This window comes from Humulus lupulus, chromosome X (genome assembly GCF_963169125.1).
Source record: "Humulus lupulus chromosome X, drHumLupu1.1, whole genome shotgun sequence".
Classification (NCBI taxonomy): domain Eukaryota; kingdom Viridiplantae; phylum Streptophyta; class Magnoliopsida; order Rosales; family Cannabaceae; genus Humulus; species Humulus lupulus.
In genome coordinates, this window is record NC_084802.1 from 140,429,130 (window position 1) to 140,573,308 (window position 144,179).

The 144,179-nt window shown below is 38.7% G+C and overlaps 2 protein-coding genes, 2 long non-coding RNA genes, 1 other non-coding gene and 1 pseudogene across 5 annotated transcripts in view; 1 reads left to right on the forward strand and 5 right to left on the reverse strand.

The window, feature by feature from the left end:
• The window catches only part of LOC133806321 (uncharacterized), a 2,546-nt gene extending 1,396 nt beyond the window's left edge, over positions 1-1,150 (reverse strand). The window contains exons 1-2 of the mRNA XM_062244438.1: positions 752-1,150; positions 26-625 (exon numbers count right to left, since the gene is read on the reverse strand). Coding sequence (XP_062100422.1) covers positions 26-625; positions 752-1,150 — 999 coding nt within the window. The remainder of the gene's footprint in view (positions 1-25; positions 626-751) is intronic.
• Positions 1,151-2,255: 1,105 nt separating this feature from the next.
• LOC133807857 (small nucleolar RNA R71) lies at positions 2,256-2,362 on the forward strand. Its single transcript, XR_009879744.1, has one exon. It is a non-coding gene; the product is annotated as a small nucleolar RNA R71 (small nucleolar RNA).
• Positions 2,363-31,851: 29,489 nt separating this feature from the next.
• Positions 31,852-32,594, reverse strand: LOC133806985 (uncharacterized). Its single transcript, XR_009879098.1, has 3 exons — positions 32,487-32,594; positions 32,238-32,273; positions 31,852-32,161 (listed from the first exon to the last, which is right to left on the reverse strand). It is a non-coding gene; the product is annotated as an uncharacterized LOC133806985 (long non-coding RNA).
• A 517-nt stretch (positions 32,595-33,111) lies between these two features.
• LOC133806322 (uncharacterized) lies at positions 33,112-35,487 on the reverse strand. Its single transcript, XM_062244439.1, has 6 exons — positions 35,452-35,487; positions 33,814-33,882; positions 33,575-33,687; positions 33,420-33,504; positions 33,280-33,352; positions 33,112-33,182 (listed from the first exon to the last, which is right to left on the reverse strand). Exons 1-6 carry the CDS (start codon positions 35,485-35,487, stop codon positions 33,112-33,114), a joined length of 447 nt encoding a protein of 148 aa, XP_062100423.1.
• Positions 35,488-35,592: 105 nt separating this feature from the next.
• Positions 35,593-37,969, reverse strand: LOC133806323 (uncharacterized; annotated as a pseudogene).
• A 7,953-nt stretch (positions 37,970-45,922) lies between these two features.
• LOC133804183 (uncharacterized) lies at positions 45,923-77,584 on the reverse strand. The gene is made up of 3 exons (XR_009878343.1): positions 77,036-77,584; positions 76,833-76,924; positions 45,923-46,036 (listed from the first exon to the last, which is right to left on the reverse strand). It is a non-coding gene; the product is annotated as an uncharacterized LOC133804183 (long non-coding RNA).
• Between the last annotated feature and the right edge of the window lie 66,595 nt (positions 77,585-144,179).

Below are 144,179 nucleotides of genomic sequence, written 5' to 3' on the forward strand. Positions count from 1 at the left end.
TAGGAACACACTAAATCGGGCTGACCCATGAACTATCTGAAATTGGGTAAACAATTCCATAATCAAGCCACTTAATTATCTCTTTTCTAACATCTTCCTTCATGATAGGATTAAGCCTTTGCTGCTGCTCAACAGAATTATTACAACAATCCTCCAACATAATTTTATGCATACAAAATGACGGACTTATACCCTTTATATCTGCCATGGTCCAACCAATGGCCCTTGTATATTTCTTCAAAACAGCAAGCAACAATTGCTCTTTTTCTGCTCCTAACATGGCTGAAATAATCACAGGCAAAGTCTCATTATCTCTCAAATAAGCATATTTCAAGTGACTAGGCAAGGGCTTCAACTCAAATTTTGGTGGATCTTGAATAGAAGGCTTAGGAGGCTTAAAATTCCCTTCCGACAAGTTCAATGACTCAAAAGGCCTCCTAAATTTAGCAAAGGGCTGCTTTGACTCCACCCATGTAACTTGGATTTCTTCCTCTTCACTTAAGTCTTCAAGCTCTTCAAGTGACCTCACCCCCACTCCATCTTTAAAAGCTTCCTTGTGGAATTTTTCAGCGACAATAGACTCAATTACACTTAGCCTAGAACATTCCTCAATCTCATCCGGAAACTTCATAACGTTAAACACATTGAAAGTCACTTGTTGGTCATTCACCCTCATAGTAAGCTCCCCTTTTTGTACATCAATCAAGGTCCTCCCAGTGGCTAGAAATGGCCTACCCAAGATAATAGGAACATCTCTATCCGCTTCATGATCAAGAATGATGAAATCAGCCAGAAAAATGAATTTATCAACTTGCACAAGTACATCTTCAATTTTTCCTTCCGGGTGTGCCATAGAACGATCCGCTAATTGCAAAGTGACTGTAGTTGGTCTTGCTTCTCCAATCCCCAACTTCTTGAAAATTGACATGGGCATCAAATTTATACTAGCCCCCAAGTCACAAAGTGCTCTACCATCGTCTGTACCACCAATAGAACAAGGAATTGTGAAGCTACCTAGATCTTTCAATTTAGGATGAATTTTATTCTTCAATATAGCACTACAACCTTCAATCAATGCCACTGTTTCAAATTCACCAAGCCTCCTCTTCTTAGTTAAAATATCCTTCAAAATCTTCTCATAGTTGGGCATTTGCTCCAAAGCTTCCACTAACGGTATATTGATGTGAAGTTGTTTCAAAACATCTAAAAATCTCTGGAATTGACCATCTTGTTGCTACTTTTGAAAGCGCTAAGGAAACATTGGAGGTGGCTTGCTCATAGGCTTCTCTGTAGTATTTTGCTGAGGAATTGCTGTAGTAATTGCTTCAGGATTAGCATTTAAAATTTTTGAATTCACAGCTTTGGCTCCCTTATCCACACCACTTTGGATTGAAGTGGGCTCGTTGTTTCTCTTACAATTCTCCTCAGTCAATTCCAGATTTTTATCACTCCTCAAGAAAACCGACATGCAATGTTCCTTACCATCTTTCCTTGGGTTTTTGGTATCTCTAGGAAAAGTGCCTTGTGGTATATTCCTTAGCTCATTAGCTAGCTGGCCAAATTGAATCTCTAGGTTACTCAAGGATGCCGCTTGGCTCTGAATCACAACATCATTCATGGCCACATATTCTTTCATTAAACTCTCCAAAGAGCTTGATTGAGACACTTGGGGGAGGAGGTGGTTGAGCTCTTGGTTGTTGTTGAGAAAACCCCGGTGGATATGTAGGCTTGTTTTGCATTGGTACTCTGCTTGAACTAGCTCCTTGACCCCCCCCCCCCCCCCCCCACATGAGAAGTTTGGATGCTGCCTCCACCCTGGATTAAAAGAGTTTGAATATGGGTTATTACGGTTGGCATTTTCATTTCCCACATAGCAAACCGAAGCAGGAGTCGAAGGACAACTCTCAAATGTGTGCCCATCTCCACAATAAACACAAGATACATTAGCAACTTGTCCCATAGCAGTTGGTTGTACCATTCCCCCTAAACTCATGTTCTTGAGAAGGTTAGTCATTGAAGAAAATTGAGCAGTCAAAGCTGTCAATGCATCCACTTCAAGTATACCAGCCACTTTTCGACTTGTTGAGGCTCTAGCATTGGACCATTGATAATTGTTGCTAGCTATCCTCTCCAAAATCTCATAGGCTTCATTGTAGGACTTAGAGAGAATAACCCCATTAGCTGAAACATCTAACACCATGCGAGTGGAAGAATTGAGCCCATTATAGAATGTTTCCATTTGTATACAATGTGGGATCCCATGGTGTGGGAATTTCCTCAATAACTCCTTGAATCTCTCCCAAGCTTCACAAAATGATTCATCTTCCAGCTGCTGAAATGACATAATTTCATTGCGAAACTTGGCATTTTTGGTAGGAGGGAAGTACTTCATCAAGAATTTTTCAACCAACTTATTCAATGTAGTCACCGAGTCGGGTGGAAGGGTGTTGAGCCAAGCTCTAGCTCGATCCCTCAAAGAGAAAGGGAAAATTTTCAACCTTAGGGCCTCATCACTCACTTCTTGTAGCTTGAAGGAATCACTCACCTTAAAAAATGAACGAAGATGAAGATGAGAATCCTCAGTAGGCAGCCCACTAAATTGACCTATTGTTTGCAACATTTGGAACATCACGAGCTTTAACTCAAATTGGGGTGCTTAAATTTCAGGCCTAACTATGCCTGGATTGAGCTCATTAAAGATGGGGGCAACATACTCCTTATGGCTCTCTCTCTATCATCAACCATAACAATTGCGTTAGTGACATTATTATCACCCTCAACTCCTTCAACCTATTCAACCATATTAAGGTGATTCTGAGCCCGTTGTTCCCTTAGTCTCCTTCTAACTGTTCTTTCAATCTCAGGGTAAATAGGAGCTAGTTCAATGTCTTCTTGCTCGTTCATATAGTAAATCACCTGAGAAAACACAAGAGCAAGCAAACAAAGTCCACTCAACAAAGAAAAAATAAATTGCAAGTAATTGATATTACAAAAAAATTTAATTCCAATCCCCGACAACGGCGCCAAAAACTTGTTGTGATAAATTTAATATTTGATTTAAAATATGCAAGTACACGTAATCACACAAGTAATATAATGATAAGTAGATCATCTCCACAGGGATTGCAAATTAGAAAAATAAGCAAAATAATTACTAAACAACTTAAAAGTACTAAAAATCAAATGAGAATTTTTTAGGCTAAACAAAATATTAAAAGAGATGGAAATAATGCAATTAAAACTGAACTAAACCAGAAAATTGAAAGAAATGTATGGATTGCAAAATGGACTTGAATTATTGATTTCCCGTATATTAATCATCCTGAACAATTTGCAAATAGATTGCGGCAGCAATATTCTAGCAAAACTCCTAGTTTAACAAGAACTCATTTAGACACTCATAAAACTTTCACAAATGTTATGACATTAATTATTTTACCTAATTAACCATATTCCTATGAAAAATCAGATTTAAGAATGCAAATTCAAAGTTTAATTCTCAACAGTTACACAAGGCAAAATAACACATCCCTATATTACTTACTAACATAATCTAACTGTAAAGAACGCCCTAAACTAATACTTATAAAACATTCGCATAACATAGTATATAAAAGAATACCACTCATTATCAAAGTCTCAGTGGGGACTTGCCTAAAACCATGCAAGTTAGCGCCATTAGTTTTAAAAGAAAACATAAATTTTTAAGCAAAGTTTAAAGAAACAAAAATTAAATAACTGAGTCTCACTGATAATTAGGAAAGTCTCTTAAAACAAAACATAATTTAAATGGCGTTCTAAGATGATCGTATTTCCGTCCATAGGATTACCCCACGCCATACACCCCGCCTGCCATAAAGAATTCCTCACGTCACCACGCCTGCCATAAAGAAATCCTATTTGTTACCTGGAAGGAAAGTAAGGGGGTGAGCTAAAAGCCCAGTAAGGAAGTACAAACAATAAGCGACTAAGAATACAACAAATACAAACACTAACGTTCATCTAAAACATCATGGCATATCATAACATAATCGTAACATATCATCATTGCATATCATAACGTAATCGTAACATATCATCATATCACAATCATGCAGCATACATGATGAGCATGGCTCGCTAGTTGTCCATGTCACCCTATGAGGTAAACAAGAGTCTCTGGTCCTTCAATAAGCTCGGCGCGTCCGCCCTAGGAGTTACATCTTTATCTATAGTAACTCATTTGATGTATCTAACATCGTAATTTGTTTAATGTATCTAACATCGTAATTTGTTTGATGTATCTAACATCTATACGCATATCATATTCAACATATCATCACATTATGGCATTCATAATTCATAACAATTCATTCATACAACAGTCTTACCATTCATAGCATAAAATCATAGAATCTATCTAACTTCCTAACCTCAGGTTCAAGCTAAGAAATTTTCACAATCTTTCAATGAGCATATATCATAATCAAAACAACATTTCTTAGGTTCATAAAATTACTATTTTGCCCTTCTATACAACTCATGTGTGCATGGGTCATGCACACATAATAACAGTTACACATAACACGCAATTATTCTTAACTACACATAAAGCTATAAAAGAATAATGCTCATTTTACATATTTTACATGCATGATCTTTTTATAAAAACCACATAGTTGAATAGTAAACATAATTTTGGACGTAAAAGTGGATTTGCATGTAACATGCATACGTGGGAACATTACGTAATTGCGACGTTTTAAAAATGATAATTCTACATTTCTTACTTTTATTGTTTTAAAAATCAATAGACATATAACATGCTTTGTTTTTCTTAAAATTTCTAAGTTGATTAATTTCTCAAAACATTATTTTATTTTATAAAATAATTTGATTTAGCTTAAAAAAATGTGAGAATTTCCTTTATTATTCTCAAATTACAAAGAAGTAACAAAAACTTGGAATTAATTAAAATACCTATTTTTAATATGTTTCTTTAGAAAAAACAAATTTTAACATTGGTTAATTGTGTTACATAAATGGTGTGAGAAAATATATTTTTAAGTGTGGGAAAAATATATTTTTTATTTAAATTATTTAAGACTATTTTTTTTTATGTAACATAAATCCATATGTGACAATTAAATAATCATTTTTAAACTTTTTAAACCAAACTTTAAGCCACTATTTAAATCCTTTAAAAATCACAAATAAATAGAATCTAAATATTTTTCTCAATCAAAATAAAGGAAAACCATAACTTATCAAAATATGCATTCATACCATTTTAAAATACCATTTTTCAATATTACCATAACTTAGGATGATAATTTGTTCCAAAAACTCATCAAATTTATTTTAGTGAAACACACTTCACATTTTCTTACAAAAATTCCAGCAACTATTTTTACCTTTAAAAATTACCACATTCAATTTAAAACCTCATATTTTTCTAAAAATTCAATAAAATTCTATAGGTAATTATTTACACACAATATAATTTCAAAGTGTAATTAAACTTCACATTAAATTTCTTAAAACATCAAAATATTTGCAAACTTATTTTAGCACTCAAAACATTAATCTTATCATGAACAACATCATTTTTGTACAAAAATCGGCAAGCACATTAAATCATAAAATTTATTCCTTTCATTATATTCACAAAATTCATGCTCAATTATGCACAATTTTTCAACACAAACCCTAGCACGCTTCTAACCCCTTTATCCATTTTAATCACATCATGAGTATACAATAATTCATCATTCACCTTAGAACTTATTCACAAGTCATGAACAACAACCACCATTGATCTTGTATTACATATATTCTCAATACATTAATATCATGCAATTATTCCAAAAATCACAATCATCATAACATCATACAAGATCTTGCCACAACCTATCATGTTTCTAAAATTTTCATTGACATAAAACATAATAAAAATAACAATCATGTTTTTGCATACCCCTCTAGGCCGAAACTCATACAATAAACAAGTAACATATTCTTTTCATGTTTTTTCAAATACTCATCATCACTACACATATTCTTATTACACAATCATAAAAATCAAACCCAACAACATAAACTCATGCATAAAATAATAAGAAAACACTCCATCAATCCATGAACATCATAACACTAGGGTTATAGATTTTATACCTCTCTTGATTGTAAAATCAAGAATACAATATGATCAACACCCAAACTTCACACCCCTTGTTCAAGCCTAGGTTTTTTTTTTTTGTAGAAATCCACCATGAGGAGGAGAAATAAATCCAATCACACACAACAAATAAACCAAGTCAAAATCATATAATCAAGAAAAAGAGATAGGACAACAAAAATACAAGAAAGACATACTCTTAACTTGGTTCCTCTTCTCCTTCTTCTTCTTCTTCTTCTTCTTTCTTTCTTTCTTTCTTCTTCTCCTTCTCTCTCTACACGCCACACTCTCTCTCTCTACCTCTCTCTCTAGGTCACGGCAGCCACACAAGAATGCCCTCCTCTTCTCTTCCTTTCCCCTTTATTTCCATTCTCTCACAATGACCAAATAAAAGAAAAAAAATGTAAGTTTCCTTTCTTCATTTATTTTCTTTTAATTCCTTTTATTTTTCTTTTATTATAAAAGATTGGAGTCAAATGGTAGTTTCCCAAAATGTCTATCCTCATCAAATTTAACTTTATTTACCTTAGAGAATAATGGAAAAACAAATATCACTCCATTTCCCTACACCACATGTCCACTTACCTGCCATATCCTTTATTTATTTATTTATTTATTTTCCTACTATTCAAAATAAAACTACCCAAAAATATCAATAAATGGAAATTATAAAATGTGTAGAAAATCCACACATGTGCACCCTATTACCATATACTAGAACACACTAAAACACTAGGGTGCATCACTATCTACAATGCACCTTAGTGCATTCTACCATAACTCACATAATTACCTCAATTGTCACACTTATTTAAAATGTAACACTAATAGTAAAATAAACATGTTACACAATTATTCACTTATTAAATTAATTAACCAAAGAAACAATTAACAAATTTAAATTCAAAAGATTATACCAAACAATTCTATCAATAAAATAAAATAATAAACAATCAAATAAAACAAACAACAACTAAATAAAATAAACAACATTTAAATAGAACAATTCATCACACTTAACATTTAAATTAAATAAATCACAAAATTTAAATAATCTAAAAAAAAATGGTTTTGGTGGACTACAATATACCCTCCTTAAAAAGAATTTCGTCCCGAAATTTTTTCTTACCAAATAATTCAGGGTAGTTTGCTTTCATGTCTTCCTCCAACTCCCATGTTGCTTCTCGTTCCGTACTATTCTTCCACAGGACCTTAACTAGTGGAATCCTTTTGGATCTCAATTCCTTGATTCCCTTTTCTATAATGCGCTCAGGCTGTTCATCATAACTCAGGTCTTGCTTCAGCTGTAACGACTCGTAGCTCAACACATGAGAGGGGTCTGACACATACTTATGGAACATTGAGATGTGAAAGACGTTATGCGTTTCAGCTAATGCTGGGGGAAGTGCCAAACGATACGCAACTTGCCCTATCCTGCCCAATATCTCAAATGGACCAATATATCTAGGGCTTAACTTCCCTTTCTTTCCAAAACGCATCACACCTTTCATCGGTGAGACTTTCAGGAAAACAAACTCACCCACTAAAAACTCGATGTCCCTTCTCTTGAGGTCAGCGTAGCTCTTTTGCCTACTTTGCGCAGTAAGCATCCTTTGGCGTATCTTCTCAATTGCCTCACTGGCCTCACTAACTGCTTCAGGCCCTAAAATCTGTTTCTCTCCAACTTCATCCCAGTGTAAAGGAGATCTACATTTATGCCCATAAAGCATCTCATAGGGAGCCATCCCTATGGAAGATTGGTAACTGTTATTGTACGAGAACTCCATTAGAGGTAGATATCGGTTCCAAGACTCTGAAAAGTCCAAGGCACAGCACCTCAACATGTCTTCTAATATGTGTATAGTCCTCTCAGACTGGCCATCGTTCTGAGGATGAAAAGCGGTGCTAAACTTTAGTCTTGATCCTATGGCTCTCTGTAGCCCTTTCCAAAAGTTCGATGTGAAAACTGACCCTCGATCAGAAATTACCGACTTTGGCACCCCATGAAGTCTCACTATTTCACTAACATACAAGTCAGCATATTGATCCGCCGAGTATGTGGTCTTAACTGGCAGAAAATGGGCAGACTTAGTGAGTCTATCTACTATTACCCACTCTGAGTCATGCTGCTTGGTGGTTCTAGGCAACCCTACCACAAAATCCATCGTGATATCCTCCCATTTCCATTCAGGAATGTAGAGTGGTTGAAGCAACCCTGCTGGTCTCTGGTGCTCCACTTTGACTTGCTGGTATGTCAAACATCTAGCAACAAACTCAGCAATGTCCCTCTTCATTCCATGCCACCAATATAATGCCTTGAGGTCTTGGTACATTTTCGTGGACCCTGGGTGCAAGGAATAAGGCGTTGTGTGCGCTTCTTTCATGATACTTTCCTTAATCTCAGCGCTGTCAGGCACACAAATCCTTTCCTTGTATCTTAGCAATCCACCATTAGACATCGTGAAATCCCTGCTGCCACCTCCTTGTACCAAAGCCTCTCGTTTCACCAAGGCTTCATCCAATTTCTGTCCTTCTCGGATTTGTTCTAGTAAAGAGGATTGCAATGTGAGGTTTTCCAAACTTCCCATCACAATTTCAATCCTAGCATTTATGATCTCTTTCTGAAGAGGCATCTCTATTGCATGCAGCGCTGAGACACTCCCATGTCCCCGCCTGCTCAAAGCATCGGCAACTACGTTTGCCTTGCCTGGGTGGTATAGAATCTCACAATCGTAATCCTTTACTAATTCCAACCACCTTCGCTGCCTCATGTTCAGTTCCTTTTGTGTGAAAAAGTATTTTAGACTTTTTTGGTCGGTGTATATCTCACACCTATCTCCGTACACGTGATGTCTCCATATCTTGAGTGCGAATACTACAGCTGCCAATTCAAGGTCATGAGTAGGATACCGCTGCTCATAATCCTTGAGTTGTCTAGAAGCATAAGCTACCACCTTCCCTTCTTGCATCAACGCGCATCCCAAGCCATTCTTTGATGCATCACAGTACACCACAAATTTTCCTCCTTCAGTGGGAACACAAAGGATAGGCGCAGAAATCAACTTATCCTTCATGGTCTGAAAACTCTCTTCACATTTTTCTGTCCATGCGAACTTCTGATGTTTCCGGGTTAAGTTGGTCAACGGGGTAGCGATCTTCGAGAAACCCTCGACAAACTTTCTATAATAACCTGCCAACCCTAAGAAACTCCGAACTTCTGAGGCATTCTTTGGCTGGGACCAGTCTCTAATGGCCTCGATCTTTGATGGGTCTACTGCAATCCCATCCTTGGAGACTATGTGCCCTAAGAAGGTTACCTGTTCCAGCCAAAACTCGCATTTAGAGAACTTGGCGTACAACCGATGTTCCCGTAATCTGTTCAGAGTCAATCTCAATTGCTCTTCGTGCTCCTCCTTGGTCTTTGAGTAAATGAGGATATCATCAATGAACACTACTACGAACTTGTCCAAGAAATCCTTAAATACCCTATTCATCATATCCATAAAGGCTGCTGGGGCGTTGGTGAGTCCAATGGACATCACTAAGAATTCGTAGTGCCCATAGCGGGTTCTGAAGGCCGTTTTTGGAATGTCTCCCTCTTTCACCTTCAACTGATGGTACCCAGATCGCAGATCAATCTTCGAGAACACTGAAGCCCCTGTAGCTGATCAAAAAGGTCGTCTATCCTAGGCAAAGGATACTTAATGGTGACCTTATTGAGCTCTCGATAATCAATGCACATCCTCATACTCCCGTCCTTCTTCTTCACAAATAGGACTGGTACTCCCCATGGCAAATGGCTAGGTCTTATGAACCCTTTGTCCAACAACTCCTGTAGTTGGTTCTTAAGTTCCTTTAACTCTACCGGCGCCATTCGATAGGGTGCTTTAGATATCGGTGCAGTTTCAAGTGCAAGCTCGATTACAAACTCGATCTCTCTGTTCGGGGGTAGTCCTGGTAATTCCTCGGGAAACACCTCCGGGAACTCACAAACAATATGAACATTTTCTGGCTTTAGTTCTGACTCCTTGGACTTATCCACTACACTGGCAAGGAACGCCGAACATCCATGTTGCATCATATTCCGTGCTTCCAGTGCAGATATTATGGGTGTTTGAAGGCCTGCTACTTCACCTCTAAAGAAGAAAACCTCTCCTTCTTTTGGCCTAAATTCAACAGTCTTCTTTCGGCAGTCTATCGTAGCCCCATGCTTGGATAACCAATCCATGCCGAGTATGACATCATAATCTGGTATACTCAGTTCTATGAGATCTGCTGGGCACTCTCTACCTTCTACCGTTACAGGTGTTGACGGTAACCACTTATTTGACAACATCATATCTCCCGATGGCAACAATGTACTAAAGTTATGTTCAAACATCTTATAAGGCATATTCAGTCTATCAATCACATTCATGGAAACATAGGAATGAGTTGCTCCAGAATAAATTAAGACTCTACACATTGTACCAGATATAGGGAGCTAACCTGTAACCACGGTTTTGCTATTGGCCGCTTCATTCTGAGTTAAGGCGAAGACTCTTGCTGGCACCAGATTGTTATTGTTATTCTGTCCCGCCTTCCATTGTGGGCAATTCTTCTGCAAATGTCCTGTCTGGATGCACTTGAAGCATTTTTTGGAACCGACCTGGCACTCTCCTAGGTGTTTCCTCGTGCATTTAGGGCAGGTCGGATACTCGACTCGGTTGCCCTGTTGGTTCCCACGGTTCCGGTCATTGAAGCGGTTATTGCGGTTGCTATGGTTATGAGAGTAGTGGTTGTTGCTGTTCATGACTAAAGGTCTAGGTCTTTTATCAACCCCACTATTCTGCCCTTCGATAGCCTTTCTCTTGTTGCTCTCATGGAAGTTCTTGTTGCGGTGGTTCTCTCTTCTTGTGGCATTATCCTTCCATATTCGTTCCTCCAAATATTCAGCCTCAAGAGCTCTATCCAATACCTCAGCATAACTGACCACCTCAGTGCTGGTCATCCTAACATCCCTTGCTATCATCGGTTTGAGCCCCCTTACAAACCTCTGGACTGGCATTGCATCAGTCGGCACCACTTCAGGGGAAAACATGGCCAATCGATCGAACTTCTGTGCATAGTCGGTGACCGAAAGGCTCCCTTGAACCAGAGTTATAAATTCATCAACCTTAGTTGCTAGCACCGCTGGACTATAATACTTCTTACTGAATGCCTGGACAAACTGCGCCCAAGTCATGGTATTTGGATCACGGATCTATTTAGTCACGTCCCACCAAATCTGTGCATCCATCTTAGGTAGATAAGCTGCGCAGGAAACCCTTTGGCGATCATCTAACTCCGTATGATCAAAAATAGCCTCAACAGACCTTAACCAATCTTCTGCCACCATTGGATCAGCTTTCCCCTCAAACGTCGGTGGGGCTTGTTTCCTGAAGCATTCATAAACTGGTTCAAACCCATAAGCTACAGGTAGTGGTGTGGGTGGTGGTACTGACGGTTGAGGTTGAGCCACTGGTACTTGAGGTATGGGGTGCGTTTGAGATGTCTGTGGTGCTTGTCTAGCTTGCGCTAACTCCTCATCTCTTAGTCTCAATTGTTCTCTTAACCTTGCCACTTCTACAGCCAGGTCCACAGTTGGTGCTGCTGGAGCTGCAGGTTGAACAAATGGCACTTCAACGTCAGGGATGGCCGTAGTTTCAGACCTTGTGGAGGCACCTTTTCCTCTGCCTCTTCCTCTTCCCCTTCCTCCTCTTCCTCTGGTTGACATGATGAAGTTCTAAGGCAATCACAGGAAAAATCATAAGGAAGGAACATTGCATATCGATGGATATTTGTAAATCATACATTCACATCATATCACTTAAAATTTGCAGTAAAATATCCATAGTATTCAAAATGTTTAAAATATTCCAAAATTAAACAATCCCAAAAAGTGTTTAATTAACAAAGACATATATCCTTAAGGTCTTAGAAAATTATTATTAATCCGTCTTATTTATTGGCATCCCCATGCGATGATCATGAAATGGACTCTAGTCCTCGACGGTGGACTCGTCCTCTGAATTGTAATAAAAGACGTTTTCAGGGATGTGGAAATAGCCGGGAGCGCTCGCCATTATCTCCATCCTCACGGTCAGACGCGGTATAGCTCGCAGTACTTCCTTAACTGCCGTTTCTCCTTCCACGTCATGCACCATCTCTAAACGCTCTTTTCTTTCGCCATTATCCTTCTTTACTAGCACCAACTCCAGACGACTAAGGTCATATCTTGCCAGAAAGTCGCGAATCGTAAACTCCATGGTTAAACTCCATGTCATCTAGCACAACGTTATTCCATGATTGATGTAACTGTCAAAGAGCCTCTGGATACATTGACAAAGCTTCACTCATCACCCAGAATTGCTTTATGGGCCAAAGAAAGGCTCCCCTCTTATTCATTATTCCTTGGATACGATCGCATACCTCCTTTGTTGTCTTTAAAACTGCTATTTGCCAATCGTAATGGTCTTCGTTAAGCTCTACTTTTGGAATCGCGCGGATCTCCTTAATCAATTGTTTCTTTGTCGTTCTTAACACAGGAGGAATATTTACTACTGCAGTTAACTATAGAAAGATTAAATTAAATAGAAGCAAGTAATAACACATAAGCAAATAATTACGACACGGTGAAGTGAGATTTTCCCATCTTTAGCGTGTATGGGGGGGTCCTTAGAAACATGGACGACCGTCTCTGATACCATTTGTAAAGAACGCCCTAAACTAATACTTATAAAACATTCGCATAACATAGTTTATAAAAGAATACCACTCATTATAAAAGTCTCAGTGGGGACTTGCTTAAAACCATGCAAGTTGGCGCCATTAGTTTTAAAAGAAAACATAAATTTTTATGCAAAGTTTAAAGAAACAAAACATAATTTAAATGGCATTCTAAGATGATCGTTTTTCCGTCCATAGGATTACCCCACGCCATACACCCCACGATGATAGAACTCCTCACGTCACCACGCCTGCCATAAAGAAATCCTATTTGTTACCTGGAAGGAAAGTAAGGGGGTGAGCTAAAAGCCCAGTAAGGAAGTACAAACAATAAGCAAGTAAGAATACAACAAATACAAACACTAACGTTCATCTAAAACATCATGGCATATCATAACATAATCGTAACATATCATCATTGCATATCATAACGTAATCGTAACATATCATCATATCACAATCATACAGCATACATGATGAGCATGGCGCGCTAGTTGTCCATGTCACCCTATGAGGTAAACAAGAGTCTCTGGTCCTTGAATAACCTCGGCGCGTCCGCCCTAGGAGTTACGTCTTTATCTATAGTAACTCATTTGATGTATCTAACATCTTAATTTGTTTGATGTATCTAACATCCATACACATATCATATTCAACATATCATCACATTATGGCATTCATAATTCATAACAATTCATTCATACAACAGTCTTACCATTCATAGCATAAAATCATAGAATCTATCTAACTTCCTTACCTCAGGTCCAAGCTAAGAAATTTTCACAATCTTTCAATGATCCTATATCATAATCAAAACAACATTTCTTAGGTTCATAAAATTACTATTTTGCCCTTCTATACAACTCATGTGTGCATGGGCCATGCACACATAATAACAGTTACACATAACACGTAATTATTCTTAACTACACATAAAGCTATAAAAGAATAATGCTCATTTTACATATTTTACATGCATGATCTTTTTATAAAAACCACATACTTGAATAATAAACATAATTTTGGACGTAAAAGTGGATTTGCATGTAACATGCATACGTGGGAACATTACGTAATTGCGACGTTTTAAAAACGATAATTCTACATTTCTTACTTTTATTGTTTTAAAAATCAATAGACATATAACATGCTTTATTTTTCTTAAAATTTCTAAGTTGATTAATTTCTCAAAACATTATTTTATTTTATAAAATAATTTGATTTAGCTTAAAAAAATGTGACAATTTCCTTTATTATTCTCAAATTACAAAGAAGTAACAAAAACTTGGAATTAATTAAAATACCTATTTTTAATATGTTTATTTAGAAAAAAAAACAAATTTTAACATTGGTTAATTGTGTTACATAAATGGTGTGAGAAAATATATTTTTAAGTGTGGGAAAATATATTTTTATTTAAATTATTTAAGACTATTTTTTTTTTGTAACATAAATCCATATGTGACAATTACATAATCATTTTTAAACTTTTTAAACCAAACTTTCAGCCACTATTTAAATCCTTTAAAAATCACAAATAAATAGAATCTAAATATTTTTCTCAATCAAAATAAAGGAAAACCATAACTTGTCAAAATATGCATTCACACCATTTTAAAAAACCATTTTTCAATATTACCATAACTTAGGATGATAATTTGTTCCAAAATCTCATCAAATTTATTTTAGTGAAACACACTTCACATTTTCTTACAAAAATTCCAGCAACTATTTTTACCTTTAAAAATCACCACATTCAATTTAAAACCTCATATTTTTCTAAAAATTCAATAAAATTCTGTAGGTAATTATTTACACACAATATAATTTCAAAGTGTAATTAAACTTCACATTAAATTTCTTAAAACATCAAAATATTTGCAAACTTTATTTGAGCACTCAAAACATTAATATCATCATGAACAACATCATTTTTGTACAAAAATCGGCAAGCACATTAAATCATAAAATTTATTCCTTTCATTATATTCACAAAATTCATGCTCAATTATGCACAATATTTCAACACAAACCCTAGCATGCTTCTAACCTCTTTATCCATTTTAATCACATCATGAGTATACAATAATTCATCATTCACCTTAGAACTTATTCACAAGTCATGAACAACAACCATCATTGATCTTGTGTTACATATATTCTCAATACATTATTATCATGCAATTATTCCAAAAATCACAATCATCATAACATCATACAAGATCTTGCCATAACCTATCATGTTTCTACAATTTTCATTGACATAAAACATAATAAAAATAACAATCATGTTTTTGCATACCCCTCTAGGCCGAAACTCATACAATAAACAAGTAACCTATTCTTTTCATGTTTTTTTCAAATACTCATCATCACTACACATATTCTTATTACACAACCATAAAAATCAAACCCAAGAACATAAACTCATGCATAAAATAATAAGAAAACACTCCATCAATCCATGAACATCATAACACTAGGGTTATAGATTTTATACCTCTCTTGATTGTAAAATCAAGAATACAATATGATCAACACCCAAACTTCACACCCCTTGTTCAAGCCTAGGGTTTTTTTTTTGTAGAAATCCACCATGAGGAGGAGAAAGAAATCCAATCACACACAACAAATAAACCAAGTCAAAATCATATAATCAAGAAAAAGAGATTGGACAACAAAAATACAAGAAAGGCATACTCTAAACTTGGTTCCTCTTCTCCTTCTTCTTCTTTCTTTCTTTCTTTCTTTCTTCTTCTCCTTCTCTCTCTACACGCCACACTCTCTCTCTCTACCTCTCTCTCTAGGTCATGGCAGCCACACAAGAATGCCCTCCTCTTCTCTTCCTTTCCCCTTTATTTCCATTCTCTCATAATGACCAAATAAAAGAAAAAAAAGGTAAGTTTCCTTTCTTCATTTTATTTTCTTTCAATTCCTTTTATTTTTCTTTTATTATAAAAGATTAGAGTCAAATGGTAGTTTCCCAAAATGTCTATCCTCATCCAATTTAACTTTATTTACCTTAGAAAATAATGGAAAAACAAATATCACTCCATTTCCCTACACCACACGTCCACTTACTTGCCATATCCTTTATTTTTATATATTTTTATTTTCCTACTTTTTAAAATAATACTACCCAAAAATATCAATAAATGACAATTATAAAATGTGTAGAAAATCCACACATGTGCACCCTATTACCATATTGTAACGACCCAAAATAGCTAATAAGGCTTAAGGGCCTTGATTAGCGTGCCAGGAGGGCATGATGGAATTTATGTGTGATTATTTTATGAATTTAATTGCATGGTTATGAGTTAAAGCATGTTATAAGACTATTTGTTATCTGAGATGCATGACTATGTATATTAGTATGCATGTGGGCCCGGATCGTGTTAGAAGGGCATAATTTTAATTGTGGCCATGTTGGGCATAACTGTATCGATATGTGTTGATTGTTGAGACCCCGGTGGTATGTGGGTGTATCTGTGCTTTGTGACTCGAGGCGATCCCAGTGAGCAGGCTAGCGGAAAGTGATGACGGGAATTTATACCCGGCTCGGGGCGAGCCTGGGGGTATGAACAGGAATTCAGAGAATATATTGAGATTTATTTTGATGATGGGGGATATTTATTTGGTGGTTTATCGGGTGTTGGAGAGCAACGGGAAAATACTAGAGACACTTGAGGATTAGCGGGAATTGGGTGAATGACTAAAATGGCCCTACTTGAACAAAAGGATTTAGAATTTATAGGGAGGGCGTTTTGGTCATTTGGCTTTTGGAGATAGGTTTTTATAAGGCTTTATAGAGAGTGGGAATGCTGAAAGAAAAGAAAAGAAAGAATAAGGAAAGAAAGAAAAGAGAGAAAAACTGATGGGTTTTGCAAGGGTCGGTTTGTGCATTCTTGCACCATTTCCGCTCCATTTTTCTTGGAGCAAAGCTTAGTGGAGAGCAAGGATAGGCTGAGCATCAAGGATCTTGGGTTAGACTTGAAGATTTGGCAAGAACACATCAACTTTTGAGGTATGTTTTAAGAGATTTCAGTTTTAAGGGTTTTGATGGTTTGAGCTGTGTTTTGAGCTGAGTTGATGGGAATTTTAGGGAATTTTTGAGCAAGCTTTGATGATGAACAAGCTAAGGAGGTCTAGGGTTGAATCAAGGTCGAAATTTGCATCAATGGTAAGAATTCTAAGCCTTTAACTTGTTGTTGATTGAATTTATGAGTTTAGGGTTGTTCATGGTAGATTTTGAGATTTGGGATAAATGTTCTTGGGATTTGAGGATTTGGGATGCTTGGGATGGATGGAGAGTGTTCATAAGCTTGATTTTGAGTTTGGTAAAGATTTGGGGAAGTTTGGTTTGAGATTGGGTGAAAGAAATCGCAGAAATGCGATTTTGGGATTTCTGGGCTGCAACTAGCGCTACAGCGCTAGTCAGTGGGCGCTGTAGCGCTAGTCCCTGTTTCTGAGGGGTGCATTCTGCTTGTAGCGCTACAGCGCCCTCTTTAGAGCGCTGTAGCGCTGCACTGTTCACAGAAGGGAATTTTTGGGTTTTGATGAGGGATTTTGACCTAGGGTTCGGGGCTCGGTTCCGCCACTTTGTTTTGGGGATTTAGGACTTCCCGGGGGCTCGGGATTGGTCCCGAGGCTAGGTATTCGGACTTGGGGTTCGGTGTTGACTTTGACCTATGTTTGTGCCTAGGTGTGCGCTAAGGCTCGAGTGGGATCGTGCTCAAGGAGTCAGGTGATCTAAGCTATTGAAGGGAAAGGTAAGAAAACTATAACACCCGTAGGATAGGGCGTGGGCCCATAGTGTGATTGCGGGGCACGGCCCTATATTGCATGATGAGATGATTGTCGGGCATGGCCCTATATTGCATTACATGTTAGGGTGTAGACTTACATGTATTGATAATTGTATGATTGTTGTTTGATTTATGCTTTGTATGATTATAATGAAATGAACGGCAAGGGCCGAGTGCGGCGTAGGCCGGGTACGGCAGCGGAGCCGGAAGTAACACCTAGCACATGGGATGCTATGGTCAGGGCAGGGCCCGGGACCCACAGGATATGTGTAAGATCCTGCGGTGAAGACCGAGACCCCAGGCTTCGGTAAGGCTTCGGGGACGGCATGGCCGTGTTTGCTTAGTCTAATGGTTGACTTGTTTATTTGTGGATTATCTGATATGATTAACCATATATATTTGCATATGTTATGTTCTGCATGAGTTTTCTTGCTGGGCTTCGGCTCACGGGTGCTCCGTGTTGCAGGTAGGGCAAAGACTGAGTCAACCAACCATGAGTACCGAGAGCGTGAAGCGACGCGTACATGTTTGGCCTGCCCGACTGCTTGGGTTGGGGATTTATTTGAAAATGGCTGTAATAATCTATGATTTTGTAACTGATCAACTGTAAACTTATTTCAAGATGTAAATAGTTTTCAAACCTTATTTTGGGATCCCAATTGTCTAATACTAGAAGTTTTTATTGAGTCAACGCATTTTCAAAGATTACAGCCTTAACTTTTAATCAGTCACACTTTTGTTCAAAACCTCGGTTAGCGAGTTCATTACACATTGTTTCGTCTTAAAAACTCACTTAGTAACGGCTCTAAGGATGTAGGGCGTTACAACTTGGTATCAGAGCGAGCCAAGGTTTATTGGTTCTGGAGATCGACCGAACATGTACGCTCGCTGTCAGTGACAAGCTCGACTCAGGGTTGGTTGGTATGATTAATTGACATGTCTGAATATATTTTTGAATGCCCTGTTTGCCTGCTTATTTATATGGAGCATGAGGAATGAAGTGACATATGCATGAGATACTGATAGGGCCTGGCCCTTGACTATTGCATGTTGAGATTGATGCATGCTGAATAATACTATTATGCATATGGATGAATATTGGCATAATGGTTCGCATATTGAGTGTATGTGGTTAATTTTCTGAATTTATTCATTAGTTATATCTGTTTATTTGCTTGTGTGAAGCATGTTGAGATCTGGGTATACTTAGTGATGATAGAATCTGGTAGCTAAATGTTGATCATTGTGATTTTGGCCTATTTATGCTTTTTGGGTGCATGATATCTGTGGTCGTTGGAATCTAGTTGTGGTTTGGTTCGGAGTATGAACCACGGAGCTCGGGAGTTGGTCAGCTTTGACAGGTGAACTCGTGTTGTTGGTTCCTAGAAGGGTTTGTGAACCTGGTATTGGATTGAAAGGGGGAATTCTAGATATAAGTTGGAGTTGAGATCTCCAGTTATCCCTGTTAGCAGCTGCAGAAAGTCACTAGTGTGTGAGTAGGCTGTGGGGTTTGTTAGTTGAGATGGGATAGAAGAACAGCGGATTTCTCTGGGGGGAAATAGCTGATTTGGATGTTCTAACAGTAGGGTTGCCAGTGTTGGTTTACTGTGAGGGTATGGACAGATAAGGGTATTATATAAAAGGCTTAAAGGGTGTTATCCTCGGGTTTTGAGGAGAGTTCGGGCTGACAAGGAATTTATCAATAAACGGGCAGAGTTAATTCCACCCTTGGTTAAGAGGATGAGAGATCCCGATTAGAGGGTTGCGTTAAATGTTGAGGCAGAGAGATGCTTGGATTTGGTACTCGGGATGAGGTACTGACTCAATGGGTTGGGAAGAACCTAGATGATGATTGTTAGAAAGGATTATAAGACATGATTTGAACCGTGGAGACGGGTGGACTTATAAGTTTGGCTTGGACTATTGGGGGTAACAACAGTGTAGATCAATGGGTTTGGTGAATTGGATAATTCATTTGGGAATTTATACTGACGGATGTATCCGGAATTGGATGGCGACCCATTTAAGGATATGAGATCTGGAATAGTCTAGGGAATTTGGGCCGCCCTGATATAAGGAATTATCGTATGTACGTGGATGGCGGAGAGGGCCATGTTGTTCGAGGAACTGATGGTCGATGTTCAGAGCATGAGTGCTAGAGCCGCTAGGGCGGTGCTCCCTTTGATGGAGTTAGTAAAGGTAGATTCGTGATAATCAAGTTGATAGAACCCCGAATAGTTCTGTGGCTTCTGGTTTTGCTAGAAAGGGGGGAAGGCCTGATTGATAAGATGGTACTTTTGTTGATAGGACGCAGCGAGGTCGAATTCCCGATTTTTGAGGAAAAAGGACCCCCAGACAGTGTTTGGGCACCTAGATTGAGATTGGAAAGAAGCCTGATCGAATAGGTAGTTATCGAGATGGTGACAGGAACCAGGAGGTTAATTGGTACGCGTGAGGGAGAGGATGCCACCTGAGAGGAGGTCAGGCGAGGACATGACGTCTACATGAAATGACTCGGTATGATAGAATGGAATTCCCGTGGTGAGGGAACGGAGAACTTGAATGCCTCGCTACATTCGTAGTTCGAGGCCGATTCCTCGAGGGTGAGTATTTAACAGAATGGTTTATGCTTTGGACATGTAGCGAACTGGAAGGGCTCGGTGTTGAGAATGCTCCGAGAGGGTGATGGACATAGAGAGGTCAACTCAATGGTGCTATTCGAGAGGCTGGGGACAGTAATGCTTATTGAGAAGGAATTAGAGACTCTGGCAGATGGATGGTTGAGGATATCATCTAGAGTATGTAAAGGAGACTGAGTGGGAACAGAGCTGACCAGTGGGAAAGTTATGTGGGTATGCAAAGAAAGATTTAGGGAATACTTCAAGGTCAGGCTACAGATAGGATTGGTATAAGGAATGTTGTAAAAGACAGTTTGGCCGACAGAAAGTCTGTTGAAGCAATCGAAGGAATTTGGCCCTGGAGTAGCCAGAGTGTTATACTGCCGGGATTGATTAGCATCGTCAGATTAGAACGAAGAGTACAAGGTTGGATGCAAGAAGGGACGATGTCTCCAAGAGTTGATCTATGACCTGGTTATTACCAGTTGGAAACCAAGGATAGAGACATTTCGGGAATTTGTCTAGTTTGCACCAGGTAGGGTGTGAGGAGTTGGTAACAGAGACTCTAGAATGGTTCAAGCTGCAGCGGCACAGGTAAGTTCTTTAGGCAGGGAATGCGTGAACGGTATGGGCAAGTTTCCTTCAAGCTCACGAGCAGTGCTCATGGATTGCTCTCAGACGGAAATGGTGAGCAAATGACTATACGGATGACGTTTGTACTCAGAAGGTGGAGTCACAGGTAAGGTTCTGCGGAGTGTTAGTTTGGGTGTCGTCAGGAGTACTCAGATTAGAGCTACAAGAAGAAAGGACAGGTATGAGATGATTTGATCTGAAGCCGCAAAGAAGCCAGTGATGAATATCTGAAGAATTGAAGGCATAACAAGACTGGTAAGCGCGTCATCTATTGCATAAGCAACTCCAGAGACAACTACATCAGAGATGAAGAGAACAGTAAACTCGAGGTTAGACGGACTGAGTGGTGTCAAATCAGAAAGAAATTCAGAAGACAAGGTATGATTGTTTAGTATCTGGTAATGCTGGAATATGCGTGTGTTTTGGTTAAGTAAAGAGTGATTTCATAAAGGACCTGATCTATGGTAGGGTTATGGAAATGTGGGAGTGTATCACGAGTTGGGCACGCCCAAGAATAAATTGACGCGAGGATGGATTGAACCTTGCGGGAGATGAAAGAATGGATCATGGTTGATATCCTTGGAGTGTTAAGTCGACTGTTGTGCAGGGCATGAGGTACGTGAGTGTTGGGTATTAGTAAGAAAGATAGCATTGAGACGCAGAGGTGGTGAAAGGTAACAGACGGATGATCAGTGTTTAAAATCCTCGAGGGAGCGAGGGGAGATATAATTGGAGGCGGAACTCCTAGTTGTGAGGCGTGTGTCGGTCAGGTAATGACGCCATAGATTGTAAGGGAGTGGTCAAGGCAACGACTGAGGTTGGCGTAACGCTAGTAGGTTCGATTAGCTGGTGAGGGTCACTGAGCTATGGAATCCGAAGTGTCGGCTTGGGTCGAAGCAGGGAAGAACCCTGCTAAGGTGGTACAAGTTAGGATACCAGGAATGGATAAAGGATCCAATTAGATTTGGTTTATGAATGAGAATTCTGAATGGACATTATTCCACCTCCTAGGGTACGTCGTACCGGGAGGGTCGAGCGGGTGCCGGAATATAGCGTTTTCCATTGGACCCTGAGGGGTTAGGTGATGTGGTAGTGTATCATGGGAATAGACCACTTTAGACCTTGAGTAAATTGTTTGGACATGAAAAGTTTAACTCAGTTGAGGGAGTTAATGTTGTTGGGTCAAGTGAACTGGTTTCGAGATAGAACGTCGATGATACTGAATTGAGCGCTGAGTAAGCGAATACTCGAGATATTAAGGGAAGCGTTATCCTTGGTGAGTTAGCCGTGGTGGCAAATGTTGTCGTCTTGTTAAAGTAACACGACATAGGACATGGTAAGAGACGAAGGATAATGAATACTACTAGTTGGCATTGGTTCAGAGAGAAAGCCAGAGAGGTTGTTGGAATCCTTAAGGCAGGAGTGTCTGCCTATCTGAAAGAATGAAGAGCTGGTAAATTGCTAAATTATGAGGAAATAAAGTTCCGGGAAGGAAAGAGTTGCATCTCTGCGTGATAACAGACGAGTATCTGTAAGGTGTTCAGAGAAAGAAGGGAGAGTTCTGACTCTTAATTCACCTTAGCATTCCGAAGTTGTACTAAGGGTTAGGCCAGCGGGGCCTACAAGTTAGTCCCACCTAGTAAAGGTGACGACGTTTGAGTATCTCTGGAATCAGGATTAAGACAATGAATTGGTCATTGTAACCTAGGCAGACCCTGGGCTTCGGCAGGGTTGCAGTGTAACGAGAGGCTATCGAGAGTATGGCTATTAGACAAGATCTTGTGGGGGCAAGATTGTTACTCTTGTAAGAGTGTAGTTGGAAAGTAAAGTAAAGGCGGTGGGCCTTGGAAATTATGGTCAGAGTTGCGGGTTTACTGACTGAGGTGTTGGATAAATTTCGAGGACGAAATTTTTATGAGGAGGGGATAGTTGTAACGACCCAAAATAGCTAATAAGGCTTAAGGGCCTTGATTAGCGTGCCAGGAGGGCATGATGGAATTTATGTGTGATTATTTTATGAATTTAATTGCATGGTTATGAGTTAAAGCATGTTATAAGACTATTTGTTATCTGAGATGCATGACTATGTATATTAGTATGCATGTAGGCCCGGATCGTGTTAGAAGGGCATAATTGTAATTGTGGCCATGTTGGGCATAACTGTATCGATATGTGTTGATTGTTGAGACCCCGGTGGTATGTGGGTGTATCTGTGCTTTGTGACTCGAGGCGATCCCAGTGAGCAGGCTAGCGGAAAGTGATGACGGGAATTTATACCCGGCTCGGGGCGAGCCTGGGGGTATGAACAGGAATTCAGAGAATATATTGAGATTTATTTTGATGATGGGGGATATTTATTTGGTGGTTTATCGGGTGTTGGAGAGCAACGGGAAAATACTAGAGACACTTGAGGATTAGCGGGAATTGGGTGAATGACTAAAATGGCCCTACTTGAACAAAAGGATTTAGAATTTATAGGGAGGGCGTTTTGGTCATTTGGCTTTTGGAGATAGGTTTTTATAAGGCTTTATAGAGAGTGGGAATGCTGAAAGAAAAGAAAAGAAAGAATAAGGAAAGAAAGAAAAGAGAGAAAAACTGATGGGTTTTGCAAGGGTCGGTTTGTGCATTCTTGCACCATTTCCGCTCCATTTTTCTTGGAGCAAAGCTTAGTGGAGAGCAAGGATAGGCTGAGCATCAAGGATCTTGGGTTAGACTTGAAGATTTGGCAAGAACACATCAACTTTTGAGGTATGTTTTAAGAGATTTCAGTTTTAAGGGTTTTGATGGTTTGAGCTGTGTTTTGAGCTGAGTTGATGGGAATTTTAGGGAATTTTTGAGCAAGCTTTGATGATGAACAAGCTAAGGAGGTCTAGGGTTGAATCAAGGTCGAAATTTGCATCAATGGTAAGAATTCTAAGCCTTTAACTTGTTGTTGACTGAATTTATGAGTTTAGGGTTGTTCATGGTAGATTTTGAGATTTGGGATAAATGTTCTTGGGATTTGAGGATTTGGGATGCTTGGGATGGATGGAGAGTGTTCATAAGCTTGATTTTGAGTTTGGTAAAGATTTGGGGAAGTTTGGTTTGAGATTGGGTGAAAGAAATCGCAGAAATGCGATTTTGGGATTTCTGGGCTGCAACTAGCGCTACAGCGCTAGTCAGTGGGCGCTGTAGCGCTAGTCCCTGTTTCTGAGGGGTGCATTCTGCTTGTAGCGCTACAGCGCCCTCTTTAGAGCGCTGTAGCGCTGCACTGTTCACAGAAGGGAATTTTTGGGTTTTGATGAGGGATTTTGACCTAGGGTTCGGGGCTCGGTTCCGCCACTTTGTTTTGGGGATTTAGGACTTCCCGGGGGCTCGGGATTGGTCCCGAGGCTAGGTATTCGGACTTGGGGTTCGGTGTTGACTTTGACCTATGTTTGTGCCTAGGTGTGCGCTAAGGCTCGAGTGGGATCGTGCTCAAGGAGTCAGGTGATCTAAGCTATTGAAGGGAAAGGTAAGAAAACTATAACACCCGTAGGATAGGGCGTGGGCCCATAGTGTGATTGCGGGGCACGGCCCTATATTGCATGATGAGATGATTGCCGGGCATGGCCCTATATTGCATTACATGTTAGGGTGTAGACTTACATGTATTGATAATTGTATGATTGTTGTTTGATTTATGCTTTGTATGATTATAATGAAATGAACGGCAAGGGCCGAGTGCGGCGTAGGCCGGGTACGGCAGCGGAGCCGGAAGTAACACCTAGCACATGGGATGCTATGGTCAGGGCAGGGCCCGGGACCCACAGGATATGTGTAAGATCCTGCAGTGAAGACCGAGACCCCAGGCTTCGGTAAGGCTTCGGGGACGGCATGGCCGTGTTTGCTTAGTCTAATGGTTGACTTGTTTATTTGTGGATTATCTGATATGATTAACCATATATATTTGCATATGTTATGTTCTGCATGAGTTTTCTTGCTGGGCTTCGGCTCACGGGTGCTCCGTGTTGCAGGTAGGGCAAAGACTGAGTCAACCAACCATGAGTACGGAGAGCGTGAAGCGACGCGTACATGTTTGGCCTGCCCGACTGCTTGGGTTGGGGATTTATTTGAAAATGGCTGTAATAATCTATGATTTTGTAACTGATCAACTGTAAACTTATTTCAAGATGTAAATAGTTTTCAAACCTTATTTTGGGATCCCAATTGTCTAATACTAGAAGTTTTTATTGAGTCAACGCATTTTCAAAGATTACAGCCTTAACTTTTAATCAGTCACACTTTTGTTCAAAACCTCGGTTAGCGAGTTCATTGCACACTGTTTCGTCTTAAAAACTCACTTAGTAACGGCTCTAAGGATGTAGGGCGTTACACATATACTAGCACACACTAAAACACTAGGGTGCATCACTATCTACCATGCACCTTAGTGCATTCAACCATAACTCACATAATTACCTCAATTGTCACACTTATTTAAAATGTAACACTAATAGTAATATAAACATGTTACACAATTATTCACTTATTAAATTAATTAACCAAAGAAACAATTAACAAATTTAAATTCAAAAGATTATACCAAACAATTCTATCAATAAAATAAAATAATAAACAATCAAATAAAACAAACAACAACTAAATAAAATAAACAACATTTAAATAAAACAATTCATCACACTTAACATTTAAATAAAATAAATCACAAAATTTAAATAATCTAAAAAAAAAAAATTGGTGCACTACACTAACCTAGATTATGACTTGTGTCATCCAAGTTCTTCCCATTACATTTAATCTTTCTAGCACTCAACATAATTAAATATCTTGCCATTGCTGGCCAAACAACAACAACAAGAATTTAATATAAGCACACTTGAATGAACAAGGGAGATTTTACTAAAATAAAGTGCATGAAATTGCTAGATTATAACTAAGGGTTCATCAACAATTCAAGCCACCTAAAAATTACTTCATGGCTGAGTTAATAACAATAAATCCACAATAAAAAAAGCCCATAATATTTAGATTCAGAAATTACTTAGAAAATATAAAAATAGAGTTCAGGAATAGAAGGAAGAACAAATCCAAAATGATGCTTGAGCTCTCTTTTTTGTCATCCTTCTTCCTTGCTGATTTATGGGCTTCTTTTCTTCTTCTTGCTGGATTTTCTTTGCAAAAATGGCTGCTTCCTCTTCTATTTCGGTTGATGCTTCGTTTTGTCTATTCTAGGTTTCCTCCTTTAGCCTCAAAGTACCATATTACCCCTCCTTGTCAAAAATGTGAGTCTCCTATTTTCTTTTGTCATTTTCTCCCAAATGTTGACTGATGCTTTCTGTACTTGCCACCTCAGCCAATATTCCAGCTCAATGAATGACTTCCCACGTGTTCTATGTGCCCAAAAACTACCTGATCAAAATGCTTCAGCAAAATTTGTTTTGTTGTAGCAAAACCTGATAATTCAACAATAAAAAATTTAATTTAGATAGTTTCACATGTTAGTTCATTCTTTGTGCAAATATTTATCCATGAAACTACTACCTTTAACCCATTAGCTATTAAAAACTACAAAAACAATTAAACTTAATTAAGATCATAAAAACACCAAAGTTAGCTACAAAAGCTAAAAATAAACTAACATCACCCACGATTTTTCCACAATTATAAGTTCAAAAGCACATCAAATAACACTTTATTCAAGAGTTATCAAGACACTCCTAGGTTGCTGCACCAACCCTCTCGGTGAAGACCGCTAACCCAAGGCGTGGAAAAGCGCCTGGGATGGCGCTGGTAGCTTTATGTTTAGCCCGTTGGCTGTTTTGTTGTATTCTGTGGATTGTCATATATATGTTAAATGTTTTGTGTTGAGTTTTCTTACTGGGCTTCAACCTGCCTGCCACAACTAGAGTTATTTTATGGGAAAATTTACTTTAATGGTTATTTTGTCGCCTAGGTCGATCTTAATTGTATTTTTGAATTGTAAAGCATTTTCTAAACAGTATTTTGGGATCCCGTTTGTACAACTTTTCTATAATTTCAATGAATGTCCAAATTTTATAAATTTTGTCATTAAACGAATTTAACTTCAGTTTAGTCAAACTTTTGACTTAAAACCTCAATTAGCGAGCTAATGGCACATTTATAACTCACCTAGCAACGACTCTAAGGAAGTAGTTTGTTACAACTTGGTATTAGAGTGAGCCAAGGTTTATGGTTCCTGGAGGTTGACTGAACATGTACGCTCACAGCCAGTGACAAGCTCGACTCAGGGTTGGTTGGTAATTAATGAATTTTCTACTTGATTGCTTGTTTTAGTGCCCTGTTTGCCTGAATATATAAATAGAGCATGATGAATGTGTTGATATATGCATGATGTTAGGACATGACCCCTTTGATTGTTGTATTTTATATGTGTTATGTGGATTTACTGGTTGTGGTTGATTGATGAAATTGGGAGGTGGTTTTGGATGTTGTTATCATGCCTAATGTACGGCGTCATTGGTTGTAGGCATATTGTAGTGATGCCTCAGCGATCAATCAGACTCCGCAACAATAGGGTCGAGGATGACAACCAGGTTCAGGACCCTCCACCTGCCCCACCGAATTGGCAACAGTTATTTTCCGAGATGGAAGCTAGACTTCACCGAACATAAGAAGAGCTTCGACAATTGAGGCAACAAGCCCCTCCTCGGGGCATTGAGTTACAGGTTCCACAGGCTGTGGCACTAGTGCCATCCCAGCTTGCTATAGAGAATAGGTGGGAACCTTTATATGAGAGGTTCAGGACGCAGCATCCTTCCACCTTTGAGGGTGGTCCAGACCCACTGCAGGCAGAGCAGTGGATGAACATTTCTTCCATCCTGGATTTCATGAGGGTGGAAGGGAATGAGAGAGTAGCTTGCGCTAGCTACATGTTGAGAGAAGATGCCCACATCTGATGGGATGTTGTATCGTAGAGAAGGAATATTGCAGTTATGACCTGGGAAGAGTTCAGGAATTTATTCAATGAGAAGTATTACAGTGTCACAGTCCGAGCTGTGAAGGTGAATGAGTTTACGAACATGACTCAGAACCGAATGACGGTTACTGAGTATGCTTTGAAGTTTGACCGGTTAGCAAAGTTCGCGCCGGATTTGGTGCCGACTGACATGGCACGAAGAGATCGATTTGTGCGAGCATTGAATGTCATGATCGCCCGTGACGTCAAGATAACTTTGGATCCGAGAACTACCACTTATGCATAGGTAGTAGAAAAGGTCCTTACAACTAAGGGGTCCGATGATTAGATTTGGCAGGAGGGCGCTGCTATGCACAATGCTCGAAGGACATTGCCTCCTTTTACTGGATCTAGTTGGGATAGTGGCCCCAGTTAGTAGAAGGTCCCATACTCATTTGTTCTTCCTATCTTGGATAGGAGGGCACGGGGTGCTTTCAGTGGCCGTCAGGGAGGGGGAGACAACTGGAGGAGTTTCCTAATGTGTTATCAGTGGACATGACGACATTAGGGAGAGTGCAGGATCAGGGCCTGCTTTACTTGTGGGAGCATCAATCATTTGAGGAAGGATTGCCCACAAGTCAGGAAGGAAGTGCTGAAGAGAGCGATAGTCTCACTCCTGCCAGAGTATTTACCTTGACCCAGACTGAGGCTGAGGCTAGCCCCTCGGTCGTGACTGGTCAGATTTCTAGTGTTGGTTCTTCTTTTACTGCATTCATTGATTCAGGGGCTACTCATTCATTTGTATTTGTTAGAGTGATAGATCAACTGTGTAGACCTAGTGATTTGTATGCTAGGGGATTTCAGACTTTTTTGCCGACTGGGGAACTGGTAGTCTCTAGGAGATGGGTTAGAGCATTGCCAGTAGAGATGGACAGTAGGGAATTGTTTGTGGGTCTGATTGAGCTAGCAATGGATGACTTTGACATGATCCTAGGGATGGATTGGTTGTCAAAGTATGGGGCGATGATTGACTGCAAGCGCAGGATGGTGACCTTTGAACTGGAAGGGGAGGTACCCTTTGTATTCATGGGGACAGTGAGAGGATTGCGAGTACCTAAGATTTCGACATTGAATTCTAGAGACATAATGCAAGAGGGTTGCATAGGATTCCTAGCAAACATTATGGATACTTCTAGAGTTGTTTCGGTTGGACTGGGTGAGACTAGATTGGTATGTGAGTTCCCTGATTTGTTCCCCGTAGATTAGCCAGGGTTGCCGCCACATCGAGAGATCGAGTTCATCATTAAATTGGCGCCAGGGGTAGAGTTAGTATCTAGGACACCTTATAGAATGGCTCCGGCAAACACTACAAGAAAAAACAGTATTCATAACACTTAAAAACTGCTAACCGGGAGTATTGATAACGCTTCTGAAAATGCTAACATAGAGCCTTTTATTAATAGTCATGTCTTTTCTATAACAGTATTCGAATGTTATGTTCGGTGTTATCTTAAACTATTCAATAACACATTTTTAGTTGCTATAATATTCAAATAATAACATTTAGTTAGAGTATTTGATTATAAATTTGGAGTTTAATCTTATACTTTATGCATTTGAATGTCATGTCTTTTCTATAACAGTATTCGAATGTTATGTTCGGTGTTATCTTAAACTATTCAATAACACATTTTTAGTTGCTATAATATTCAAATAATAACATTTAGTTAGAGTATTTGATTATAAATTTGGAGTTTAATCTTATACTTTATGCATAACACTTTTCCACTGTTACATTTGATTATTTTGATAGCATTTTTAGTTTGTTATATTATATAAATCATAACGATTTGTTATGCTTATAATATATTTCTAAATCATAACATATTAAAAGTCTAGTAATAAAATTTTGTTACTTTAGTGTGGATAATATATTTTAAATTTTATTTTGATAAGTATACTTATAAGGTTTTTTTTTAATTAAAAGATTTTCATTATTGTATTTTGATAAAAAAAAAATCAAAATTAATCATAAAATGTAATTCTCAATAGATTGATAAACCACAAGTATTACATTAAACAATAACTAATTCAAACCATGAATATGTCTACTTCATGAGATCTTAGTTCTAACTTAAATTTGAAAGCATAACATAATAAAGTTTTATAATCTTGAACATCTTTTACTTTCAAAATGAAAAACAGAAACATTACAATATACACAAAAGTAAATCATGCATGAAACATGCTCCATCCTTCAATTCATCATCCAACCAAGTACATGCTGCTGAAGTTGTTTGTTGCCATCTAAAGCTCGCTAAATTGAAATCTCCTCAGGTTTCCAATTCAAACCTCCTCATGATGTTGCTCTGAAATTTTTTAAAGCCTACAACTGTTAATCTCTTCTTATTGTTAAACAATTTAACTCTGCAATGAAACATATATGAAAAGCAAAAAGCAATGAAACCCAACACTACTTAAGTAAGTAATGTTAGATTAAACAAAAATATGTACAGTATAAACCATAACAAAGCAGCTTTGCAAGATATGGAACATATATGAAATAGTCATGTTCATTAGTGTAAAACTAAACCCAAATTCTCTTCTGAACTAGTCAGTAATGAGGTCAAAATTAGTAAAGAAGGTGAAAATCGCTTTAGGAGTTCAAATGGCTAAATCGCTTAAGGAGTTCAAATGGATAAGAGCTTAAGGAGCTATTCTAATTCTTAACAGTCCTTACATTTTCATGGCCAATATGGCATAGGAGTTCAATATCTTCCCCAATTTAGTTGAAGCAACTGCTTATGAGCAAATAAAAAGAAAAGGCCAGTTAAGTAGTGGCTGGACATGGTTTACATTGTATCAGTTAAATGGAATAATTACATATGATCAACACTTAAATCTCATCAATAATGAATACATTAATATATACCCAATAATAGAAAATAACAAGAAATCAAATGCACAGAATGTGAGACACCATTCAGGATTCCTTAATTATAATATACTTAATAAGCTAGCTATAACAAATAAAAACACTTAGTGACACTATAATAGATAAGAGTTCAAGCAAATGTTTTGCAACTGTTAATGAGACAAGAAAACAACAACAGAACAAAAACCTGAACACTAGGATGTGTCTCATGCATGAACTCAAACAATTTGTTCACAACAGTTTTTAGGAACTTCCAGTGAGCACTTAGAAACCTCGGGTACTATCCAACAACATACCTGCAGAAAGAGAGGAGGATTATGTACAAGATTTCAAAAAGTACTGGTTGTATACCTCCAACCAAGTTTCTCATAGTTCTCAAATTTATTCAATTAAAATCAAGTGGCTAAAATTCATGGTTTCTACAAATGACCAAAGAATCTGGATGGAATGAGGTGTTATGGCCTGGCAGGCTATATCTATGTGCATTCCACCTCAACTCAAGATAGATAATCAATCATTCAATCATGAATACTTACATAATGTTACTTGCGATGACAGCTTTGTTATCCTTCCCTTTCGTGATTTTGCATAAATTCAGCAAGTCACGAATGACCATAACCAAAAATATGTTCTCCTGCCGAAGCAAACCAACATAAAAAATATGAAGGGCAAACATTGACCTCCAGAACATGAATGTTTCTTATGCATTTGATGATGCAAACACATTATCAAGAAACAGGTATAACATTTTAATAAATAAATAAATAATTTTAAAAAGAAAAAACCTATTCAGACCCACATATTTTCCCAAATGAGAGGGGCATGTAATAGTGATCTCTAGGTTCTACATCAAGATCCCTAACACCACATGACAGCATCTGCATCATACAAGAAGAATATACAGCATAAGATAGAATTTAAAATGAAAATAATATATAACACAATCAAATGACACATTTTCTCTGCAAGTGTCTAACAAGATAGAAACAAGGTGTTCCATTATAATTATACATGCAGAAAATAATTTCAATTGAATGGCCAATAAAAGAAATTCCCCACTCATATTTTTCCTCAAACTATTCACTATCAGCAGCCCCCAAGCTGCAGCCACATGACTTGAAAGAAATTTCCACTCAAAATAGGTCACATCATAACAGAAATATTATTAGACATAAATATAAATAAAAACTATAGCTAACACAAGCTTGTACTAACTTTGGTACAAATAGAAAACATGAAAAATATTTCAATACATTTACTACTTTATTTTCCATAAACCCATACCAGCTTTTCCGTGTCCTCGTGATCAAGATGTGACAAATATATCAAAGTCTCCCTCATGATCTGCAACAATAATAGACCATAGAAATTTGGTTAACGAAAGTTGCCATAATAAATAAGAGTTCAAGCAATTTTATACCTTAATTCCCTTTATTACATCCTCAAGAGTAATAACCTGTAACAGAGACAAAAAAAATAAGTCTGGATTAATAAAAAAAATGTTTTGCAACTGTTAATCAGAACACAAAACAGTAGCACCACCAAATTGCATTATTTAACTTTTTTATTTCTGTATTAGTAATTTATTTCCCTTTTGTAGAATAAATAAAAGAGATCATGTTGGACTTCACATTAATCAATATCTAAAACCAAAGTTAAAAATAATCACCTCAATTAAAGTAAGTCCAAATGGCTCAATGAAGGCTGGATTTATGAAAACACCCTACCAAAACAGAGATACTCAAATCAGGTTGAAAAACATACCTCCTAGATAAAATAAGTGATAGATTTCAGGGACACACGCACACATATGATATGTACCTTTGTTTTTGCTGCTAGACGATAGATTTCAGGGACATCAAATTGCTTATGACGCTTAGGATATGCAACTTGACCATATAGATCATATTTGTCAATCAACTTAAGAATTGAAAGAAGCACAGAGCTATTTGTGCTAGGCATTTCGTCAATATTGTCACGGTTTCCCATTATTAGCGTCTGTATCAATAGGAAAACAAAAAGTGAGATTGCAAGGAAGTCATGTAAAACTATTGTATTTAAAGAAGAAGTTATGTAACAGGAAATAAAAATTCTAAAAATTACACACGATATAGATAACAGGAAGCCATTAAACCAGTAACTTGTATGCCATTACACAAGTTCAAATTATAAGAATAAATAAAAGTGAGATCAAGAAAAAGCTCAATATGGAATATAATAATATTTTCTAGTTATAAATTAAAACAGATAAGCTGGTAAAACTATATAAAAAACAAGTTCAAATGGTAAATTAGTCATTGAACACTAACCGATGCCCCGGCCAAAAATGCTGTTGGATTTCTTACTCCAAGGGAAAATCGTTCAACTACAGACCATATAAATGAACAACCATGTTACAATATCCATAATATGGATTAGTTTTTATCAAACAATGTCAAGGATGAAAAGAATTGAGATCTCACCAAAACCAATGAGATTGCCATATTTTTGAACAACACGAGTTATGCTCAAAGCTTTCTCTTTTCCAATCCCTAACTGCAGTCACCATCAAGATTAGAATACATTATTAATGTAATAGAAGTTGAAACCAACCAGAACTAACCTTTGAACAAACATCATCAGATGCCCCAGACTGCTTGAAAAGCTTTCCAAAATAAAATGGTATCAAGTCACTAATGCACACTCCCCTAATAACTATACAGTGTCAGATTGATTTTTCAATATAAGAATATCACCTAATTGAATTAGGAAGCTAACCAGTACACCCAAAAAATCGTCAATGTTATGTATCCAGCATTCCTAGAAAAGGACTCAGCAAGAGACTTCCATGACCCATCCAAAGTTAGCATCCTTCCTATAGATATGCCAACCTAAATCATTTACTATAAATATGAATTCAGGCATACAATGGAACCATGAAACACACAAATTTTACTAAAAGGAGCAAGAAAATTTCTTGAGCTTGTGAAACAGAAGTACCAGAACAGAAGACAAACCCAGATATTTAAAGCTTCTTCACTAATGAAAAGACCACAAGCAGCAGCCATAAGCAGCCAAATGTAAATCTACCTACAATGAGATTAAAGTGAGATTAACCCCATATTTCAAAAGTGCAAGACTTAGTGAGGTGTCAGGTTTCTATTGCTTCTGTGTTGTGCCCAGTCTGTGAGCAGGTGGAGGAAACGCATCAACACCTTTTCTTTGATTGCTAGTTTTCCCAACAAGTTTGGGCTTTGCTCAAAGGGTGGCTGGGTTCTGGTATTTGGCCTCTTCAGTATGTTGGCTGGAAAGAGTGGTTAGATAGGAAGCCTAAGAGTTTTCTACACAGCTTTTCTATTGTTGTTTTGGCTGCTGCGGTTTATGGTGTGTGGTTTAATAGGAACTCTTGCATTTTTTTCTTTCTGTTCCTATACTCCTTTGTATATAGTGAGGTTGATTAAGCAGGCTGTGAAGTATAGATTGAATGGTAGGCTGAGTCAAAAAGTCCTAAGGCAGAATTGTTCTCTAGCTGCTCTTATTAAATGTCTATAATCTGTTAGCCTTTTGAGTTGGTTTTGAACTGGTTGTATTTGTTTGTTTTGGTGCAATATATTCCTTTTTTCATCAAAAATAAATAAAAAAACTTGACACATGATTTTTAACAACTTCAATTAGTGCCTGAACAAATCAATATATGGGAATGAGCATACATAAGAAGCAAAAATAATTATATAAATATGACTCATTGAGATTCATCCATACTTATTAAGATATATAGTAGGGATTTTGATTCCAAACAAGAACAAACAGTGACTATTTAAGAAAAATGCTCAACCTGAAGCTAAGAACACACATGTATGTATATATAAATCATCCAACTAATCCCCAACAACCCATAAATCATTTACTTGTATTAAAGCTGTTTGTTGAAGTAAGAACTAAATAAATTGATAAGATAAGTATATTTGTTCAAGTAAAACTGAAAGAACCCCAAAAAAATTAAACACCAACTCTAATGAATGAAAGCTAAGGAAGAAAGAGCTTACCCCACAGCTCAACAACATTTTCCAATTTCTAAAAACAAAATCTGAAATAGAATTGAATAGAGAGAAGTTAGGGCAAGAGATTGAAATAAAATAGAAAGATTCAGATTTTACCCAAAATTGCAGAAAAAAAAGATGAGAGACTTGGATTTCTAAGAGAAAAATCTAAAATGACAGAGAGTAATCTATATTCATAATTCTACTTTGGTTAGGAGTGCCCAGCAAGAGTAATAGTTGCACACTTAATTGCTACATTGTACCTAAAGAGATGAAATGATAAAAGAAAAATTATGCGAGGCATAAAGAGTATAAGCAAGGGAAAATGATTTCACAGCACAATAAGATTAAAACAAGAGGAATTATGTATATGTATAAGACAATGTACAGACATGGGTTTCACAAGTCTATTAAAAGTAGGGATAAGTATATTGTTGGTTCAATAACAAACATAGAAAGCTAGATCAAGGTTATATGTACAGAGAAGATTCACTTCATCATGGTGAGCTCTATTAATAAATCAAGTTCAAACAAACACTCAATTGAAATTTGTAATGTGTCTTGACAAAAATTGATTGGCTCGGACAATATTCAATATTCAAATTTATTACTTACATAAACTATATTCAATTGTATAAAATTCCCGGTCATGACGACATATATATTTATTTTATTCATCATTTATAATTTGTATGTTCATCCCAAATCATAAATCTACCATGTTCATTACCAATCCTACAGTGGACTATGGTATTTTTAGCCCTTTTCTTTGTTTTTTCTGTTCTGCATCACAAAGAAATCTATGGCTCATGGCATAGAAGTTTATCTGCTCAGTAATCTAAAAGAAAGAAATGCTACTATATATATATATGTATATGTGTTGTATGCACACAGGTTTTGTTATTTCTCTAGCTTTGAATATAATATAAAAAAAAAAAAGAAATCAGATTATAAATCACCCTAGAAGTTCACCCTATATTTATATATTGATTATATGAAATTTGTATAAAAAAAAACTCACCTCACAAAGATGTTCTTGCTTCCAGCAGGGGAGAATCATTATGTGAGGCAGAGATAGACGAGACAACCAGAAAAATGACCTCCGTTGTGTCCTCCGGAAGCTCTCACCGACGTCGTGTGCTCCAGAGAAATAACTGAAAAATGCACATTAATAGCAGATGGCATCGAATGGTAGAAATAACTGACCAGACATTCTCATTTTTTCCATGGGCATCGGTTATAATCCAATGTCTTCTAAGAAGTAGGATAGGGCGTTCTGAGTTATTGGTAATTCGTATTCTGTATGCAAAGAAATAGCGACCCTTTGAAGGCTGACTCCGGCCCTCAATATCCACACACCTCACTTGAACCATGATTCCCTGAAAAATCATAGGTTTCAAATTTAATATTTAACATTGATGAAATAATCTTATCACTTATGTTAGAAGCTTATCAAGTCTGTCTAATTATAGGAGTAATTCATTAGAAAACAATCAAACATCACTTTAACTTGCTCCAACATCCAACATACAAAATCATAAATATACTTATTATTAAAAATCCTCCCCAAACTAAGGAGAATTGAAATGGATAATCTTGAAGTTAAAATAGGAGTTAGAAGCTAGATAAACCAAATATAAGCAGCAACGTTAATATTATATTAAAAAATGATTGAAATACTAATAAAAATCTAATGATTTGATGAAGCATAAGTTCACAACAGTACCAAGGTTGTTGCATCACTTGAGCATTTCAAAAGAGAGTGGGGCGCAATTTCTCTCAGCTCATCGCGATAGTTAGTTGCATCCTGAGAATAAGTTTGAAATGTCAGAATCTGCTATATAGTTAACTGATTTCTGAACTAAATAAAGCAACATACCAAAAATAATAAGAATAAAGAAAGAATGAATAGTGGTGCGCCGTCAACAGTCAAGAGAGGAAAACAAAATAATTAAGAAGAGAAACCAAACAAACAATAAAGAGGAAATTAACTTCAGCATCATCTCACAACTGTTTTGAATCCTCACCAACAGCAAAACAACTTAGCAACAATCTCTATCCTTCTAATTCTCCTCACGCCTCTCCAAAAATTTACTTCAACACTGCATAGATCAATAAACAAAAGCAACAAAGCCTGTTTTACTGGCAGGGAAAACACTATCTTTAATGTGAAACCAACTATTGGTTTAGTAGTATCAGTGCACACAGAAACATAAAATACCAGGTCCAAGACTTTCATATGGGCATAAATGAAAGTTACAATGCATCCTAGCTTTTTCCCATTTCACTCTAAATTTTTCATCTTTTCTCAACTTCTGAACCAAAAGCACATGTACTACAAACAAAAAAGTTATTTTAGGGAAAAAAGCTTAAGTTTGTACATCTTTTAAACTTCTTGATTCCCCCTAATCCCATAATCGATTTTAAACGTTTAGATGTCGCTATTAGCTCAAAATCTCCATTCTTAAGGAAAAAGGGAAAAGATACCGACACAACCAACAATAAGAAAAACGTAAATTACATTAAGAAAAATAATAGCTCTGTATAAAACTACTAATTTGGATCGAAAAACTACTATTCTATTTTCAAACCCAACGAAATAATTAAGTAGAAACTAATAATTTGAATCCTAAAAGAATAAGCTTTTTCGAAGGGAGCAGGTGATTTACCTTGAACCTTTCATCTGCAACTGCCTCCTTAATCAACCTTCTTAGTCACAAAATCGGCTCCTCTTCTTCGAATAACTTCAACAAGTCGTGAATCCTCCCAGCCTCTTCATAGTCCTATAACTTCCAAAACATATAAATACATAACTCTCTGATTGGCATCTGATAAAATCCTAATAGAAAGAGTGGAGAATACCCCAAACCCTGACCTCAGATTTTGCCGCCACTTCCATTTGGTGCTTCAACAGAGCATAAGTTTGGCTCTGAGAAAGAAATGAGCTAGACTTGGTACTCGAACTCGAGCTCGAGCTCGGACTCCGACTTCTTCCTCCGCCATTGGCATCCCTATCCGAAGAACTCGCCGTAATCCTACAACCCTTCCAATTCGAATCTCCGCCTCCATAAACAAACCTTCTCATCCCGAAATCCAATTCTGAGACGCCATACCTACCTCGACCCGACGGCATACACCTCGTTGCCGTCGCCTTACCGTTAAAATCAGCGATGAATGACGTTTGGGCTCAACTATTCGGACTAAACAAGATGAAGGGGAATGGGTTGGAAGCTCAAAGATGAAGGGTCTCGGCCTAAGGGAGAGAGGGAAGAGATTGAGAGAGATTAAGGATTCAGACTGAGAGAACAAGAGAATAGAGAGAATAGAGAAAACCCTTCTTCATTTTTTATTTTGCTTTTTTATTTGTGAAGTAAAATTTCATTTGGCGCCTATTACTTTTCATTTGGCCCCGATACTGTCCGTGTATTTTTTTTTTTGGCATGTATTAATAGCACTTCTAAAGTTATGTAAGATTTTGCCGTAATATTTGGTCAAAAATGTAGTAGTGAAAGTTGAAGGAACTGAAGATTCAGTTGCAAGAATTACTGGATTCGGGATTCATTAGACTGAGTTCTTCACTGTGGGATGCTCCAATGTTCTTCGTCAAGAAGAAGGATGGATCTTTAAGGATGTGTATTGACTGCAGAGAGTTGAACAAGTTGACTATTAAGAACAAGTACCCACTACCTAGGATCGACGACTTGTTTGATCAACTACAAGGGAAGGCAGTGTTCTCTAAGATTGACCTTCGGTCAGGCTACCACCAGTTAAGGATTAAAGAGGATGACATACCAAAGACTACTTTCCGCATGAGGTATGGACACTATGAATTCTTGATTATGTCTTTTGGATGAGCCAACGCCTCATCAACCTTTATGGACTTGATGAATAGGTTCTTCAAGGATTATCTAGACAAGTTTGTGATCATATTCATTAACGACATACTGGTGTACTCCCAGTCAGAGACAGAGCACGAGCAACATCTCGCCCGGTATTACAGCAGTTGAGAGTGTTAGGAACAAGTTTCCTAATGCACAGCGAAATGGTGGTGGGGTTGGCCCAGTGTACAACAAAAGTTTTGTAACATATTTAAACTACCTTTAAATATGCGGATCCATTAGTTTACATACATTAATTATAACCAAGATAAGGATAGAAATCATACTCTTGAAGCCTATCAAGTGTCCTTGCTATCTTTTCGTAATAAGAACGATCTTTCTATCCAAGCTGCTCCCAGGTACTCACACCAAGATCTTCCACAGCGTTCTCTACACCTTAAGAAGTGTGTGGGCACTTAGAGAATAAATGATGGTTAATTTCTGATTCTACTTGATGTACTCAACACATGAGATCAAGAGAAAAGGCCTGAGATTGGTTCTTTATCTTTTCAGGGAGAGGTAGAAAAGTAACGTTCTTTTATTATTCAGATCGAAAGACTTCTTCTTTCTATTTTCTGATAAGTCTTACTTAAATAGAAAATATTTTAAAAAATAAATCTTTAACCAATTTACAATTTATCATTTAATTTATTAATTATCTCATTAATGAAAATATCCAAAAACTAATTTTTTTGAATCTTCCATTAATTAATTAATTAAATAAATAAAATTGAAAAATTTATCCCTGAAAATCATGCAGTACACGCTACACACAGTCCATGGATTGTGTGTGGTCGTGTACCACCCTTAATTTTAGGGATATTTGATTTTTCTATTTTTATTTAATTATTTATTCAAACTACCTAGTTAAAATAAATCTAACAACCTAATAACTAATTCAAATTTAAATTAAATATCTTTTTAACTAATTATCAAATATAATTAATTATTTGAATAAATATCTACTTTAAATTCAAATCTAGTTTGAACTTATCAAATTATTATCTCTCACTCAAATAAAGATAATTAATTAATTCTACCAATTAATTAAAATCAATACAAATTTCGAAAATTAAATATTTAATTAATTATAATTTCGAAAATTATAATTAATTAATTTTGTTGATTACAACTAATTTGTAATTAATGAATTAATCACTGTTATCATATAATTACATATTTGGCCCGAATAACAAATTTCTTCTTAAATATGTCTTTTAACCATTTTTCCTTTATATCAACTCTTACCTTGAATAGTGTTGATAAAGCCGCTGTAGGGACCTATGGACCTATAATTCAAAGCTCCAATAAATTTATGATTATTAATTAAACTCTTTAATTAAATAATCTTAATTTATTAATCTCATGATTATTCCACTATAAATATGAGACTGTACTCTTGTAATTATAGATCTTTCATTTACTGAGTACTTTATAACAATAAAGTGTCCATTGGTATAATCATTACATACAAATTAACCCTCTAATAATGGTTCATAATTAATCGGGAATAAAATTACCGTTTTACCCCTTTAATTATCTCTTGTTTCCTTAAGTACCATTGACTTTTCTAGTGAAGGTTAATTCATAACTAAATTATGAATTTGAGCTCAATAACCTTTCAGTCCCAAAAGTCAACCCTTAAGAGAACCATTATTCAATCTCTTGCGAGAAGGTATAGATTCCATATTTGTATACTATGTCCCCAGCCATTTACACTAATGAGTTCCCAAAACAAAAGTTTCTAGCCTAATCATTCTGACAGACCCTAACGAGTGAATCAAAGAACTCATATAACATAAACAAGAGTTCATAGTAACTTCAAGATTAAGATCTATTTGTATATGATCATTAGTTGATATATTTAATTAATACTTCGAAACGGTATTTAACTAAGTATTAATAAACGTATCTGGTCCAATTATATATATTCTCTAATATATAAAGTACCTCCACTAAAGTGTCCTACTACACTAGTGATCCAGATCTAGATCACATGTATTCATAATACTAGTGGACCGTACTTGCAGTAATTATTCTAAAGATTCCATAACTTTATTTTACTGCGAACTATTCAAGTTCATTTATCTCGAACACAATCCTCCCATACCAATACGTGTTTGAGATCACATATATGAACTTAGGAATTTTTCTGATATTTACATAATATTATCACAGAATAATATAGTCCATAAAATATATGCATAACAAATTCAATTTATTTATTTATTTCTTAAAACAATGTCTACTACATATGCTTTCAGGGCACAATTCCCAACAGTGAGAGCATAGGTTTTATGCTAAGTTCAGCAAGTGTGAGTTTTGGTTACCCCAAGTAACATTTCTAGGTCATATTGTCACCAAGGAGGGGATTTTAGTGGACCCAAGTAAGATTGAGGCAGTGAGGGATTGACCCAGGGCAAGCAGTGTACCAGAGGATAGAAGCTTTTTGGGATTGGCAGGGTATTATCGGCAATTCATCGAGGGATTGACTGAACTGGCATGTAAGAAGACTAAGTATATATGGACAAACAGGTGTGAGAAAAGTTTCAAAGAGTTTAAGCGGTGATTGATTACCACTCCAGTATTAAGTCTACCATCAGACAATGAGAAGTTTGTAGTCTATTGTGATGCTTTGAGACAGGGTTTGGGGTGTGTACTGATGCAAGATGGAAAGGTAATAGCCTATGCGTCGACATAGTTGAAGGAGTACGAGCAGAGGTATCCCACACATGATATGGAATTGGCAGCGGTGGTATTTGCACTTAAGGTTTGGAGGCATTATTTATATGGCGAGAAGTGTGAAATATACACCGACCATAAGAGTTTGAAGTACTTCTTTTCTCAAAAGGATTTGAATAAGCGCCAGAGTCATTGGCTGGAATTGGTAAACGATTACGATTGTGACATTTTGTACCATCCTGGGAAGGCCAATGTGGTGGCTGATGCATTGAGTCGGAAGGGCCCAGGACAGTTGTTCAGTTCGAGGCAGATATTAGATAAGTTAGCCGAAGAGATGACTAGAGCAGGTATTGAGCTAGTAGTTGGACAGCTAGCCAATATCACTCTTCAATCCACACTTATTGAGAGGATCAAGGAGGCACAAGGGGAGGATCCCCAATTCAAAGAGCACAAAGAGGGTGGCTTTGCCAGAGCGGCTAAAGACTTTTCTATTTTGGAGATGGGATTATTGAAGTACAAAGGCTGAATTTGCAATCTGATGGATTCTGGTATCCAGTGAGAGATTTTAGATGAGTCTCATACCACTCCCTATTCTTTACATCCGGGTACAACGAAGATGTACCAAGATTTGAGAACTCTGTATTGGTGTCCAAGAATGAAGAGGGATGTGGTGGATTATGTGGCCAAATGTTTGACTTGTCAGCAGGCAAAGGTTGAACATCAGAGGTCAGCAGGGTTGTTGCAGCCTCTAGGGATTCCAGAGTGGAAATGGGAGGATATCACCATGGACTTTGTGGTTGGATTACCGAAGACCGTGGGACAACATGATTCAGTGTGTGTGATTTTGAATAGGTATACCAAGTCCGCCCACTTTTGTCTATTATGACAACTTATACTGTGGAGCAGTATGTTGAATTGTATGTGAAGGAAATCGTGCGACTACATGGGGCTCCGAGGTCGATAGTATCCGATAAGGACCCCACTTTCACCTCCAAGTTTTGGGAGAGCCTGAAGAAGGCTATGGGCACACAATAGTGGTTTAGTACCACTTATCATCCTCAGACGGATGGACAACCTGAGAGAACGACTCAGATACTGGTGGATATGTTTCGAGCTTGCATACTGGATTTTCGGGGATCTTGGAGTAAGTATCTCCCTTTAATTGAGTTTTCGTATAATAACATTTATCAGGCGACTATCGGAGTGGCTCCATATGAGATGTTATATGGAAGGAAGTGCAGATCACCCATCATTTGGGATGAGACGTGTGAGAGGAGGTATCTAGGTCTTGAGGTTGTTCAGAGGACCAATGAAGTGATTGAGAAGATTAGAGCTCGAATGCTCGCCTCCCAAAGTCACCAAAAGAGTTATTCAGACTTGAGATGAAGGAGCGTAGAGTTTCAAGTCGGTGACCATGTATTTCTCAGAGTTTCTCCCTTGAGAGGGGTGAAGCAGTTTGGAGTAAGGGGCAAGTTGAGTCCTAGGTTTATGGGCCCTTTTGAGATTCTGGAACGAGTTGGAGAGGTAGCTTATAGATTGGCGATGCCTCCAGCTCTATCAGGGATTCACAATGTGTTTCATTTATCCATGCTCCAGAAGTATGTATCAGATTCTACGCATGTGCTAAGTTATGAGAACTTGGAGCAGGATCAGGATTTATCATATGTGGAGAAGCCAGTTCAGATTCTCAACCAAAAGGATAAAGTCTCGCGGAGCAAGACCATCTCCTTAGTGAAAGTGTTGTGGAGGAACAACAAAGTGGAGGAGGAAACTTGGGAACTTAAGACAGATAAGCGGGAATAGTATCCCGAGTTATTCAGGTAATTTCGAGGATGAAATTTCTGTGAGGAGGGGATAGTTGTAGCGTCCCAAATTTGCTAATAAGGCTTAGGGTCTTGATTAGCATGCTGGGAGGGAAATAATTGATTTAATTATGTTAATATGTGAATTGAATGATAATGTGATTAGAAATGCATGTTTAGGTGAATTAAATATGCATGTGGGCCCTATTTGGCTATTAGGGGCATATTTGTAAGTTTAGCCCGTTGAGGGCATAAATCTAATATTTGTGTATATTTTGATTGATACCACGAGTTAGTGGTGATATACTTGTGATGTGCGATCCGAGATGATCCTAGGGAGCAGTTTAGCTAGATAGTCACAACAGCGTCGAATACCCATCTCGGGAGGAGCCTAGGGGTATTTTAGGAAGAAAATTGGTGTTCAGGATTTACCGGGTAACGGGTAGTAGTTTAGTAATGATTTGGACATGTCGGGATTAAAAGGGGATTTATAGGAATAATCAAGGACTTAACAGGTTGTGGCATATGACGAAATTTCCCTTAGAGGCACTTGAGGATTTGGATAGACTTAAGGGGGTAATTTGGACATTTGGCTAAGGGATATATATGTTTATTTTGGATGTTGAGACTTTAGAAGAAAGAAGAAGGAAAAGAAACAATAAGAACTTTCAGCTCACCCTCTCTCCCTCATGTTCTTTTCTCTCCCTCTCATGGAGCATGAGGAATTTGAAGAAACTTGAAGATCCTAGGCTGAAGAATTAAGGGGTCATAGTTGTTGTGCTTAAGGGGAACTATTTTGGGGAGGAGATATGTAACGCCCCAAAATTACCTAATAAAGCTTAGGGCCTTGATTAGGGGGCCAGGATGGCAATACACGGAATTATATGTTTATTTAATATATTTGATTGTGATTATGTGAGATATATGATAATATAACTAGTTGTGCATGTTTAGGGGTATTAAATATGCATGTGGGTCCATTTCTTATTAGAAGGGCAACTTTCGTAATTTGGCCCATTATGGGCATAATTGTATATATATGTGTGTGCATATATGTGATATATGTGTGAGACCACATTATTATGTGGGTCTATTTGAGTTACTCGGCACGAGACGATCTCTGGGAGTAGGTTAGCGGGAAAGTCACAACGAGACCCAATACCTGACTCGGGGCGACTCAAGAAGTATTTTGGGTATTTGGTATTTAATTGGGTTATCAGGTAATGGGAATGCATAATTGGGGATATGTTGGGAGTTAGTGAGTTTAGGAGGGAATATTGGGAAATTTGACCATTTCGCCCTAGGGGACATTTTTGGTACCCCGAGCCTCGGGATTAGCTTAAGTGAAACTTAAGCCTTAGGAAACAAAAGGAACAACGAAACACTCAAACACTGAACCGACTCTTTCTCTCTCTTCCTCTCATCTTCTCAAAACTTCTTTAAGCTGGTTTTGAAGAGTAAAGAAGGATTTTGGCTAGAGACCAAAGAATTGAAGGCTTGAGATTGGGATTTAGATAGCTTGTGGATAGGGGATCATCATCAAAGCTAAGGTAAAAATTTAATCTATGTGTTTAACTGGTTTATGTAAGAATTTGTAGCTGTTTTTGAGGTGTTTTTGAAACTTATAGCTCAAGAGTTGAATTTGGTGCTTTGATGAGTTTTATAACTAGATTTTTGTTGGGTTCTGCTTCTGGGAAGATATTAGAACTGTTGTGGTGATTGAATAGTGGTTTTCGGGTAAAATTGGGATAGTTTAGGTAGGATTTGACTGTTGGAAAATGAAGAAAATCTGAGATCGTTGGGCCAAGTCGCAGCGACTCAGCCGAACCCGAGGCCCTGGGAGGCCTCTGTGTGGGAGGTGCGCCGTGACCCTCTTGGGTAGGTTGCACCCCGCGTCTCTTTGGCAGAAGGGGGAGGGTTTCAGATCAGAGGTGTAATGCCCTACTACCTTAGAGCCGTTACTAAGTGAGTTTAAAATGTGCATTTAACTTGCAAATCAAGACTTTAGGTCAAAGTGTAACTAAACTGTAATAAAATCACATAATTTGAAAATAAGGTCATTCATTGAAATTATAAAGCATTTAACATTTGGGATCCCAAAATACTGTTTATAAATATTTATAACTCAAAATATGATTAAAGTCAACAAAACGACAAAATATGACTTAGCACAAAACATCTCCCAAAAATACCCCTGCCTGTGGCAGGCAGGCAGGCCAAACATGTACGCGTCGTTTCACACTCTCCGTACTCATGGTTGGTCGGCTTTCCCCTTGCCCTTACCTGCACCACAGAGGACTCGTGAGCCAAAGCCCAGCAAGAAAACTCCACACAAATAAATAACATGTGCATATCAATCATTCAGCATATAACAGATCCGCCAACAGGCTAAACACATATGGCCATGCCGTCCTAGGCGCTTTACCAGGCCCTGGGTTCGCGGTCTACACAGTGAGGATATCGCAGGTATCCTTTTGTAATGACCCAACTATTTCTAAGACCTTGGACCATTAAAACTACTAGACTTAGTTCTACTTTGAAGAAAACATACATAAGAAATAATAATAACTTTATTAAAATTCCAAAGTAAATATTACAAAATATAATGTAAAATATGGTATGGGTACCCATTGTTTAAAACATAAAAATATTGTTTGATAAAACATAAAACATAAACTTTAAATACTAATTGCGGAATTACATCAAAACATAATTTAAAAGACTAAAATAAACGTCATCCTCGATCGATACACAATCCACTCAGTCTGTTCATCCTCAACACACATGCCAAGCTTCCAAGAATCCTTCCGCCCTCCATATTTAATTTCCTGCATCACACTAAAAATAAAGGAATGAGCCTAATTCCCAGCAAGGAAAACCTACTAAAAACATACATCACATACATGAGCATAAAACTACATCATATACTATAAAACATAATACTATCAAACACATACATAATAAATCATAAGCATACACTAAAAACATATGACTATAACAACATATATCATAAACATAATCATATGACTATAAAGACCTATACCATATAAGACTACACTATTAATGGCCATTAAGACATGTGATAAACCATCTACGTCCCTTGTCTAATATATGAGGTAGGTTAGATCACATGAAAGTATATGATAACCCATCTAGGTCCCTTATCTAATATCTAAGGTAGGGTAGATCACATGATAGTATATGATAACCCATCTAGGTCCCCTGTCTAATATCTGAGGTAGGGTAAATCATAACTATAAACATAAAAATGATAAACACTAGGGCACTAAGCAACTATGAGCCCCAGATAAACATAGCATAGTGTACTATAGAATAAACATATTATACATAAACATACACATAAGCATATAGAAACTATCCTATTTTCCTTACCAAAACCGGGATATGAGAACAAATGCGGGACTTGGAACACTCTATAAACCAACAATAAAAATGGTGAGTATTTCTAAAAGAAATAGATGAAAGGAATAGAACTAAACCACCAAGAGAAACTTACCAAAAAGACACCTTAAGTTTAAAGAACTTAAAAACCTAACCACAAAACCATAACAAAAGTTAGAACCTGAATGAAAACTAAAGAAACTAAGGAATCAAACAGAATTGAACTTAAGAATAAGGGTACCTTAGTTGACCTTATGGATTGGTCTAACTCCAATACTGAAATACTCTAATCCTCACTTCCCAAGTGTTTGATAAAGCTTAAGAATGGTAAAGCTTTTTTCCTTTCCCACCCAAGTGTATCACTCTTATGTTCTCACTAACACCTTGGAGTATGATCACAGCTAAAGAGTGAGGAGAAGGGCTGGGTTCTAAGTCCTATTTATAGGGTTCTAGGAATAAAAATCTTCTTTTTCGCTTTGAATAAAAATAATGAATTTAATTGAAAATATTTGAATATTCTTCAGTCAAAGGCTTAGGACTTGGTCAAATTATTCAGAGAGAGGTTGAAGGAGTCAAAGCTTGATTTTTAAAATAAAAATAATAAATAGAATCCTAACTTCTAACTCCCTAAATCTCGTAACTCTAAACTCACATGCAGTAAAATCAACATAACTAGAGTTTTAAGACTCCAATTTAGACCATCTTTATACCATTAGAAAGCTAATTCAATTATCTACAACTTTTGTGAAATACTATTTTTCTAAATGCATAATATAACTAGGTCAAAAATAGGTCAGAAGTTACAGTACCCTAAAGTTACGAGAAAATCTAGTTAATTATCTAAATAACAACCTAATCCACAAATTAACAAGATTGTGACAAATGTCATGCTCCTAATGGTCTTGGAAGATTCTAGAGCTTTCTTGAACTTTCTTTTATTTAAACTATAATTAAATCCTTAAATAAACATGCACACGACAAGTGTCATGATCTTATTAATTCTATCTAAACCTTAGGAATAACCATGCTCATGACAAGTGTCATATTCTTAATGACTATCTAAACCTTAGGTTATAATAATTATCATATTAATAACCAGCAATATTAATCATACCTTATGATATAATTAATATTCTTAAACTATAGGTTAAACTTATAAAATCCATAACTATTGCTAGGAGTTTCCAACTAAGTCCCGGTTTGAACCAAAATCCACAAAATCTAACATACTACAAACTAATACTAGATATTGCTACTACTACTACTATCTAACTAGCTAAGTAAAATTCTGGGACTCTACAATTCTCCCCTACTTAAAAGAATTTCGTCCCCGAAATTTACTTATCAAACAATTCTGAATACCGATCTAACATGTCTTCCTCCAACTCCCACATTGCCTCCCGTTCAGAACTATTTCTCCATAGGACTTTGACTATCGGAAAACTCTTAGACCATAATTCTTTCATCCCTCTATCTAGGATGTTAACTAATCATTCCTCATAAGTCAAGTCTTTCTGTAGTGCTATCGTATCATATTTGAGGACATGAGATGGGTCTGACACATATCTACACAGCATCGAGATGTGGAACACATTGTGACTATCTGCTAAAGCTGGCGGTAGGGCTAATCTATATGCAACTGCTCCCACTTTGTCCAATATCTCAAAAGGACCTATAAACCTGAGACTAAGCTTGCCTTTCTTCCCGAACCGCTTCACACCTTTCATAGGAGATATTCTTAAGAAAACTTGATCTCTAACTTTGAATTCCACATCACGCCGCTTGGCATCCGCATAAATTTTCTAATGGCTTTGAGCAGCGAGCAAACGCTTTATAATCAGCGCTACTACATCCTTAGCTCCTCTAACAGCTTCAGGTCCAAGTAGTTGCCTTTCTCCTACCTCGTTCTAATGCAACGGTGATCGACCCTTATTCCATAAATTAGCTTGTAGGGTGCCATCCTGATTGTTGATTGGTAGCTATTGTTGTAGGAAAATTCTATCAGCGGCAAATACTTAGTCCAAGATCTCGATGTAAACACCGATCCTCTATCGAATACTATTGTCTTAGAGATTCTATGTAGTCGTACTATTTCATGGACTTAAACGTTTGTGTATTGATCTGTTGTGTACGAAGTCTTAATAGATAGGAAATGAACTAACTTGGTTAATCTATCTATTACTATCCAAGTCGAATCATGTTGCTTACTTGTTCGTGGCAAACCCGTCACGAAATCTATGGCTATATCATCCCATTTCCATTTTGGAATGCTAAGTGGTTGCAATAAGCCTACAGGTCGCTGATGTTTTGCTTTCACTTGTTGGCATACCAAGCATTTAGACACATACTCTGCTATATCTTTCTTCATTCCTAGCCACAAATATAACACTTTAAGGTCGTGAGTCATCTTGGTCAACCCTGGGTGAACTAAGTATGGTGTATTCTGCACTTCTTCTAAAATCGTCATCTTAATCCCTTGATCATTTGGCACGCATACCCGATCCTTATATCTTAATAACCCTTGACTTGATATTGAGAAATCTGTGGCCTTCCCTTTTCTAACTGCATCCATATGTGCTACTAATGTGTCATCATGCAATTGCCCATTCCGTATATCTTCTAACAAGCTTGACTGGATGGACCAGTTCGTCAGGTTACCAATGACTACTTCTATTCCAGCATTGATCAGCTCCTGTTGTAGCAGCTTTTCTATTCCAGCTAATAATGCTAGACTTCCGTAATTCCTCCTAGTTAGCATATCAACAACTAGGTTTGTCTTGAGGCTTAGGCTATCACCTTATCATTCTACATCAGCACACAACCCAATCATTGCTTCGACGCATCGCAATAGACTACAAACTTATTATTGGGTGTTGGTACACAAAGTACTGGTGCTGAGCATAACTTATCCTTAAGCAACTAGAAACTCTCTTCACACTTATCCGTCCAGTTGAACCTTTGCTGCTTTTGGGTCAGGTTGGTAAGCGGAGTCGCTGTCTTAGAAAATCCCTCTACAAACCTCCGATAATAACTTGCTAATCCCGGAAGAATTCTTACCTCAGACGTGTTCTTTGGTCTTGGCCAATCCTTTACAGCCTCTACCTTAGATGGGTCTACTGGAACTCCTTCCTTGGATACTATGTGCTCGAGGAACGTTACTTGCGAAAGCCAAAATTCGCACTTCTTGAACTTGGCGTAAAGCTAATGCTCCTTTAGTCGCAGCAAGATCAACCTTAAATGTTTCTCATGCTCGACTTTATCCTTTGAGTACACCAAGATAACGTCAATGAATACTACGACAAATTTATCCAAGTAGTCCTTAAAGACCTTATTCATTAAATCCATAAACGTGGCTGGAGCATTGGTAAGACCAAAAGACATAACTAGAAACTCATAATGTCCATAACGAGTTCTAAAAGCTGTCTTGGGAATATCCTCTTCCTGTACCTTGAGCTGATGATACCCGGAGCATAGATCAATCTTTGAAAACACGGTCACTCCTCAGAGTTGATCAAACAAGTTGTCAATCCGGGATAGCGGGTACTTATTCTTAATTGTCACCTTATTCAGCTCGCGATAATCTATACACATATGCATACTTCCATCCTTCTTCTTCACAAATAGAACCGATGCTCCCCATAGCGAATGGCTCGGTTCCCGGTACTATTTCGATTGTGAAGTCTATCTCCCGTGTCAGCGGCAATCCTGCTAGTTGCTAGGAAATACCTCTAGGAATTCCTTTACAATGTGGAAGTCTCCAACTTTTAGTGGTGTTTCCTTTACCACATCTGTAACATTGGCTAATAATGCATGACATCCTTTTTCTATCTTCCTCTGAGCTTTGAGATATGAAATAAGCAGCGTATGTAGTCCTAAATTTTTTCCCATATAGCATCATTTTTTACCGTCAGGAGTCTCGGACATCACTTGCTTACGTCTGCTATCGATGGTTGCGACATGCCTTGCTAGCCCGTCCATGCCTAAGATCATGTCGAAGTCTTTGATCTCTCGTACTATCAGGTCTCCCTCTAGTTCTACGTCCTCAATTTTGATCGGTACGCTTCGTACTATCCGTGATGATAGGACTATTTTACCCGAAGGCAACTATGTCACAAACCTAGTTCTACAAGGTTTGTCTAATTTCTCTATCATTCCTAACGAGATATACGAGTATGTTGCTCTCAAATCAAGCGATACTAGAACATATACTATCGAGGATAGGAATCTGACCTGTAACTGCTTGTTAGTAGCATGGGCTCCTCCCTGGGTCAAGGCAAAGACTTTGGTGTGGAACCATTGCATTGTCCATTTTCTCCTCTTGCTTGAGCTGGGGACACTGCCTCCTTTGGTGACCTTCCTGACCATAGTTGAAGCATCCTTGATGTTTATTGGACATTCCCCAAGATGTTTCTTTTGGCACTTAGAGCATTGTGGGTATTCTACATAACCCGACTTATTGCCTTCGTTGATTATTCGTGCTCTATTATCACCATTAGCCTGCTTATCATCAGGATGCCTTCTATTTTGACCATTACTATTACTATTGCTATGCTGACGGCTGTTGTTGTGGTTGTTTCGACCATTCTAAGGTTGACCCTGTTGTTTAGGCTCAGGCTTACTAGCCTTCTCCTTACTAACATTCGCCTGAAGCCTTTCTACTTCTATTTCCGTTTCTAGAACATTGCATAGGTAGTATTTCCCAGTTTTGCTAGCTTAACCCCTAATTCAATCTTTGGTCTAAGTCCTCTAATGAACTTGGTCACCCTCATAAAGTCAGTTGGAACCCACTCTGGTGCAAACTTGGCTAATCTATTGAACTGCCGAGCATATTCTACTACCGTTAAGTTTCCCTACTTCAAACTAGCGAACTCCTCAACCCTTGTAGCGATGACTGCCGAGTTGTAATACTTCTTGTGGAACAACTCCACAAATCTTGTCCATATCATGGTGGCGACATCGTTAGTCTGGTGAACTAAGTCCCACCATATTCAAGCATCCTTCTTAAGCAGAGACGAAATGTAGGATATGCGGTCCGCGTTGCCAATATTCATATGCGCTACGATCGGCTCTACATTTCTGAGCCATTCTTCTGCCTCAAAGGGGTTTGTTGTCCCTTCAAAGTTTGGAGTGTGTTGCTTACAAAACCGCTCGTAGATTGGCTCCAAGTGCTGAGCTGGGTATGGCGCATAGTTCGCCATTGGCTGAGGCTGTGGTTGCGGTTGAGGCAGAGGCTGAGTCTGTTGTCGCTGTTGTTATAGTAATTCCTCCACTTGTTGTCGTAGCCAGACAATTTCTGCGGTGATGTCCATTGACGGCGGCGGTGTTGTCGCACTTTGATTAGTAGTAGTAGCGGTAGCACGCGCTTCTCTTCTGCGAACTAGAGGGGCTTCATTGCTCTCAGAAGCAGTGTTGGAGGCATTAGCGTTGTTGTGAGCAGATCTTCTGAGCGACATCTTCACCAAAAGTTCTAACAGACGAGAACATGTTAGAACTTACCCTAATAGGCTCTAAGGCAAAACTTAATCTAAGGAAACATAACTCGGACCTATTAATTTACGACTTCTTATGAAAATATATATGTGAGCCTTCTTTATAATTAGGGCGTGTTTCTAAACTTTAAAAAAAAAAAAAGCCATCTTTATTATTTTCTAAGTGTGTTTCTAATTATCCTATATGACTTAATTCTCAGGCTCGAAACTCATCGTTGTTCCAAAATTAATCATACTGAGGGAGGGTTGGGATCAATAATATTATTCCCACTACTATGGCCCCCTAACTCTCAATATAGAACCCGGTTCATTGATTTGTATCCACCCTCACTGAATTTGGTCATTATTTATTAAATTTATTATTTATTATGATTGTAAAAAAAAAATCAAACTCATACATGTCATTCAAAAATAACAATGATAAAAGTTTTCACTATATACAATCATAAATGGAAAGATAATAAATAAAATAAATAACGAAAAAAAAACTAATTTATAAATATTCTTAATGGAAAAATAAGGGCTAATACACATAATCATAACAACTATAACATAAAAACTTACATTGGCGGTTAGATTCGGAGCTTGAGCGTGTGTATCAAGGAGAACTTCATGTAAATGGATCGTTGCTCTGATATCAACTGTAATGACCCAATTATTTCTAAGACCTTGGACCATTAAAACTACTAGACTTAGTACTACTTTGAAGAAAACATACATAAGAAATAATAATAACTTTATTAAAATTCCAAAGTAAATATTACAAAATAGAATGTAAAATATGGTATGGGTACCCATTGTTTAAAACATAAAAACATTGTTTGATAAAACATAAAACATAAACTTTAAATACTAATTGCGGAATTACATCAAAACATAATTTAAAAGACTAAAATAAACGTCATCCTCGATCGATACACAATCCACTCAGTCTGTTCATCCTCAACACACATGCCAAGCTTCCAAGAATCCTTCCGTCCTCCATATTTAATTTCCTGCATCACACTAAAAATAAAAGAATGAGCCTAATGCCCAGCAAGGAAAACCTACTAAAAACATACATCACATGCATGAGCATAAAACTACATCATATACTATAAAACATAATACTATCTAAAACATGCATAATAAATCATAAGCATACACTAAAAACATATGACTATAAAAACATATATCATAAACATAATCATATGACTATAAAGATGTATACCATATAGGACTACACTATTAATGGCCATTAAGACATGTGATAAACCATCTACGTCCCTTGTCTAATATATGAGGTAGGTTAGATCACATGAAAGTATATGATAACCCATCTAGGTCCCATATCTAATATCTGAGGTAGGGTAGATCACATGATAGTATATGATAACCCATCTAGGTCCCCTGTCTAATATCTGAGGCAGGGTAAATCATAACTATAAACATAAAAATGATAAACACTAGGGCACTAAGCAACTATGAGCCCCAGATAAACATAACATAGTGTACTATAGCATAAACATATTATACATAAACATACACATAAGCATATAGAAACTATCCTATTTTCCTTACCAAAACCGGGATATGAGAACAAATGCGGGACTTGGAACACTCCTAAAACCAACAATAAAAATGGTGAGTATTTCTAAAGGAAAGAGATGAAAGGAATAGAACTAAACCACCAAGAGAAACTTACCGAAAAGACACCTTAAGTTTAATGAACTTAAAAACCTAACCACAAAACTATAAAAAAAGTTAGAACGTGAATGAAAACTAAAGAAACTAAGGAATCAAACAGAATTGAACTTAAGAATAAGGGTACCTTAGTTGACCTTATGGATTGGTCTAACTCCAATACTGAAATACTCTAATCCTCACTTCCCAAGTGTTTGATAAAGCTTAAGAATGGTAAAGCTTTTTTCCTTTCCCACCCAAGTTTTTCACTCTTATGTTCTCACTAACACCTTGGAGTATGATCATAGCTAAAGAGTGAGGAGAAGGGTTGGGTTCTAAGTCCTATTTATAGAGTTCTAGGAATAAAAATCTTCTTTCTCGCTTTGAATAAAAATAATGAATTTAATTGAAAATATTTGAATATTCTTCAATCAAAGGCTTAGGACTTGGTCAAATTATTCAGAGAGAGGTTGAAGGAGTCAAAGCTTGATTTTTAAAATAATAAAAACAAATAGAATCCTAACTTCTAACTCCCTAAATCTCGTAACTCTAAACTCACCTGCAGTAAAATCAACATAACTGAGCTGTAAGAATCCGATTTAGACCATCTTTATACCGTTAGAAAGCTAATTAAATTATCTATAACTTTCTTGAAATACTATTTTTCTAAATGCATAACATAACTGGGTCAAAAATAACTTGGAAGTTACAGTACCCTAAAGTTACGAGAAAATCTAATTAATTATATAAATAACAATCTAATCCACAAATTAACAAGATTGTGACAAATGTCATGCTCCTAATGGTCTTGGAGGATTCTAGAGCTTTCTTTTATTTAAACTATAATTAAATTCTTAAATAAACATGCACACGACAAGTGTCATGATCTTATTAATTCTATCTAAACCTTAGGAATAACCATGCTCATGACAAGTGTCATATTCTTATTGGCTTTGTCTAAACCTTAGGTTATAATAATTATCATATTAATAACTAGCAATATTAATCAAACCTTATGTTATAATTAATATTCTTAAACTATAGGTTAAACTCATAAAATCCATAACTATTGCTAGGAGTTTCCAACTAAGTCCCGGTTTGAACCAAAATCCACAAAATCTAACATACTGCAAACTAATACTAGATATTGCTACTACAACTATCTAACTAACTAACTAACTAAAATTTTGCGACTCTACACCTTTAGGGTCTCACCCTGGCAACTCGCACTCCGCGTGCTAAATGCTACTCCCGGCCCTTTGTCGTTCTCGGCCTTTGCCATTCATTCACATATATGCACACATAGCTTAATTAAAGAAATACTTAAACACGTATAAACATATTCAATGGGGCTACGCACTGCAACACAATCATATAGGGTCGTGCCCTGCAACACAAGCTATAGGGCCTGGCCCTGCTCTACGGGTACAACAGTTTTCTTACCTGTGTCCCGAGCTTCTTGAGCATCGAAATCCCGAGCACAGTCCTCTAACATGAGCCTTGCTGAAAACCTAGTCACAACACATACATAGCACTCTCATTACTAACCAATTCTTAATCATCCCTCGAAACCAATCCCGTGCTCTCGGGACCTCCCGTTTCCCCACACAAGGTGGCAAAAGTGTCCCGTTTCATATCTCTGGCGCATATTCAGATACTTCTAAGTAAAGAAGTACTTCAAACTCTTTTGGTCATAGTATATTTCGCACTTCTGCCCGTACAGATAATGTCTCCAAACCTTAAGTGAAAGTACCACCGCTGCTAACTCCAGATCATGCGTAGGATATCTCTGCTCGTATTACTTTAACTGTCTCGATGCATAGGCTATCACTTTTCCAGCTTGCATCAGCACACACCCTAAACCCTGTCTGGAAGCATCACAGTAAACCATAAACTTCTCATTATCTGTCAGCAGACTCAACACTGGAGCGGTGATCTGTCGCTGCTTCAATTCTTCGAAACTGTTCTCACACCTGTCTGTCCAAACATACTTAGTCTTCTTCCTTGTCATTTCGGTCAATGGTGTAGCTATCCTGGAGAACCCCTCAAAAAACCGCCGATAATACCCTGCCAATCCAAGAAAACTCCTAACTTCCGGAACACTGCTCGGTCTAGGCCAATCTCTCACTGCCTCAATCTTACTTGGGTCAACCAGAATCCCCTCCTTACTGACGATATGGCCCAGAAATGTGACTTGCGGTAGCCAAAACTCGCACTTGCTGAACTTAGCATATAGCTTATGCTCTCTTAACCGCTGCAATACCAAACGTAGATGATGCTCATGCTCTGACTTTGACTGAGAATATACCAGAATGTCGTCGATAAACACAATCACAAACTTATCTAGATAGTCCTTGAAAACCCTGTTCATCATGTCCATAAAATTTGCTGGGGAATTGGTTAATCCAAAGGACATAACCAGGAATTCATAGTGTCCATACCTCATGCGGAAAGAGATCTTTGGTATGTCCTACTCTTTAATCCTTAACTGAGGGTAACCTGATCGGAGGTCGATCTTAAAGAACACTATCTTCCCCTGTAACTAGTCAAACAAGTCGTCGATTCTAGGTAATGGGTACTTGTTCTTATGGTCAACTTGTTCAGCTCCCTGTATTCAATACACATCCTAAGAGATCCGTCCTTCTTCTTGACAAACAACACTGGAGCACCCCATGGCGAGAAACTCGGTCTGATGAACCCCAAATCCAGTAACTCCTGCAACTGAATCTTCATCTCCTTCAACTCCGCCGAAGACATTCTGTAAGGTGTCCTAGATACTGGCTCCGCCCCTGGCGGCAACTCCATAACAAACTCGATCTCCCGCCGAGGTGGAAACCCTAGCAGGTCTGTTGGAAATAAATCTGGAAACTCACATACCAATCTGGTCTCACCCGATCCAACCAACACAACCCTAGAGGTATCCAGAATGTTCGCTAGGAATCCTATGCAACCTTCCTACATCAAGTCGCTAGCCTTCAGCACTGAAATCATAGGTATCCGCGGTCCACTGACTGTCCCCACAAATACAAAGGGTACCTCCCCTAGAATCATATCGAAGTCATCCATCACTAACTCAATCAGATCCACTGACAATTCCCTACCATCTATCTCTACTGGCAATGCTTTAATCCATCTCCTATAGACTACCAGTTCCCCAGTTGGCAAAAAAGTCTGAAAACCCCTAGCATACAAATCACTAGGTCTACACAGCTGATCTATCACTCTAGTAGACACAAATGAATGGGAAGCCTCTGAATCAATCAATGGAGTAAAAGTAGAACCAGCGCTAGAAATCTGACATGTCACGACCGAGGGGCTAGCCTCCGCCTCAGTCTGAGTCAAGGTAAATACTCTGGCAGGAGCGAGACTGTCGCGCTGCTTCGGCTCCTATTTTCTGGCTTGTGGGTAGTCCTTCTTCAGATGATTTGCAATCCCACAGATAAAGCAGGCCCTGATCCTACACTCACAATGGTGTCGTCACTTGCACCAAGGACACACTGGAAAACTCCTCCAGTTGTCACCTCCGCCCTGACGGCCACCAAAAACACCTCATGCCCTCCTATCCGAGTTAGGAGGAATAAAAGAATCAGGGGCCTTTCTCTTATGTTCATTGGGGCCACTACCCCAACTGCACCCAATAAAAGGAGGCACCTTCCTCCTGGCATCGAGCCTCACAACGCTCTCTCTCCATATCCGATCCTCAGCCACTTCAGCTGTAAGGGCCTTGTCCACAACCTGTGCATATGTAGTAGTCTCTAGATCCAAGGTAATCTTCACATCACGGGTGATCATAACATTCAAACCCCGTACAAATCTATCTCTTCTTGCCGCATTAGTCGGCACCAAATCCGGCGCAAACTTCGCCAATAGGTCAAATCTCAAGGCGTACTCTATAACGGTAAACCAGTTCTGAGCCAGGTTAATGAACTCGTCAACCTTCGCAACTCTGACTGCAACACTGTAGTATTTCTCATTGAAGATGTTTCTGAACTCTTCCCAAGTCATAACTGCCATATTCCTCCTCTGAGTCACTACATCCCACCAGATGCGGGCATCTTCTCTGAACATGTAGCTGGCACAAGCTACCTTCTTGTTCCCTTCCACCCTCATAAAATCCAAAATGGAGGAAATCATATTCATCCACTGCTCTACCCGTAGTGGGTCTGGTCCACCCTCGAAGGTGGGAGGATGCTGCTTCCTAAACCTCTCATACAAAGGTTCCCACCTGTTCTCCATAACAGGCTGAACCGGCACTGGCGCCATAGCTAGCTGAACTAGGAACCCAGTGGCCTGAGGAGGGGCCTGCATCCTCGATTGTTGAAGTTCTTCCTATGTTTGTTGTAGTCTCGCTTCCATTTTGGCAAACATCTGTTGCTAATTCTGTGGGGCAGGTGGAGGGTCCTGACCCTAGTTGTCATCCTCGGCCCTACTGTCGCGAAGTCTCAATGATTGTCAAGGCATTGTAACATTATGCCTGCAATCAACGGCGCCGCTCATCAGGCATGATAACAACATCCAAAACCACCTCCCAATCATATCAGCCAATCATAACAACAACCCACAAAACATACAAATAACATATAACACTCAACGAGCCATGCCCTGGAATCATGCATATGTTAACTCAGTCATCATGCTCTATATAAGATAAGCAGGCAAACAGGGCAGCTAAGCACATATTCAAGCATATAAGTCAATTATTACCAACCAACCCTGAGTCAAGCTTGTCACTGAAAGCGAGCGTACATGTTCGATCAATCTCTCAGAACCATAAACCTTGGCTCGCTCTGATACCAAGTTGTAACGCCCTACTACCTTAGAGTCGTTACTAAGTGAGTTTAAAATGTGCATTTAACTTGCTAATCAAGAATTTAGGTCAAAGTGTAACTAAACTATAATAAAATCACATAATTTGAAAATGTAGTCATTCATTGAAAATTATAAAGCGTTTAACATTTGGGATCCCAAAATACTGTTTATAAATATTTACAACTCAAAATATGATTAAATTCGACCAAACGACAAAATATGACGTAGCACAAAACATCTCCCAAAAATAACCCTGGCCGTGGCAGCTAGGCAGGCCAAACATGTACGCGTCGCTTCACACTCTTTGTTCTCATGGTTGGTTGACTTTCCCCTTTCCCTTACCTGCACCACAGAGCACCTGTGAGCCAAAGCCCAGCAAGAAAACTCCACACAAATAAATAACATATGCATATCAATCATTCAACATATAACAGATCCGCCAACATGCTAAACACATACGACCATGCCGTCCCAGGCGCTTTACCAGGCCCTGGGTTCGCAGTCTACACCGTGAGGATATCATAGGTATCCTTTAGGGTCTCACCCTGGCAGCTCGCACTCCGTGTGCTAAATGCTGCTCCCAGCTCCTTGCCGTTCTCAGCCTTCGCCGTTCCCGGCCCTCGCCATTCTCGGCCTTTGCCGTTCATTCACATATATGCACACATAGCTTAATTAAAGAAATACTTAAACACGTATAAACATATTCAATGGGGCTATGCCCTGCAACACAATCATATAGGGTCGTGCCCTGCAACACAAGTTATAGGGCCTTGCCCTGCTCTACGGATACAATAGTTTTCTTACTTGTGTCCCAAGCTACTTGAGCACCGAAATCCCGAGCACAGTCCTCTAACCCGAGCCTCGTTGAAAACCTAGTCACAACACATAAATAGCACTCTCGTTACTAACCAATTCATAATCATCCCCCAGAACCAATCCCGTGCTCTTTGGACCTTCCGTTTCCCCACACAAGGTAGCGAAAGCGTCCCCCGAGCCCCCTGAGCCAAAACCCTAAAAACACAAATCCCCACTTTCTAAAATTGGCCTAGCGCTGCAGCACAACCCTATAGGGGCCGCGACGCTCAGAAAGCCTCCCCTGTCCTGATTCAACCTAGCGCCGCGGCACGGAAGAATAGGGCCGCGACGCTCATATGCGAACCCAGAGAACTAGGTTTTTCCCAACATGTTTCTTGAGCCAAAACTCATCCAAATCGCTACCAAGGTATACCCAAGTCCCAATTCGGCTTAAAACCTCAAATAAACAGTATAGTAACTCATAAATAACAACAACAAGCCCAAACACACAATCAAACCCAAGAATCACCTAGTGGTTTAAAACTTTAAAAAAACTTAAACCACACCAGCAAATAAACTTCAGAGATGGGTGGAACTCTTACCTCAAGTAGAAATTCGACCTGAGATGCTTTCAAATTCTAATCTAAGCTTAAATCCTTTGATTCCCAAGCTGAATCCTCACAATCATAAAGCCACAAATCCAATTTTCAGCATTCAACCCAAACTCTCAAAAAGATGCAAGGAGACTCAAAATTAGAGATGAAGTGTAACGCCCTGGTTACCCCAGAATAGTTACGGTGAACTGTGAACCGGAAATTTGACTCATTGCCTGAGTCCTTTGGTTAAAAACGTGATCTAAGTGTTATTAACAGGTTAAGGTGAAAACCAGTAAAAAGGAAAGGATATGTTTTATTTGATACATAAAACTGTTCATGGGCCCACAAGAACATTTACAAGTTATTTACAACTCAAAAAGGTCATTACTGTTCCAAAATTTCAAACCCCGCCGACCTAAGTGGCAAAAATAGGGTAAACCCCCTAGTTCCTCTGAGAACTCCTTGGTTGTGGTGGTTAAGCGACCGCATATGTACACATCACCACCTAAGCTCTCCACTCAAGGCTAGGTGAGCTTTTCTTTTCCTTTACCTGCACCACATAGCACCCATGAGCCAAAGCCCAGCAAGAAAACACAACATTATATGTAAACATCATCCAATGATTATCATTATAATCATACAGAGCTCATGGCTTTCAAACAGATGAGTGAATATCACTTGAGGTCCTGATAAACCATACTGAGTGACTGACAAATAGGTCACTAATTCAAATGGAAGAGTTGCTGCTAGGTAAGCCACTAGCCTTCAACAGGTTTTGGTAAACCATACTGAGTGACTGACAAGCAAGTCACTATTTCAAGTGGAAGAGTGGCTACTAGGTAAGCCACTAGCCTTCAAGCACTTATATTATTCATCGACCTTAAGGTCGGTCCGGCATTAATGCTCTTTGAGTCATTCAATGCAGAAAGTCGATTAGACCTAATCTTTATTGGCTTGCATTGAACACACTAAGGCCGTCCTGACTAATGAGTCAGCTCAATGTGACCAGTGACCAGTACCACTGCCGAACCTGACTAATCAGTCACAGCTTCACAGTTGATACTAACACCTTTGCCAAATCTGACTAATGAGTCAGTACCATGCACAAGTGAGCAACATTTGCTAAATATTCCACAATCAATTCATGTCCACATTTATACAACCAACATGCCTCATGAATAACCACGCATGTCACATTTGGGGTGCAGTTTTCTTACCTCTTATTCGAGATAGAATGAACAAAAGAACGACCCTTGAGAACGGTTTAGCTTTTAGTCCTTTAGCGGTTACCTAATCATAACACATTATAGGATACCATCAATAACATGATAATCAAAGGTTCTCAAGCCAATATCTAGCCTCCAAGAGATCAATCCAAACTAATCCAAGTAGTAGGGACACTCTCGAGGCCTAAAACCATGATCCCGGGGTCAAAACATGTAAATGGGCTCAACCCTGGACCTGAGCCGTGGCCCCCAGGAATTCCAGAGGAAACCTCCGCGGCGCCCTCCATCAAGGGCCGCGGCGCCCAGCAGACACAAAAAATCCACCTACTTCTTCAAGGCAGGGCTGCGGCACCCCAAGAACAGGGCTGCGGCCCTCAACTCTGGGGCATTCCCAAACACGTTTTTATCACTCCAAAGCCTCCAAAAACATACCTAAACATTCCCCAATCATCAAATCAAAGTTCCCAAGCTTCCCAATGCACCAAAACCCTCGAAACCCAAGGTTCAAACGGATCGAAAACTCAATAATTCACAAAGTTCAATTCAAAGCTTAGAAACTCTAAAACTCAAAACTTTAAACTTAGATTACCTTCGATTAGTTTGTTTTCTATCAAATCCTTCGGTCAAGAAGCTTCTAATCTTTCCTAGGATCGCTATGCCTCGATCCTCACTTGATTCTGACTCCTAGAACTCAAGATTTCTTCAATTATGCTTCGGGTGACAAAAATGAACTAAAGAGGAAGAACGAGAGGTTTTCTTATCGTACGTTCTATCTGACAGCTACTTCAAGCTTAAGTAACCTCAAATAAAGCCTAATGCTCGGGGTCCCGAAAACACCCCCGGGGACAATATAGTCAAAACCTCCAGAATTTCACCCTGATCTCAAATATTCCCAATTTATTATCAAATAAACATTCCTATTACCCCCAAATTTACTCCGTTATGACAAAACCGCCAAACCAATAAAAATGACCATCTCATGCCGAATAGCTCGAATATATCTCCATAATAATGGAATCTCATTAACAAATCACATCATGCACCCAAATACACAAATTTACCCTCCATGGGCCAAATTATCAAACCACATAATATATCAAATGTTGACTCACATGCATGCATATATCATTATATCATAATATAGTTCGCATAAACATGCATATATTCATTTAATGGCGTAATTAAACAATTACGGCCCTCCCGGCCTACTAAACCGCCACTAAACCACATCGGAGAATTCGGGGCATTACAACTATCCCCTCCTTACTGAAATTTCGTCCTCGAAATTTACCTGAACAGCTCGGGATACTGACTCTGCATATCTGACTCCAGCTCCAAGGTCGCCTCCTCGACCTTGCTGTTCCTCCACAATACCTTAACCAAAGGTATCGTCTTGTTCTTGAGGACCTTGTCCTTTCTGTCAAGTATCTAAACTGGCTGCTCCTCAAAGGAGAGATCTGGTTCAAGCTCCAGATCTTCATAACTCAAGATATGGCCCACATCAGATACATACCTCCGAAGAGCTGATACATGGAACACATTATGCACGACAGACAACGCCGGAGGCAAGGCCAATCTATAAGCCACCTGACCAATCCTCTCTAGGATCTCAAATGGACCTACAAATCTAGGACTCAGCTTGCCTTTCTTCCCAAACCTTCTCACCCCTTTCCATGGCGAGACTCTAAGGAAAACATAGTCTCCTACCTGGAACTCCACATTCCTGCGCTTGAGATCTACATAGCTCTTCTGTCTACTCTGAGAAGCAAGCATTCGAGCTCTAATCTTCTCAATAACCTCACTGGTCCTCTGAACTGCCTCAGGACCTAAGTATCTCCTTTCACCTGTCTCATCCCAATGAATGGGAGATCTGCACTTCCTACCATACAACATCTCATAAGGTGCTACTCCAATGGTAGATTGATAACTATTGTTGTAGGAGAACTCTATCAAAGGCAAATACTTACTCCAAGATCCACCGAAATCCATCATACATGCTCTCAGCATGTCCTCCAAAATCTGAATCGTCCTCTCAGATTGCCCATCTGTCTGAGGATGATAAGCTGTGCTAAACTTCAACTGTGTTCCCATGACTTTCTGCAAACTCCCCTAAAACTTGGAAGTAAAAGTGGGGTCCCGATCTGACACGATCGACCTAGGTGCTCCATGGAGGTGTATGATCTCTCTCACATAGAGATCTGCATACTGATCAACTGTATAAGTGGTCCTCACGGGCAGAAAGTGAGCTGATTTGGTGTAGCGATCCACTATCACCCAAATAGAATCATGCTGACTAGTAGTCCTGGGTAAGCCCACCACAAAATCCATTGTGATGTCTTCCCACTTCCACTCTGGGATATTCAGAGGCTGTAATGACCCTACCGGCCTCTGATGCTCAGCCTTGACCTGTTGACATGTCAAGCACTTAGCCACATACTCTACTACATCTCTCTTCATCCCTGGCCACCAATATCATGATCTCACATCCCGATACATCTTCGTGGTGCCTGGATGCAAAGAGTAAGGTGTAGTATGAGATTCATCCAGAATCTCTCGCCTTAATGCAGTGTCTAACGGAACACATATCCGCCCTTTGTATCTCAACAAGCTTGTCTCAGACACTGAATAATCTCTGGACGCTACAGCCAGAATGTCCTCTCTAATCTTGATCAGCTGTGGATCACTCAACTAACCCTCTTTGATTCTCTTCAATAGCGTAGACTGTAGCGTAATATTAGCCAACTGGCCCACCAGCAACTCAATACCAGCTCTGGTCATATCATCAGCCAACTCTCTGGCTATCAGCATCATACCATGAATCTGTCCTGGACCCTTCCGGCTCAAAGCATCAGCTACCACGTTGGCTTTTCCTGGATGATACAGAATCTCACAATCGTAATCTTTTACTAATTCTAGCCAACGCCTTTGTCTCATGTTCAGGTCTTTCTGGGTGAAGAAGTATTTCAGGCTCTTGTGATCTGTATAGATCTCACACTTCTCTCCATAGAGATAATGCCTCCATATCTTCAAGGCAAAAACCACAGCCGCCAATTCTAAATCATGAGTGGGATACCTTTTCTCATACTCCTTCAACTGACGAGAAGCATGGGCAATAACCTTCTCTGATTGCATCAAAACACAGCCCAAACCCTGATGAGAAGCATCATAGTAAATCACAAACTTCTCCTGGTCTGTTGGAAGACTCAGAATTGGAGCTGTAATCAATCTTTGCTTCAGTACCTGGAAGCTGTTCTCACATTTATCTGACCACACAAATTTCTGACTCTTGCGTGTCAGCTCAGTCAAAGCACTAGCAATCTTCGAGAACCCTTCCACGAAACGCCTGTAATAACCTGCCAATCCAAGGAAACTTCTAACCTCAGAAGCATTCTTTGGCCTTGGCCAATCTCTGACCGCTTCGATCTTCGCTGGATCTACCTTAATCCCCTCCTTACTGACAATATGTCCAAGAAAGGATACCTGAGACAACCAGAATTCACATTTCTTGAATTTAGCAAACAGCCTGTGTTCTCTCAGTCTCTGTAGAACCAACCTCAGATGTTGCTCATGCTCTAACTTAGTCTGAGAATATACCAGAATATCATCGATGAAGACGATCACAAACTGGTCTAAGTAATCCTTGAACACTTTGTTCATCAGATCCATAAAAGCAGCAGGGGCATTAGTCAATCCAAATGACATAACTAGAAACTCATAATGCCCATACCTGGTACGAAAGGCAGTCTTCGGTATGTCTCCCTCCTTGACCCTCAACTGATAATAACCAGAGCAAAGGTCAATCTTCGAGAATACCTACTTACCTTGCAACTGATCGAACAGATCATCTATCCTTGGCAAAGGATACTTATTCTTAATTGTAAACTTATTCAGTTCTCTGTAATATATACACATTCTCAGAGAACCATCCTTCTTTTTCACAAACAGAACTGGCACACCCCAAGGCGAGAAACTAGGTCTAATAAAACCCAAGTCTAACAGCTCTTGCAACTGTACCTTTAATTCTTTCAATTCAGCTGGGGCCATTCTATAAGGCGCTCTAGACATTGGCTCCGTCCCTGGTGCCAGTTCTATAACGAACTCAATTTCCCTGTGTGGTGGCAACCCTAGCAAATCTTCTGGAAACACATCCAGGAATTCACATACAAGTCTAGTATCCTCTAGTCTCACTGGCATGACCTGGGTGGTATCAACCACACTGGCTAAGAATCCAATGCAACCTCTTTGCAATAGATCCCTGGCCCTCAACACAGAAATCATAGGAATGCGGGGTCCATGCACAACACCAACAAACACAAAAGGATCCTCACCTTCAGGCTCAAAGGTGACCATCTTCCTTCTGCAGTCAATAGTTGCCCCATACTTTGCCAACCAATCCATACCCAGTATCATATCAAAGTCACTCATAACCAACTCTATCAAGTCCACTGATAACTCTCTGCCCTCCACTGTCACTGGCAAAGATCTAATCTCCTGGATACCACTAACTCTCCAGTGGGTAACAAAGTACCAAATCCCACAGCATAGAAATCATAAGGTCTACACAATCTATCAATAATGCTATTAGCCACAAAAGAGTGTGTAGCACCAGAATCAACCAACACATTATAAGGGATTCCAGCACTAAGAAGTTGACCTGTAACAACTGAGGGGGAAGCCTCCGCTTCTGCTTGAGTCAACTTGAACACTCGAGCTGGGGCCGAGCTATCCACCTTTCTGGGTTCTTCTTTCCCTATCTCAGGGCAATCTTTCTTAAGATGACCCACTGCTCCACACAAGTAGCAGGCCTTTTCCCTACACTCTCCCAAATGGCGCCTCTTGCTTCTAGGGCATTCAGGACGAGTCTTCCAGGCTTCACTACCCCCAAGACGACCCATTGTAATACCACGGGGCCTCCTGTCAAGACCTGGAACTGGGAAGGTATCAGGAACCTTCCTCTTTTGATCACTGGGGCCAACTGTTGGGTTTTATGCCCTTAATAAAACCATTTTTCTTATGTAACACGTTATTATTATCAATAAAAGAAGTAGAAATCATTTTGTTTATTCAATTGCATTGTTCGCTTGTTTTATTACATGTTTATTCAATTAATACAAACATTCATAAAATCCTGAACATATGGATAGTTACAATTATGGTGACTAGGTCACAGTGGATTATAGTTGTAATTATATGTTCAAAAGTACAAGTCCTAGATTAGATCAGTGCATTGGATTTTCACTGATTAGGAAATCTACGATATGATCTACTTACACATTAGGAGTGTGATGTCTTGTCCAAGGCATTGACCAAGTAGATATGATCGGATGTATTTGGTTACATCGAACTAGGACCGATATTGATTATTGATTGATAAATAAGTATCGTTGTTATCGAATCTAATCAATATCACAACGTTGACCATAGGTTAAGTCGATTTTAATTCTGAGTGATAATATTCTGCTAATTATATTATTTAAATCTTTTGACTTGTTCGTTACCAGCTTACCCTATGGTCTAGCCTATACTTACATCTTGGAGATTTAGTAATGAAATTGAGTGGGAGTATTATTCATAGATATGAAATCTATAACTTCTGTATGAGAAGTGAAAAGATGATTTCCTTAATTGCTTTGTTCAAAAGGTTAAATGATTGAGATCTCATTTCTGTGATTAAGTTCACGGAAATATCATTTATAAGGAACTTAGTGGGAGTTAAGGATAAAATACTGATGAGGGGTAAAACGGTAATTTTCACCCAGCTTGTTAGTAAGTCATTGATAGAGGATTGACTAACTGTAATGGTTATAACAATGGATAACGTATTTATGCTTTGGAAAATACGTTCTATGAATTCAAGAGTTCAATTCCAAGTCTATAGTGGAGTCACGAGGAATTAATAAGGTAGTGAAATTATTCGTAAATAAATTCACGGTAACTTATTGGAGCTTGATTTCATGGATCCATGGTCCCCGCATCACCTTTGAGTAAATCATCTAGAATGTCTCAATTAATTGATTTAATTATCAATTAGGATTTTTTTTAAAGTTGACTAGGTCAATTTTGGAAAATTTATAGAGATATGAGATTTAGAGAATAAAAGAGAATCTTTGGGTAAATTTATTAATATTGATAAATTGGTGTCAATATAAATAAATAAAAATTAAATCAAGTTTCAAATTATAATTAGTTAATTTGAATAAGGATTTAGTTAATTAATTAAAATAAATAAATAAATAAAAGGTTTTGAATTTAGGCCTAATTGGGATTTAAATTCAAAATAAAAGTATTGGGCCCAAGTCCATTTGTGGGAGCCCAAGGCTTTTATCTTTTTGTTTATTAGTTTAATTAATTCAAAATTTAAATTTAAATTTAAATTTAAATAAAGCCCATTAAGTTGTCTATATAAGGAATATGATATCTAGGGTTTTCAAAAGTTAGTATCAGTTAATTCATTGGGTAAGTGAAAACCTAGACACTCTAATCCTTTCTTAGCCACTTTCTCTTCTTCTTTTCTAGATCTCTTTCTCATGTGTTGAGAACCAGCCCACACTAGTTCTAGATTGATCAAAGGCTTGGTGAGGAAGACTGTGTTGCTAATCTAGTTCAATCTCTTGATAATACTCTGCTACAGAAAGGAATCAAGAGTTAGAGAGATTGAAGGAAGGAGTTGTTCCAGTTCCGCTGCGTATTCGTAAGTTTCTACATCATTGTGTTTATGTTAATTTACGAATATAATGTTCATATGTATGTCATGTTATTCTATGTTTCTATTATGTGTTTGGAAAAATAATAGGAAGCATGCATCTAGATTTAAATTTTAAGATCCTACACCAACACCCCTACCAGAACCCACAAATGGAGGAACTATCCTCTTGAAATCCTTTCTGGCTGCATTGTCACGCCAAATCTTGGTCTCTGCACTCTCAGTTGTGAGTGCCTTCTCAACCACCTGTGCGTAGGTAGTAACCCCCACCACAGTGGTGATACGAACGTCACGGGCTAGTCTAGGCTGTAGCCCCTGGAGGAATCTCTCTCTCCTGGTCCCATCAGTGGGCACCAGTTCCTTGGCAAACTTTGCCAAATGATCAAACTTTAAGGCATACTCAGTAACTGATAAGCTTCCCTGAAGTAGCCTAATGAATTCCTCAGCTTTAGCTGCCCTGATGGCATCATTGTAATACTTTTCATTAAACAAGGTCTGAAACTCCTCCCAGCTCAGAGCATTAACATTCCTGGTCTGGGTAATCACTTCCCACCAAATCCGGGCATCATCCTGAAACATATAGGTAGCACAGGCCACCCTCTAACTACCAGCTACCCTCATAAAGTCAAGGATAGTGGTAATCATGCTCATCCATTGTTCTGCCTTGGAAGGATCTGCACTGTCCTCAAAAACAGGAGGTTGTTGCTTTCTGAACCTTTCATAAAGAGGTTCCCACTTATTTCCTACCTCAGGCAGCTGTCCAACTACTGGCACCGACACAGAAGGTGCCTCTAAAACACTAACCACTGCAGGCAATTGTTACTGTCTCAGGAGATGAAGCTCCTCTCCTTGTTTCAACACTGTTGCCTATAACTCATTAAACAACTGCTGCCAGTTTGCATGAGCTGGCTATGGAATCTGAGACTGGTCATTTTCCTAACCCTGGCTGTTATTGTTATTCTGGCCCTGATCACTCTGGCCAGCTGTAGTGTCTGTTCTGGATTCATTCTTATCTGATACCTTGCTGAAACATTGATCAATACGGCCAGTCAGGTAGTAATAACTAAACCTCTTGCCGCCTCACGGTCCAAGAACAAGCAGACAATTATCATATTCCACAGTCATTCAACATTCACAAGCAGATACATGTTTATGGCACTCAACACTCAGCATGTATCACATAACAATTCATAATATTTTAGGGGCATAGGTTCAACACAGTGTCTCATCCATACAGGTAAAGCATATGCACCACATTTAGGCAGTTATACATATAACTACATAAATAGTTACCAAACCATGAGTCGAGCTTGACTTCAGTGATGTGTGTACATGCCCAGCCAGTCTACAGGAACCTTAACCTTGGCATTGCTCTGATACCAAGTTGTAACGCCCTAATTAACCGAGAACAGTTACGGTGAACGGTGAACCGGAAATTTGACTCATTGCCTGAGTCCTTTGGTTAAAAACGTGATCTAAGTGTTATTAACAGGTTAAGGTGAAAACCAGTAAAATGGAAAGGATATGTTTTATTTGATACATAAAACTGTTCATGGGCCCACAAGAACATTTACAAGTTATTTACAACTCAAAAAGGTCATTACTGTTCCAAAATTTCAAACCCCACCGACCTAAGCGGCAAAAATAGGGTAAACCCCTTAGTTCCTCTGAGAACTCCTTGTCCGTGGTGGTTAAGCAGCCGCATATGTACACATCACCACCTAAGCTCTCCACTCAAGGCTAGGTGAGCTTTTCTTTTCCTTTACCTACACCACATAGCACCCATGAGCCAAAGCCCAGCAAGAAAATACAACATTATATGTAAACATCATCAAATGATTATCATTATAATCATACAGAGCTCATGGCTTTCAAACAGATGAGTGAATATCACTTGAGGTCCTGATAAACCATACTGAGTGACTGACAAATAGGTCACTAATTCAAATGGAAGAGTGGCTGCTAGGTAAGCCACTAGCCTTCAACAGGTTTTGGTAAACCATACTGAGTGAATGACAAGCAAGTCACTATTTCAAGTGGAAGAGTGGCTGCTAGGTAAGCCACTAGCCTTCAAGCGCTTATATTATTCATCGACCTTGAGGTCGGTCCGGAATTAATGCTCTTTGAGTCATTCAATGCAGAAAGTCGATTAGACCTAATCTTTATTGGCTTGCGTTGGACACGCTAAGGTCATCCTGACTAATGAGTCAGCTCAATGTTACCAGTGCCCAGTACCACTGCCGAACCTGACTAATGAGTCACAGCTTCACAGTTGATACTAGCACCTTTGCCAAATTTGACTAATGAGTCAGTACCATGCACAAGTGAGCAACATTTGCTAAATATTCCACAATCAATTCATGTCCACATTTATACAACCAACATGCCTCATGAATAACCACGCATGTCACATTTGGGGTGCAGTTTTCTTACCTCTGATTCGAGCTAGAATGAACAAAAGAATGACCCTTGAGAACGGTTTAGCTTTTAGTCCTTTAGCGGTCACCTAATCATAACACATTATAGGATACCATCAATAACATGATAATCAAAGGTTCTCAAACCAATATCTAGCCTCCAAGAGATCAATCCAAACTAATCCAAGTAGTAGGGACACTCTCGAGGCCTAAAACCATGATCCCGGGGTCAAAACATGTAAATGGGCTCAACCCTGCACCTGAGTCGCGGCCCTGGCACCTTGTGTCGCGGCCCCCAGGAATTCCAGAGGCAAGCGCCGCGGCGCCCAGCAGGCACAAAAACTCCACCTGCTTCTTCAAGGCAGGGCCGCGGCACCCAAAGAACAGGGTCGCGGCCCTCAACTCTGGGCCATTCCCAAACACGTTTTTATCACTCCAAAGCCTCCAAAAACATACTTAAACATTCCCCAATCATCAAATCAAAGTTCCCAAGCTTCCCAATGCACCAAAACCCTCGAAACCCAAGGTTCAAATGGATCTGAAACTCAACAATTCACAAAGTTCAATTAAAAGCTTAGAAACTCTAAAAACTCAAAACTTTAAACTTAGATTACCTTCGATTAGGTTGTTTTCTATCAAATCCTTTGGTCAAGAAGCTTCTAATCTTTCCTAGGATCGCTATGCCTCGATCCTCACTTGATTCTGACTCCTAGAACTCAAGATTTCTTCAATTATGCTTCGGGTGACAAAAATGAACTAAAGAGGAAGAACGAGAGGTTTTCTTATCGTACGTTCTATCTGACAGCTACTTCAAGCTTAAGTAACCTCAAATAAAACCTAATGCTCGGGGTCCCAAAAACACCCCCGGGGACATTATAGTCAAAACCTCCAGAATTTCACCCTGATCTCAAATATTCCCAATTTATTATCAAATAAACATTCCTATTACCCCAAAATTGACCCCGTTATGACAAAACCGCCCATCTACTAAAAATGACCGTCTCATGTCGAATAGCTCGAATATATCTCCATAATAATGGAATCTCATTCACAAATCACATCATGCACCCAAATACACAAATTTACCCTCCATGGGCCAAATTATCAAACAGCATAATATATCAAATGCGGACTCACATGCATGCATATATCATTATATCATAATATAGTTCGCATAAACATGCATATATTCATTTAATGGCATAATTAAACAATTACGGCCCTCCCGGCCTACTAAACCGCCACTAAACCACATCGGAGAATTCAGGGCATTACATGAAGCCTCACCTCTGAATTAATCTTGGCCTATGCTTGACCCTAGTTGCCCCAACTTCAGCCTTAAATTCCGTCCTTCTCCCCAAAGAAGATCAGCTCTTCTCCTCCTTCCTTTCCTAGCTTTTTAGTTCTCTCTAGACTTCCAACAAAATATTTAAATATATGCCTAAGTGAAAGTAACGTGAATAACTTCTCCTCAGCCAAGTTGATCTTCTCCTAAGGCCAAATTACCATTTTTCCCTTTCCCCTAATAAAATTCTTATACTAACCTCAAGGGCAATTCCGTCATTTCCCCCAAATCCCGCTAAGTCCTCGAGTATACCTAAAAATTCACATTAAGCCCAGCATACTCAAATCATTACTAAATTACTACCCGATACTTAATAAATCCAAAACCCATGTTATACCCAAAATACCCCTAGGCTCCTCCCAAGCCGGGTATTCGACCTCGTTGTGACTTTTCAGCTAAACTGCTCCCTAGGACCATCTCACATCGTGCATCACAAATATATCACCACTCACACATGGTGTCAATCGCAATATACACCAATATTACATTTATGCCCTCAACGGGATAAAATTACAAATATGCCCCTAGCAACCAAATGGACCCACGTGCATATTTAATTCACCTAAACATGAATTTCTAATCACATACTTATCAAATTCACATATTAACAAAGTAAATCCATTATTGCCCTCCCGACACGCTAATCAAGGCCCTAAGCCTTATTAGCGAATTTGGGACGCTACATGAGGGGCGCGCCGCGACCCTCAAGGGCTGGTCGCGGTCCGCCTAGGCAGTTTTGGCCTTGGTGAGCTTTTAATGATGGGAACCATTGTCTTAGGGCTCGGGATCGATTATACTACCCGGTTTAGTGGAATTCGAGGTCCTGGAGGCTAGGACTCAGTCCGAAAGCCTTTATTTACGCGTTATTGATGGAATCCTATATTATGGTTGTGACTAGGTTATCACAAGGGGCTCGGAACCAGGATCGTGCTCAAGGGTCGTTCTTATTTTACACTATACTCAGACCCGAGGTAAGAAAATTGCACCCAATACATGCTATATGAGATCAGGGCTTGGCCCGACTATTATCAATAATTATTATTATGGCTTCAGCCCCTGAGAATGTTTATGTTTAAGCTATTGTTTCACATGTTGATTGATCCTACTTGAATATTCTATACCTGCTTAAGTGTTTCATGTTTGTTGCATGGATTCCGTGGTTAGGGCCTGAGGCCCCGTTAAATAGGTATGATTAGTATTATGAGTACGGTTACTCAATGGTATTATGTGATTAACATACATGCGTGCTCGTTTTGTTCGGATATGCCTATTCATATCTGTTTCTGTATTGAAGTTTGAATACTTGGATCAGGGCTTGACTTATTAGTCAATGACGTCAAAAGCGTGTTGCACGCTGGTTGAAAGGCTTAGGCCTAAATTAGCAACGTACTATTACGTTGGCCGACACTATGCTCGTTTGAAAATCAAAGGTGTTGGGCTAGCTCTATGGCTAGTTACTCAAAGCTAATGGCGAGGGCCCCAGGTGACTCTATGGTCACATAGCTAGGGCATAGTGCTGGGGTTGGCTCTATGGTCAACTGTTCAAGGCAGTGGCCCCAAATTGGTCCAATGACCATTTATTTGTAACTGAATGACTGTATGAGCAGGTTATTAGTGTTGGACATGCTAGATAAGTATCTGGAAATCTGTATTTTTTGTTCATGCACATGTTGAGTTTTCTTGCTGAGCCTTAGCTCACATGTGCTTTGTGGTGCAGGTAAGGGAAAATGGAAGCTTGACCAGCCATGAGTTGGAGAGCTTCGGTGGCGGCGTGTACATATGTGGCTGCTTGACCACCACGACCGAGGATATATTAGAGGAACTAGGGTTGTAGCCCTGTCTTTGTCGCTTAGGTCGGCCAGATGTAATTTTTGATGTACATACACCTTTTTAAAAGTTTGGTTGTAATATTTTGGGATTCCATGAATGTATGAAACTTTTTAAATAAAATTCAATGGTTCCTTTGACGAAATTTTTTAACCCTAACCCTTGACATTAACCATAGTTACACTTTTTAAGCCAAATGACTTGATTAGCAAGTCTGACACAATTTAAAGTACACAGTGTAACAGTCCTTGATTATGAGGATGTTACAAGATACCACAGAGATAATGGTTAAATATGACTTGTTTTTATTGAATTTTGTTGTTGAATTCTGCCATGGAGGGGAAGCTTGCATGAGAGTTGAGTTTTGATTTGATTTTGAGTGTAATTGAGGATTAAGGAGTTGTTTTTAAGTGGTTATGATGTCTAGGTTGTATGGACAATGAATCTAGGATCAATTATGGGTTTAATTGGTGTTTGGGGGTGAGAATTAATGGTTTAGGTTCGAGGAAATATGGAGAGAAAATGAAGGTTTCTGGGTTTCGGAGACTCGAGCCGCGACCATGTTCTTCAAGTGTCGCGGCCCGCGTGTTTGAAGATGCTGGAGAAGTCTCTGGTTCGCTCAGGCGTCGCAGGATGGGGGAGCATGTTGCGGCCCGTGTCCTCCAACAGGGAGGGCCTTGCCTCTGACCAAGTAGCAGGTCGCAGCCCTAAAGGGCCTGTTGCGACCCTAAATGGAAAATAAGGGATTTTAAGGATTTTAGCTCGAGAACTTGTATGTTAAGGCTCAGGAAGGATCCTACTACCCGGGTTAGTAGAATCCAAGGTCCTGGAGGCTAGATTAATATTCCAAAGTTATTGATTGGTTTAGAACTTGATGGATGGTTATTATGAATTCGTTGTGACTAGGTTTTCAACGAAGCTCAGGATAGAGGACTGTGCTCGGGATCGCGATATTCAGAAAGCTCGGGACACATGTAATAAAATTGTTGTACCCGTAGAGTAGGGTGTGGCCCTATTGTTTGAATTTCAGGGCACGACCCTAATGTTTATGTTTTTTATGTGTTTAAATATCTGTGAACATTATTATGTATGTTTATGAAAGAACAGTGAGGCCGAGAATGGCGAGAGCTGGGAACGGTAAGAAACCAGGTACGGCAAGGGGCCGAGATCGGCGTTGAGCACGCGGAGTGCCTACCATTAGGGCGAGCCCTCCTAGGGTGCTGCAGCCACCCCCTCGATGAAGACTGCGAACCCAGGGCCTGTGATGGCGCTGGCCGCTATATGTGTTAGCCCATTGGTTGTATTTTTGTATATTGTGGATTGTCATATATATATGTTAAATGTTTTGTGTTGAGTTTTCTTGCTGGACTTTGGCTCACGGGTGCTTTATGGTGTAGGTAAAGGCAAAGGAAAGGTCGACCAATCATGAGTACGGAGAGCATGGAGCGACGGGTACATGTTTGGCCTACCTGACTGCCACCTCTAGGGTTATTTTGTGGGAAAATGTCTTGTAATGGTTATTTTTTCGCCTAGGTCGACCTTAATTGTATTTTTGAATTGTAAAGCATTTTCTAAAAAGTATTTTGGGATCCCATTTGTACAACTTTTCTATAATTTCAATGAATGTCCAAATTTTATAATTTTTGTCATTAAACGAGTTTAACTTCAGTTTAGTCACACTTTTGACCTAAAACCTCGATTAGCGTGCTAATGACACATTTATAACTCACATAGTAACGACTCTAAGGAAGTAGGGCATTACAAATGTGAGATTTAAATAAGTTATTGTATTTTTTCTTTTAGTAATTGTTGCGAAGTAGACTCACTTAGTTGTCACCAGTGCTTGAGGTAAGGAAGTTAGACAATGTTCTTGAGTTTATGTATGCATGTGTGTATGCTAATGTTTTAAGGCACGAGTATTTGGGAAGATGAGATATTTGGCAATGGTTTCCCCAGAAAAATGACCAAGGTGGTCTCCGAGGATAGTTTATTACTCCTAACTTCTTTCTCATTTATGCATGGTTATATGTTTATGAGTTTATGATGGTAGTTTCATGCTATGGTTGTTGGTTATGTTGTGATATGTTATATGTTTGCTATGTTAATGATGATGATTGTAGGCACAAGTATTGGGAAGATGAGTTTGCCATGTATTAATATTTGGTAGTGGTTGCCCCAGAATAATTGTCACGACCCGAGCCCTAGGCCGTGGCAGATTTGTAATATCCATAACTTGGGTGGTCAAAGGTCAAACTTTGACCCTCGTTGAAAAATAGTCTTTATAAATGATCATTTAATTTATATTAAATCATACTATAATTATAAGTTAAAATAATGAAATAACTCCTATAATTTGATAGAAAAATATTAGTAATAAAAGTATGATCATTTATCATTATACCTAAAACAATAATATTCCCACAGTTATGTAATCATGAAATAGTTAAATTTAATAAGTCATAAACACTCAAAATAATACTTAGCATCCAACATTCCTCATCCCTAACTATTTCATAGCTCAATCAGATATACCGATCATTAGATTCGAAGTCGAATACATATATAATGCTCAAAAGATAAGACAATGACCCGAAATAGAAATAGGCTAAACACATTGGCTCCATCGATAATTCATCATTTCCATGTTCGCATCACTAGGCTCCTGGAATGGGAGAGATAGGGGTGAGCTTATAAAGCCCAGTAGGAAAACAACTAATATCATGGACCCAAAAGTTTAATAAAACCCCTGCATAGTTAGCTTTGAAAGAAAAACATATATCATCATGTATAAACCAAAATAGAGAAACCACAAATAATCATAAGAGCATAGCTACAAGTGCACATCACACCGTCCACTAGATCCCTAGTTCTCGCTACCCACCATAGAAAATCCGACATCCTAAACCGGGTAGCCGAACCTGATAACCACCACAAGGGGGAGGCTCAGAACACTTCCTGTATACAGATGCTAGGTCTTTACACCTACAGGTGAGTGGACACCTGATCTACCTATGATGACACAGAGACTAGGTCGTGAAACAACAACGTGCACCAATCATAATCACTATGGCTCTCATCAGTATAACCAAATGCAGGTAAACATGAAAAGAAAGAAACACATTCCCTTTATATTTTAGAAAATTGGGCAGCATAACAGCTACATTTGAATAAACCCAAAAATCATAACCTGCATAAATAAGTGAACAAAATATATATTTGGCACTCGGTGCCCTCAGAACAGATCAGAAAACATGCAGGTTAAGTTTTCAATTTTTCAAACATTTTATAAATATCAAAATTGGAATATGTTGAATGCAATTTAATACGAGTAAAATAAGTCCAATAGTCTAGTTGAGTCCCTACCTCTTTAGAATTTAATCTGAGCCCAAAGCGATGCTCCTAAGCTTATCGATGATCTTAGAATGATTTAGTCCGATTTTAAAATCACGTTTTTCCTACGTGCACCAAATGAGAAAACGATTATCATCATAGCATTCCTTATTCAAAATCGTGTCCAAAGACATATAATATGACCATATTTAAAATTTCAAGTTCCGAAACCTCACCCAAGCGGTGCACAATAGCGGTTGGTGGCGGTACTGGAAACGTCAACGAATATATGCATGGCATATATCAAAACGATCATCTCGATGAGTACATCACGAAAGTACAGCTCCTTCGCCCAAATGACCTCCGGTGTCCCCGGAAAATGCTTCCAAAGGGCGAAGATACCCAAAATCTCGCTGGAGAAAAATGTTGAGTTGACCGGAATGACTTAGTGGGCGACGATCCTCTCACGACGCTGATTCCAACGGTACCACCCACTCGCCGAACGGTGGTCGGAGTTCACCGGAAAGTCACCTCAAAGTTTCGACGGCGAAACTTCGGAGTGGCTGTACAGGCGCGTCCTTGCTCCGATGGTCACCAAACTTTGGGGTTTCCGTCATCGCCGGTTAGGGAAGCTGCAGCTCCGGCGCGTGTCGGAAATGGCGCTCCGGCGGTGGTCCGACTGGTTGTGGGTGTGACTGGTTTGGAGAGAAAACAAAGGAAAGAAAAGAAAAAGAAAAAGGGAGAAGAAGAAGAAGGGGTTTCGGGGAGAGAGAATGGAAAAGAAGAAGAAAAGAAAAGAAGAAGAAAAACAAAATGAGTACTGACTCATTTACTCAGGTGGGTCCCACCCACAAAAAAAAATTTAAATAATATCTTCTTTTTTTTTTCTGAGTCTCTACAATAATGACCGAGGTGGTCCCAGGAGGATAGTTTCCCTCACCTAGCTTGTATTCCATAGTACTTATTTCCTTTCATGTTTATGTTTGAATGTATGAATGCTAAGTTTCACATATGATATGTATGAGAATGCATGTTATGACCATTGTGATGTTATACAATGACTAGATTGATGATACGTCATGCCATGTTGATGTTAGGCCATGACAAGTTAAAAGTTGTGTTTGATAGATGTCGTGTATGTTAAGATATCACATTATATGATAGAACGATTTGTTAGTGCTACGAGATTGAGATAAATGGATGCATGTTAAAGTATATGTTGATGATAGAATGACATAGAAATACAACGACATTGTATGTATTAGGAAAAACTATGATTTTATGATAGTTCTTAAAGTTGCCATGTTGATGTTTTCGATAGAATGTTTGTACTTTTTTACTGAGTTCTCGAGCTCACCCCCTTACTTTCCATTCAGTTGCAGGTATTAGTTGAATGCCTACTTATGAGCATTGCGAGTTGAAGCCCATCCAAATGAAGTATGTATGCTGTGGGGGCCATATGAACCAGAAAACAATCAAGAATGCCTGAAGTCTATTTTATCTTTTAAGCTTTTTAAATAAGTCTAGTATCATCTTAGAAATGTATTAGGATTTTTAAGTAATTTATTATGTTGCATTAAATGTGTTACTTAAAACTCGGATCCAATATGTTCTGCTTGTTTTATTATAAAGGTAATATTTGGCAAAACTGATATTGTATTATGGATTATGTCAAATTATGTATTTTAAAAAAGATACAATATTTAGGGCTTTATACCTAAGGCCCTGAAATATAGGACCTTCGGTGCCATGATTTCTGAGGCGTTATAACATTTTGGCTCCACGGAATCCGTAGCACAAAAGCTCCTCTTGGCCTAAGTGAAATGATTCGATTCACTAAGGCCTAGTGGGCCTCTTTTGCTCCCTACATAATTTTGTGCTCCACTAAACTCCTGTACAAAATGTGAGTTATTATTCCACGAAAATCGTAGAGTAATAACTCCAATAAGTCTTTTACTCCACGACTTAAAAAACGTGGCATAAAAAATTGACACATCAGTGATATTTTATAGCAGTGTAATAATGTTTTATGAATGTTGTAAAAAAAATTCAAAACAAAGGCTAGAGATCCTAATCAAGAATAAAAATTAACTGATAAATGACAAATATTCATGTGCGTGAATTTTTACCTCATTCAGCCGCGTGTTTGTTGTAAAATATAAATAAATAAAATAAGTCGATGAGTCTTATAAGATGAATTGGTTCCACTTTTAGCAACAGTATTGTGGTCCTTGCTGGCGAAAAAACTCATGTTCAACTTGTCGTTCTTATCTCCACATCTTGCTTATTTGCATATATTTATGTATACATATATGTATTCCATTAATTTGTTTGTGCCTCAAAGGTAATTAACTATAATATCTTTGTTAATTTCACTTTGCGGAAAACTTAACTAAGATTATCATCTATGTACTATATATTTGGAAAAGTTTCTAAGATTATTGGATAATAAGTGCTACTATACTATAGAAATATATATATATATATATAAATTAATTGAAAGGGGAATATATAGTCGGAGTTGGGAACATGCATCTTGTTAATTCCTATTAAGGTGCGCGTGAGAATCGAAGAGTGCACAAATTTGGGGAAGAATAATTTTCAAAGTCAATAATTGGTGTACCGTGAAATGATCAGTTTTGTGCGCTAGTTGAATCATCTGCATCAGATGTGTGTGTATACATCGATCACTCTTATGAACTTTATGCTTGACATGATTGAGTTGCCAAAAAGGGTTTCCTTAGTGGATATTTAGGTGGCAATAATATTTATATGATTATGGAAATTTGGAAAATTCAAAAGAATTATATATATATACACACACATAATAATTACCATTTATGTTTCAAAATTAAAAGAGATTTTTTTTAAAAAAATTGAAAGTAATTATCTAAAATCTGTGTAGTCGGAATCAGCCAAACATGGCAAATGATTTTCTGATAACCACATAATAATGAAGCTTGCACTATCTCCAATAGATATATAACTTTCACCGGATTCCGATGAAGGGAATATACATATATAAATGGATAAAAGGGCGGATCCGATAATTATGATTTTGTGAAGGCATATATATATATGAATTATTGGCTGTCATCAGAAAAAAAATGCCACTTTTAAGCACTTTGCTATGGTAAGTAATGGACGTGAGAGGTGGGTCTTGGTTTATATATATGCATGGAATGATGATGAAGATAAGAAGTGAGGGTCCCATATAGAACTTGATCATCTCACGGAATCCCTTGGATTGAGGAAGTAAATAGCAAAACAATTACAAAACATAGCAGCCTTGAAACCGTGGGACCCTTTACTTATTGAATTTTCTTTGCTTCTCTTTTCTCTTTTAATTTTATGTATTTATTAAAAAATAATAAAAATCACTGATCAATATTTCTCAAATCAAAACACCTTTTCTTTAACGTTTATCAGCCACAGTATAAAAAGAAGAGAAGAGAAGGAGAAAAAGAATGTGATGTGCATGTGATCCAACAGCCTTCATGTTCCCTTGATCTTCTTCTCTTATTAGTCTAACCAAATATACCAAACTACCATTCCTCCTTCTGTGCCTTCTTTTGAGATTAGGTGACTCAATATGCGCTTTTTTGGCTAATCATGTTTAGGTCATACATACATGCTCATGTTCTTTTGTACTAAAAACTTAATATATTTGGGGCCCATTTATTTATTTATTAATTATTATCATTTGTATGAGACATTAGGGTCGGCCATGGACTGATCATTGCACTGATCAAAAGTATGTTATTAGTGGAATTGTTAGGCCCAGTATCACATCAAATAGATCATATCTCTCACCATGCATCTTTTTCAAAATTTTAATATATATTGGTACACGTTGTCGAATATACTATAAAGTCTCTATTGGTGGTATTCTTGTGTGTATATTCGATAAAGTCTCAATCTTACGTGCTCATGGAAGCATCTTTAGAACGTAGAAGTTGATTTGATCATGTCTTTAGCAAAGAAAAAGAAAAGAAAAAGGAGGAAAAAGAGAGAGAAAAGAAGAAAGGAAGAGAGAAAGACATAGTGGAGGGAAAGACAACTCTTGTTGTTCTCTCCTTTTAATGTAATTCTAAAGTGACTTAAAATACGCTTTTAATTAGTTGATAAGAAACAAACAAGCCATGCAATGCAATGCAAGTCTACATTTTTTTATATAATATGAAAGAGAGAAAAAGGCCTTTGGACCTCAGATAGATGGAGATACATTATTCTTTGGTAGACTGCTTTTTAGAGTCTTTTTTCCGGGAAAATTCAACTTTTGCATGGAAACAAAAATCTCCGTTTTTCTAACGTATTTTACTTAATATAAGATTGCCTCATATCATATATGATTAGTCGTACAAGAATATATGTTTTTCTCCATTCGGGTCCATGCCTTGCATTGATTTTGACAGCAAAATATGTTATTCATCTAAACTTTACATATGCGTATTAAATATATGTGTATATTGATTTATTTCTCTCTCAAAAAAAAAACATGAGAATGAGAATGAAAAATTTATAAATCCTAAAAAATCTAACCAAAGACACCAGTACAAATAATCACATAAATATCAAGTAATCATAATTAGCTAAAATACTTTCTTCTTCTTCTTCTTTTGGAAAGGGTGATCATGAAAACCTGAGTAGCGTACACTGCTTGAACTAAGTGCAGAACTCTTTACAGAATTAGTCCGTCCATAACCATATATATCATTATATTGTAACAAATTAGTGATAAATTTCCTGGATTCTAATTACCTGAAAGTAGTGATTTAGATTAAACTCAATATATAGGTACTTCATATGTATAGTCATAATTTTTATATCTAAGCTTGGACATATTCGTTATGGCATACATAAATTAGTGTGCATGGAAGTGTCATTAATCATTGACATATACTTTTCACTCAGGAAGCATATCATGTGTTTTTTTTTTCTCTTTCTTTCACGCACGCAGAAGGATTAAATAGAAAAGAAAAGAAAAGAAAAAGAAGAAATTTGGATTCAAATCCAAAATATGCAGGACCATACACATGAAATGAAAAGGGTACTGGATAATGGTGAAGGAATATATAAAGTCGATACCACTTAAAGTGGTAACAAGCTTTACGCACGAAATTCACCAAAAGAAGAGAAGGTAAATGTAGTTAACTAATATAATTTATTTCTTTAATATATGTATATTTATATATAAGAATATTCATCTTTTGGAAGAAACCGATCAGCTTTAATTATTCTGTATAAGTTATATATTTGTCTTTATAAATATTTCAATTATATACTTTAATGAAATATTTTAAATATTTAACGAAATATACATTTAAAATTAAATATTTATAAATTATATTGATATAAATTCAAATATTATAATATAAATTTAAATTTAAATTCAAATTTAAGTAAAATATTATATTGATAATAATATATAATCCTAATCTTTTACTAATTATATTAATATGAATTTAAATATTATAAAATATTATTATGATAATAATATTTAATACAAGACTATATATTTAATATTTATATTAATATACATTTAAATATTATAAAATATTATTATAATAATATATAATACATAATTTTAATTTTTATTAAAAAATTATCACTTATGTTTAAAAATGTTATCATATTATTTTTATATATATATTAAAAAATTATAAATAATATTTTTGTTTAATTTTTAATTTAAAATGTTTATGTCATTCTTTTATATATAATAATATTTATTTATTTAAAATTTATATGAAAATAATACAAATTCAAAAAAAATAATCAATAAATTTTTTTAAAAAAATCTAAGCAATTTGACTCTATTGTATCTCTTCTACATAAAAAATGTGTAGATAATGGAAATTCTTGTTTTTAACAGTTTTTTATTTTTTCTAATATTAACTTTAACAGAATATTCTTATATTTAACAGAATATTTTTATATTTGGTGGTAGATTATAAACATCACTTAAACTTAAATAAAATAAAATAAACAATTAAAAAAATTAAAATGATATTTTTGTGATATTTTAGCATGATAACTATTTAAAAATAATAAATAATTAAAAAAATTAAAATATGATATTTGTGAAATATTTTACAATGATAATTATTTAAAAATAATAAAATTATACATTTTATAATTTAAATAAAATTTAATTAAACTTACCTATATTAAAATAATATCATATTAAACATATAATATAATCTATTATCAGTAACAAATTATTTTTTAAAAAAAAACAAAAACTAGCAAGAAATTTAAATTTAAAATTCACATATAATATTTAATATTATATTAAACATATAATATAAAATCTATTGTTGTAATTCTCAAATTAAAAAATTAGAACAAACGTAAACTTAAATAAAAATAAATAAATTATTTAATTAAAATAATATATTTATTTAAAATTTATATTTAACTAATATAAATTTAATAAAAATATTTAATAAATTCTATAAATAAAACTAACAATACAAAAGTTACATTGCTTTTATATATATATATATATATATATATATCAAAATGTTAATAATATAAGTTTTATTATTATGAAAGGGTAGTTTAGTTTTTTAGCCTTTTATTATTTTGGTTATATATTTTGTTGTTCTTATATTCTTATTTTTATCTCTTTTGACATAATGAAAACTTAAACTTCTTTTTTGTTTTCTTTCAAATCTTCTTTGTCTATTTTGTAAAATTACCAGAAAGTACTAAAATAAACCACGTAGGAATTCTAAAATTCCACAATCATTTGGACAAGAAGCTTAAATGATCGAATAAAATTCATGAAAATGGAAAGAAAGTCAAAGTTTAAGACATTGATTTGATCGATATATATAAGGTGCTACACATTTATAAACTGCTTAAAGTAACTCATCATCATATGCGATATATACATAATGGTTCAAAAGTCATATATTAACTAATACAGACATAAATTATTAATTAGTTTATTGTCTTCAATAATGGATTGACTAGTACCTTATAGCTCTTTCATTAATAGGAGCCATAGTTTTATTGAAGTAATAGTACCTTATAGCTCTTTCTTTAATTAACTCCAATAATAATATTCTTTTCTGTTTTCACCCATTTTATTTACCCTTCATTGGTCAAGCTTTCTTTCTTTCTTTTTTCTTTTAATCAAGTAATAGAAAGGGTCTTATTGATTTTATAATCTTTTCTTTTTGGGTTGGTGCGTTTGGATACCCGAATTTTATAAAGAAAAAATAAAAATTGAGGGATGTCATTTCTTTCTTGTTTAAATTTTAATCCAAAACAAAGAGAAAAACATTAGTTAATCTATGACTTTATAGAGGAAGATTTAATGTTATTGTAGATGAATTAGTAACACTAGAAAAAAAAAAAAAACTTTCCCAGCAAAACCAAGCCTTGAAAATATCGTTAAACTTAAAAATAATATACTTTAAAATGCCCCAAAATTATTTTTTATATAATGAAGAAAACACAGCAAGAAATTAAATACTATAACTATAATTTGAACTATACATATTTTAAAATTTGTATTCACCAATCCCGCTTGAAACTATAGTTCAACTGGCCAAAAAAAAATCACTCACATTTCTTTTATTTAATTTTTATTTTTTTGCTGAGATACATTTGTTTATTGTGTGTGTGCCCGCGCGCATATCTAATGGAAGCAATAGTACTACTACAGCATCGATCTTGCGGAGCAGTGTGTAGAACTGAATCATGTGAAGCTAGCGATAAAAAAGTTATATATATATATCTAATCTAGAAGGATAGAGATATGTCATTCTAATACACGAAAGACAAAACCTGTCCTCATTGATGCACCACAAATATAAACAGCTATCTTTTCTGTTTATACTCCATTATATATCATTATCATAAAATGTTGCATATATATATATTTAAGTTCTTTTCGTGGTATCCATATCCCCTCGTGACCCTTTTATTGTTTTTGTCTCCAAAATAAATACTAGTTTTCATGTCATGCAGAGTTTCAATTTGTTTGACCCAATTCTAACCCCCACCAAGAAAGAGAGATCAGTCTATATTTATATATATATATATATATATCTCAGAACCATGAAATTTCGAGTGCCTCTGATCATGAGGTTCTCTTTTTGTTTTTCTCTTCAACTTTTTGTAGAGTTTAATTAAATTAAGAGGACAATTGATTAATAAAATATGAATATGTTCTCCTCTCAGCGCAGAAGAGGAAGAGAGCTGAGTGAAACAGACAAAAGAGAGTGAGAGAAGAGACAGAGGTAAGAACCTTGTAGCCTTGTCGTATAGAATACAGTTTTTGATTCTTTCACTTTAGAAAGAAGAGAGTTAGAGAGAGAGAGAGAGAGAGAGAAGTAGTACTATATACTGTGTTTCCAAATAAATAATATAATATAATATAATAATATTTGTAGAAACCCAATATCAGTCATTATAATAATTTCATAAATTAATATCACAAGATTAGATTTTTAAAATATTGGATTTATCCGTATTCGATCTGTGTTTTAAGTTGTCTCTCCTTGAAATTCACATATTGGACGAATATAATAATGGGCATTAAAGAAAATAAGTTTGTTTCGTAGTAAAAAAGGAAAATTAAAATAATTAAAACGTTTGGAAGGTATCGGCGGTGGTCATGTGAGAGGAGGTGGGGTTGGTTTTCACTTTCACTGCGTTTTAGAAATTAGAATAGAATCTTCTTGGCTCTTCAACGTGTTGAAGGTGTGTGTGTGTGTGTGTTTTAGGGTGATTTTTACTAGTATCGTGGTGGTGGGCTCGGTAGGATCTGTCTCAGTTGCTGACAACTTGTATCAAATTAAAAATAAAATAATAATAAAAACCAGCCTTTGTTTTTCTAGATTTCCGTACTATCTCTGGACCCACTTCTTTTTCTTCTACATTATATGTGTCTTACTTAATATTATTCCAGGAAAAAAAAAACACTTTGACGATGAAAATGATAACTTCTTGCTATATATTTATCATTCATTGTGACATGCATATAAATGATTATATACAGGATTCCATTAAATTATCCTACAGTCTAAAATCATCAGCTAGCTAATTATCAGACCTAGCAAGCCGTACATTATAATATTGAGATCGATGTATGTTTTTTCTTTCTTGTAGCAGTACAAAAATATGTGCATGATAAGTATTAAGGGAAGTTTTAATTTTGTTTTTTTTTTTGGTTTATTATTATTGAATTGAATATATGCCTGAATCTTTTATTTATTTATTTATTTGAGTGAGAGGACTATATGCATTGTATCTGAATTGGCATAAAAAAAAAAGGGTGTTGATTTGAATTGAAGAGTGGAGGTGGTGGAAGATGTGTAGGTTTGGGTTATAAAGGAAAGGTACATGGAAAATGTTCGCAGAAATGTGCAAGTAACATATATGAATGAGGGAATAGGAAGTATGTTATATAGGTGGGGCTGAAAACATGTTGAAGTTAGCAAGGTCGAAAAATAAAAACAAAAACAAGAATCACGAGAATAGCAATACTCTCAGAACCATCAAAATAAAAAGGACTACTGTACTGTCTCCATGTCAGCCGCTGCCACCAAAGTCCAGAACTTACTACAAAGAGAGAGAGAGAGAAGGGGGGGTCAGAATGTGAACGTGGAATTGAAGAAAGAAGGAAGTAGAAAGAAAAGAACGATAAAAAAGAAAGAGAGAGAAACAAATGCAATCAGAAACACAAAAAGGGCCAACGAAACTATTCTTTTATACTAATTAGTTTTTAGATATTCTTTTTATATGATGATAGAAAGAAAAAAAAATAGAGTCCATTTCCCATTTGAATTGAATTTTTGGGGAGACGTTGAGCCTGACACTACTGCTTATATTCATGGTATTTACATATATGAAGTGGATATATAGTTTGGAAACTAATCAGAGCATTAACAAATATATAATGGGCAGTACCGCATCAACTATAAAACGATAAAAGCATAGGAAAGCTACTAGGTCCTTTTAATTTTCTCTCTGCTAGTACTAGAATATTATTATACATGCACGTATTATGCATAATAATACCTATTAAATATTATATATATATATATATGCTCTCGTAACTACCTATCCTACAAAATATGTCATTTTGTAATTATTAGACCAATTACCCCTCTTATTAACATTCTCTAAATTGTATGTTCTACATATAAATTTTAAAATTTTACATGATCTAACTAAATTGTATTTTTCTCTCTAAATTGTATGTTCTACATATAAATTTTAATACTTTACATGATCTAACTTTGTAAATCTTAAAAGAATACCAAATTAAAAAAATAATCCAAAACCGTCATTTGAGGGAAAAGATATGAACCTTCAAAGTTTTCGTCAAATTTCAGCGCAGAGTATCGATTTTTCATCGTTTTGGCCAAATATTAAGTTTTCATGATTGCATCATAAGAGCATCAAAACAGTATCGATTTGACATCGATTTTGCATAAAAAAATATATCGTTTTGGCAAAAAAAAAATCAAGTTTTCATAAATGGATAGCAAGAGCATCGATTTTGTATTGAAAAAGCATCGTTTTAGCCAAAAATTAAGTTTTTATGATTGTATCGCAAAGTATCAAAACAGCGTCGATTTTGTATCAAAAAAACATCATTTTGGCCAAAAATCAAGTTTTCATGATTGCATCTCAACAACATCGAAACAGCATCGATTTTGAATCGAAAAAATATCGTTTTTGCCAAAAATCAAGATTTCATAATTGCATCGCAAAAACATTAAAACAACACTGTTTTGCATTATTTGATTTTTAGCTAAAACAATACTTTATCAATCTTAATTTCAAGATTTATAAGATTACATCATGTAAAAATCTTAAAATTTATGTGTAGAACATACAATTTAGCAAGCAAAATAGAAAATGTTAATGAGAATGACAATTAGGTGCAATAATTACAAAATCACATATTTTAGGAATAGATAGCTACGAGTACATATGAAATAATTAGTATGTATTATTATGGATAATATATGTAATATTTACCTTTTCAAAATATAATGGGGGATAAAATCGGAAAATCTTTAGCTTTCGGTGAGTTTTGGATTTTCTGTTCAATCATTTATTATTTGAAAAAAAAGAAGAAGAAGAGTTTATATATATATATATATATATATATATATATAAAAACTTCAAATGGATATGAAAATGAGTAAGAACTTAAATGGGTGGGGGAACTGGGGACAGTACTTTTACTTTGTTTTTCCAATAATGAGAATCATAGACATAATCAAAATAATCAGTTGGAGTATCTTGTGTGAAATAATTAGTCATCATTTTCCTATTGGTTTCACTTTGGGGCCCTGCTAGCGTCCCTACCCGACCCGTTTTACAGTGCAAGCACTCTTCGATCGGTCTGTCTGTCACTATTACTAATCACTACATGAATCCTTCAATTGATCACTTACTTTTATAGGATCACCTAATGACTTCCTACATATTAAATATTACAAAGTTTTTGGTTCCTGAAATAATAATCATAGTCTTATTCAAACTTTGACAATACCATATAGCGGCGGAAAAAAAAATTGAGCCTCACCCACAATAATCTCCTCGTAGTTTGCCTTTTGGTGATTCAATTCATATTTCTAGCAGATGCATCATTTTTACTTTTTCCTCAAACTATTCTCTTTATTTAAAAAAAAAAAAAACATTTATGCTTAAATGCTTAATGCCTCTGTACCTCCTTTGGGAGAGAGAAAAAAGAAGAATATTTCTTGGGCCATTACAAATAGAGGTTAAAGAGAAAGCTGTAAAAAAAATGTTTTTTTTCAAGAATATATATCTATATATATTTTATGTGTTGAATAATTATACTCTCTCACTTTTCAGTTATTCATGGAAACTTTTAGAGCCAATAATTCAATCACCTGGACACGTCAGCAAGGAAGCCGAGCCGAAGGTAAAGCCAAAGTTGGAGGCTCAAAACAGGCTAGAGATAGTGAGAGAAAGAGAGTTAAATAATATTGTAAGTTAGCGTGTAAAGGTAGTAGTGGCCAGAGAGCTAGCATGTCAATCAATAGCTGTATGATACAGAAGTTTGGAATGTTAATATGTTAGGAGAAAAGAAAAAAAAAAAAAAAAAGCAGAAGAAGAAGATGAAAGAAAGGAAAGAAAGGTGGAGAGAGAGAAGCAAACAGAAGAGAAGCAATATTAGAAGAAAGAAGAGAAGAAATGTCGTCATGAAAGAACAGGCTTTAAATCCCATCACGTAGTTCGATGTATCCTTTACCTTATATCTGTTATATATAGTAGTAGTATAGAACATGATGGGGATTCGAAACTTGAGACCGTGTTTGGTTGGTACCTCTATTATACTACAAAAGCTAAACTACAAATTGAAAAGAGGACACTCGTTTGACGTGAAACCAAAACCAATGCTAATTTTGCCTTACAAATAAGAAAAAATAACATAAAAAGGAAACCACATTTTTCTCTGACAGGAATACCCTTCATCCAGCGTTTTCTAAACTGAACCCACCCCCATGCACGGAGTGCGGAATCCTAGAGCATCCAATAACAATGTGAAAAACTTACCTAGTTGATTTTTTTTATTATTATTATTTTAAAAAAAAAACAATACAACTTAAAATTCTTGATTGAAAATTAAAATGATGTGTACAAAATTTTTTGATTTGTTAGTTTTTTTTGGATAAAATAAAGAAAAATTAAAGAAATTAACAAAATTATGTTTTCAATTTGTATAAAGGAATTAAATATGGATTTTTTTAAAAAAAAAAAAAAAAGAGTTTCAAGTGTAAAAATACAGTCAACAAATGAAGCTTTTCTAATGGAACCCAAATCGAGCTCTAGTATATTTTTCTATTAATTCTAAACATTTACATGAGTAATTACACAAGTTAGTAATTACATACTATTTAAAATATATGATTTATTTGGATATCAAATGGTAATTATATTTGAATTCTTATTATTATTATGTTTAGCACTACAAATAATAATTACACAATAAAATAAATTTTGAGTGATAATAAATAGTATTTTTTTTCTTCGAATTATTACTACTACCAGAACATGCCTCCTGAATTATTCAGGTTGTTTTAAATTCTCATAAATTATTCTTTTTACTATAGTTAAATCCTTAAATAAACTTACACACGACAAGTGCCATGATCTTATTAATTCTATCTAAACCTTATAGTATAATAAATAATATCTTTATAATCAGCTATATTAATCAAACCTTATGTTATAATTAATATTCTTAAACTATAGGTTAAACTTATAAAATATGTAAGTGTAACGCCCTGGATAGCCAAGACCGCTACACTGTGTACTTATAAAGGTGCAGGACTTGCTAATAAAGTCATTTAGTGAAAAACGTGATACAGAAACCACTAATGAACTAGGGTTAAAAGGTTTTGGTCTTAAAAGGGTACATTTCATATAACTAAACATTTTTACACACGGGATCCCAAAAAGGAACAACGTTCAAAAGTCAGTTTGCAAAATTTCCAAAGTTTAAACAATCATTAGCCACTCTAAGGGCAAAACAGACGTTTCTAGTTCTTCTGTTCCTGTCTCCCTCTCAACCATGGCGGCTGAGCAGCTGGTCATGTACATTCTTCTCTCAGAGCTCTCCAAATCAGGGTTGATCAAGCTTGCCCTTGCCTTTACCTGCACCACGAAGCACCCGTGAGCCAAGGCCCAGCAAGAAAATATATCATATTATATAACAAGCAATAATAACATTTGGACAACCCTTTAAGCATGTTCATACACTTAACATACCACAGTAATCACAAAACATGTAGATTCAACCAAAGAATCTGCTAATCATCACTCAGCTATACATCATAGCAATCCACCAATCAATAATAACAAACAAATCACATAATAATCAGGGTGGACGCCTTAGGTCACACCCTCTATTTACCACACTGACTCCGGCCCACTTAAACTGAGCTCAGTGCAGAATAAGCTATCCTCAGCTACCAGTGGTCGACCCGCGCCCTGTGCGCTAGTGTAAACTTCGGCACTCTTAGGCCGTTGGTTTACTGTTTACATGGCATAATACCATCCTTTCGAAGCATACAAAATAGGGAACCCTTGGTCCCAATATAAATCCACAACCGGGTGCAGTTTTCTTACCTTTAGTTCCCAAGTGTACTGACTACGAGCGATGCCTCTTGAGCACGATCAGATCCCCGAGCCCTAGCTTAGTACCTAGTCACATCCAAGATAAGGGATACCATCAATAATCATAAAAGGGCTTCTAGATAAAGTTCTAATCTCTGGAACATCGAATTCCACCAAACATGGTAGTTGATTCAATCCCGAGCACCCTAGGTAAAATTCCCATGCTTAAAATCCCAAAATCCCTTAAGGGTCGCAGCACAAGCCTCCCATGCCACGACATGACCCCAACCAGAGGCTCCCCCATGCCCAAAACCAGACCGGGCCGTGGCCCGCCCTCCTTCCTCAGCATGCATCAGCTTCAAAGGGTCGCGGCTCACCAAGAACTATGCCGCGACCCAACCCCTTCGAACCTAGAAAAACCTCCATTTTTGACCCTCAAACCTTACTCAAACCATCCAAAACTATCCCAATTCCACAACTCAATTATCACAAAGCTTCCAACACAATTCCAACAACACAACCCAGCAAAAACTTAACCTAGAGACTCACCAAAATCTCACTTCAATCTATGAAACTTAAAAAGCTTAAAACATCAATACCAGTCATGGAAACAATAAAGTTCAGCCATTAAACCATAAATTCGAGCTTACCTTCTTTGCAGAATCAATTCTCTAAGAAATTTCTGAGCTAACTTCCAAGTTCCTAGCTTCAATTCAGTCTTCAAATTCAAAACCCAAAAACCTCTTAGAACTCAATCAAAACCACAGAATTTCAACAACCAAAAGTGTGATTCAATCCTTACCTCAGTCCTGGTTGAATTCCTTTGCTAAAACTGAGCTAATCCCTCAAAACTCTAGCTCAAATCACAGAGTTCCAGCTGAATTTCCCTTAGATTCCAATGGTTTTTCTTTGAGAGAGAAAGAGAGAAGGGAAGAAGGTCGGTTCCTAATGTTCCACCAAATTCTGTGACTTACTTAGTCTAGTCTTAGGAAATTAAGTTAATCTCGGGGCTTAGGGTACCGGAAACGTCCCTGAAGGAAAAATGGTAAAATTCCCCAGTATTCCCACCTAGACTTCCTAACCTCAAATATATCTCCAATTATTAATTTCCATCACCCGATAACCTAAATAACCATCCAATACTTAAAATACTCCTTGACTTACCCAAAGTCAAGTATTAAGCCTCGTTGTGACTTTCCGCTAACTAGCTCCCTAGAATCGTCTCAAGTCGCTTGCTGCAGATTTACCCACATAATAATGTGGTTCTCACAATTAAAGCATATAATCACATTTATATTCATATAACCTTACTAGCATGCTTATCATATAATCATGCATTAAGTTAATAAATTCACACATAAACCAATTATGCCCTCCCGGCACACTAATCAAGGCCCTTAAGCCTTATTAGTGATTTTGGGTCGTTACAGTAAGTGTTGCTACAAGTGTTCAACTAAGTCCCGGCTTGAACCAAAATCCACAGTACTAAACATACTATAATTACTACTAGCTATTACTACTACTACTACTACTACTACTACTACTACTACTATCTAACTAGCTAAGTAAAATTCTGGGACTCTACAATTCTCCCCTAGTACAAAGAATTCCGTCCCCGAAATTTACTTACCAAACAAATCTGGAGATCGAGCTTGCATGTCCTTCTCCAACTCCCACGTTGCCTCCCGTTCAGAACTATTACCCCATAGGACTTTGACTATCAGAATACTTTTGGACCATAACTGCTTCATCCCTCTATCTAGGATGCTAACCGGTCGTTCCTCATAACTCAAGTCTTTCTGCAGTGCTATCGTATCGTACTTGAGGATGTGAGATGAGTCTGACACATACTTACACAACATCGATATGTGGAACACATTGTGGCCATCTGCTAAAGCTGGCGGTAGGGCTAATCTATATGCAACTGCTCCCACTTTGTCCAATATCTCAAAAGGACCTATAAACCAGAGACTAAGATTGCCTTTCTTCCCAAACCGCTTCACACCTTTCATAGGAGATATCTTTAGGAAGACTTGATCTCCAACTTTGAATTCCACATCTCGTCGCTTGGCATCCGCATAACTTTTGTGAAGGCTCTGAGCAGTGAGCATGCACTTTCTAATCAGCGCTACTCCTTCCTGAGCTTTTCTAATAGCTTCGGGACCAAGAAGCTACCTTTCTCCTACCTCGTCCCAATCTAACGGTGATCGACACCTTCTACCATAAAGTAATTCATAAGGCGCCATCCCGATCGTTGACTGGTAGCTATTGTTGTAGGAGAATTCTATCAGCGGTAAGTACTTATTCCATGATCCTCCGAAATCAAGTACACAAGCGCGCAACATATCTTCTAAAATTTGTATGGTACGCTCAGACTGACCGTCTATTTGAGGATGAAATGATGTACTAAGACTTAACTTAGTACCCATGGCTTGCTGTAAGCTTCCCCAAAATCTCGATGTAAACACCGATCCTCTATCGGATACTATTGCTTTAGGGATTCCATGCAACCGTACTATTTCTTGGACATAAATGTCTGCGTATTGATCCGCTGTGTATGAAGTCTTAACAGGCAGGAAATGAGCTGACTTTGTTAGTCTATCTATTACTACCCAGGCTGAATCATGCTGCTTACTTGTTCATGGCAAACCCGTCACAAAATCCATGGCTATATTGTCCCATTTCCATTCTGGTATGCTAAGTGGTTGCAATAAGCCTATAGGCCTCTGATGTTCTGCTTTCACTTGCTGGCATACTAAACATTTAGACACAAATTTCACTATATCCTTCTTCATTCCAGGCCACTAATATGTTGCCTTGATGTCGTGAGTCATCTTGGTCGACCCTAGGTGAACTGAGTATGGGGACTGTGTGCTTCTTCTAAGATCGTTAGCTTAATCATTTGATCATTTGGTACGCATACCCGATCCTTATATCTCAATAACCCTTGACCTGATATTGAGAAATTTGTGGCCTTCCCTTCTCTAACTGCATCCATATGTGCTACTAATGTGTCACCATGCCCTTGCCCAATCTGTATATCTTCTAACAGACTTGACTGGATAGACAAGTTAGCCAGCTTACTGATGACTACTTCTATTCTGGCATTGATTAGCTCATGCTGTAGCGACTTTTCTATTCTGGCTAGTGTTGCTAGACTTCCATAACTCTTCCTACTTAGCGCATCAGCAACTACGTTTGCCTTTGCCGGGTGGTATAGGATTTCACAGTCATAATCCTTCACTAGTTCTAACCACCTGCGCTGCCTCATGTTGAGCTCCTTCTGAGTGAAGAAATACTTTAAGCTTTTGTGGTCAGTATAAATCTCACACCGTTCTCCGTAAAGATAATGGCGCCAGATTTTCAACGCAAAGACCACCACTGCCAACTCCATATCGTGTGTTGGATAGTGTTGCTCGTACTCCTTCAGCTGCCTTGAGGCGTAGGCTATCATCTTGTCATTCTGCATTAGCATGCAACCCAACCCTTTCTTCGATACATCACAGTAGACTACAAACTTGTCGTTGGGTGTCGGTACACAGAGTATTGGTGCTGAGCACAGCTTATCTTTAAGCAACTGGAAGCTCTTTTCACACTTATCAGTCCAGTTGAACCTTTGTTGTGTTCCGGGTCAGGTTGGTGAGCGGAGTGACTATCTTAGAAAAGCCCTCTACAAACCTCCGATAATAACTTGCTAATCCAAGAAAGCTTCTTACCTTTGATGCGTTCTTTGGTCTTGGCCAATCCTTCACAGCCTCTACCTTAGATGGGTCTACTGCAACTCCGTCCTTGGATACAATGTGCCTGAGGATTGCTACTTGCATAAGCCAAAATTCGCACTTTCTGAACTTGGCGTAAAGATGATGCTCCTTTAGTCGTAACAACACCAACCTTAAATGCTCCTCGTGCTCGACTTCGTCCTTTGAGTACACCAAGATGTCGTCGATGAATACTACGACGAATTTATCCAAGTAGTCCTTAAAGACCCTATTCATTAAATCCATAAATGCGGTTGGAGCATTGGTAAGACCGAAAGACATAACTAAAAACTCGTAATGCCCATAATGAGTTCTAAAGGCCGTCTTAGGAATATCCTCTTCCCGTACCTTGAGCTGATGATACCCAGATCATAAATCGATCTTTGACAACATGGTCGCTCCTCGGAGTTGATCAAACAAGTTGTCAATCCGAGGTAGCGGGTACTTATTCTTAATCGTCACCTTATTCAGCTCGCGGTAATCTATGCACATCCGCATGCTTCCGTCCTTTTTCTTCACAAATAGAACTGGTGCTCCCCATGGCGAATGGTTTGGTCTAATGAAACCCAAGTCTAGGAGTTCTTATAGCTGCGTCTTTAACTCCTTGAGTTCAGTAGGTGCCATCCGGTATGGTGCCTTGGAGATAGGCTCGGTGCCCGGTACTAATTCGATTGTGAAGTCAATTTCCTGAGTCGGCAGCAATCCTGGTAAGTCGTCAGGAAATACGTATGGGAATTCCTTTACAATGTGAACGTCTCCAACCTTAAGTGGTGTTTCCTTTACCACATATGTGACACTGGCTAAGAATGCTTGACATCCTTTTTCTATCATCCTCTGGGCTTTGAGAGATGATATAAGCGGTGTGCGTAGTCCTGAAACTTGTCCCATAAAGCACAGTCTCTGGCCGTCAGGAGTCTTAAACGTCACTTTCTTGTGTCTACAGTCAATGGTTGCGCCATGCCTTGCTAACCAGTCCATGCCTAGTATTACGTCGAAGTCTTTGATCTGCAGTTCTATCAGGTCTCCTTCTAATTCTACGTCCTCAATCTTGATCGGTACGCCTTGTGCTATCCATGATGATAGAACTACTTTGCCCGAAGGCAACTCTGTTACAAACCTAGTTATAAATCTTTCACAAGGTTTGTCTAGTTTTTCTATCATTCCTAACGAGACATACGAATGATTGGCTCCCGAATCAAATAATACAAGACATACATTATTGAGGATAGAAACCTGACTTGTGACCACTTTATTGCTATCATCAACTTCTCCTTGTGTAACACCCTACTACCTCAGAGCCGTTACTAAGTGAGTTTCAAATGGAAATTGTGCAACTAACTGACTCTACGAGGTTTCTAAAACCAAAAGTGTGACTAAATCAGAAGTTAAGGATGTACCTTTTGAAAATGCTTAGTTTCATTGAAAACATTAAGTATCAAACGTTTGGGATCCCAAAAATAAGGTTTACAAAATATTTACAACTCAAAAATAGATTTACACCCGGTTACCTATCAAAAGAATAAGTTAATATAGCCATATTCAAAATGCCCCCAACCAAAGCAGTCGGGCAGGCCGAACATGTACGCGCCACCCCCACGCTCTCCATACTCATGGCTGGTTGACTTTTTCTTTGCCTTTACCTGCAACACGGAGCACTCGTGAGCCGAAGCCCAGCAAGAAAACTCAAACAGTAAATAGCATATGCATATCATATAGTTAACATGTAATCCACAGATAAACAGGTCAACCATCAGACTAAGCAAACACGGCCATGCCACCCCAAAAGCCTTACCAGAGCCTGGCGTCTCGGTTCTTTTTCTTCCTTTTCTACAGCCTTATAACTCTTTTCTACCAATTCCACTAAGTATAAAGCTTCATTTAACTTATCTCTAAAAAGCTAAATGACCAAAATGCCCTCCCTATTAATTCTAAGCCCTTTTGTCCATGTAGGGCCATTTTAGTCATTTTACCCAATTCTCACTAATTCCTCGAGTGTCTCTAATAATTTCCCGCTTGCTACCCAATACCTGATTAATCACCAAATATATATATATTCCTCATCATCAAGATTAACCTCAATATATTTTCTAACTTCCCAATTAAACTCCCCAGGCTTGACCCAAGCCGGGTACAAATTCCCGCTTCGACTTTTCCGCTAACCCGCTCATCCTAGGATCGTCTCGAGACACAGATCACAGAAATAAATACAGTTGTGCCCAAAATGGCCAAAATTACAAGTATGCCCTTTTAAGACAATCAGGGCCTACATGCATACTAATACTCATAGTCATGCATCTCAAATAGTCAAATAGTCATATAACATGCATTAAATCATAATCATGCATTTAACTCATTAAAGTTACACACATAAATCCCATTATGCCCTCCAGGCACACTAATCAAGGCCCTTAAGCCTTATTAGCGAATTTGGGTCGTTACAACTATCCCTTCCTCATGAAAATTTCGTCCTCGAAATTTACCTGAACAACTCGGGATACCGCTCCCGCATATCCGACTCCAGTTCCCACGTCGCCTCTTCCACCTTGCTATTCCTCCACAATACTTTAACCAAGGCGATGGTCTTGTTCCTCAAGACTTTGTCCTTTCTATCAAGGATCTGAACAGGCCTTTCCTCATATGATAAATCCTGATCCAATTCCAAGTTCTCATAGCTCAACACATGAGTAGAATCCGATACATACTTCCGGAGCATGGATACATGAAACACGTCATGAACCCCTGATAGAGCTGGAGGCATTGCTAACCTGTAAGCCACCTCCCCAACTCGCTCTAGAACCTCAAAGGGGCCAACAAACCTGGGACTCAGCTTGCCCCGAACGCCGAATCATTTTACTCCTCTCAGGGGTTAAACCCTGAGGAATACATGATCACCGACTTGAAATTCCACACTCATGCGTCTCTGATCTGAATAACTCTTCTGGCGACTCTGGGAGGCGAGCATACAAGCTCTAATTTTCTCAAGTGCCTCATTGGTCCTCTGAACCATCTCAGGACCTAAATACTTTCTCTCACCTGCCTCATCCCAGTGTATCGGTGATCTGCACTTTCTTCCGTACAGCATCTCATACGGAGCCACTCCGATAGTCGCCTGATAACTATTATTGTACGAGAACTCAATCAGAGGGAGATACCTACTCCAAGATCCCCCAAAATCCAACACACAAGCTCGTAACATGTCCTCCAGTATCTGAATCGTCCTCTCAGACTGTCCATCTGTCTGAGGATGATAAGCGGTACTAAACCAAAGCTGTGTGCCCATTGCCTTCTGTAGGCTCTCCTAAAATTTGGAAGTGAAAGTGGGATCTCTGTCGGATACTATCGACCTCGGAGCCCCATGAAGTCGAACAATCTCCTTCACATATAGCTCTGCATATTGCTCCACAGTATAAGTTGTCCTCACAGGCAAGAAGTGGGCGGACTTAGTATACCTGTCCACAATCACCCACACCGAGTCATGCTGACCCACAGTCTTCGGCAATCCCACCACAAAGTCCATGGCAATATCCTCCCATTTCCACTCGGGGATCCCTAGAGGCTGTAATAACCCTGCTGGCCTCTGATGTTCAACCTTAATTTGTTGACAGGTTAAGCATCTAGCCACATAGTCCACCACATCCCTCTTCATGCCTGACCACCAATACAAAACTTTCAAGTCATGGTACATCTTCGTAGAACCTGGGTGCAAAGAGTAGGGAGTGGTATGAGACTCGTCCAGAATCTCTCGCCGAATATCTGGATCAATCAGAACACAAATCCGTCCCTTGTACTTCAATAAACCCATCTCCGAGATAGAGAAGTCCTTAGTTGCTCCAGTTAGGACACTCTCTCTACGTTCCACTAACTGGGGATCCATTCCCTGTGCTTCCTTAATCCTCTCAAGGAGCGACGACTGAAGAGTAATGTTGGCTAGCCTACCAACCACTAACTCTATACCTGCTCTGGTCATCTCTTCAACTAATCTATCAGATATCTGCCTCGAACTGTACAACTGTCCTGGGCCCCTCCGGCTCAATGCATCAGCCACTACATTAGCCTTCCTAGGATGGTATAGGGTATCACAATCGTAATCCTTTACCAACTCTAGCCACCTCCTCTGGCGCATATTCAAGTCTTTCTGGGTAAAGAAGTACTTTAAACTTTTTTGATCAGTGTATATCTCGCATCTTTCACCATACAGATAGTGTCTCCAAACCTTAAGCGCGAATACCACTGCAGCTAACTCCAGATCATGCGTGGGATATCTCTGCTCATACTCCTTTAATTGTCTCGATGCATATGCTATCACTTTCCCAGCCTGCATCAACACACATCCCAGACCCTGTCTAGAAGCGTCACAATAGACCACAAACTTCTCATCATCTGTTGGCAGACTCAGCACTGGTGCAGTAATCAATCGCCGCTTCAACTCTTTAAAGTTGTTCTCACATCGATCTGTCCACACATACTTAGTCTTCTTTCTTGTCAACTCTGTCAATGGAGTAGCAATTCTGGAGAACCCCTCTACAAACCGCCGGTAGTAACCTGCTAAGCCAAGGAAACTTCTAACCTCAGGAACACTGCTTGGTCTTGGCCAATCTCTCACTGCTTCTGTCTGACTTGGGTCGACTAGTAACCCATCCTTACTGATAATATGGCCCAGAAACGAAACTTGCGATAACCAGAACTCGCACTTGCTAAACTTAGCATATAACTTATGCTCTCTAAGCCGCTGCAACACCAGGCGCAGATGATGCTCATGCTCTGTCTCTGACTGGGAGTATACTAGGATATCATCAATAAATACAATCACAAACTTATCCAGATAATCTTTGAAAATTCTGTTCATCAAATCCATAAAAGCTGCTGGGGCATTGGTTAATCCAAAGGACATAACCAGAAATTCATAATGCCCGTACCGCGTCCGAAAAGCAGTCTTTGGTACGTCCTCTTCTTTGATCCTCAACTGATAATAGCCTGATCGGAGATCAATCTTTGAAAACACTGTACTCCCTTGAAGCTGATCAAATAAATCGTCAATCCTAGGCAATGGATACTTGTTCTTGATGGTCAACTTATTCAACTCCCTGTAGTCAATGCACATCCTGAGCGATCCATCCTTTTTCTTAACAAATAATACTGGAGCACCCCATGGCGAGAAATTCGGTCTGATAAACCACAAATCCAGTAGCTCCTGTAACTGAATCTTCAATTCCTTTAACTCTGCCGGGGCCATTCTGTAAGGTGCCTTGGATACTGGTTCTGCTCCCGGAACCAACTCTATGACGAACTCAATCTCCCGTTGCGGCGACAATCCTGGTAGATCTGCTGGAAACAAGTCTGGAAACTCACAGACCACTCTGGTTTCATTCGGTCCCACTGCCGCCACCTTAGAGGAATCTACAACGCTCGCTAGGAATCCTATGCAACCCTCCTGCATCAGGTCTCTAGCCTTTAGTGCTGAGATCATAGGCATCTGCGGTCCATGCACCGTCCCCACAAACACAAAGGGTACCTCGCCTTCTGGTTCAAAAGTCACCATTCGTCGCTTACAGTCAATTGTTGCTCCATACCTCGTTAACCAATCCATCCCTAGTATCATGTCAAAATCTTCCATATCTAGTTCAACCAGGTCAACTAACAATTCCCTGCCGTCTATTACTACTGGTAATGCTCTAACCCATCTCCTAGAGACTACCAGTTCTCCTGTTGGCAATAAAGTCTGAAAACCCCTAGCATACAAAATACTAGGTCTACAAAGCTGATCAATCACCCTAGTAGATACAAATGAGTGAGTAGCCCCAGAATCAATCAATGCAGTATACAAGGAACCAGCGCTAAAAATCTGACCTGTCACAACTGAGGGACTGGTCTCCGCCTCAGTCTGAGTCAAGGTGAATACCCTAGCAGGAGCGAGGCTGTCTCCCTGCTTTGGCTCCTCTTTCGTAGCTTATGGGCAGTCTTTCTTCAAATGGTTGACGCTTCCACAAATAAAACATGCCCTGGTCCGGCACTCGCCCTGATGTCGTCGCCTGCATCGGGGACACATCGGAAAGTTCCTCCAGTTATCATTTCCGCCCTGACGGCCACCAATAGATCCGCGAACCCTTCTATCAGAAGCATAAGGAACAAATGAATCTGGTACTCTTCTTTTCTGCTCACTGGGACCACTTCCCCGACTAGGCCCAGAAGAAGGAGGCACCGTCCTCCTGGTATCGCGCCTAGCAGCGCTATCCTTCCAGATCTGATCCTCATCCCTCTCTGCAGTAAGGACTTTATCCACTACCTGGGCATAGGTAGTAGTCTCCATGTTTAAGGTAATACTCACATCGCGGGTGATCATCACATTCAATCCCCGAATAAACCTATCTCTCCTGGCCGCATCAGTCGGCACTAAATCTGGCGCAAACTTCGCCAATCTGTCAAATCTCAGGGCATACTCAGTGACTGATAACCTGCTCTGAGTCAGGTTGATAAACTCATCAACCTTCGCCGCTCGAACTGCTACACTGTAGTATTTCTCATTAAAAATGCTCTTAAAGTCTTCCTAAGTCATAGTTGCAGTGTCCCTCCGCTGCCTTACTACATCCCACCATATTCGTGCATCATCTCTAAGCATATAGCTGGCACAATCAACCCTTTCCTTTCCTTCAACCCTCATGAAGTCCAAGATTACGGAAATCATATTCATCCACTGCTCAGCCCGTAGTGGGTCTGATCCACCCTCGAAGGTAGGAGGTTGCTGTTTTCTGAATCTTTCGTATAGAGGTTCCAACCTGTTCTCAACCACAGGCTGAACCGGAGCTGGTGCTACACTCTGCTGTAGAGGTAACCCTGTGACTTGTGGAGGAGCCTGTTGCCTCAACTGACTAAGTTCTTCCTCTATTTTCTTCAATCTAGCCTCCATTTCGGCTAAAATCTGCTACCAGTTCTGAGGAGCAGGTGGAGGGTCCTGACCCTGATTGTCATCCTCGGTCCGATTGCCGCGGAGTCTAGATGATTGCCGAGGCAATACAACTAAATGCCTGCAATCAGTGACACCGCTCATCAGGCATGATAACAAGATCCAATTCCACCTCTCATTCTCAACAACAAACCAAGATCAACAATCCAAATAACATACAGATAGCATATAGCACACAATGGGCCTTGCCCTGGCATCATGCTTATGATATTTCACTCATCATGCTCATTATAATATAAGCAGGTAACCAAGGCATTCAAGCACAAATTCAAATACATTAATCAACCATACCAATCAACCCTGAGTCGAGCTTTTCAATGGCAGCGTGCGTACATGTTCGGTCAATCTCCAGAACCAATAAACCTTGGCTCGCTCTGATACCAAGTTGTAATGCCCTACTACCTCAGAGTCGTTACTAAGTGAGTTTCAAACGGAAATTGTGCAACTAACTGACTCTACGAGGTTTCTAAAACCAAAAGTGTGACTAAATCAGAAGTTAAGGCTGTAGCTTTTGAAAATGCTTAGTTTCATTGAAAACATTAAGTATCAAACGTTTGGGATCCCAAAAATAAGGTTTACAAAATATTTACAACTCAAAAATAGATTTACACCCGGTTAACTATCAAAAGAATAAGTTAATACATCCATATTCAAAATGCCCCCAACCAAAGCAGTCGGGCAGGCCGAACATGTACGCGCCGCCCCCACGCTCTCCATACTCATGGCTGGTTGACTTTTTCTTTGCCTTTACCTGCAACACGGAGCACCCGTGAGCCGAAGCCCAGCAAGAAAACTCAAACAGTAAATAGCATATGCATATCATATAGTTAACATGTAATCCACAGATAAACAGGTCAACCATTAGACTAAGCAAACACAACTATGCCGCCCCAAAAGCCTTACCAGAGCCTGGGGTCTCGGTCCTCACCGTAAGGATACCCCACGTATCCATTGGGTCCTACCCTGACTATAAGCACTCCATGTGCCAAGTGCTACTTCCGGCCCCACTGCCGTTCCCGGCCTTCGCCGCTCTCGGCCTTAGCCGTTCATTTCACTATAATTACACATATCGTACAATTCGAAATAATCCTTAAAACATATGATAATTCAAATAAGGTTATATCCTAGCATATAATACAGTCTAGGGCCATGCCCTGCAATAACACTATGGGCCCACGCCCTGTTCTCGAGTGCTACAGTTTTCTTACCTTTCAATTCGATAGCTTTGATCACTTGATTCCTCGAGCACGATCCCACTCGAGCCCTAGCTCTCACCTAAACACAATTCATAGGTCAAAGTCATCACCAAACCTCAAGTCCAAAACCTAGCCTCGGGACCAATCCCGAGCCCCCCGGGAAGTCCTAGATCCACAAAACAAGGTGGTGGAATCAAACCCCGAACCCTAGGTCAAAATCCCTCAAAAATAACCCAAAAACCCCTTTCTGGGAATAGTGTAGCGCTACAGCGCTCAAAAGAGGGCGCTATAGCGCTACAAGCAGAACCGAACATCCACAGAAACAGGGCCTAGCGCTTCAGCGCCCAAAGACTAGCGCTAGTTGCAGACAGGCAACACCCAATTTCGTTTTCTGCGATTTCTTTCAACCATTTCAACCCCAAACTTGTCCAACTCTTCCCCAAACCCAAAAACAAACTTATCAACACCTCACACTCATCCCAAGCATCCCAAGAACTCATAACCCAAGCTCAAGCAATCCAAATCTCAAGATCTACCATAAGCAACCCTAAACCCAGAAATTCAGTCAAACATCAAAGTTAAGGACTTATAATTCATACCGTTGATGGAAATTCGACCTTGAGTTGAACCCTAGAACTCCTTAGCTTGCTCCTCCTCAACCTTGGCCTGAATTCCCCTAAAATCCCCATCAATTTAGCTTAAATACACAGCTCAAACCAGTCAAACCCTAAAACTGAAATTTCTAAAAACTTACCTCAACTTTTGATGTGTTCTTGCTAATCCCTTGCCAATCTTCAAGTCTAGCTTAGGATCCTTGATGCTCAGCCTACCCTAGCTCTCCACTGTGCTTAACTCCAAGAAAAATGAAGGGAAATGGTGGGAGAACCACAAACCGTTCCTTTTGAGACAAAACCTCTCTGTTTTTCTCTCTTTTCTTTTTCTTCCTTTTCTACAGCCTTATAACTCTTTTCTACCAATTCCACTAAGTATAAAGCTTCATTTTAACTTATCTCTAAAAAGATAAATGACCAAAATGCCCTCCCTATTAATTCTAAGCCTTTTTGTCCATGTAGGGCCATTTTAGTCATTTTACCCATTTCCCACTAATTCCTCGAGTGTCTCTAATAATTTCCCGCTTGCTACCCAATACCTGATTAATCACCAAATATATATATATTCCTCATCATCAAGATTAACCTCAATATATTTTCTAACTTCCCAATTAAACTCCCCAGGCTTGACCCAAGCCAGGTACAAATTCTCGCTTCGACTTTTCCGCTAACCCGCTCATCCTAGGATCGTCTCGAGTCACAGATCACAGAAATCAATACAGTTGTGCCCAAAATGGCCAAAATTACAAGTATGCCCTTTTTAGACAATCAGGGCCTACATGCATACTAATACTCATAGTCATGCATCTCAACTAGTCAAATAGTCATATAACATGCATTAAATCATAATCATGCATTTAACTCATTAAAGTTACACACATAAATCCCATTATGCCCTCCAGGCACACTAATCAAGGCCCTTAAGCCTTATTAGCGAATTTGGGTCGTTACACCTTGAGTTAAGGCAAATACCTTGGCAGGAACCATCTTGTCTTCCCTTTTCCCCTCTGGCTTGAGTTGGGGACATTCTCTCTTCTGGTGTCCTTCCTAATCACAGTTGTAGCATCCCTTGGTGTTTTCCCGCCATTCACCAGGATGTTTCTTTTGGCACTGAGCACATTGCAGGTATTCCACATAACCCGGCCTATTACTTCCATTGTTCGTCCGTGCCCTTTTATCGTTGTCGGACTGCTTGTTGTCAGGATGCTTTCTTTTCTGACCATTGTTGTTGCTGGACTGATTGTTGTTGTTATTGTTGTTCTGACCAGTCTGAGGTTGATTTGGCTGTTTAGGCTCAGGCTTACTTGCCTCCTCTTTACTAACATTCGCCTAAAGCCTTTCTACTTCTATTGTCATTTCTAGAACATCGACATAGGTAGTATTTCCCAGGTTTGCTAGCTTAACCCCTAGCTCAATCTTCAGTCAAAGTCCTCTAACGAACTTAGTCACCCTCAGAAAGTCAGTTGGAACCATTTTCGGTGCAAACATGGCTAATCGGTCGAACTGCCGAGCATATTCTGCTACTGATAAACTCCCTTGCTTCAGACCAGCGAACTCCTCGACCCTTGAAGCGATAACTACTGAATTGTAGTACTTTTTGTGGAACAGCTCCACAAATCTGGTCCACGTCATGGTGGCGACATCATGAGTCTGCTGAACTAAATCCCACCATATTCTAGCATCTTTCTCGAGCAGAGACGAAATGTAGGATAAGCGGTTTGCTTTGCCGAGGTTCATGTGCATTAGGATCAGCTCCACATTTCTGAGCCATTCTTCCGCCTCGAAGGGGTCTGTTGTCCCTTCAAAGTTTAGAGCGTGTTGCTTACGAAACCGCTCACAAACTGGCTCCATGTGCTGAGCTGGGTATGGCGCATAGTTTTCCATTGGCCATCCCCCATATGGACCAACTTGATGGGATGCTGGGGCCATTTGCTGAGGCTATGGTTGCGGCGGAGGCGGAGGCTGAGTCTGAGGCTGAGCCTGTTGTCGCTGTTGCTGCAGTAATTCCTCAACTTGCTGTCGTAGTCTAGAAATTTCCGCAGTGTTGTCAATTGGTGGCGGCGGCGACGACGCACTTCGGTTGGCAGTAGCACGCACTCCCCTTCTGCGAACGGAGGGGCTTCATTGCTCTCAGGAGCAGCGTTGGAGGCATTGACATTGGTGCGAGCAGACCTTCTGAGCGACATCTTAAGCGGAGTTCTAACAGTTAAGAAAAACATGTTAGAACTTACCCTAATAGGCTCTAAGGCAAAAACTCAATCTAAGCAGACATAACTCAGACCTATTAATTTATGATTTCATATGAAAAGAATTATATAAGCCTTCTTTTATCATTAGAGTGTGTTTCTATACTTAGAAAAATAAAACATCTTTATAATTTACTATGTTTGTTTCTAATCATCCTATATGACTAAATTCCCAGGCTCGAAACTCATCGTTGTTCCAAAGTTAACCATATTGAGGGAGGGTTGGGATCAGTAAAATCGTTCCCACTACTATGGCCCCCTAACTCTCAATATGGAACCCGGTCCATTGAATTGTATCCACCCTCACCAAACTTAGTCATTATTTATGAAATTTATTATTTATTATGATTGAAAAAGAAAAATCAAACTCATACATGTCATCAAAATAACATTGATATTTATTTGGAATTTTTTTTTTCACTAAGTACAATCATAAAAGAAAACAAATAATAAATAAAATAAATAAAGAAACTAATCTATTCTAAAAATCGAGATCTTCTACATCTGATCCTTCATCTAACATATCATCGTCTATTTCTTCATAGTCATCATTATCTTGAGCCTCAAAATGCCCTCGAGGAAGATTCGTAAAAATTCTATGTTTTTGCTCATTTGTGAATTGGAACTCCATCTTAGAGGTGAACCTAAGTATGAGAAAGTAATATCTCATAGCTACCGGTAATTCATCTTCATCATCTATCATCTCCCATATGTCTTCTAAGGCTGCAATTACAGTAGGATAATCTTTAAAAAGTCAAATCACTAAAACATATTGCTCCGTAGCTCTCATTATGATTTTCTTAGTTTCTTGGAGGTGACCTATCTCCCTGTGGAATAAAAGTAATCTTCGAGTGATTCTTTCTAGCACTCCTACGGTGTTTCTTGACTCTCTAATTATTTTTAAGGCCTAAATGTCTCAGATATCCTCATAAGTTAATGCTCCATTCATTCTTAACTGAAAACATAATGCTAAAATGTTAGCTAAACACATGAACATAATAACTTAAATTGGCGGTTAGATTCGGAGCTTGAGCGTGTGTATCAAGGAGAACTTCATGCAATTGAACCGTTTGCTCTGATACCAACAGTAATGACCCAACTAATTCTAAGACTTTGGACCATTAAAACTACTATACATAAACACTATTTTCAAGAAAACATACATAAGAAACATTCATAAACTTTATTAAAAACTCTAAAGTAAATGTTGAAATACATAAATCCGGTGTATGTGATCCCATTGTTTAAAAATAAAACATAACTTTAATCTTAAATGAAATTGTTTACAAAGATAAATGCGAAAAATACATAAAGAAAACATAATAAAATGACTAAAATAACATCGTCCTTTAATCGTTCACGCAGTCCATCGAATCCATTCTCTCTCAATACACAAGCCAAACTACCACGAATCTTTCCGCCGCCATATCTATTTCCCTGCATACATAAAAAAAAGGAATGAGCCTAATGCCCAGCAAGGAAAATCTACTAATAACATAAAACATATACATAAACTATATCATAAACATATACTATAAACATATGTCATATACTACAATGGCCATTATACTACTTGGGGCTTGTTAACTAAGCAAGTCATATGCCCATAGATTTGTGGGGCTTGCTAGCCAAGCAAGTCATATGCCAATAAATTATTGGGGCTTGCTAGCTAGACAAGTCATATGCCCAAGGACTATATACTATACATAATGTAAACATAAGATAACATAACATAAGCATACCATATTATATAAACATATAAAATTCTATCCTATTTTCCTTACTAAAACCGGGATATGAGAACAAGGACGGGATTTGGAACACTCCTAAAATCAACAAGAATAGTGAGTATTTCTAAAGAAAGAGATGACAAAGAAATGAACTAAACCACCAAGAGGAGACTTACTGAAAAGAAACCTTAAGTTCAAAGAACTTGAATACCTAACCAAGAATTTGACAACGAGTTAGGATCTGAATGATACTAAAGAGAACTAAAGAAACATACAGAAATGAACTTAAGATTAGAAATACCTTTGATGTATTAGAACCGAACTACACCTCGATATTGAAAAACACACTATTTATCTTACTTCCCAAGTGTTTATAAAGCTTAAGATGATAAAGCTTAAATCCCAACCTAAGTGTTTATCACTCTATAGTAACCCTAGCAGCTTGAAGGTTCTGAACACAGCTTGAAGAGTGAGAGAAATGGCTGGGTACTAGGTCCTATTTATAGAGTTCAAGGAGTGAACTACCTCCTTTTAGTTTGAATAAAAATAATGAGTATTAATTGAAAAATATTTGAATATTCGTTCAACAGAGGCTTAAGACTCGGTCAAAACGTTCAGAGGCTGGTCAAGAGGTTAAGGAATGAATTAAGCTCGGTTTCAAAAACGTTTGAACATATAGCCCTAGGGCCAATATATTGCCCATTATAGGCGATATATCGCCTGGGCTTATTACCTGAGTGCTCGTCGTTTCGTTTGTGTGAAGTTCACGTGTTTTTTCGTATTCCCCGTGTGGCGATACATCGGCTTCTAGGCTGCGATATATTGGCATACGTGAATATATTAAACACGTAATTGCACATTTTCAGCATAATTGAATTGATTAATCAGGTTTAACTGAGTAATACGAGATTCCAGAAAGTTCTGGAAGGGTCTAGAGCTTCTAGAAACTTCTATTTTTTAATATCCACTTAAAAATGCTTAATTCCTCATATAACTAGATTGTGACAAATGTCATGCTCTTAATGGTCTTGGAAGGTTCTATAGTTTTCTAGAACTTTCTTTTATTTAAACTATAGTTAAATCCTTAAATAAACCTGCACACGACAAGTGTCATGATCTTATTAATTCCATCTAAACCTTATAGTATAATAAATAACATCTTTATAATCAGCTATATTAATCAAACCTTATATTATAATTAATATTCTTAAACTATAGGTTAAACTTATAAAATATGTAAGTGTTGCTACAAGTGTTCAACTAAGTCCCGGCTTGAACCAAAATCCACAGTACTAAAAATACTATAATTACTACTAGCTATTACTACTACTACTACTATCTAACTAGCTAAGTAAAATTCTGGGACTCTACAGAAAATGTGCATCCCTAATATCACCCTCTTTCCAACAAGCATGATAGCTCCAAGATCAAAACATCCTAAACTATAATCATTTAAAAAAAAAAAAAACTAAAGCTTCAAGTCCCAGATCTGTTCTTCTTCTTCTTCCCTGATCCTTTACATCTTCTTCTTTGGTTCTTGTTTCAGAGAACCTCGATAGTCTTTGAAATATATAACCCTCGATAATATTTAAAATACATTGCAAACATAGGTTAAATTTTTGCAACTTAGAATTTGGAAATTTCGTGACTTGTAAAGCTCAAATTTTCAAAATAATTTCGGATGCAAACTAAGTTAAGAAAATTCAAACCTAAAAAAATGAGATAGCAGAAAGATGATTCATAAAAATAACAAACATATATAAAAGAGGTATATGTAAATTAAGGACGATGATAATTAACCTCGTATTAAGCCCAAATGCAATTGTCTTGATCTAAAACACCTCAGTACAAGGGGATTGAAATACCCCCAATGTAAAAAAAAACCGTAAAAATATAGAAGAGACTCTCATCCCTGAGCTCCGACAGCATGCCCCTGGGATGAAACTGCTTCATCTCCGCCTACACCTCTAGCCGCGGAGGCCATATAGACCATCTCGACGGGTTCCTTCACCAACCGATCTTGGAACTTAGCGAGGTAACGCCCCCAAAGATCGTCATCAAGGAATGAGAAGTCCCCGTCTCGATTGAAAACCTAAGCCTGGTAGAACGTCTCTGCCAATGAGCTCTCTAACTTGGTCACGTGCTCCTTCCCTTTAAGATCGAGCTCCTCGATTTGAGCAACGTCCTCCTTAGCCTTGGACTGGAACCTTTCAATCTTGGCCTCATCTTTGGTGACCTTCAGCATGAGTAGCTCGACCTCCTTTTGAAGCCGATCACGACTTTGGATCACCTCCAAAGCCTGCACCTTAGCTATTCTCTCGTTATTCTTTGATGTCTCCAAGGTTGTTTTAACCTCCCCCACTTCCCCCAGTTCCGAACAGACCTGAGCGATGGCCTAGATTTGGGCAAATTAGGACTGCGACAGGCAAATAAGGGGTCAATTTGCAAGACCAAGGAAGTTAAGAAAGGAAGAGTAAGGACAAAACTTACGGTTAGAGGCATCCCCAACACGGAGTCGAGAACACTCATGGAGGGGTTCCCTTCGAGTTTCTCCAGCTCCCTCATGTTGACCTGGTTTACATGGACAATCAGATGGATTGTGATTCCTTGGAGTGAATCCCGCAGGGGTTCTAGATGCTTCCCTACCTCGATATAGGGAGATTGCATTATGACGATCGAGACTACGACCTGGATGCCTTGGGGGATGTACGAAGGATCACAAGGAGCTGGGGGATGAGCCTCCATGGTCATAACCACTGAGGACCGGTGCTGCTGCTAGGTGGAGGCAGTTCCCTTAGCCTTAGCTGGAACGCCGACTCCAGGAACAACTTTCTTTAAAACTCTCTGCCTCTTGACTTCAGCACTGGAGATGAAGATGTCTTGGAGGTTCATTTTTTCTTCTACAGGAAGGAAAAGAAAAGTTAGACAAAAAGCGAACTGAAAAGAATGAAGTAAAAGGTGTGAGAATCCTACCCTCCAAACTAGTGGAGGAAACTACCACAATCAGCTCCGAATTATGAACCATGTTGGTTGCAACCTCTAACTTTGGTATGGATGGGGGTGGGGGAGATTCTAATATAATTACTTTCCGGGGTTCACTAGGCTCTGGTTCTTCATCCGAGCTGGGATCATACTCAGCCTACCTAATGCTTGGGGTAAGGATTTGGCCTTCTAAGGTACACCCAAGTTAGATATTAGTACTGTACTATTGAAAAATAGTGGACCTAAAATGAAAGGTATTGTCTACTACTACGGTATATTTGGGGCAGGCTAAGTCATGGAGAACAACTAGGTGGTCAATGCACTGCTGCAATATTACATCCAAATCTGAATATTTAGGATGTCTAGTCACGAATTTCCATGGATTGAATCAATTTAATACAAATCTAGTAGCAACTCGATTTATTTCACTATCCTTATTACCTTGCTCGGAGGTACCGGCTGCTGCCTCTGATTTGGCATGACCTTGGTCATAATTCTGCTTGCCTTCGGCAATGTTTCTCCTGTGCACCAATGGAGCGACCTCCTCCTCTTCCTCAACCTCCTCAATGATTGGAAGAGACCTTTTGAGGGGACCTTGGGCCTTGACAACACTAACATTCCTTGATCAACTTGTAGGCAACCATGCTGAAATCATTCACCATTTCCCTTTACTCTTTCTCCTCGGCAGGGGCATTGGCTAGAGTGTAAATAGTTGCACGATATAGTAACTCAATCAGAATAAGTGAAACTTAGCAAAAGAAAAAATAATTCAAATAAGGATTTAAAGTTAAGATACTTACGAGGTCGGTTGAAGTAGCGATGCTCGCAAGTCCAAAACACGTTCGACATAAAGAATTGGTCCTTTTAGTTGCTTGGGTGGCTTGGAAGGTTGATGATGTTGGCAGATTTTTGGAACCGGGTGAGGTAATAGAAACCATCACCTCCAATTTTAGTGTTTGGATTAGCATTTAGAAAAAAAAAACAATATATATTCTCTGGAGTTGGGACCTCCCACTCGTTCTTGAGAAACAAATATTCTAGCCCCGCATGGAGGCTATAGGAATTTGGCGGGAGCTAGAATGGGAAGAGCTTCACTTAGTTCAAAAAATATGTGAAGTGAGAATCCAACGAGAGGAAGTCACCTGACTTCAGGTTCTCACCACTCCAAGTTCTGAAGTTGTCCTCCAACGGGGTACAGCTTTGCTCATGCTCCATCGCAGGTCAGGCTCAAAATTTGGTGTCCGTATCGTTCCCATGACTCCTCATTATTCTGTCCACCTTGGACAAAGAAACTATTCGAGACAAGATCATCTCGGCCTCGAAGAAACTATCAGGTCTCACCTCGACCTCCTTCTCCACCACTGGATGAAAGTGGGGAATAGGAGTCTCGGCGACCTGTTTATCTTTATTCTGCGAAGAGGAGCCTACGATGGTCTTTTTCTTGTGGTAGTCCATGATAAATGGTTTTAGTTTGCTTGGTTACAAAACGACTCATTAGAGGCGACCTAGGATGTAACCTAGTTTTAAGAAAATCTGAAATGGCGACCTAAGGTTCGAAGACTTCATTGATCGATCTAAAGTTTATAGAGGCTAAATGCGTATTTTAAACCCTAATATGTGTGCATGCTCATCCCTAAGTCACGCTCCGTAATCTCAAGAAGGTACTGGAACATCAGGATTTGTGTGTCATAATAGTGGTTTTGATTAGTGGTTTAATGCAACACCACATCAATGTCATGTCTCTTAAAATACCTGGATTTAAGCCTAAAACCCTTCACCTTTCAGGCTGAAAACTCATACATTCAACCTCTAAACCCAGAAAAACCCAAAAAAATTACCTATTTTTGTGCATTTAACTTATCCATTTCTAGTCCTATTCGTTTTGGTTTAATAAAACACAAACTAAGCCTATACAGAACCAAAATGAGGTAAATGCATGCTGGAAAATTTCATAAACTTTTTAAAAATGAGTAAAATAAATTTAAACCAGAGACAAAGTGTACTTACGAATTAGTTCTTGATCAAGGTTGTAGAAAGCTGAGAAATGGTGAAGATTGCAAAAAATCTGGGAAGTAATCGTTGAAGGAAGCCCTGGGAGAGAAAGAATGCACAGGGTTTTTGAGAGTTTCTCAGAGGAGAAAAGAAAAGGGGCTTGAATGCAAAGGTGGTGAAGAACAAAATTTTCTCTCCTATTTATATGTAAAAATATGGGGAAGTTCTAAGCCACACATTTAAAGCAGTTCGAGATCCGAGGGTTAGAATTAAATAAACAACAGTAACAAAACATCGACAAGACAACTATCACAGTACTCGAAACCCGAACATATGCCTATAACAAGCGGACACATGTCCCATACTCGAGTGAGTAAAGGGACACATTTTCCCACAAAAAAGCATAAAAGCCCCTACCTTGTGTCAGAAGTGACGTCATACACGAGCAGAGCTTGGAGGACAATTGTTGTACACTAAAAATACGAGCTCGATTATCTTGCTCGGGGTATCGCAAGGAAGCAATAAATGATGGAAACTGGACTCCAGATCAAATAGCTCAAAGTTGTGCCACCAAGTTTGGGACAGCTTGAGATCCTCCAGATTGCCTAAAATTCTAGTAACAGAGATCGAGATGTATGGTGTCTAGATCATCCTCATCAAGCTCCAAGCATGATCCAAGTTAGCTCGTCATGCTCCCACAACAACCAGTTTGAGTAGCGCATCCAGCTCACAAAAGTCCAATGATGCGCATAAGGAAGAATCCCAACAGACTCGGAGATTCTTCATTCATAATAAATGTTTATAATCGTTCTGTATCCAATGCCCGATATAACAACCATATGTTTAATTAGGGCATTTATGTATTCAATCATTTGGGAAGTTACCCAATCCTGTAAGTTACTTGTATTATACGATTACCCAATATTGTCCACCACAATTCCCTATAAATATAGAGGGAATTGACGGTAAAAGGAATCGACTTTGTGTATGCTAAAACTCTGCAGAAATTGTCATAAACAATTTCTCCAAGAGTTCCTAAACATAAATAAGAGTGACTTGTGGACTAGGTGGATTTTAACCACTGAACCACGTAAAATCTTATGTATTCATACTTTCAATTTATTATAATTCTAATATGCTTATTATGGATTTCTTAATTCCATGTAGGCGAAAAATTCCGTCTATAAAATGTAATCAACAAACTAATATAACATAATTAATTAAATGTCTTAAAACATACAGAAGTACTTAACAAAATTAAACAAATTGTAATTAAATGGATAAATAAAAGTACATCTACTGGCGAAAATCATCCACATCATCATCGTTGTGTTTCCAAGTGGACTGAATGGGATGGTTTCCTAACTGAAACACCATTAAAATTAAATGTTGGTGGGGGCGAGGGCTAAAATGGGGGCATAAAATTCTTTCCCGTTACCATGCCATGCATCTGCTGCATGTATATCATCATGTATTGGTTGTGGTTAATTATTTATTGGTTCTTGATGAGCATGTATTGTTCATGGGCTTGTTGCTTCATTTTAAACTGGTTGTTTTCCTCCTAAAGATGGACTACATCCACAGATTGTTGACTAGCGGATGTGGAGGACAAAGTTTGTGCTCGTTGTCCTCCAGTTTCCTTGAGCCTAGGCAATGGCCCGCACAAATCCTTTCTTATAACGAGATTGAGGACCTAGAACATCACTCACTATGTCCAAGTCCGAAGGCAATGGAACATTAGAACCACCAACACAAGAAGCAGCAGACGATGCAGCAGGCATACTTTGTGATGCCGGCCATTGAGCCATTTTGTCCTGAAAAATATTAAAATAAATTAATTGAGATAATAAGAGACAATTTTTAAACAAAAAAAAGATTAAATAATTAAATCTTACATGCGTCTTCCCAGCTTCCTCGCTTAGCCAACCTTTCTTGTTTCGGTGGAGTTGTTCGAACGTGTCGATCAAGCTTGGAAATTGGCTAGACTCATAAACCCATAAAGGAAAAAATATTAGAACATATATATAAATATAATATAAATCAATAAATATTTCTAATTCATATGACTTACGTAATCATTAATATGTGCCACAATGGATTTAGAGTCGTGTCCCCCCAATATAGGCATTTTGGCCTGATTTTGTGAGACATTTTCTGTTTTACATGAAACAATAATAATGTAATTAGTAGTTGAATAATATAAATAATTATAATTTTACCTATTGCTCCTCAGAAGAGAAATAATCATACAACACTGCCCAATCAGGTTGAGAAACACCTGTGTATGGATGTGTCTTTGCTGCTTCGTTGTCCTTCTCCCCTCCAATTTCAATCCAATATCGCCTCATATTATACTGCCAGTGAGACAAATACTTCATCATCTGTTTTTCCATCTGGTCCTTATCAGCTTTATCCTCCAATGGAAAAATGAACTTATCCTACAATTAAAATTTGAACAACTTTTAAAATATATTCCCCCTATCGTTATTAATTAGTATTTATTATGTTAAAGTTTAGTAAGATACTAACAACTAATCTCTGGTAAATGGTTGCGACATTTGTTTGTGGCACATCAGTTCAGTGAAACAAGGTTGGGGATAAGATGTCTTCCACTAATCGAGCCATGGTGTTGTTGAACCATTTTCCGTACTTCTGTATGGATCTTCTAGTGATTGGATCAAACTATACTTGGATATGGGTAATCCCCTTGGATCGCAACATAGCAATCTATTTCTCAACATTAGCACCATAGTATGTAATTACCCTGGCTATTGCTGGATCCCAGAGCTGACACCATATGTAATTAATATGTTGGTTTTTTGTAATTTGTCTAATAAATTAATTCGTAAGTAATAAAAACAAAATATAAACTAATATTCATTGGATCAGAAAACAAGTTACAAGATTTGTTTATTGATTACAAGTCATTATCATCATCATCACTATCACTATATGCAAGTATATTTTCTTCATCATCATCTCCATTATCAGGTAGAGTTTTTTCGTCAAATTCATCATCATCTACAACAAAGTTATTAGAGGTTGTGCCAAGTAATTCATTAGTATTGTGTACATCAATTGGATTGACATCAACACGGTTATATTGAACATTGTCTAATATAGAAAGCTCCATCCATAACTGGAATCCGGAAGAATTAACTGTTGGGGGAGAGTTAGACTACACCGCCACAAAAACTAGAATCTACAGAAAATAATGGTTGACATGTACCAAAGAAAGATTGAGAAAGATGATGCAAACCCTAGTTGTAGAATAAAATTCTTCAACATTGATGAACCTTCAAAAACCCTTTGGAGAACCACTAGTTTGAGCTTTTCCTTCTTCAATGCAAAAACATAAAAAAAGGCTTATACACGATTCTTATCGCTATCCTAATTTTCTATTTCCTAGCCACCATTTATGCTTGAGAGTTTATTTTAAGAGGAAATTGGAATTGGGATTGAACAAGCCTTAAACTCACAAAGTCAAGCACTTTCTTGGAGAAAACTAGAGACTCTTGAAATCTAGAGAGAGAGAGAGAAGTTAGAGAGAGATTGGAGAGAGTGATCCAATCTTCCAATACTGTATTATGACCCTTTTATAGTGTAGGCACCGTCATTAAGTCTAACCAATAGGATTAGAGCTAAAGAGCTCGTCATTTGGAGCTTAAAACACGTGTCTGTATAGACACGTCAGGCGATAAGTCACGTACTATCAAGTGATGTATTGCCTGCGGGGGCTTTTGAGCTCCTTTACATTCAGGCGATGTAACTCCTCCAAAGAGTCGATGCATCGCCAGCTCCTCTGACTTTTGACCCCTTCAATGGGCCTAAAATTGTTCCAAAAGCTACCAAATTTTTTTGGGAACCTTAGATACCTCTACATATCATTTTGAACCCAAAATTACAATTTTAAAGTGCCTATAATCGAAACTCAAATTTCAAATCTACACTATGTGAAATTCATTAAGTGTTTTATACCTAGATTGTATAACAACCCTTATCCTATGTATTTGACCAATCATAACATTCCCCCACTTGGTTAAATAAAAGCCTCAACCTCTAGCTCAAACAGTTATGGTGCCTAAAGTAAAGTTCCTTTCTACTTGAACTTTGCCTTAGTGAAAATACCACAAAGTCTTATCAGAATCATTAGTAGCTTAAAAGTTTGAACCAAGTATTCATTGTGATAAAATTGGTGATACCTCACACACCTCCACTAGATCTTTTATTTTCCCACTTTCTCTCTTAGCACTTGTAACGTCCCAAATTTGATATTAAGGGTGAGTGCCTTAACTACATTGCCTGGAGGGCCTAATTGGGATCATATGATTGAGTAATGGATTATATGTGTGATAATGAGATATAAATGAATTGTGTGGTAATGTGATTAGACATGCATGTTTGTGTGTATTAAATATGCATGTGGGCCCATTTATATGAATAGGGGCATGTTTGTAATTTTGGCCCGTTGAGGGCATAAATGTAATTATGCTCATATTGTGAGTGACACCCCAGTGTTATGGGGATATATTTGAGATGTGTGGTCGGAGACAATCCTAGGGAGCGGATTAGCGGACTATTCACAACGGGATCAGATACCCAGCTCGGGGTGAGCCTAGGGGTATTTTGAGAACTTGGCATGTGCCTTGGATTTACTGGGTAGCAGATAATTATTTAGTAATTATTTGAGTATGTCGGGATTAGATGGGGATTTATAGGAAAATTTGAGGATTAGCGGGAAATGTGGCAAATGACAATTTTGCCCTTGGGGCCATTAAATGATAAGAGTATGCTTAAGGGGTGTTTTGGTCCTTTGGCCAAGAGATAGACCCAACCTTAGAGTGAATCAGCAAATTTGAGTTGTGTAGAACCAAGGGGAACACTTAGAATATACAGGATACTCTCAGCCTCGTCTCTCTCTCTCTTTTCGTACTCGATTCTCTCCTTTCCCCTTTGGTGTGCATAAAAGCTATTGGGGTTCTTGGATAATTGGTGCAAAAATTGAAGATTTGTAAGCTTGGAGATTGAGGAATCAAGCTAGGATCACTCGAGGATTAATTCAGGGTCGTCATTTGCAAAAGGGGTGAGTGAATTCCTATGTTTCTTTATTGAATTGTGAGTTTGGTATTGGTGTTCTTGAGTTTCAAACTCAAGGTTTGAATTTTGGGCTTTGATGGAGTTTTGGCTTAGCAATTAGTGTGGCTGTGTTGTCTATGGTATTTGGGAATGCTTGAGAGGCTTAATTCTGGCTTTAGTTTATGTCTGGGGTGAATTTTTGGTGAATTGAGTTATGGGAAAATGTAGAGAAATAGTGAGATTTCTGGGTTTTGAGGCTCGACTCGCGGCCCTGTTCATCAGGCGCCGTGACTCGCTTGAACACTGAGGCCTGGGGGCCTTGGAGGTTTGCCTAGGTGCCGTGGCACAGGCTGAGGCGCGTCGCGGCCCGTGTCCTTCAACAGAGAAAGTCATGCTCTCTGACTTGAGTGCACCGTGGCTAAAATGGGCAATGTTGGCCACATAAGGGTTTTATGCTCGGAAACCCAAATGTTAAGGTTTGGGAAGGATTCTACTACCCGATTTAGTAGGATTCGAGGTCCCAAAAGCTAGTATTTGTATCGAAAGTTTTAAACTGATTAGAGATTGATGGATATCTATTTGTTATGGGATTGTGACTAGGTTTTACCGCCCAGGTTCGAGATTAGGAGTCGTGCTCGGGATCACTTTGGGTTGTCAATTCGGGGCACCAGGTAAAAGAACTGTTTTTACCCATAGACCTGTGTGATGTATAGTGTTGTATGTATTGGTTATAGCTTTTATGTCATACATGTGATTGTGAGTGATCGGCAAGAGTCGAAAGCGGCAAGAGCGGGGAGGGGCTAAAGTCGGGATCACCAAAAGCTAGGAGCGGTAAGAGCCGAAAGCGGCAAGGGGCCAAGATCGGCGTTATGCATGCTGAATGTAGGCTGCCAGGGCGAGACCCTCTAAGGGTGTTGTACACACCCGTTCGATTAAGGCCGCAGACTTGGTGCCTATTAGTGCACCTCGATCGGCGAAGGCCGCAACTATGCTACTGTGTTATAGTGCAGCTATGATATTGTGTTGTTATTGTATTACCGTGTTATTATGTTACTGTACTATTAGGCTGCTATGCCATTGTGCTATTGTGATGTTTTACTACTACTATGTTGTTATGCATTCCAATAGGAACTGGTAACTATTTTTTTATTTGATTAAGTATGTATTTGTTGAAATATATTATTGTATGTTGTGCTTGAAGTTCTCTTGCTGGGCCTCGGCTCATGGGTGCTCTTTTGTGTAGGTAAGGGAAAGGAGAAGGTCTAACAACCATGAGTTGGAGGGCATGGAGTGGTGTGTACATGTTTGGCTTACCTGGCCGCCACGGCTGGGGTTCTTTTGAGGAACATGTGGTAAACGTTCGATTTTGTCGCTTTGGTTGACTGCACTATACCTTTGGATGGTAAATGTACTTCGAAACAATATTTTGGGATCCCAATGTAACATTTTTACAAATTTCAATGAATGACCAACTCTTTATACTTAATGTTCATTAAATGAGTCTTTATTTTGATTTAATCACACTTTTTAACCTAAAACCTCGATTAGCGAGTTAATGGCACATTTAAAAAATCACTTGGTAACGACTCTAAGGCAGTAGGGCGTTACAACTTGGTATCAGGGTGTGCCAATGTTTATGGTTCCTGGAGATTGACCGAACATGTACACTTGCTGCCAGAGACAAGCTCGACTCAGGGTTTGTTGGTATTACATGCAATATTTGTTTAATTGCTTATTTATGTTGCCTTATCTACTAGAATAGGGAACACGATGAATATGTATGTGTTTTGTGGGAATGAGGATTGATGATTGATGCATGAGCATTATGAATTTGTATCCTGGTATGTGTAATATATGGCTATTGTGTTATTTGGCCTTGCCTTGGTATAGTGCTGAATAAGAGTATCAAGGCTGGTAGGCTAGGTTTTCGGCTGCAAATAGATTTGGAATTTTTGTATCCAAGGCAGTCAATTGGATCAGGCAATGTGAATGATGGCAGCTGAGCCAGAATTGTAACACCCTACTTCCTTAGAGCCGTTACTAAGTGAGTTTTTTTTAAAAGAAACTTTGTGCAGTGAACTCGCTAACCGAGGATTTTAAAACAAAAGTGTGACTAAGCAAAAGTTAAGGCTGTAATCTTTGGAAATGTGTTGCTTCATTGAAAACTTCTAGTATTAAACATTTGGGATCCCAAAATAAGGTTTGAAAACTGTTTACAACCTAAAATAAGTTTACAATTGCTTAATTAATAAAATCTCGGATTATTACAGCCATTTCTCAAATAAACCCCCAACCAAAGCAGTCGGGCAGGCCAAACATGTACGCGTCGCTTCATGCTCTCCGTACTCATGGTTGGTTGACTCAGTCTTTGCCCTTACCTGCAACACAGAGCACCCGTGAGCCGAAGCCCAGCAAGAAAACTCATACAGTACATAACATATGCGATTAATACAGTTAACATATCAGATAATCCACAGATAACCAAGTATTCCATTAGACTAAACAAACACGGCCATCCTGTCCCAGAGGCCTTACCAAAGCCTGGGGTCTTGGTCTCCACCGAAAGGATATCACATGTATCCATGGGGTCCCACCCTGACTACAAGCACATCACATGCTAAGTGTTACTTCCGGCCCCACTGCCGTTCTCGGCCCTTGCCGTTCATTCGACCCTTGTCGTTCTCTCTACTATAAATGCAAATAGTATAACTCAAGTAGCATTCAAACATTTATCAATTCAATTAAGTTTGCACCCTAACATGTAATGCAATATAGGGTCGTGCCCTGCAATCATCTCAGCATGCAATATAGGGCCGAGCCCTGCAATCACATCATGGGCCCATGCCCTGTCCTACGGGTGCTATAGTTTTCTTACCTTTCAAGTCGATAGCTTTCAACACTTGACTCCTTGAGCACGATCCCACTCGAGCCTTAGCGCACACCTAGGCACAAACATAGGTCAAAGTCAACACCGAACCCAAAGTACGAATACCTAGCCTCGGGACCACTCCCAGGCCCCCGGGAAGTCTTAGATCCCCAAAACAAAGTGGCGGAATCGAGCCCCGAACCCTAGGTCAATATCCCTCACAAATAACCCAAAAACCCCTTCTGTGACAGTGCAGCACTACAGCGCTCTAAAGAGGGCGCTGTAGCGCTACAAGCAGAACCACACCCCCAGGAACAGGGGCTAGCGCTATAGCGCCCACTGACTAGCGCTGTAGCGCTAGTTGCAGACCAGCACTACCCAAAATCGCCTCCTGCGATTTCCTTCTACCATTTCAACCCCAAACTTGTCCAAGTCATTACCAAAATCAAAATCAAGCATATAAACACTCTCAATTCATCCCAAGTGTCCCCAAATCTCAAAACCCAAGCACACACATCCTAAATCACAAGATTCACCATAGATGAACCCTAAACCCAGAAATTCAGTCAAACAACAAAGTTAAGGACTTAGAAATCATACCATTGATGCAATTTCGACCTTGATTCAACCCTAGGCCTCCTTAGCTTGGTCTCCCTCAAAGCTTGCCCAGAAATTCCCTAAAGTTCCCATCAACTCGGCTCAAAACACAGCTCAAACCAGCAAAACCCTTAAAACTGAAATCTCTAAAACTTACCTCAAAAGTTGATGTGTTCTTGCTAATCCTTGCCAAATCTTCAAGTCTAACTTTAAGATCCTTGATGCTCAGCCTATCATTGCTCTCCACTAAGCTTTGCTCCAAGAAATTTGAGGAGAAATGGTGCTAGAATCCTCAAACCGCCCATTTTGGAAAACCCTCTGTTTTTCTCTCTTTCTTTTCTTCCTTTTTTTCTTTCTTTTTCCATAGCCATTCACTCTCTCTACCAATCCCACTAAGCATATAAAGCCTCATAAATCAATCTCTAAAAGCCAATTGACCAAAATTCCCTCCCTATTAATTCTAAACCCCTTTTGTCCAAGTAGGGGCATTTTAGTCATTTTACCCAATTCCCGCTAATCCTCAAATGTCTCTAATATTTTCCCGTTGTTTTCCAACACCTGATAAATCACCAAATAAGTATTCCCCATCATCAAAATTAATCTCAATCTATTCTCTAAATTCCTGCTTATACCCCCAGGCTTAACCCAAGCTGGGTATAAATTCTTCCTTGACTTTTCGCTAATCCGCTCACTGGGATCGTCTCGAGTCACAAGTCACAGATACATCCACATACCAATGTGGTCTCAACCATCATCACATAATAATACAGTTATGCCCCAAAATGGCCAAAATTACAATTATGCCCTTCTAACACAATCAGGGCCTACATGCATACTAATACACATAGTCATGCATCTCAAATAGTCAAATAGTCATATAACATGCTTTAAATCATAATCATGCATTTAACTCATCAAAGTCACACATAAATCCCATCATGCCCTCCTGGCACGCTAATCAAGGCCCTTAAGCCTTATTAGTGAATTTGGGTCGTTACAAGAATCATCTGTCGGCCTTGGGATTGGCGGCAGGTGTTTGCTAGCATGCAAGCAGGATTGTAAAAGCAAGAGGAAGAGATTATGTGGTTGAGACAATGGGTTCCATCAGGGAACGCTGCCCTATGTGTGTAGGAAACAATTGCACCAATTACGATTTAACCTAAGGGTAGAAATAGATGGGAAATACGATATGAAAGATTCTAGATGTGTTATCCTCCAGTTTCTGAGGGAGGTTTGGACCCGTTTAGAATTGAATAGTGGGCGGGCATGGTTAGCTCTGTCCTCGACTATATAGGAGCGAAAGGTAGTGATAGGGTGGCTTGTGCGACATACATATTGTGGGAGGATGCCCAAATGTGGTGGGAAGTTGTATCCCACACCCGGAATGTTGTCATGGTGGATTGGAAGGAAACTCAGACAATGGTTCAACGAAAGGCACTACTATGACACAATTTGAATTGTAAAGACCGATGAGTTTATGAACTCGATTCAGAATAGTAAGATAGTGACAGAGTATGTTAGTGAGCTTGGTAGATAGGCCAAATTCGCATTTGATTTGATACCAACGGATGTGGCCTGGAAGGAGTGGTCTACTCAAGGGTTGAACCTTGGGATGCCCCATAGTGTTAGGATCACTCTAGTGTAGGAGATTGTTACCTACACTTGGGTAGTAAGGAGGGCCTTTGTTATAGAGGACGCAGGAGACAAGACATGGAGTAAGAGTGTCATTGGGTAGAAAGCTCAAGCAATGGTATCCCCATTTTCAAGACCAGGTAGGGGTGGAGGCCCAGTAACTAGGAAAGAAAAACCCTTGAAAGTTCTATTACTCCTGGTCCTGACGGGAGGGGCCACAATATTCAGCACAGTCACTAGGATGGTGATAAGGTTTGGAGCAGTTATTTAGTGCGTGTTAGGCGTAGGAGACGTCAATGTCAAGCGAAGGCATGTCTTCGATAAAGAATGGTAGGGCATATCAAGAGGAATTTCCCGAGGACAAAGATGGAAAAACCAAAGAGTACAGATAACCTTACCCCAGTTCGAGTGACGATTTTGATATAGTTAGAGCCTGAGGCTAGCCCCTCGGAGGCGACTAGTTGGCTTTCTATTTCTTGTTCCTAATTATAAATTAAGCTGATTGAGTTTGGTGCTATGTACCTCTTAGGAGAGACATCGACATGTGGCACATGCTATATGGTTGTCACGCCATGACGCTTGATATTTTAGCATCTATCTGGGAAAATTAGTAGTAATTGATTGAGTTGGTTCTATGAGGTATACGAGGTGATCTTGAGTGTAGATTTGCCTGTCAAATAAGGGACAACCATGGACTGTAAAATAATATGGTGACTTCTAACGTTAAAAGGAAAGGACCAGGTTGTAGTTACAGGGTGCCTAGCTGTTGAGGAAGATACCACTAAGGTTATATCGTTTAGACCAGATGAACACTGGATCAATCGGTAAGGTTTCAGATGGGTTCACGAGGATTCATTGGAATAATTGTCACATTTAGGGAATTAAGCGCGCAACATGATTAAGGCAGAGATAGAATCAGTATCAAGGACATTATGAAGAATGAAACTAGCTCAGTAGAAAGAATTAAAGGTTCAGTTGAAGAAGTATTGACTTGAGGGTTATCGAACGAAACATCTTATCATGGGACACGCCAACGCCATTTTCCAAGAATGAAGGATTCATTGCCCGGTTGCGAGGGTAGGACAATGATCTCTAGAATTAACCTGTTGAGGATCAAGGCAAGATACATTTTAAGAATTGCCTCTTGCACTAAGTAGGATGTGATGGATTATCAGTGAAGGCTTTTAAACTGACTAATGCTTCAGTGGCCTAGATAAGTTCGACAAGCAGAGAATACATGGATGGTAGGGATAAGTCGTATTCAAATTGATCAAGGATGTTTCAGACTACTCCTTGGGGCCATTAAAGGATAAGAGTATGCTTAAGAGGTGTTTTGGTCCTTTGGCCAAGGGATAGACCAACCTTAGAGTGACTCTACCAATTTGAGTTCTGTAGAACCTAGGGGAACACTTAGAACATACATGATACACTCAGCCTTGTCTCTCTCTCTCTCTCTCTCTCTCTCCTTACTCAATTTTCTCCTTTCCCCTTTGGTGTGCATAGAAGCTAGTGGGTTTCTTAGAGAATTGGTGCAAAAATTGAAGATTTGAAAGATTGGAGACTGAGGAATCAAGCTAGGATCACTTGAGAATTAATTCAGGGTCGTGATTTGTAGAAGGGGTAAGTTAATTCCTATGCTTCTTTATTGAATTGTGAGTTTGGTATTGGTGTTCTTCAGTTTCAAACTCAAGGTTTGAATTGGGTTGTGATGGAGTTTTGGCTTAGCTATTAGTGTGGCTGTGTTGTCTATGGTTTTTTGGAATGCTTGAGAGGCTTAATTCATGCTTTAGTTTATGTCTAGGGGGGATTTTTTGTGAATTGAGTTTAGGAAAATTGTAGAGAAATGGTTAGATTTATGGGTTTTGAGGCTCAAGCCGAGGCCCTGTTCATCAGGCGCCGCGACCCACTTGAACATTGAGGCCTGGGGGCCTCATAATTTTGCCTAGGTGCCACAGTGGAGGTTGAGGTGCGTAGAGACCCATGTCCTTCAGCAGAGAGAGCCGTGCTCTCTGACTTGACTGCATCGCGACCCTTAAGGGTTGTACCATGACTCAAATGGGAAATGTTCGCCAAATAAGTGTTTTAAGCTTGGAAACCCAAATGTTAAACCTTAGGAAGGATTGTACTCCCAATTTAGTAGGATTCGAGGTCCCGAAGGCTAGTATTTGTACCCAAATTGCTAAACTGATTATAGATTGATGTATATCTATTTGTTATGGCGTTGTGACTAGGTTTTATCACAGAGGCTCGGCATTAGAAGTTGTTCTCGGGATCGCTTTGGGTTGTTAGCTCGGGACACCAGTTAAGAGAACTGTTTGTACCCGTAGAGTTGTGTGGTGTGTAGTGTTGTATGTATTGGTTATAGATGTCTTGTCATACATGTGACTGTAACTGATTAGCAGGAGCCGAGAGCGGTAAGAGCTGAAAGAGGGAAGGGGCCGGGATCGGTATTAAGCATGTTGAATGCAGGCCGCCAGGGTGAGACCCTCTAAGGGTTTTGTACACATCCATTCAGTTAAGGCCGTAGACTTGGTGCCTGTTAGTGCACCTCAATCGGTGAAGGCCGCAGCTATGCTACTGTGCTGCTGTGTTATAGTGCAGCCATGAGATTGTGCTATTATTATATTACCGCATTATTGTGTTACTGTAGTGCTTTGCTAGTGTACTATTAGGCTATTATGGCATTGTGCTATTGTGCTGCTATACTTATGTGTTGTTGTGCATTCCAATAGGAACTGGTAACTGTTTGTTGTTTTGATTGAGTATGTATTTGTTGAAATATATTATTTTATGTTGTTCTTAAAGTTCACTTGTTGGGTCTCGGCTCACAAGTGCTCTGTGGTGTAGTTAAGGGCAAGGAAAAAGTCTAACAACCATGAGTTGGAGGACAAGGAGCGGTGTCTACATGTTTGGCCTACCTGGCTCTATTGCCCCAAATTTCCTAATAAGGTTTAGGACCTTGATTAGGAGGCCAGGAGGACCATAATTGATATATTATGTTATTAAATGATTATATGCATGTTTAGGAGTATTAAATATGCATGTGAACCCATTTATGATTAATTGAGTGATTTTCATATTTTTACCATTTCGGGCTTATTTGGCATATATGTGATATGTGTGTGGTGTTTCAATATTATTTGGTTATGCTAGGGTTTCTTAGCACAAAACGATCCTAGGAGGTAAGCTAGTGGGAAAGTCACAACGAGACTTATGCTTGACTCGAAGTGAGTCAAGGGGTATTTAGCATTACCAGGTTATTGGGTAATGGGAATAAGAATTTGATGATAAATTGGGAGTTAGGAAGATCAGGGGGAAATTATGGAGGTATTGACTATTTTACCCCCGGTGATGTTTTCAGGACCCCGAGATTTAGGATTTGTTGGAGGCTACTTAAGCTTGAAGTAACCTGTTAAGAAATAAAAAGAACGTTCATAACGTTCTCTCTCCTTCAAAGTTCCATTTTCGACACCCGATCGTATTTTTGAAGAAAACTTGAGTTCTAGGACTCGGATTCAAGCGAGGATCTAGGCATAGTGATCCTAGGGAAGATTAGAAGCTTATTAGCCGGAGGATTTAGTTGGGAAACAACTCAATCGAAGGTAATCCAAGTTTTTAAGTTCTAAGTTTTTTAATGTTTTTAAGCTTGAATTGGACTTTGTGTTTTGATGAGTTTTTAATTAAATTGAAGCTGGAGTGTTATTGGTTTTGGATTATGGAGATGTTTGGGAACTTTGATTTTTGAGTTTGAAGATGTTTGGGTAGATTTTTGGAAGGTTTTAAAATGTTTAAAACGAGGAGACATGGCTGGTTCGAGGTTAGGCCGCAGCCCTGTTCTAGGGCGCCGTAGCCAGGGCTTGCTGATGAGGGAGGAGGGCTCTGTCAGGGGGCGGGCTGCGACATGGTGTATGGAGAGCCGCGACACTTAAGGGAAAAAGTTGCCATAATTGTTTTTTAGTCGTGGGAACTTAACTCTAAGGGCCTAGAATCGATCCTACTATCTAGTTGAGTGGGATTCGACGTCCCGGAGGCTTGGTTTGGGTTTGGAACTATTTATTTACTCATTTTGATGAGGTTTTATATTATGGTTGTGACTAGGTTTTCACTAGGGGCTTGGAATTAGGATCATGCTTGTGGCTCATTTATTGTTAACCCGTTCTTGGACCAAAGGTAAGAAAACTGCACCCTATATATATGACATGCATGGTTATTATTGAGGCATGTCATGTGTTTAAATGGGGTGCATGTGATGCACAAGGAACATGTGGTTAGGGCATGCCATGAATGTTAAATATGAGATTGATCAGAGAATGAGTCTCTGTGTTTGTGCATGATCCTAATTATGCTAGCAATTGTTAAGTAAGCATGCTGAATGCCCTGTATTCGGATATTTGACATATGGTATATGCCTGGTAGCATTGCTTACTTGTGCATGGCATTGACTTACTACTCAGAATCAACACTGGTTGCGTGTTACTGACCTAAGAGTCAAAAGCGGCATAAGCGTCATGAACGCAGAGCCGATAAAATATTAGATCTAATCGACATCGACATTGAATGAATCATATGGAGTATTAATGCTAGATCGACCCTAAGTTCGATAAAAAATTTTAACCACTTGTCTAGCCTATGACTAGTTTCTCAGAGCCAGGGCCAGAAGGTTCAGGTGACTGCTTCATCACATGGCTAAAGGTACAGTCCCCCTGTTAGTGACTTGTTAATTAGTCACTCGTTTAAAGGTACAGACCCCCTGTTAGTGACTTGTTAACTAATCACTCGTTTAAAGGTACAGACCCCCTGTTAGTGACTTGTTAATTAGTCACTTGTTTAAAGGTACAGATCAGTTCGCCTTTGCTCTATTGTTTTACCAAACATATGGCAATTTTTTCAATGAATGCGTCCCGGGACTGATTGACTAACCTAACCCTTAAGGGGGCCTTGACATAGTTGGGTTCTCTGCTTTAGTGTGATTGACGAAGGCTAGGCTAGGTTTTGTAATACCCAAAACAAATGAAAAGAGATTGGGGTTGATAGTTGGCAAGGAACTGGATCCTCCCCAAAAAGGGGTAGCTGCGGCCAAACCAGTTAGTGACTTGTTGATTAGTCACTCATTTAAAGGTGCAGACCCCCTGTTAGTGACAAGTTGATCAGTCACTCGTTCATTGTCTGAACTTATTTGCATGCGTGATTAAGGCTATTATTGCTAGGCATGCACTTTATGATTTGATGACATGTTATTACTGATCATGAGCATATTGAGTTTTCTTGCTGGGCTTCGGCTCATGGGTGCTATGTGGTGCAGGTAAAGGCAAAAGAAAGCTGGACCATCCTTGAGTTGGAGAGCTTACATGACGATGTGTACATATGCGGCTGCTCGACCATCACGGCCGAGGGTTGAAAGAGGAACTAGGGTTAAACCTTATTTCGCCACTTAGATCGGCTGGTTGTAAATATTTTCTTGTAATGAACCTTTAAATTATATTTTTTGGGATCCCAATGTATACAGTAAAGGTTCTAATGAAACGTTATATCTTATCCAAAAAAATTTAATCATAAACCGCTAATCATACTTAGTTACACAATTATGGCCAAGTGACTCGGTTAGTGAGTTTAGCACTGTTTAAAATGTGCACCGTAACGGTCCCTAGAGTTTAGGGCGTTACATTGGCCGGCATGGTTGGGGTTGTTTTGAGGAACACGTGGTAAACATTTGAATTTGTCACTTAGGTCGACTGTACCATACCTTTGGATTGTGAATTTATTTTAAAACTGTATTTTGGGATCCCAATGTAACATTTTTATGAATTTCAATGAATGACCAACTCTTTATACTTAATGTTCATTAAATGAGTCTTTATTTTGATTTAATCACACTTTTTAACCTAAAACCTCCATTAGCGAGTTAATGACACATTTATAAATCACTTGGTAATGACTATAAGGCAGTACGAGGTTACAACACTCATATGACCTGTGCTCATCCCTTCATGAACTTTCCAGGGAGAAAATCCAACTCCCATGAGAGGAGGCACCACATCTAAGTTCACATAGGTAAAGTTCTTACAACATCTTTGCTACCTTTATAGATGTTTGTAACACTCAACTGAACTTAATTACAAGCCCTAGGCTCAACCCTTACTCGTTAGAAACAAACACTAACCATCTCGGATGGAAATTTCCAAAGTTTTAGTGTTTAATCCATTCACTTATCATTGACTTGTTCTTACCCATTGAACTCTTTCCCTTGTTGTTCACAAGTTTGCAGTTGTGTTTCCATCATTGGGTAATCTATTCTTCTAGGAGTTTCAGTCCCTTTTAATGTGGGACTTGCTAACCTTCTCACAAGAGGTTTTGTAAATGGATCCTGTAAGTTCTCACTTGTCTTAACATATGAGATAAATATGATTCCATATTGAATCAATTGTCTAACATATTCATGTCTTAGACTAATATGTCTAGAATTTTCATCATACACACTATTATATGCTCTACCAAGTGTGGATTGGATATCACAATGTATTGAAATTGTTGATACCATATCCGTGGTAAAAGGGATATCCAACATGAGATCCCTAATCCACTTGATCTATTTGCCGGTTGCTGCTAAAGCTATAAACTCCACTTCCATGGTTGAGTGTGATATACAAGTTTGCTTCTTGGAGTCCCATGAGATCGGACCTCCTCTAAGAGTAAACACCCAACTGGTGGTGGAAAGATTATCTCTGTCTCCAGATATCCAACTAGCGTCGGTATCTCCTTCAAGTATCCTTGGAGAGTTTTTATAGTGAAGGCTAAATTCTTTGGTACCCTTAAGGTAACCAAGAATTCTCTCAATGACTTTTCAATGTTTGATACTTGGATTGCTAGTAAACCTACCAAGTTTACTAACCGAATACGCAATATCCAATCTTGTGCAATGAGAGGCGTGTATTAGGCTTCCTATTGTACTTACATATACCAACTGAGCCACTGATCTTTCCTCATTCTTTTCAAACCTTGTGTTTAAATCGAATGGTGTATTTGGATCTTTGATTTTGAGATGACTAAATTTATCAAGCACTTTCTCAACTTAGTGGGTTTCACTCAATACAAAACCTCCACTATTCCTTCTAACTATGATACCTAGAATGGTATCCACCTCTCCATGGTCCTTTATTTTAAAGTTAAAAGATAGAAAACTCTTCGTTTCCATTATTCCTCTCATGTCATTAAAAAAAAGTCAGCATATTATCTACATATAGACACACAAATATGACATAGTCATCACAAGTCTTAGAGTATAAGAACTTGTCTACATTGTTGTGTTTAAATCCATTTGAAACAATGACTTTATAAAACTTATAATGCCATTGTTTTGGTGTTTGTTTCAAACCATATAATTATTTGACAAGTTTACACACTTTATGTTCATTTCCTTGAAGAATAAAACTCTCCGTTTGTTCCATATAGACCACCTCCTCGAGATCCCCACTTAGGAATGTCATTTTGACATCCATTTGGTGAACATAAAAGTTATATATAGATTATAAGGCAAATAACAATCTTATAGAAGTAGTTCTTGCTACCGGTGCATAAGTGTCAGAGTAATCTATTTCCTCCTTATGTTTGAATCCTTTGGCTACTAATCTAGCCTTAAATGTTTGTATGATGTCATCAGTATGATATATCCTTCTAAATACCCATTTGCACCCAATTGGTTTAGACACCTTTGGAAGGTTAATCGATTCCCAAGTGTGGTTTGACATAATTGAATCCATTTCATCATTAATTGCCTCATTCCAAAAAGCGGAGTCCCTTGAAGACATTGCTTCATCGAAAGTTTTAGGATCATCATCTATTTGAAGTAATATTGGATATTTCCAAGTGACTTCCTCATTATTACCTTCAAGAAGGTATAGTGTCTCTATTTGAGAACACTTCTCACTTGATCCCAAATCTTTGAGCCTTTGGCACCTTCTAGGCAATTGAGGTTGCTTACCAACCATTTTAGGAGTCTCCTCTTGAGGCTCTATAATTTGAGTTGGTTCTAATAACTTATTTTCATCTCATGACCTGTTCTTAAAAAACTCAACCTCTTTGGATTCAATTATCACACTAGACTTGTTGTACCCTAAAATTATGAGCTAAATATTCTTGTTCGAGGTACAGCTAGCAAAGAAATAAATGAAGGTTTATGGATTCTAGGGATGTTTCATTTTCTCCAAATTAAATAGCTCGAGATTACATCACTAAATTTTTCTATCAAGAGATCCTTTAGATCGCCCCAGATGTGTGTGATAGAGATCGAGGAACATAACTTTCAGATTGACCTCATCAGGCTTCGGGCATCACTCGGGTCAGTTCGCCACGACATATGACCTTGAGTTCGAGGGACACAGATAGCCCACAAAACTCTGTCTCACGAAGCCTATAAGAATGAATGCCCACGAACTCGGTGAGTTAATATATGCAAGTAATAATTTGTAACCTTTGCCTAAAGTATACAATATCAAGGCAATTATTGCATTTAAGGAATTTATGTATATTTGGGAAGTTACCCATTCTTGTAAGTTACCTAATATTATATTGTTACCCAATTTTTTCCATCGATTCCTTTTAAATAAAGGGGGGATGAGAGTTAAAGGGACATAATTTTGTATGCTAAAACTCTGCAAGAAATTGTTCAAAAAAAAATTCTTCAAGAGTGCCTAAACAAAATAACATAGACTCATGGACTAGGTGGATTTTAACCACCGAACCACGTAAAAACTCCTATTATTTATTTATAGTTTACAAAAGCCAAATATTCTTTATTTAGATTTCTTAATCTACTGTTGGCGAAAATCTGCGTCAACAGATTGGTGCTTTCATTGAGAGATAGATTAGGCTAGCTGATAGTTTCAAGGAATTTTCATCTGATAATTAGAATGGTGATAAAACGATCAATGCACGATAATGACCCAGAGAGACTTGGAGACCAAGGAGAATTCCGTATAGTGCACCTTACTGGAGGGGGCACCTCTGTACCTCATCGTCCAGGAAAACAACCCCGAAATCAGGACGGTGACCACGGAGACACTGGTAGCTCAGCTTCGCACCACCACCACCATAACCTAGGTTATATCACTACAATGGAATTGTAGAATGCTCGACTAAGGAGCCACCTCATCCATTCCAACAGGGGTATTGGAAAATTATGTCGCGATTAACCTCTATTGCAACCGATGATTATGTCAAAAGGAAAGCAAGTGGGTCCCATAGAATTAGATACCACAAGCGTAATCATCCAACCATCAGTCGTTCTATTCAAACAACAACCCCGAGCTCTGTGCCATCATAAAGGACTCCCAGGAATAACCAGCCTGCTCACAATCACAGAAATGAGCAGCAGCTCATGTCGCTATAGATCGGCCCATCCAAATGGGGTGAGCAAGAACTACATCCAGGCGAGCAGAAGTCCCAATGATATTGGAGTGCATAATGGGCGACTTAGTTTTGTGCACCCTGATGGATGGCAAATTTCCTCGCTAATAAGGCATCCACCAATCCATCACCTGACACCTCAGCAGGCAAAAGGTAACACATCAGCTTGCAGAAACAACCGAAGAAACTTTGCTCCTAGACAAGATACACATGTTTTGCGATCTCAAGATACTGGGATATGAGTTCGCGTGAACAAACAAGCACCGCGAACTCATCTGCATTGGTAAGCTTTTCTAAAGACAACTACTGGACGGAAAGTCACCATGAGGGTGGGTTAGAAAGTGTGCGCAATATACACTCTCAAAGGCAGGAAACCAACCTAAGGAGTCATTTGAATTCAACTAAGACTTTTCCCTCTAACCATCAGTTTAACTTACACAATCATTTGAACTCCCAAGGGGGACAACAAGCTCGCAATAACGATCTGAGTTATAACCAAACTAGGGAAAACCCTTCAACAAGGCATGATAATGGGAACATCCCGATTAAACAAGCTCAAGCTTGGAGGGACAATAACCTGAATAAAGCACAGATCGAGGTGAGAGCTAATAATCAACTCCCAAATAACCTGGAAGTGAATGACTCAACCCTTGAGCGACTCGCTATGTAGAAAGAGCAAATGAAGTGCCTTCTGTCCGAGAAAAATTAGGACGATTGTGATTTTGATAAGGAGCTCGAGCGTTTCGCTCCTCACATTGTTGCAACTTCGTATCTAGGTTTCAAGATGGCAAACTTGACAACCTATGACTAATCTAGCGACCCATCAAACAACATTGGAACTTTCAATACTTTGATGAAACCCATAATGTCAACATCGATCTGCATTGTGTCTTATTCCCAACCACAATGACAGGACCAACCAAGTAGTGGTTTAATAAATTTAAAAGGCACTCAATCTCCTCCTGGAAATAGCTGTCGACAGAGTTCAAAAAATAGTTCTGACCTGTGAATGAAGTATGAGTAAAAGCCAATTCCTTGGCCAATATAAAACAACAAATGGGTGAGTCTCTCAAGGCTTACATAAATTGGCTCACTAACATAGCATTTCGAGCTAGGGACGTTGATGATAGCTCCAAGCTCAAGGAAATGCCATCAGGAATCACCGTACGTGGTAAATTGTGGGAAGAACTCCAAAGGAAGGGAGTAAGGAATACATATGAGTTCTTGGCTCGAGGTCAAGAATGGACAAATCTAGAGGACTCAAAGTCAGCAATGGTGGGGACTAGCCAAATTCCTACTCAGCTCGCTGGAGCGGTAGCTAATACTACGGCTACGACTCAGCTTGCTACCCATAACACCAGGTAGGGAATAATAACAAGAGAAATAGAAATAATGAAGGCGACCAGACATGGTCTAAGAAAAACATATCCGAGGACAAGTAAACTTCAATTTTCACCACATATACCAACATTACAGATATGTGGGGACACATATACCTGGAAAATTTGGTTCGTCTTCTGTGGAACAAACTTAAAGCCCTTGAGAAATCAATGAGCAAAGAGAGATCCAACCATGTTTTGTTGTTATCACAATGACATTGGCCACAATACTGACGATTTCTGTCAATTAAAGGATGAGATCGAGACATTCATTTGAGCTGGACCATTAGTACAGTACGCTCAAAATTGGATAGCTCCCAATCCACCTGCTGTGCAAAATCCTCAGCCAACTCTGGGACATCAAGTGAATCCACCGCCAGCTCTCCCAGCTCCGGAAAACCAACTCATCTCTCTTCCTGTGAAGGAAGAGACATACCCATGATTGTAGGCTGACCTCATTTGTCTGGCACGAGTAATGGGGCCCAGAAATGATATATCCAAGAGCTAAAAACTCAGGATGGCGTAGTGTTCACTCAGATGTAGTGACTATGAAAGCTACAAAAAATGGACAAACAACCCATCATTTTTACGGAAGAAGACACTAGCTACGTGTAATTCCCTCATAATGATCTGCTTATAATATCCATTCAGCTCACAAACTGAAGATTTAGAAGGATCTTGATTGATAATGGGAGCTCTATGAACGTGCTATTAAAGTCTATTTTAGAGAAGACGAGGCTATCAGTGGTCGATCTAAAGGCGAACACCACGACTCTCTATGAGTTTTATGGAGAAGGAATGACAGCTAGTAGAATGATGAAGTTCGTTGCCACCATGGGCAATGAAGCTCAAGCTATGGAAAAGATGCTCAAGTTCATCGTAATAGATTGTCCGACTACCTACAATGCCATTTTGGGGCGAGCAACATTAATGACATTCGAAGCCATAACTGTAATGTCCCAAATTACCTAATAATGCTTAGGGCCTTAATTAGGGGCCAGGATGACAATTTATGGAAAATTATGTGCTTATGTGATATATATGTGTATCATTGCATGATTATGTGAGTTATATTATAATATGACTTGATATGCATGTGGATCCGTTTCGTATCAGAACGATAATTTTCGTAATTTTTCCCGTTATGGGTATATTTGGCATATATGTGATATATGTGTGAGACCACATTATTATGTGGATATATTTGGGTTACTCGGCACGAGGCGATCCTAGAGAGCAAGTTGGCGGGAAAGTCACAACGAGGTCAATACTTGACTCGAGGTGAGTCAAGGGGTATATTGGGTATTTAGCACATTACTAGGATATTGGGTACTGGGAATGAATTTTGAGGATATATTTGGAGTTAGTGAGATCAGGAGGGAATTATGAGAATTTTGACTATTTTACCCTCAGGACCATTTTTGGGACCCCAAGCCTTGGGTTTTACTTAAGGATACTTAAGTTTGAAGTAACCTGACATAAACAGAAAAGTACGTTAAAATAATTTCTCTCTCTCCCGTTCTTCTTTTTACCGTTCATTGCATTTTAGAAGAAAACTCGAGTTTTAGGGCTCAGATTTAAGAAAGGTTAGAGTCTTAACAATTCTAGGAAACATTAGAAGCTTGACAGTTGAAGGATTTCACTAGAAAATGACTTAATGAGAGGTAATCCAAGCTTTAAGTTTTGATTTTTTGAGTTCTTAAGCTTTGATTGGATTTTATAGTTGTGATGAGTTTTTTATTGGATTTGGGCTGCTGAGTTGTTTGGGAACTTTGTTTATGGGATTTGGCTATGTTTGGATAGGTTAATGGAGGGATTTGGAATAAGAAAAATGAAGAAAAAACTGAGTTTGCAGGTTGAGCAGCGACCCTGTTCTTGGGACACCACGACTCAAATCGGGAAAATGAGAAGCAAGTGGCTGTGGGGGTTTTGAGCCACAACGCATGATAGGTGTAACGCCCTACTTCCTTAGAGCCGTTACTAAGTGAGTTTAAAAACGTGCTTTCAACTCGCTAATCAAGGTTTTAGGTTAAATAGTGTAATTAAGCCATAAACATAAGAAAAACTTTAGAAATAATAGTTTCCATAAACAATCATAAAAATTTCACACTTGGGATCCCAAAATACAGTTTAGAAACATTTACAATATATAAACTGAACCAAGTCGATTAAACGAAAAAATCTAGGTTTATTTACAAGCGTCTCCCAAAATCCTTTGGCTATGGCAGCCAGGCTGGCCAAACATGTACACGCCGCCTCACGCCTGCTACACTCATGGTTGGTTGGCCTTCTCTTTACCCTTACCTGCACCACAGAGCATCTGTGAGCTGAAGCCTAGCAAGAAAACCCACAAACAGATAACATATGCAACACATATATTAAGCATATAAACAGGCCACCAATGGGCTAAACACATACGGCCTAGCCGTCCCAGGCGTTTACCAAGCCCTGGGTTCGCGGATCATGCCGCGAGGATATCCTAGGTGTCCTTCTAGGGTCTCGCCCTGGTAACTCGCACTCCACGTGCTCAACGCTACTTCCGACCCCTTGCCGTTCTTGGCCTTGCACTCAACGTGCCTAACGCTGTTCCCGGCCCTTTGCCGTTCCCGTCCTATACTGTTCCCGGCCCTTGCCGAACATTCACATGATAACATACATAGCATAACAAGCAAGTACAGAATTCTAGCATATTCAGTTAAAGGGATATGCCTCGCAGTTCAAACACATTGGGCTCAGCCCTGCATACCAATTCTATAAAAACACATTGGGCTCAGCCCTGCACACAAGCTCTATGGGAACAAGGGTTTTCTTACCTGAGTCCCGAGCTCTCCGAGCACCGATGTCCCGAGCACAGTCCTCTAACTTGAGCCTCGCCGGAACCCTAGTCACAACACATTAAGATTATTCATCCATCAAGTTCTAATCCAATAAATAACTTTGAGCCACAACCCTAACCTCCGGGACCTTGAATTCTATCAATCCGGGTGATAAAATCCATCCCGAGCCTTAACCATTGAGTTCCCAAGCCTAAACACTCTTAAAAACACTAACTGGCACTAATAGCCACGACCCTACCCACAAGCACTGCGGCTAGCCTAAAAACAGAGGCTAGCTTCCCACTGACATCCACACGGGCCGCGGCGCATGCACCAAGTGCTGCGGCGCGCATGAACTCCTCGGCCGTGCATGCACACGGGCCGCGACGCACCCCGCGGTCCTCACCTCCAAACCCTGAATTTCCATCTCCTTCCCTGCATTTTCTTCAAGCTAACTCACTCAAAGCTTATCTAAAAAATCCAGATAATTAACACATCCTTTCCAGCTCAATATCAACATCAAAACCCAACAGAATCTGCTCCAGAACTCAGCTAAAATACCCCAAAAGCATATCAAGCTTAACTAACATGCATACTCTAATAACCCAGCAACAATTCTCAACATAACCTTTATAATTAAAGCTTACCTTTGTTGTGTTGTGCTTCTGAATTAATTCCCCAGGTACCCAGCTTAAACTCCTTAATTCTAACAGCTCCAAAATCCTCAATCCTTGGCTATATCCACCAAAATTTCCCATTGATATGTCTTAGAGAAGGAGTAGAGAAGAAAAGAGTGGTGAGAGGCTATCCTTAGCTAAAAGGAGGAGTATAGGTCGGTTTCCAAAAGTTTCTAAGTGATTCTTCCTTTTTGTTTTACTTAACTTTAGTCTAAAGGGTTACCTCAAGGCTCGGGGTACCAAAACGTCCCCGAGGGTAAAATGGCAAATTTCCCCAATATTCCCTCCTAGACATTCTATCCTCAAATATATCTCCAAATATTTATTTCCATATCCCGATAATCCCATAACACACCTAGTACCCAAATTACCCCTCGACTCGCCCCAGGTCCGAATCTCAACCCTGTTGTGACTTTCTAACTAACCGCTCCCCAGGACTGTCTCAGATCATGCTGCACAGACATATTACATATATATATATATATATCACATTTATGCCCCTAATATCCAGACGGGGCCCACATGCACATTTAACTCAACTAAACATGCATCATTATCATAAATTCACATAAATCCACATATAAGCATATTGAATCATTTATTGCCCTCCAGGCACACTAATCAAGGCCGTAAGCCCGATTAGCAAATTCGGGTCGTTACAATAGGGCACGCCACAACACTATTGCAGGCAGGAAGCAGGTTCGGGCCTCTCACTTAAGCGGGCCACAGCTCAAATGTTTGGGGGCCGCGACACTTAAGGGATTTTAGGCCTTGGGGAGCTTTTGAGTGCGGGAACTAAAATCTAAGGGCTCAGGATCAATCCTACTACCCGAGTGTGACTAGGATTTTGCTAGGGACTCGGAATCAGGATTGTGCTTGAGGGTCGTTCTTATTTTACATTACACTCAGACCTGAGGTAAGAAAACTGCACCCATTATGTGATGTACATGATTAGGGCTTGTCCGAATGCTGAACATAGTCTTTATTAGGGCGTCGGCCCTTATAAATGCGCATGATTATGATTATGCCTGTGATTATTGATTAAGCATGTGAAGTGCTCTGTATATGGATATTTGTTATGTGATGAACGCTTGTTAGCTTTGTATAATTGGAAAAGGTATGACTTATTAGTCAAGGACGACAGTAGCGCTGAGCGCTAGTAAAAAAGCATTGACTTATCAATCAAGGAAAACAATAGCGCTGAGCGCTGGTCGAAAAGCATTTGCTTATGATTCAAGGGCGGTAATAGGGCATCGAACGCTAGTCGATGTGGTTAGATCTAATTAGGAGCACAATATATTCTTATTTGACCTGATGGTCGTGCATAAACAAAAGCACTTGGTACGCTGGGCCAACTCCAAGGCTGTTTATACAGAGGATAGAGCAATGTGCCCTGGGGTGACTTATTAGTCCCAGATCCTAGGGCGCTGCATCCCAGTGTGGTTTATTTATCATGTAACTTGAGCAACGGGCCCTAATATTATTCTATTAATCATTTAATTAGGGCCTCTGGCCCCATATGAAACTGTAGTCAATTATGTGAATGTTATGCATGCATGAGTAGGGTTATTACTGTTGGACATGTTTATTATGATTTGGAAATGTGTTATTCACTGCTTATGAGCATGTTTAAGTTTTCTTGTTAGTCTTTGGCCACAGGTGCTATGTGGTGCAAGTAAGGGGAAAGGAAAGTTGGACCAGCCATGAGTTGGAGAGCTTAGGTGGGGATGCATACATATGTAGCCGCTTGACCACCACGACCAAGGTTTCTCAGAGGAACTAGGGTTAAACCCTATTTTATTTGCCTCTTAGGTCGGTGGGTTGTAACTTTTGAGTTATAATGACCTTTTTGGAACTGTAAATAACTGTGTTGACGTTTATTATGGAATCACATGTACAACTTAACATTTTAATGAAATATCCATTCCTTTTGACCAAAATTTTTAACCGTGGAACGTTAATCCCATTTAGATGCACATTTATGGCCTAATGACTCATTTAGCGAGTTAAGCACTATTTAAAATACACAGTGTAATGATCTTGGCTAACCAGGATGTTACAACTTGGTATCAGAGCGTGCCAAGATTAAGGGTTCCTGAAGATAGGCTGGGCATGTACACTCGCTGCTAAATACAAGCTCGACTCAGGGTTCAGTAACTATTTATGTGGTTATGTGTTTAACTACTTAGATAGGATATAAATGCCTTATCTACATGCCTTATTAGGTAGCATGAGATATTCTGATAAAGCGTGGCCCTTGACTGCTGCATGATATAAAAAGATGTGCTTATTAGCACGGATATTGCTTGTGAATGCAAAAGAAATGCTTATTAGCATTGTTATATGGACATGTAGGTCAGGACACGCTCATTAGCGTTGTCATACATACATGTATGTCTAAAAATGTTTATGAACATTGTTATATGGTTATGAGTGCCAGAACATTCTTATTAGCATTGTTAATTGTTATGAATATCAGGAAATGGTTATTAGCACTAGACTTGGATATGAATATTAATTGACATGCTTATTAGCATGACTGTTAAATGTGAATGATTATATGCTTGGTATTAGATAGTGAGGTAGCAAGTGGTTTAGTTATCACTACCTAAATGGGCGAATAGATAATTGCGGCGAGGTATAAGCTTGGAAGTATGCTTCCAAGGTAGACAGAGTCATCAGATGACTGGGAAGATCAGGGCTAGAATAACAGATAGGGTCAGGATAATGATTAGGGTCAGACCCCTCCGCCTGCTCCTAAGAACTGGCAGTAGGTGCTTGCTAATTTGCAAGTGTAACGACCCAAATCCGCTATTAAGGCTTAAGGGCCTTGATTAGCGTGCCAGGAGGGCATGATGGGATTTAGGTGTGATTTTAATGATTTAAATGCATGGTTATGATTTAAAGCATGTTATATGACTATTTGTTTATCTGAGATGCATGACTATGTAAGTTAGTGTGCATGTAGGCCCGGATCGTGTTAGAAGGGCATAATTGTAATTTTGGCCATGTTGGGCATAACTGCATTGTTATGTGATGATTGTTGAGGCCACAGTGGTATGTGGATGCATCTGTGCTTTGTGACTCGAGGCGATCCCAGTGAGCAGGCTAGCGGAAAGTGTTGACTGGAATTTATACCCGGCTCGGGGCGAGCCTGGGGGTATAAGCAGTAATTCAGAGAATAGATTGAGATTTATTTTGATGATGGGGGATATTTATTTGGTGGTTTATCAAGTGTCGGGAAGCAACGGGAAAATATTAGGGACACTTGAGGATTAGCGGGAATTGGGTAAAATGACTAAAACGGCCCTATTGGGACAAAAGGATTTAGAGTTAATAGGAAGGGCATTTTGGTCATTTGTCTTTTAAAAATAGGTTATATGAGGCTTTACACTTAGTGGATTTTGTAGAAAAGAGTATAGGCTGAAAAGAAAGAAAGAAAAAGAAAGAAAGAAAGAGAGGAAAACAGATGGGTTTTGAAGGGATCGATTTGGGGTTCTAGCACCTCTTCTCTTCAAATTTCTTGGGGCAAAGCTTAGTGGAGAGCAAGGATAGGCTGAGCATCAAGGATCTTGGGTTAGACTTGAAGATTTGGCAAGAACACATCAATGTTTGAGGTAAGTGTTAGAGATTTTCGGTTTTAAGGGTTTTGATGGTTTGAGCTGTGTTTTGAGCTGAGTTAATGGGAATTTTAGGGATTTCTGGGCAAGCTTTGAGGGAGAGCAAGCTAAGGAGGCCTAGGGTTGAATCAAGGTCGAAATTTGCAGCAATGGTATGATTTCTAAGACTCTATCTTTGTGGTTTGCATAAATTTCTGGTTTAGGGTTGTTCATGGTAGATTTTGAGATTTGGGATAAATGTTCTTGGGATTTGAGGATTTGGGATGCTTGGGATGAATGGAGAATGATCATAAGATTGATTTTGAGTTTGGTAAAGATTTGGGGAAGTTTGGTTTGAGATTGGTTGGAAGAAATCGCAGAAATGCGATTTTGGGATTTCTGGGCTGCAACTAGCGCTACAGCGCTAGTCAGTGGGCGCTGTAGCGCTAGTCCCTGTTTCTGGGGGGTGCATTCTGCTTGTAGCGCTACAGCGCCCTCTTAAGAGCGCTGTAGCGCTGCACTGTTCACAGAAGGGAATTTTTGGGTTTTGACGAGGGATTTTGACCTAGGGTTCGGGGCTCGGTTCCGCCACTTTGTTTTGGGGATTTAGGACTTCCCGGGGGCTCGGGATTGATCCCGAGGCTAGGTATTCGGACTTGGGGTTCGGTGTTGACTTTGACCTATGTTTGTGCCTAGGTGTGCGCTAAGGCTCGAGTGGGATCGTGCTCAAGGAGTCAGGTGATTTTAACTATCGCATTGTCAGGTAAGAAAACTATAACACCCGTAGGATAGGGCGTGGGCCCATAGTATGATTGCGGGGGCGCGGCCCTATATTGCATCACATGTTAGGGTGCAGACTTAAATGAATTAATATTTGATTGCATGTTGTTGTGTTATATTATATGTGTGATTATGATGAAATGAACGGCAAGGGCCGAGTACGGCGTAGGCCGGGGCGGCCGTGGGCCGAAAGTAACACCTAGCACATGGGATGCTATATTCAGGGTGGGACCCAAGGGATACATGAGTTATCCTCGCGGTGAGAACCGATACCCCAAGGCTTTGGTAAGGGTCATGGGGCGGCATGGCCGTGTTTGCTTAGTCTAATGATTGACTTGTTTATTTGTGGATTATCTGTTATGATAAACTGTATACATTGCATATGTTATGTTCTGCATGAGTTTTCTTGCTGGGCTTCGGCTCACGGGTGCTCTGTGTTGCAGGTAAGGGCAATGACTGAATCAACCAACCATGAGTACGGAGAGCGTGAAGCGGCGCGTACATGTTTGGCCTGCCCGACTGCTTTGGTTGGGGGTTTATTTGAAAATGGCTGTAATAATCTACGATTTTATAATTTATCAACTGTAAACTTATTTCAAGATGTAAATAGTTTTCAAACCTTATTTTGGGATCCCAAATGTTTAATAATAGAAGTTTTAATGAAATGATGCATTTTCTAAGATTACAGCCTTAAATTTTAATTAGTCACACTTTTGTCTCAAAACCTCGGTTAGCGAGTTCATTGCACACTGTTTTGTCTTAAAAACTCACTTAGTAACGGCTCTAAGGAAGTAGGGCGTTACAACTTGATATCAGAGCGAGCCAAGGTTTATTGGTTCTGGAGATCGACCGAACATGTACGCTCGCTGTCAGTGACAAGCTCGACTCGGGGTTGGTTGGTATGATTAATTGACATGTCTGAATATATGTTTGAATGCCCTGTTTGCCTGCTTTTCTATATGGAGCATGAGAAATGAGTTGACATATGCAGGAGATGCTGTTGGGCTGAGCCCTTGATTATTGCATGTTGAGATTGATGCATGCTGAATAATACTATTATGCATGTGGATGAATATTGGCATAATGGTTTGCATATTGAGTGTATGTGGTTAATTTTCTGAATTAAATTCATAAGTTTATCCATTTATTTGCTTGTATGAAGCATGTTGAGACCTGGATATACTTAGTGATGTTAAATCTGGTAGCTAAATGTATATCATTGTGGATTTGAACTAGTATATGCTTGTGTGTGCATTATACCTGTGGATATTTGGACCTAGTGGTGGTTTGGTTCAGAGTAGGAACCACAGAGTTCAGGAGTTGGTCGGTTTTGACAGATGAACTCGAGTTGTCGGTTCCTAGAAGGGTTTGGGGACCTGATATTGTGTTGAAAAGGGGGTTTCTAGATGTAAGTTGGAGTTGAGACCTCCAGTTATCCCTGAGAGCAGCAGCAAAGGGGTCACTAGTGTGTGAGTTAGCTGTGAAGTTCGTTAGTTGAGATGGGATAGAAGAACAGCGGATTCTCTGAGGAGATGGTTGAATTAGATGTTTTAACAGTAAGGTTACCGGTGATGGTTTATTGTGAAGTATGGACAGATAAGGGTACTATATGAAAGGCGTTTAGGATGTTATCCTCTAGAGTTGGGGAAGGTACGAGTTGACAAGGAATTTATCAATAGATGAGCTGAGTTAATTCCACCCTTGGTTAAGAGGACGAGAGATCCTGATTAGGGGGTTATGTTAAATGTTGAGGCAGAGGGATGACTAGAATTGGTACTCGGGATGAGGTACTGGCTTAATGGGTTGGAAAGAACCTAGATGATGAATGGTTAGATGAGATTTTAAAGACATGATTAGAACCGTGGAGACGGGCAAATGTTTAAGTCTGGTTTGGACTGTTAGGGGTAACGACAGCGTAGATCAATGGGTTTGGTGAATTGGATAGTTCATTTCGGAAATTTATACAGATGGATGTATCTGGGATTGGTGGCGACCCATTTAAGGGCATGAGATCTGGAATAGCCTAAGGCATTTGGGCTGCTTTGAGGAAAGAGTTTTGTCTGCATGTGGATGGCGGAGAGGGCCATATTGTTTGAGGAACTGATGGTTGATGTATAGAGCATGAGTGCTAGAGCCGCAAGGGCGGTGCTTCCTTTGATGGAATTAGTAAAGATAGATTCGTGATAATCAAGTTGAAAGAACCCCGGATAGTGTTGTGGCTTTTGGATTGCCAAGAAAAAAGGGGAAAAGTCTGACTGATAAGATGGTACTTGTGTTGATAGAACGCAGCGAGGCCGGATTCTCACTTTTGAGGGGAAAGGACCCCAGACAGTGCTTGGGCACCTAATTTGAGATTTGAAAGAAGTTTGGTTACGAAGGTGGTTGTTGAGCTGGCGACAGGAACCAGGAAGGTTAGTTAGTATGCGCATGGGGGAGAGGATGCCACCTGAGAGGAGGTTAGGTGAGGGCGTGACTTCTACATAGAATGACTCGAGATGTCAGGATGGATTTCCCATGGTGCGGGAAACGGAGAACTGGAATGCACCGATACATTCGAGGTTCGAGGCTGAGTCCTCAAGGATGAGTATTTAACTGGCGAGCTTGTGCTTTGGGCATGTAGCGAACTAGAAGGGCTCGGTGTTGAGAATGTTCCGCGAGGGAGATGGACATAGAGAGGTTGCCTCAAAGGTGCCATTTGAGAGGCTGAGGACAGTAATACTTATGGAGAAGGAATTAGAAACTCTAGCAGATAGATTGTTGAGGATATCATCTGGAGTACGTAAAGGAGACAGAGCTGACCAGTGGGAAAGTTATGTGGGTATGCAAAGAAAGATTTAGGGAATACTTCAAGGTCGGACTACAGATAGGTTGGTATAGGGGATGTTGTAGAAGACGGTTTTGGCCGACAGAAAGTCTGTTGAAACAATCGAAGGAATTTGATCTTGGATTAGCCAGAGTG

Coding starts and splice junctions, on each gene's coding strand:
- LOC133806322 (XM_062244439.1), bottom strand. CDS start 35,487: ATGACCGGGAATTTTATACAATTGAATATAGTTTAT. Junction 33,883..35,451: donor TACAATTGAATATAGTTTAT/GTAAGTAATAAA, acceptor CATTGTAGGTAG/ATTTACATTTGGCTGCTTAT. Junction 33,688..33,813: donor AAGAAGCTTTAAATATCTGG/GTTTGTCTTCTG, acceptor TAAATGATTTAG/GTTGGCATATCTATAGGAAG.